This window comes from Sarcophilus harrisii, chromosome 4 (assembly GCF_902635505.1).
Source record: "Sarcophilus harrisii chromosome 4, mSarHar1.11, whole genome shotgun sequence".
NCBI classification, from domain to species: domain Eukaryota; kingdom Metazoa; phylum Chordata; class Mammalia; order Dasyuromorphia; family Dasyuridae; genus Sarcophilus; species Sarcophilus harrisii.
The window spans coordinates 289,616,772-289,755,921 of record NC_045429.1 but is presented as its reverse complement, the minus strand read 5'-3'; the positions used below and the strand labels follow the sequence as shown (position 1 = coordinate 289,755,921).

At 40.5% G+C, this 139,150-nt stretch overlaps 12 protein-coding genes and 2 non-coding genes across 24 annotated transcripts; 4 read left to right on the top strand and 10 right to left on the bottom strand.

Moving 5' to 3' along the window:
* Positions 1-2,499: 2,499 nt before the first annotated feature.
* Positions 2,500-18,027, top strand: TP53 (tumor protein p53). 4 transcript variants are annotated; one of them, XM_031965445.1, is made up of 11 exons: positions 2,500-2,792; positions 12,262-12,357; positions 12,610-12,640; positions 12,755-12,958; positions 14,388-14,574; positions 14,660-14,772; positions 14,869-14,978; positions 15,789-15,925; positions 16,030-16,103; positions 17,307-17,413; positions 17,632-18,027. In XM_031965445.1, the coding sequence occupies exons 2-11, from the start codon at positions 12,290-12,292 to the stop codon at positions 17,714-17,716; spliced, it is 1,116 nt and encodes a 371-aa protein (XP_031821305.1). In that variant the 5' UTR covers positions 2,500-2,792; positions 12,262-12,289; the 3' UTR covers positions 17,717-18,027. The 4 variants fall into 4 exon arrangements, with proteins under 4 accessions (XP_031821305.1, XP_031821304.1, XP_031821303.1 ...); XM_031965444.1 differs by having other exon boundaries at positions 2,778-2,862; XM_031965443.1 differs by lacking the exon at positions 2,500-2,792 and adding an exon at positions 3,327-3,945.
* Positions 18,028-19,300: 1,273 nt separating this feature from the next.
* On the bottom strand, positions 19,301-25,836 carry ATP1B2 (ATPase Na+/K+ transporting subunit beta 2). The gene is made up of 7 exons (XM_003768738.3): positions 25,082-25,836; positions 23,153-23,281; positions 22,779-22,883; positions 22,464-22,669; positions 22,167-22,223; positions 21,252-21,350; positions 19,301-21,107 (listed from the first exon to the last, which is right to left on the bottom strand). Exons 1-7 carry the CDS (start codon positions 25,191-25,193, stop codon positions 20,943-20,945), a joined length of 873 nt encoding a protein of 290 aa, XP_003768786.1. The 5' UTR covers positions 25,194-25,836; the 3' UTR covers positions 19,301-20,942.
* Positions 25,837-35,045: 9,209 nt separating this feature from the next.
* On the bottom strand, positions 35,046-37,152 carry SHBG (sex hormone binding globulin). Its single transcript, XM_012548695.1, is given in 7 exon segments — positions 35,046-35,167; positions 35,495-35,654; positions 36,002-36,171; positions 36,306-36,456; positions 36,458-36,502; positions 36,721-36,804; positions 37,057-37,152. Coding segments are annotated over 7 exon segments (828 nt in total).
* Positions 37,153-39,802: 2,650 nt separating this feature from the next.
* SAT2 (spermidine/spermine N1-acetyltransferase family member 2) lies at positions 39,803-42,220 on the top strand. The gene is made up of 6 exons (XM_012548705.3): positions 39,803-39,918; positions 40,710-40,761; positions 40,895-40,978; positions 41,472-41,573; positions 41,697-41,737; positions 41,890-42,220. Exons 1-6 carry the CDS (start codon positions 39,853-39,855, stop codon positions 42,055-42,057), a joined length of 513 nt encoding a protein of 170 aa, XP_012404159.1. The 5' UTR covers positions 39,803-39,852; the 3' UTR covers positions 42,058-42,220.
* A 27,840-nt stretch (positions 42,221-70,060) lies between these two features.
* On the top strand, positions 70,061-83,784 carry FXR2 (FMR1 autosomal homolog 2). Its single transcript, XM_012548720.3, has 17 exons — positions 70,061-70,507; positions 75,761-75,813; positions 76,168-76,261; positions 76,825-76,896; positions 77,036-77,184; positions 77,415-77,508; positions 78,122-78,238; positions 79,686-79,856; positions 80,022-80,100; positions 80,356-80,465; positions 80,666-80,752; positions 81,026-81,236; positions 81,386-81,583; positions 81,685-81,885; positions 81,981-82,076; positions 82,192-82,295; positions 82,597-83,784. Exons 1-17 carry the CDS (start codon positions 70,427-70,429, stop codon positions 82,684-82,686), a joined length of 2,007 nt encoding a protein of 668 aa, XP_012404174.2. The 5' UTR covers positions 70,061-70,426; the 3' UTR covers positions 82,687-83,784.
* Positions 83,785-83,859: 75 nt separating this feature from the next.
* On the top strand, positions 83,860-85,624 carry SOX15 (SRY-box transcription factor 15). The gene is given in 1 exon segment (XM_003775309.4): positions 83,860-85,624. A coding segment is annotated over 1 exon segment (324 nt). The 5' UTR covers positions 83,860-84,446; the 3' UTR covers positions 84,771-85,624.
* A 669-nt stretch (positions 85,625-86,293) lies between these two features.
* On the bottom strand, positions 86,294-90,921 carry MPDU1 (mannose-P-dolichol utilization defect 1). 2 transcript variants are annotated; one of them, XM_003768740.4, is made up of 7 exons: positions 90,758-90,921; positions 88,268-88,333; positions 87,984-88,116; positions 87,515-87,600; positions 87,185-87,303; positions 86,902-87,012; positions 86,294-86,642 (listed from the first exon to the last, which is right to left on the bottom strand). In XM_003768740.4, the coding sequence occupies exons 1-7, from the start codon at positions 90,888-90,890 to the stop codon at positions 86,514-86,516; spliced, it is 777 nt and encodes a 258-aa protein (XP_003768788.3). In that variant the 5' UTR covers positions 90,891-90,921; the 3' UTR covers positions 86,294-86,513. The 2 variants fall into 2 exon arrangements, with proteins under 2 accessions (XP_003768788.3, XP_023358490.1); XM_023502722.2 differs by lacking the exon at positions 90,758-90,921 and adding an exon at positions 90,492-90,583.
* A 1,566-nt stretch (positions 90,922-92,487) lies between these two features.
* Positions 92,488-95,043, bottom strand: CD68 (CD68 molecule). Its single transcript, XM_003768765.4, has 6 exons — positions 94,706-95,043; positions 94,189-94,607; positions 93,921-94,040; positions 93,766-93,838; positions 93,494-93,664; positions 92,488-92,947 (listed from the first exon to the last, which is right to left on the bottom strand). The coding sequence occupies exons 1-6, from the start codon at positions 94,752-94,754 to the stop codon at positions 92,814-92,816; spliced, it is 966 nt and encodes a 321-aa protein (XP_003768813.1). The 5' UTR covers positions 94,755-95,043; the 3' UTR covers positions 92,488-92,813.
* A 360-nt stretch (positions 95,044-95,403) lies between these two features.
* Positions 95,404-101,756, bottom strand: EIF4A1 (eukaryotic translation initiation factor 4A1). Its single transcript, XM_003768741.4, has 11 exons — positions 101,658-101,756; positions 100,115-100,163; positions 99,672-99,804; positions 99,332-99,471; positions 98,394-98,562; positions 98,015-98,124; positions 97,536-97,679; positions 97,300-97,437; positions 96,618-96,707; positions 96,264-96,343; positions 95,404-96,140 (listed from the first exon to the last, which is right to left on the bottom strand). Exons 1-11 carry the CDS (start codon positions 101,753-101,755, stop codon positions 95,996-95,998), a joined length of 1,296 nt encoding a protein of 431 aa, XP_003768789.2. The 5' UTR covers position 101,756; the 3' UTR covers positions 95,404-95,995.
* LOC111720583 lies at positions 98,225-98,360 on the bottom strand. The gene has a single exon (XR_002770212.1). It is a non-coding gene; the product is annotated as a small nucleolar RNA SNORD10 (small nucleolar RNA).
* On the bottom strand, positions 98,871-99,009 carry LOC111720581. Its single transcript, XR_002770210.1, has one exon. It is a non-coding gene; the product is annotated as a small nucleolar RNA SNORA48 (small nucleolar RNA).
* Positions 101,757-102,739: 983 nt separating the features above from the next.
* On the bottom strand, positions 102,740-112,494 carry SENP3 (SUMO specific peptidase 3). Of its 6 annotated transcripts, XM_023502732.2 has the most exons (12): positions 111,980-112,239; positions 111,255-111,315; positions 109,814-110,533; positions 108,876-109,115; positions 108,638-108,749; positions 108,124-108,271; positions 107,773-107,820; positions 105,118-105,195; positions 104,575-104,712; positions 103,848-103,931; positions 103,697-103,747; positions 102,740-103,387 (listed from the first exon to the last, which is right to left on the bottom strand). In XM_023502732.2, exons 3-12 carry the CDS (start codon positions 110,520-110,522, stop codon positions 103,277-103,279), a joined length of 1,719 nt encoding a protein of 572 aa, XP_023358500.1. In that variant the 5' UTR covers positions 110,523-110,533; positions 111,255-111,315; positions 111,980-112,239; the 3' UTR covers positions 102,740-103,276. The 6 variants fall into 6 exon arrangements, with proteins under 6 accessions (XP_023358500.1, XP_031821297.1, XP_012404197.1 ...); XM_031965437.1 differs by lacking the exons at positions 111,255-111,315; positions 111,980-112,239 and adding an exon at positions 112,384-112,494; XM_012548743.3 differs by lacking the exons at positions 111,255-111,315; positions 111,980-112,239 and adding an exon at positions 112,263-112,364.
* Positions 112,495-113,813: 1,319 nt separating this feature from the next.
* TNFSF13 (TNF superfamily member 13) lies at positions 113,814-117,845 on the bottom strand. The gene is made up of 6 exons (XM_031965439.1): positions 116,271-117,845; positions 115,814-115,898; positions 115,635-115,682; positions 115,361-115,479; positions 114,752-114,887; positions 113,814-114,300 (listed from the first exon to the last, which is right to left on the bottom strand). The coding sequence occupies exons 1-6, from the start codon at positions 116,505-116,507 to the stop codon at positions 114,191-114,193; spliced, it is 735 nt and encodes a 244-aa protein (XP_031821299.1). The 5' UTR covers positions 116,508-117,845; the 3' UTR covers positions 113,814-114,190.
* A 110-nt stretch (positions 117,846-117,955) lies between these two features.
* LOC111720637 (tumor necrosis factor ligand superfamily member 12-like) lies at positions 117,956-129,874 on the bottom strand. Of its 2 annotated transcripts, XM_031965440.1 has the most exons (7): positions 129,625-129,873; positions 129,369-129,419; positions 128,706-128,769; positions 128,392-128,445; positions 128,271-128,297; positions 119,046-119,170; positions 117,956-118,846 (listed from the first exon to the last, which is right to left on the bottom strand). In XM_031965440.1, the coding sequence occupies exons 1-7, from the start codon at positions 129,781-129,783 to the stop codon at positions 118,595-118,597; spliced, it is 732 nt and encodes a 243-aa protein (XP_031821300.1). In that variant the 5' UTR covers positions 129,784-129,873; the 3' UTR covers positions 117,956-118,594. The 2 variants fall into 2 exon arrangements, with proteins under 2 accessions (XP_031821300.1, XP_031821301.1); XM_031965441.1 differs by lacking the exon at positions 128,271-128,297 and having other exon boundaries at positions 129,625-129,874.
* Positions 129,875-139,150: the final 9,276 nt, after the last annotated feature.

Sequence of the window (139,150 nt, the reverse complement as noted above, 5' to 3'; positions counted from 1 at the left end):
TATACATTAAGCCACTTACTGCTTCAAAAATCACAACTACTGAAAATCCAGGAAAGAAAGTATTTGGCTTTGTCAAATAGTTTGTAACCCAGGTTTTCAAGCCTAGAATGTTTGCATAATACTCCCATTGGTGGAAAGAACATATTCCACTCCTATATGGAGCATATGTGTGCTGCCCACATAAGTCATGTGCATGGCCTTACAGTTTGGCTACATACAGCATGGAAACTATCTCTAGAACCTTGTCCCCTCTCCTCTAAAACATTTTTATTTTTGTCCTGGAGAGGAGTAGGAAGAGGAGCCAAGAGGTTGGCCTTGATGTTCTCCTCTGAGAGAAGTACTACACTAGAATTATATCTTTTTATTCTCCTAAATACTGCTAGTCTATGGGAAAGATTTTTTTAAAAGGCTCAAGTTGATGAGGGATGAGGGTACCGATGAAGAGATTAGGCAGGAATGAGTGGAGTTCCTTCTCTCCAAAACTCTGAGTTCTGAGCCAAAGAATTTGCTTTAAATCCAGAGGTTATGGTTAAAAAAAAAAAAAAAAAAAAGCTTTATTGTTAAAGAAACATCAATAGGCATTCATAGGTGGACAAATCATTCTCAAGGGAGAAGTGATCTGCAAAAAGTCATTTTTTGAAGACCCATTTTATGTATGAGTCTAAGGGAAGTATCAAATAAATGTGAAATCTTGCCTGGGGTTATGACTTCCCCCAAGAAAGCTTATCTTACTCTGAGAGGATTGGAGACCATTTGGATTTGTAAATCAAAGAGGACATTTTTTTTGTGATTTTACATAATTTTACAGGGCTCACTCAGGTCATACAGAGTTCACTCTTATCAAAACCACTTTCCTGGTCACTATTTCTTAAAGAGAAGAAGGTACCTCAAATTTATGTCCAAAACCTTGACTTCTTCCTACCAAATGCAAGTGCTATAAAAGAATCACAATTTTTTTTGCCTTTCTTTGTATTCTCTTCTATTAGTATGAAATTTGATAAAAGGAAGTAATTAATTCCCCATTCCTTATCTAAAAAAAAGAGGGGGTTGAACTCCAAGATTCAACTGTAAATCTATGATGCTATTATTACTAGATGGCCTCCCATACATTTTTTTTAAGCTTTTTATTTTATTTTATTTTTTGCTGGAGCAATTGGGGTTAAGTGAGTTGCCTAGGGTTACACAACCAGGAAGTGTCTGGTCTGAGACCAAATTTAAACTCCTTCTGACTTCAGGGTTGGTGCTCTCTCCACTGTGACATTTAAATTTGGGGAACCCAAATGAAATTAGGGTTTCTGGTGGTCAGGGAGTTAAGTGAGGTCTAGTGGCACATTCGGGGCTCAAGGAATCAAATGGAGTTCCTCTGCAACCTCTTGGGATTCAGCGCAAGGGTAGAAGCTTTTGGGGACTCCCTTCCGGCAGCGCAGAGGTTCTCTGTAAAGGAATTTACAGACCTGAAAACCTAGATTGCTAAGAGGTTTATTATAGGGATTTGGGAAGTTAAGGTTAGAAATCCTGACAGAGAGGCATACAGTCTCGTTAGGGAAATAGGTGAGGGTAAAGAGAGGGTAGCGCTGGAAGAGAATATCATTCCAGCAGGCAGAGGTTTCCTTGGCACAGCAAACCTGGCATAGAGGGCATGTCAGCACCTCTGCAAAGAAATGAGTTTTTTTTCTTTTTTTTTTTATTTAATAGCCTTTTATTTACAGGATATGTGCATGGGTAACTTTACAGCGTTAACAATTGCCAAACCTCTTGTTCCAATTTTTCCCCTCTTTCCCCCCACCCCCTCCCCCAGATGGCAGGATGACCAGTAGATGTTAAATACATTAAAATATAAATTAGATACACAATAAGTATCCATGACCAAATCGTTATTTTGCTGTACAAAAAGAATCAGACTCTGAAATATTGTACAATTAGCTTGTGAAGGAAATCAAAAATGCAGGTGGGCATAAATATAGGGGTTGGGAATTCAATGTAATGGTTTTTAGTCATCTCCCAGAGTTCTTTCTCTGGGCGTAGCTGGTTCAGTTTATTACTGCTCCACTGGAAATGATTTGGTTGATCTCGTTGCTGAGGATGGCCTGGTCCATCAGAACTGGTCATCATATAGTGTTGTTGTTGACGTATATAATGATCTCCTGGTCCTGCTCAAGAAATGAGTTTTTAATTGCCTTTTTTTTTTGCCACTTTTATAAGGAGATCTTTGGCTGCAAGCGAAGCCTGCTGCCCCTCCAGATGCAGCTGGTGGGTGGAGCTGAACTGAATAGAAGATCTTGAATTGCATGGGCTGAAATTCTATTAGCTGGGGACAGAACCAACCCCACCTAGATAACAGAATGAAGCTGCTTATCTGGTTTCCCTCGGGCGGCGTCCCTCCCTGAGGCAGAGAAGATTTTCTCCTTCTGGGTGTTTTGGAGTTTCCGGGTCCCTTCTTCACTATGATCATTGTTAATTATTATTATAAGGTTGTTCTAAGTAGAATTATAACTCAAGGCGCAAAATAAAATACATGGGACTTGGAGTCTAAATCGAATAGATTGCCATAGAGACCGCTTGACCCGTCCGAGCCTACTTCCTCACCTGGAAAAGAAAGGACAATTCCTTTCCAATTGAACTGGACTCCGGGTCTCTGGGGTCCTTTCCAACTCCGGGACCAACACATGAATAATCCGCGTCGGTGCCTCCACTTGCCCTCACTCGCTATGGCGCCTGTCCGGCTTCTTGCCAACAACTTCGCTGGGGTTGCTGGGATTGGGGTTTTCCAGTAGCGTGTGCATAGGCTGGCGGTAAGTTTAGACCACTCAAAGTTTCAAGCCGCGGTCCAGAGAGCAGGTCCGGGATCCCTGGGCTCTCCAGGTAGCAGGTCGCCGCGGCGGGGGGAGGGGCGGCGCTAGGAGTCGTGCTGGTTAAATCCCAGAGTCAAAGGCGATTCTGGGAGTGGTTAGAGCGCCGGCCCCGGGATTCGGAGGCTGCAGTAATTGGAAGTCGGGATGGGGGTGAGGAGGGGCTGCAGCAGGTGAGGCGCCGAAGAGGGGGCCTCCAAGAATGGCTGTTGCGGAGCGGGAGCGCACGCTGTCTAGGGGGTCCCGTTCTAACCTGTCCGGGCCAGGACTCGGGGGCTGGCGCGCTTGGCGAATGGGCGGCCAGGCGGTCCGAATGACCCGGGAGTAGCCACTTTCGTTTAAATCAGCAGGAGCCTAAGAGTGTCGAAGGCCTGGGCTTAATGAAGGCTGCATTTCGGGGCAGGGAGAGGGAGAGCCCGCCACGTTGCCGAGCCGAGGCAGTCCCCTCCCGGAAGGGGAAAGAAGCTCTTTAGGTTACTTTCCGGCACCCTGTGAGTCCGGAGCCGAAAACAACAAGGACCAACTTTTAGGCCACGCTTTGTTTCCGAAGATGGGGAAATGCCCTGCGAATCTAGAGAATCGTTCCCTTCAGGAAACGGGCTGGGCGGGGACTGAAGGGAGCGGGATAGACTATGGCGCCCTTGGCGAGGGAGTGGGGGAGAGCAGGTCCAAATATTCTTGGATTCCGAGCCCCCAGTCACCCGCTTCTGCGGGAACCCCTGGTATCCTTGTCTTGCCCTGCGGGGTATCTTGTCTCTACATCCCTGATTGTGTTTCCTCTCTCCCGCTTACCCCCGTCTTGCATTTCCTGTTTTGGGTTAACCCAGGTTAGCTTTATGCAGGACAGACAAAAATGTACAGTAGGCAGTGATTCGACTCACGATAATGGCATATTCATCGCGTTTTCTGTGTTGGGATAGCCGGCATCTGCTTTGCTTTGTTTTAAGGGGAAGGATTCATTTTGGAAATGTTTTCTTTCGGAAATGTCTTCCCACACACTTGGACGTGCCCCTCTCCGATTAACTCAGCCTGGAGTGGACTCGACCTTTGCATTTGGGGGAGGGATCCTTTCCCTCCCTTCCCCTTTAGCTGAGTGGTACGTTCCGGGCTTCCTGGTTTGGGGATAGGAGCAAGTGTACATCAATGGAAGGGGCGGGCCTTGGAATAGAGGAGCTGAGCCTGGGGCTGAGAGCCATGCCAAAAAAAAAATACATACATACATATATATATATATATATAGATGAATCCCTGTTCTCTGTGTTTTGGGGATCCCAAAACACAGAGAACAGGGATTCATCCACATAAAAATATGGATAGCAACTTTTTTTGAATTGGAAACTGAAGGGGTGCCCATCAATCTGTATATGGCTGATTAAATTATTACTTTCAGAGAAATCTGAGAAGACTTTGATGAACTGATTTAGAGAGTTAAGTGAGCAGAGCAGAACCGGGAGAAAAAAAATGGGTTTTATTTTTCCCCCAACAAGAATTTATTTTTTTCCTACTAGGGGAAAAATAAAACCCAAACAGATGGGTGCCGGCAAATTTAGTCTCCTAAACTATCTGTTGTCATCCTGACTCAGGATTTCCATTGGTGGGAATTGCTTCTCTTAACTACACTTGGGACTAGACTCTCTGAAACTGACGTGCCAGTTTCTGTTTTAGGTTGCTCATTGAAAAATGGTGACATCTAGATCATAGGATCATTGATAGAAAGAACTTTGATTTAGCCCAATGGTTCTCAAAGTATGGTCTAAAGAATCCTGGGGATCTCTGAAACCCTTTTAGAGGATCTATAAATTCAAAAATAGTTTTTATTTCCAATATGGTAAATGTCTATAAATATAATCCAGATAAACAAAAACGCTTTGGAGAGATCCTCAATAATTTTCAATAGGGTAAATGTACTGAAAACAAAAGTTTGAGAATCACTGGTTTAGCCCCTTCATTGCTCCAGATCACATGTAGAAAATATAAATACTATAAGACCTTAGTGATGTAGTTCAAATTGCTGGAAATACAAAGAAAAGCTCCCTGTCTCCTCTCCCCCCCCGAAAAAAAAACTACCACCAAAATCTATTCTTGCTCTTAAGAACTTAATAATTTAAGAGGATGACAACCTTTTTTTATTATTATGATTATAGCTTTTTATTTACAAGATATATGCATGGATAATTTTTCAGCATTGACAGATGCAAAACCTTTTGTTCCACTTTTTCCCCTCCTTTCCCCATCCCCTCCCCAGATGGGAAGTAAACCAATACATGTTAAATATGTTCAAGTATATGTTAAATATAATATATATGTGTACATACAGTTATTTTAACATGCAAACAACTTTGTAAAAATAGGATACATTGGAGAAGGTACTAAAATTAAGGAGGATTAGGAAAAACTTGCAGAAGCCATGGCTTTACATGAGATTTGAAGAATAGGTTCCTCTTTTTAATGTTTTTATTCATTGTCAATATAATGGGCTTGAGGTGTTTAATTTATTAGTTACATAGAGTGAATTTATTAGTGATTTGGAGTGTTTTTCCATACAATTCATAGTTCATCTTTATTTTCAGAATTGCCTTTCAATACTTTTTCACTATCTGACTCATCATTATTTTAACTGCTAAGTCCAATGGCTTTTTCTCAGTCCTAGTGATGCTGAAAGCTCTCAGTAGGTTTTTATGGTTGAACATTATCTTCACCTGGATACTTCTCCTCTGTCTTCTGTTCCTACTTGTAAAACCATTTCTTTCAAGTCTCCTATGCTGAATCCCAAAGGCATCTTCCCAAGCTCTCATCACCTCAGATGTTGTAACAGCATTGCTCTCCCTACTTCAAGTCTCTTCCCCATTCCAGTCTGTCCTCTTTACAACTATTAAAGAGATCCTTAGTTTGACTTCCCTGTTTGACTTGTAATTCCTATATAATAGTATCCCAACCTCCCTGAAAAATCCTACATTATTCTTCATTTATATATGTGTGTGTGTGTGTGTGTGTGTGTGTGTGTGTGAGACAATTTTCTTCTTTCCCCCCCACTGCACTTGTAAACTCCTTTTTAGTAAAAGATATAGCCTGTGTGACTCTGGACAAGTCACTTAACCCCAATTACCACAGCCAAAAAAAAAAAAAAAGCCATTGGCAAATTAACCTGTTTAATGGAACAGCCATCCATTCTAGTGAATGAGCATTAAAGCAGATCACAACTGACACAACCTCTCATTTTACAGATAAGGAAACTGGAAAATTGAGTGACCCATCTAATGGCACAAAGTATCAAGGGCTGAGATTTGAATCCAGAGCTTTTCAACTCCAAATTGATTATTTTTCTAAAGTGAACATTGACAACAAAGATAACTGTCAGAAGGGTATTTGACAATGAGTTTAGAATTGGCATGACCTGTATACTTACTGTGTATCTAATTTATATTTTAATATATTTAACATCTACTGGTCATCTTGCCATCTGGGGGAGGGGGGTGGGGAAGAGGGGAAAAATTGGAACAAGAGGTTTGGCAGTTGTCAATGTTGTAAAATTACCCATACATATAACCTATAAATAAAAGGCTATTAAATAAAATAAAATAAAAAAATTTAAAAAAAAATTGGCATGACCTTTACCATCCTGTGGCCAGTTTGATGATGAATATTTCCAAATTTAGCTAGGCTGATATATATTATAGCTATTATATACATATAACTCACGTAGATGAAAACTTTCTAGTTTGTAACTATCTCCAGAGTTTTTGCTATGCTTTTGTTAGCTTCCATATATTCATCTCCACCTTTTGAGGAGGTGGCACTGGAGAAAAACTTCAGGGGGAAATAGTATATAATGGTATAAAATAAAGATATGGTGTTTCTCTTTTCCCCTTCCCCTTCTCTTACTCTCTACCAACAAACAATATACTACTGATGTCATCAGCAGTAGGATAAGCCTTCCAAGTATTTTCCAGTCATAGGGGTGGGTTAATATTGAATCTCTCCATACCTGCTCTCATTTCTATGGCAAAATCAGACTCTTAGCAGACAAGGAATTATTTTTGGTATTGACATCAAATTCTGCTGAAACGTTCTTTTTGAGACTTCTCTATAGCATTATTAAATAACCCTGGTTTCTCAAAGGCAATGACAGAACACAAGCTTTGGCAGGTCTTATAAAGCGGGAAACAAGTAGTGAACTTTTTTCATCAGAGCATCTCAATCACTAAGATAAAAAGATATCAAAACTTAGATTGAGATTAGGAATTTTAAAAATACTGACACTTGTAGAACATTTTAGAATTATATTGGTTTTCAAAAAAATTAAATAATCTTCCACCCTGCCTTTCCTATAAACTTCCCAGCCCATAATTGTATTGTGTGCAATAAGAGGGAGCTGGTGTCAGAGTTGGAGTTAGAAGCATTAGGTTTGAATTTTAGCTTTTAGCATTTATTAATAATTGCTCCCAAGGGCAAGTCATTTATTCTGTCTAGTGCCACCCTATCCGTTGTACATTGTAAGGACTCAGTTACTGATTATGTGTAACATATTAGTCTGTTGTCAAAGGAAGTAGCAACACATATGCTCTTTTATCCTAAAATTAATCATGCCACTCATCTCTAGAATTCCTTGTCCTTCCTTTTACACTTTTCATTTATACCTTACTTTGTGATCATCTTCATCCTCCTCTCTTTTCTTTTTAATGCTTTATTAAAAAAAAAAAAAAAGATTAACATTAATTTAAAACTTTTATGCAAAATAGAAAAAGACCAAAAAATTTTGTCATATGAACAGCAAAACACAAGAATTCAAAATATATGACAATAAATCTTCCAGAACTGTCTTTTTTTTTTTTTTTTTTTTTGCTTCCTTTTAGGTTTTCTTTTGTGTTCTTTGTTCCATATAATATTTAATTTTGCTGGACATAATATTTTTGGCTTTTTGATTGTTAATATATGGTATTCTAGGACCTTCAGTTTTTTATTGTACATGCTGATGGTTCTTGTGTAGTTCTAATAGTAGTTCTAGCATATTTGAATTTTTGTTATTGTTACTGATGCTATTGCTTGTAAAAAAAATTTTTCTTTGTTTTTCTTGAAGAGAACCATATCCATCAGAATTGATCATCATATAATCATGTTGCTGTATTTAATGATCTGGTTCTACTCATTTCACTTAGCATCAGTTCATGTAAGTCTCTCCAGGCTTCTTTGAAATAATCCTTCTGGTCGTTTCTTATAGAACATTAATATTCCATAACATCCATATTCTATAACTTATTCAGCCATTTATCCACTCAGTTTCCAATTTCTTGCCACTACAAAAAGGGCTGGCACAAACGTTTTTGTCCACGTGGATCCCTTTCCCTCCTTTAAGATCTCTTTGGACATAATTCCAAATTGCTTTCCAGAATGGCTGGATCTGTTCACAGTTCCACCAACAATGTATTAGTGTCCCAGTTTTCCCACATCCCCTCCAACATTCGTCATTATCTTTTCCTATCATCTTAGCCAATCTGAGAGGTAGTTAGTGGTATCTCTTAATTTGTATTTCTCTATTCAATTGTGATTTAGAGTACCTTCTCATATAATTAGAAATGGTTTTAATTTCTTCATCTGAAAATTGAGTATTTATATCCTTTGACCATTTATCAATTGGAGAATGGCTTGAATTCTTATAAATTTTGAGTCAATTCTCTATATATTTTAGAAATGAGACCTTTATCTCAGAACCCTTGAATGTTTTTCCAGTTTATCGCTTCCCTTCGATCTTGTCTGAATTAATTTTGTTTATATAAAAACTTTTTAATTTAATATAATCAAAATTATGTATCTGGTGTTCAGTTATGAGCTCCAGTTCTTCTTTGGACACAAATTCCTTTCTCTTTCACAGATCTAAGAGGTAAATTATGTTGTTCTAATTTATTTATCATCTCATTCTTCATTTCTAGATCATGAACCCATTTCGGCCTTATCTTGGTGTATGGGTATGGGTCAATACCTACTTTCTGCCATACTAGTTTCCAATTTTCCTAGCAGTTTTTGTCAAATAGTGAATTCTTGTCCCAAAAGCTGGGGTTTTGGTGTTTGTCAAACACTAGATTGCTATAGTCATCGATTATTTTGTCTTGTGAACCTGATCAGCTACTCTATTTCTTAGCCATTACCAAATGGTTTTTATGACCACTGCTTTCTAATATAGTTTTAGGTCTGGTAAAACTAGGCCACTTTTTTTTTTTTTTTTTTTTTTTTCAGTAATTCCCTTGAAATTCTTGACCTTCTATTCTTCCAGGTGAATTTTGTTGTTATTTTTTCTAGGTCTTAGTAAAATAGTTTCTTGGGAGTTTGATTGGTATAGCACTAAATAAATAGGCTAGTTTAGGTAGTATTGTCCTTTTTATTATACTCTTTTATCTTGGGAATGTTTTACAAAGATTGGAGATCTGGTTTCCTAGTCCAAGGAAATTAGGAAATATGTGTTGTTTGAAACAGATCTCCTGATAGCAACAAGAAATGACAAGTGACTGGCAGAGAATGTGTTGCCAGAAAAACCTAAGTGTCTAGCAGTGTGGTAACATTTAGGCAGCCACTCAACAGTCAGATAGACAGACAGAGAGCACCAGATGTTGCAATAAGTTTTAAAGGAGTTGATTCAAGAGCACTTGATATTTTTCTAATTGTTTAGATCTGATTTTATCTGTTTGGAAAGTGTTTTGTAGTTGTGTTCATAGAGTTCTGTCTTTCCCTCAGCAGATAGATTCCCAAATATTTTATACTATCAACAGTTATTTTAAATGGAATTTCTCTTTGTATCTCTTGCTGTTGGACTTTGTTGGTGATATTTTAAAATGCTGATGATTTCTGTGGATTTATTTTGTATCCTGCAACTTTGCTAAAGTTTGGAATTATTTCTCTTTCTTTCTTTCTTTCCTTCCCTGATCCTTGGTCTTCTCTTTTCCCACAGTAACTTTTCTCCTTTGCATACTCTCTCTCTTGCTCTAGAGTCCTGAGGGTGAGGTTGGAGGGATACCTCTGGCTTCACTTCACTTCTAGGCCCTTTTGGCTTAGAACCCAAAACCAAGAATTCCAACCTCTTATAAGAGCCTGCAGCCTGCAGCTATCCTGCCTAATACTGCTTCTGCACTCCTGGACCTATGCTGATTTCCTTGTCATTCATAGTTGTCTCAATAGCATAAGTGGACCTTGGCTGCTCTTATTAGCTTTCCTTTACTTTCCCAATTAGAATATTTGAGCTTGTGAATTTGAGACAGTCTTGCTTTGCTAGTTATATTCTTAGCACTTATCACTATAAAAATAGTTTTGCTATCCCAATTCAGTTTAATCAGCCTTTATTCAGTTCATTGTGCTGAGTTAAGTAGAATAGGATTAAATTTGATTTAGTTAATGAGTCATGTAGGTTATGATTTACTATAATTAACTAAATGATAATATTATTTCTGTGATTTATAGGTTAGATATATATTATTAGTATATTAATTTGTATTAAGAATTTTCTTTATTAGGCCTCCTGCCCCCCTCCCTCCTATCAATAAACTATTAGAGAATTATGCTTGGAAAAAAAACAGCTCTGTTAGCTTCTTGTTTTCTTGGAATAAATGGTTTGAACAAGCCTGTTGAAGGCCTCGTTTGATAAACTTCTTACAAAGTTCTTACAACTTGCGAAAAGCTCCAAAATCCTGCTGACAGTGTACTTGTCCCTTAGCAAGTCCTAGGAGTTCCCCAATTCTGAAAACTTGCCAATCATGAATTGTAATGTCTCCTCAGTGACCTCCCATGGTCCATTAAAGTAGCTAGCTCTTCCTGAGCAATAGAAACCTTGACTTTGAGGAAAATCTTAGATACACTTGTTTAGGGATAGCTCAGAGTTTTGCTTTAGTTGACTTTTGTTACAGATTGGATTTTTATCCAAATTTATCATAGTGTTTGCTATAAATACTTAACATGCTTTATCATTCATTAACTTCTTTACTGTATATTCATTTGTACAAATCTTCCCGTCTCTCTGAATTACTTGTGTTATTATGCCATAAGAAACGATTGTTCAGATTATCTGTTCATCTGCTACAGTAATATCCATTGGCTAGAGTTTGTTCAACTGTTGCCCAATTGATGGGTACTTACTTTGTTTCTAGCTTGTTGTTGCTAAACCCCACCCCCCCACACACACACAAAAAGCTCTTGTGTAGATATTTTGATGTATTTGGGACCTTTCTGGGACTGGGTCAAATTTAGTCACTTCACAAATAAATTTCAAATTGTTTTCCAGATCAGATGGATCAATATGTAATAAATCTGAGCATTCTAAAGCTATGGTGTTTAATTTCCTCATATCTCACATAATAATACTTTGTCTTTCTTCTCCCTGGTATACTTATTGTATGTTATTATTATCTGTGTGGTTTCTCCTATTAGTAAGTACATTATAGACGCTCCCTGATGATAGGTTTGAACTCTTATTCATTTAGACTTTGTCTACTTTGTATGTAGTAGATACCTAGTATGGAAAGCATGAATATTAAATGGGGTAGTCTCAGAGGGAAAACATTGAGACTGAAGGAAAACTGGCAATAGTTTCTTACAGAAAATTGAACATTATTCGAAGTTTGAAGGAAGCCAGGTGAACTAAAAGGCAGATATGATGAAGGAGCATTCCAAGCATGAGGGACAGCCAGGGAGTATCTGTTAGGAGAATAACAAGGAGGCAGTGTCACAGGATTGTCAAGTACCTGGAGTAGAGAAGAAAGGTTTAAGAAAACTGGAACGTAGGAAGGGCTTTAAAGGCCAAACAGGATTTTATATTTGATCCTTGACATAATAGGGAGTTTATTGAATTAATATGGTCAAGCCTGCATTTTAAGACCAATTTGATAGCTGAGTAGAAAGTGGATTGAAGTGGGAATAGATGAGACCAACCATCGTGTTATTTAGCAGTAGTATAGTTATGAGATGATGAAGATTGTACCAAGGTATCAAGAGAGAAGGGACAAATAGTAAAGAGAATGTTACAAAGGTGGAAATAACAGTACTTGACAACTGATTAGATATGGAATGTAAGAGAGTTGGAGGATGACATCTTAGTGACTGGGAGGATGGTAGTACCTCAGTGATAATGGGGAAGTTAAGAAATGGGGAGTAGGAAGGAAGGGATTGAGGGTCCAGGAATCTCTAAGCTGTTGATTGTTTCTACCCAAACATCTTTAACCTTTTAAAGAATTTATCAATACATTTTAAAGAATTTTAAAGAATGTATCAATACATTCTTTAGCTTATGATAGAGAAAGGAAGGGAGGAGGGGGAGAAGGTACAGCAACCAACCTTCTCAAAGTTGCAATGTCAGAAAACTACAGGGTACAAAAAGAACAGGTTTGGACTAATAACTTTTCTCTCCCTTCCTTTCCCCGACATCCTCCACCAGCCACAAAACTGCCTTCTTGAGGTCTACCATGGAGGAATCACTGTCAGATCTGGAGCCCCCACTGAGTCAGGAAACCTTCTCAGACCTATGGAAATTGTGAGTGAGGGGTGGAGTATGACATTCCCAACATTACCTTATCAATCATGAGTCTTTTTAATAAATGTCCCTGAGTTCTTTCTATGACTCCCTTATCATAGATGAGTTGAGTTAGAAGGGACCCTAAAGTTTCAGCCCTTTCCTTTATGTAGATGTGTGATCTTAGAGAGATGGTTAATTTGATGAAACAGTAGGAACTGTTCTGTCCACGAGGCAAAAAGTTTCAGATATTTCTTTCTTTTTGCTTTTCAGACAATGGAACAATTTACCAGATGATTTGTCGGTATGAACTTGGTACATGGAGGGAACAACAAAGGGAGGGACAGGCTGGGGGGGGGGGTGGTAAATCTGGGTTTCTCTGATTCATTTTGTGATCTCTCTCTCCATTTAACCCTAGAACATAGATGATATACAGTTTGCCTCTCCAGATAGTATAAACTGGCTGGAAAATGAGGAAGAAAATCCTGGATTTCAGGTGTCTTTGCCCCCAGTTAACCTGCCAACATCATCTACTGTTCCATCCCAAAAGGACTATCCTGGAGATTATGGTTTCAGACTTGGATTTCTACAATCTGGAACAGCCAAGTCTGTCACCTGCACGGTCAGTAGGGAATTGGGGGAGGGAGGTAAGAAGAGAAAGGAAAGGAGTGAGAGAAAAGCAGACAGAGCTTGACGAGTTCTGATAGGGTTGATCTTTGCCCTTTTATGTTCTCTCAGTTCATTACTTCCCTGACTTTTGGTAGACATAGATTCCATAGAACTGGACCCTTTGGTGGATGTGAGGGAGAGGAAATAGTGAAGAACCCTAAAGGTTTTTAGCCCTTTGACATTTGGTGATGATTTTTTAGCATTGCTTATTTAGATTGTTAAATCTTTGTGAACTCACCTTATGTCTTTGATCTGTTTCTCTCTCTCAATAGCACCAATCCTTTCACGAATTGGGACCCTTTTCTCATCTCACCTGCTCCTCCTGTGATGGGCAGGAACAGTGCTTACTGCTTTTATATCTGCCATGGTGCAGGGCTCAGCTCTGATTCTGACTAAATACTTATTGATGATGACACTTAATAATCTTGCCTTTCCTCCTAATATCATACTCATCCCACTTAGATAAATCTTGTTCTTACCTCCACTATATCATTTATTTCTGTCCTTTTCTCTCACCTGACTGTCAGAACCACTTGTTTAAACCTTCATTATATCTGGCCTAAACTATTGTAATGATAGCTTCCTTTACTATTTTTTTCACTGCAGTCTCAATCCTTCTATTATATCCTTCATATTTCACACTACTGCCAGGGGTAATTAAATCTTCAGTAAATTTCTGTCTCTATATGGCGTAAAAATCCTAGTAGTTTTGTTTTTTGTTTTTCATTCAAGACACTCTGTGATATAGGGTTCTTTGTTTTGGGTTGTTTTTGGGAGGTGGGGTGGGGTCTTTATTTTTGGTGACAAGGCACTCAAGGTCACGTGACTTGCCCAAGTTCATATAGCTAGTAAGTGTCAACTGTCTCGGCCCAGTTTGAATTCAAGTTCTCCTAAATCTAGGGCTAATGCTCCATCCACTACACCACTTAACTGCTCCTATGGCAGTTATAGCTTGTCTTTTGAGTCTTGTATTTTCTTACATGTATATAGTTTATACTCTCTCTGACAAAGCTCTTTCTCCCATACATACTAATTACTTCTGCCTTAAAACTTTTATCTATTCTTTTCTCCCTCTCTAGAATATCCTTTCTTTCTCATTTCTACCTTTAAAATCCCTGATTAAATTAAATTAATTAATTAAATGCCACCTTTTGCTTGAAGGCATCCTTTGATTGTTCTTTATTCCTATGGATTCTCACATCTCTTTTATGCTACTCTTCACCTTGTAGTACATTGTGTCTTTTCAAACTGCAAACTCTATGAGGGCAGGGACTGTCTTTCTTGTTTTAGATTCTTGCATGTAGGGATAGGAATCACTCAGTAAATATTTAATGGGAACTGACCAAGACCTTTACTCTACTATACTCTGGCTTTCTCCACAGTACTCCCCTGAACTAAACAAGCTATTTTGCCAGCTGGCCAAGACCTGCCCTGTCCAGCTGTGGGTCACTTCACCACCACCTGCTGGTGCCCGAGTCCGTGCTATGGCTATTTATAAGAAGTCAGAACATATGACTGAGGTGGTTAAGCGCTGTCCCCACCATGAAAGATGTACTGAGCACAAAGATGGTGAGAACAAAAGTACCCCAACATGGGAGTGGAGGAGGAACCAGCTTCTCTCATCCTAACACTTTTTGCCATCTGCCCTATATAGCCTTGGCACCCCCACAGCACCTGATTCGAGTGGAAGGAAACCTACGGGCCGAATACCTTAGTGATCTCACCACCAAGCGACAGAGTGTGTCCGTCCCTTATGAGTCCCCAGAGGTGTGTTTGAGGGCCCCGGGGTGTCCAGGGAGAGGGACACTTAGCAATGGCAGCCTGTTGAGTTACTGAGCAGATAATGGGTCTTCTCACTTTCAGGTTGGGTGTGATTATACTACAGTCCATTACAACTATATGTGCAACAGTTCCTGCATGGGAGGCATGAACCGGCGTCCAATCCTCACTATCATAACTCTAGAAGACTCCAGGTGATGTCTGACCCCATAGGTTCTTCCCAGTCAGAGAATCCCAGATATCTTTTTCTCCTTCTTTTGTGTCTATATCTTCTCAGTCTTTAGAGTCCAGCTATCAATTCCATTCTCCCTGTGACATATGTCCCTCAAAATTAACTCCTTCCCACCCAGCTCAGTTATCATCTCATCATCTTTAAGTTAGGAATAATTCATTCCACAAATGTTTCTTAGCACTTTGCTCAAATTATTCCTTGTGTTCAAGTTAGTTGTATACCTATCTAATCTGTTTCCATCCCAAAATTAAATCGTAAGTTTCTTGAGTCTGTCTTGAGTCTTGTTTTTTCTTTGTATCCCCATTGCCTGCCATGTACCTTGTACATAAATGCTTAATTAATGTTTATTGAACTGAATTAGGAAAAAATTAGCTTTTACTAATTCCCTTTTGAGCTCATGATAATATCCATTTCAGCAGCATTAAAAGTTAAAGTACAGTCTTAAACCCTCATTAGTGCAGTGTTAAACCTTAGGGGACTTTGGAGACATCCTATATTTGAACTTTGTCATAAAATAAAATTTTTTTATATAAAATATATATAAAACTTTTTTTATAAGTTCCTAACTTTCCAGAATTCCTCCCCATCCACACCAATACATTTATCCACTCAAATTTCCTCTTCACTTTTCTATCACATTCCACCTCCAATTTCTCTGACCTGTGTCTGTTTCCTTATTTGAGAGTAGGGACATAGAAAGAGGGGAGAAGAGAGGACAAAAGTAAAGAAAATTAGGCTGACATGAATATTTTTCTACCCCCCTCTTTCTTAGTGGTCAGCTTCTTGGACGTCGGAGCTTTGAAGTACGTGTATGTGCCTGTCCTGGAAGAGACCGACGAACTGAAGAGGAAAATTTCCGGAAGAAGGGAGGTCACAATCCACAGCCATCCTCTGAGAGCAATAAACGTGGTATGAGTAGAGAAGAAATTTCATTGGAACAGACTGGGGGTTGAGGAAACAAGCTGATAAAATGGGAGTCCACTTGTTTACCCCCTTTTTTCCATGTCTTCCAGCATTGCCTACAACTCCTAGCAGCACTCCCAAGACTAAAAAGAAGTTAATGGATGGAGAATATTTCACCCTCCAGGTATGATAAATTAGATGTGTTTCTAGGCAGAACCCTTTTCCCTTTTCCAGGTCAGAATATTAGAATATTAGGTGACCTAGAATGGGACCGTGTCATTACTGTCCAGGAATGGTGGGACTTAAATGAGAATCTTGGAGTAGCTCTGTTTCTTGGCCCCTTTCCCCTTTCTTGGTCTTAATCCTATCAATAAGTGTTCATGTAGCATAAAAATGTTGCAATGAGGAAACTTATTTGAATGATCAACCCAGCTCTGACACTTACTAATTGGCAAGTCATTTAATTCCTTTGAACTACAGTATCTTCATCCTTAAAATAGTTGTTCTACATGAGTGGGTCCAGGGGAAAGCTTTGTAAACCCTTAGATTTTAGATTGTTTATAAAGCCAGCACTGAGATTGGTTTTTCCTCTTTCCTCTCTGTATATTGCCTGCAGTTAGAACATAGGGCCACCAGGTGGTGCTTGTAACTCTAACCTTGCTACAATACTATCCATGCTTTTCCCTTTTTCATAAAATATAGCACTTTATAGATAGTCATCTCATGTAAATGCATTTTTGGAGGCTATTTCTTTCACCATAAGGTGAAACTGCAACTAGAGATACCAGTCAATGAAAGTGACAGAACATCAGGAAATAAAAGGTTTAGCTGGCAGCATTCAATGTGAAGGGAATTTAAGCTGTTTCTCTAACAAATAGCTTTTTGGGAGAGAAGGGAATGCCTCTCATTAATTCTTAATCATCTTCAAGTCTAAGCTACAGGTTACAAAGACTTGCAAGATTTTTTTGTTAATTCATCCTGATTCTGTAAACTTCTACAACTTGACTTAGCACATTCAGCTCCATTTCCTCAACCATGATCTTTGCCTTACCAAATTTGTTGGGGAAGAGAGCCCTGGAGTGGCTCGAAACAAAAAAAAAAAATCAAAAACCAAACTGATAATTTGTGGAAGTATTTTTCTATATAAACCACTTTTTTTTCCTAATCAGAAGTATGTAACTTTCTATTCAAAGAAGAGAAATATTACCCATTCTAAAAGGCATTTTTGTCCACGGCTGGAACTTGAGCGTTTTTAGCTCATTTTTAGCATTCTTTTTACCAAGTGGAACGGGAACATGATGGTTACAAAATCTACCTTTTTGTGCCTAGAATAGAGTTTAAAGTATTCTAATATCATCTTCACTTCTAACCCTCTACAAACTCCTAGATTCGAGGTCGACACCGCTACGAGCTACTTCGAGAGCTGAATGAAGCCTTGGAACTAAAAGAAGCTCATAGTGGGAAAGACCCTGAAGGGAACTGTCCCCACCGCAGGTGAATGTCCCAACAATGCAGGAGGTTCTCACCACAATTCATGCCTTGGAAATCAGGGCAAATATATTGATATTTTCCTAATAAATCCCATTCCCCCTTTCCAAGCATTTAGGAATATAGTTTTGAACCTTGTATGTTCCCTTAGAGTTAGCCTCTCTATCCAATCTAGTTGAGTACAGAATGAGCTTTTTTCCGACTTCTCTACTTTTTTCCTGCAGTCAATTGAAGTCCAAGAGAGGAGATTCTACCCCCTGTCAAGGCAAAAGACTTTTGGTGAAAAGTGAAGTTGCTGACTCTGACTGAGGCTTCGTAGCATCCCCAAGACGCTTTGTAACCTTTCTTCACTTCCCAATCTTAAAATTCCCAAAACCTCTTTTCCAACTTCTCTAATCTCTTGAATATCAAACTTTTCTGTTCAGTTCATGACCTTGCTCCTACAATTAGGAAGAACTGAGAACAGAAACAGCATTTTATTTCCGTTCTGCAATATTTCTTTTTCCATTTTGACATCTGGAATAAAATATAAGCCCAGGAGTTAGTTTTTATTTTCCCCAACCCCTTTTTTTAAATCTTTTTTACATAATTTCTTATTTTCAAATAAAGAGTTAATGCTAGTTGTCCATCTGATATTTAAATTGCTAGGGGCCTCTGGGGGGAGCAGGTGCTGTTAATAGAGGAACAAACAAAAAAAATGGGAGGAGGTGGGGTTTTAAGGGGAAGGGAACAAGCTCCAGGAGTGAAACAAAGCACGGAGACTGGGTCAGTTTGTGGGCTGCATGACAATGAGGGGGCCATCTTATTTGCACCCTTCCCTCCCCCCCCCCCCCCCAAGTCCTATTTTACAAGTCTAGGTCCTCCCCAGGAGGGCAAGACTAGAATTCAGGCTTTTGCCCTTTCTGCTTCCCTTCATCTGCCTTTCCTCAAGGATTATGGGATTTAAGGATCCAATTTAGCAAATCTAGGCAGCTAGGGTGGCCATCTGCTCCCCAGGAGAGTGGGGGATGGGAACAATGGAGCAGAGTTGGACTGTTGAAAGGCTTCTGGGGGTGGGGGGGGTTCTGTCCTAATGTACCCACAGTATAGGGGCAGCTGAGGTGAGAGCTGGGAACTAGGATGGGGGGCGGGGGAAATCTGGCATCTCTTCAAGCTGGGCCGAGTGCCAGGCGATTAGATGAATTGAAGCTTTAAACTCTGCCAGGAAAACCTTTAAAAAGACTTTTGGGGATTGGAGGGCAAAATTGGTTTAGGGGAAACCTCATTCTATGTTCAACTTTGACAGTTAGGGAAGAAGTTAAGAAGTTAGGGAAGTTATCCAGTTTACTAGTCCCCAAATTGCACCTTCTTAAGGGAGGTACCTCTGTGTTTCTGAACCTACTGAATTTACCGTCACTGAACACATTGAACACACATTTGGTCCTCTGGATTCTCCTACAGGAGAATCTGACCTTAAATTTTAGAACTTGCCAGGAAAATTAAAGCCAAATGGCTGAAACTGTACAGAGCCCACCAGTACCTTTGTTGAATTTGTCACTTAAGTCTTTTAAATCTTTTAAATCTTAAGACAAGACTGTACTTCCTTTACCTTTCAGGATTCAGCCTCATAGGACTTTGGCTATAACTTCCATGTTCTTTCACGAGTGTTATTGTTTTGGAACTACAGTTAAAAATGTTTATCCTTCTGATACATATACATGCATATACACTACAGATTATTTCACCAATACTGCCTATATTGAGGGATTCTGCAAAGGACAACTATGTGCCACAAAGCAAGATGTCAAGTACCAGTGGGCTAGATAATAAGAACTGGCCCTAGATAAACAATAGACCTTAACCTACCTATCCCATTTCTCCCATAAAAACACAGAAAAAGATACAAGACACAAGTTGGGTAATATATATATATGTATATATATGCATATAATCTGCATTGTACTTTTATCTTACAGTAGATCTGACAGGCATTAAATAACTGCGGAGATAGACTTCTGGAGGAGGTAAAGGGAAATGGCACAGAGGTGGGTGAGAGAATTTAGCTATGTTTTGAAACATTTATCTCATTTAAACTAACTCTGAGATAATATACATTTTACAGACAAGGAAATGGGAGGCTCAAAAGATTAATAACTATGGCCATGGGCAAATTTATTAATTATTAGGCAGGATTTTAACTCGGGCCTTGTGTAGGATTAAGAAAAAAAGTTAACCTCAAGGAAGAAGAGAGTGCAGCATTAATAGGGAAGAATTAGATTTGGAATGGAAGGCAAAATTATTAAAACCCGATTTAAAAATACTTCTGAACAGGGGTTTCTAAACATGGTAATTGCAGGCCTAAAAAAGGGGGCATGAAGGAGGGGGAGCCATTTTCAAATTGAGAAAGGAATTTTAAATGTTGAATGGAAAAGGAGTATTAATTAGCTAATTATTTGCTAAAAGCTAGGGAGGAGGGAGGGGATAGGCAAAGAATGTGGCATATTATCATGACCAGATGAGGTTTCCAAGGTGGCAATCTGGGGACAAAGCCAGTTCAAGATGGCCACTCAAAACACTAGAAAAATGGAGCAATGGTGGCATAGAAAAATGAGAGTGGGAAAAATATTCAAGAGAAATGTTTAAGGAAATTATGCAAAGATAAAATTGACTCCAAAAAGTCTTTTGGAGTAACAGACACTAGGTTATGGAGAGGATTGGAAGAGAGGGACAAAATTTGTGAATTTTTAACCAAAAAAATAGCATCCATATTCTTAAAGACCCTCCTTTAAAGCCCACAGAAGAGAGCCCCCATCTTTTCAGCTCAAACATCTGCCTTATGGGGAAGGGAGTCAGGAATCGTTAGAACAATGAGACCTAGAAAGGGAAATTTAAAGGCTTCGGTGTGGGTGTGGGAAATGGATGAAGGAAAAAAGTTGGATAAATCTCAACCCAAAAATCGCCCATCTAACAGCTTTGGTGAGGAGAGCAAATGGGAAAGGAATTAGTAAATTAGGAAGGAAGGGCCCAGGATAAACAGGTTCCCAAATTTATCTTTTATCACTAAGCAGGAAGTAAGGGAAAGGGGAGATGGGTTTGAAATTAAGAGTAAGTGACTCTTCTAACAGCTCTCTTACTATCACTACCAGGGAAGCCATGAATATTATTGAGAGACCATTTGTTGGGTTCACAGAAATAAAGAAAAAGGAGGAAATTGGGGGCAATTATAGGAATATTCCATCAGTAACCATAAAAATACCTGCAAGGTATTAGAAACAAACTTGTAAGTAAAGGGGAAAAGATGACAGCCCTGCTCTAAAACCTCTCCCATAGCTACAGGGCAAGTAGGTATTTTTCCAGGGACTCAAAATGGCTATCACCCTTCAGGAATGGGAGTTGAGAAAAAGTGTAAATTAAATCATAGCTCAGTTACCTTTGGGGTAAGGAAAGGGCTGGGAAGGGGCAGGGAAAAAGACTTCAGGCAGAGGAGGAAGCATCCAGAAAGCACATTCCATAAAGCACAGGAAGAGAGGGGAGAGGGAAGGGTGTGCGAGTAAATTCAGGTCTTTATTATTTGGAGTTTGAAAGCTACTCGGCCAGCAAACTTGTCCCGCTCATCATTGGTGGCAATATTGACTGCATTAATGCGGCATTCAACATTTACTTCCACATTGCGGGTCACATTCATGAACTTGACAGCCACCAGAGGTTGTGTATAATTCACCTGTGAAGTATAAAGAAATGGGTGACAGAACCATAACATAACATTCAACCCCAAGAAAATCCAATTTCCTTTTAGGAAACTAACCACCCTTTCCCCTTTAAGGGGGGAAATCCCAGATCTTACTCCAACCTCCACTGAACTTACATGAAACTTCTTGCCATAGTAGGGAAAATACATCAGGTCAATGTTGCCATTGGCAGGAAACATAGTGAAGTCACCAAGATTTTTGGCATCCTCATTCCGCTGAATGAATGACAGGGGATGGTATTATTAAGAGATGAAATGAAACATAGGGATAATAAGCCCACTGGACTACAATTTTTAAAATGCTCTAAACCACTATTGTGAAATTCCTTGAGGTAATAAGTGTCAGCTTTTTGATGTAACCTGTTCTTTTTTCTCTTATCTTTTTTCTATCTGTGCCTAGTCTCCCCTATCAGAAGCCTTAATAATAATTGGACTGGGAGTCCATCTGTTAGACTGAGGTAGCTTCCATTCCAGTGGGGTGGGAACCAACTACCTACCCTCTCTACTCACTCCTAGAGTTCTTACCCCCTCCTCCGGGACCAGTTTCTGGAGCAGTCAAAAAAAAGAATAAAGATTGTGTGAGGGCAAATTAGCAGAGTATGGGGAAGTGAAAGGGAAAGGCAGAAGAAGCAGTCCCTAAGTAAACAGGTGTGGATAGAATCCATTATCTACTTGGTGGCTAAGAGAAAGACATAGGGTAGGGAGGGGCAGGAAAAGAATGAAGAGAAAGAGAAAAGGTTAGTGATGTTAATAATAAGTCAAGGCTTTAGGAAGGGAGTCTCTACTGAATAGGAAGCTTCTTTCTATAGATAGCACCACGAACTATTCTAATCAATTTAACAAATATGGAAGCACCTTAGGGTCCAGGATAACTTGAGGAGGATCTAAGATTCCCCCTTCAGTCTAGCTCACTAGCTTCTCTTACCCCCTTATCCCTGTAGTTTCGGGGCCTCTGAGAGAAAAGAAAAGAGAAAGATGAATGATAGGAAGCATAAAAAGGGCAGGGACAACTTAGAAGTTACCAAATCTCACCTTCCCTGCACAGGTAACATTCATAGTCTGATTGGCTCCTGCATAGAAGTTGATAACCTGTAAAGAACAAGGAGAGGTAATGTCAGGTATTCCCTAGTTCCTAATCTTCCACATCCACCACCACATACATATCCCTTCCCCAAAGCCCCCATTTTCTTTTGGGGAGCCAAGTAACCAAGAAACCACTATTCCCATTAATTCCAGGGCAAAGGAAATGAAAAGTATTAGCTGTTCTGAAACTGGTGAGAATTGTTCTTTTTCTTCCACCCCACCACTACTCAAGCCCAATTGTAGTACCCGGTTCATCTTGATAAAGATGCAGGGCTGGCCAGTGCTGTAGCCATAGTGGGTAGGATCGTTAAGGCCTGAACAGTCACCCAGCTGTGTCCGGTTGAACTGACAAGCCCGTTTGGGATAGTTGAGAACCCCATTGTCTGGTTGTTCATAATAGTGCCCTGGGCGGCAGACATCATTCTTCTGGGCCTGGATCGAGTCATTGTAGGCTGTAGGAGTAGAGAAAGCTGTGAACCCAGATGTCTCCTCTCTCTTCCCATCCCAGCCCACTTTTGTCTCTTCCCTCAAGTACTTGAGCACCTAAAACCCCACACTCACGCTCTAGAAATTTGTCAAGTATCTGTACATGCTCGTTCCAGCTGCTGCTATCACTGAGGTTGACCAAAACCTCAAGATTCTCTGTCTTAGGACGGATCATCAGGCCTGAAGGAGGGATAGATAAGGAACGCAGAGAACATAAGATAGAGCAATTTAGCTAAGGGAAATCTGGTAGTTCTGGTAGGGGCTGAAGGAAGTCACTTCTAAAAACAAGGATCTTCATGGGCCTGTAACTACTCAGTACATCAATTTCTAATGGAGTGAGGAATTAATGTGGTTAGGCTCAATTCTTTACAATGGCTTTCAAGGGATTCCCGAGATGGGCGATTAAGTGGGTAGCCTAACCCTGGGTGGGAAAAAGAAAATTTGCTTACCCGGTGTTGCAAGCTGGTCCTGGTATGTGGGAATGTGGTCTGAAACTGTCTGTAGCATGACCCACATGGTGAGGGTGAACATAGCAGTTAGAAACACATAGAAGACGAGGTAGAAGAGGATGATGAAGGCTATAAAGGAAAAGGAAGAGTTAATAGACTAATGTTGGAAGAGACCTCAAAGGTCACCCAAGACATAAGAATCTGGCACCAGCCCCCGACTCCCTGCTGTACTCAGCTCTGCTCTTCCTCCTTCACTGCTGGCTTTCAGATCCAGCAACAAAATCACACACCCCCTCCTCCACACACACACCACCCCACCAGTTTCCCAACATGAAGCACAAACTAATATTACGTAAAAGATTATGGTGGACAACCTGAGAGTCCATAACTCTAGGGAGGACCTAGAGACCCATGAACTCAGCTCCTGCAAAATGCTGACTACTTGTTGACTGACACCTTTGCTGCCACCACAACAACCCTATGGGGAAAGTACAGCCATCTTGCTGGAGCACAAGTACAAGCTCAGAAAAGCTTCCTTCAAAAAGAAAGGCAAGAGTTGTGTACAGTTCTGAGGATGGCACACAAGCAGGTTTGTGTGTGATTATCTTGCAACTTTTCCCATGAACTACCACTCCAGGCCACAACTGTAAAAAAAAAAAATACTCAAGAGCGTTGCTGTTAGCCTTACACAACTCCCAACACAAACAACCAAAAACGCTCCTCCTGTCCCACCCTCACTCCTCAGTCGCACCTTGATTTCAACAATTTCACCTATACCCAAAGAAAAAACAGTGCTTGGGCACCAATTAGTGATTAATGATGACACAATATCACTGGTAGTTGGGTTTTTACTAGCCCCAAACTATAATTATGCAAAATGGCATACTCATTACTGCTAGACAACCTCACAGGATGTAAGCCTCTCCCCTAAACCTCCCCAAACCACACAATCAATCCTTCCCGTTGATAACTACAGAGGTAATAACTCTACCCTCCCAAGTCTATCCAGATTCCACAACTGTATTGAGTCAAATAATTTCACAATCACCCTACTCACAAGAGGCAACAAGAGCTCATCTACTCACTTTCTTGGAGCATTAAACCCAAGATCTAGATTCCAAATTGCTCTCACCCAGAGGAAAAAGGGAAATTTAACACCAAAGGTGATACCACTTGATTTACGACTGCAGTTTCAAGCACCCCGAGTGATGTGAATATCCCACCATTGAATGACCCACCACCTCAAATCCCATGATCCAGACTCAACTGCCACTTCCTAAAGACCAGATTTAAGAATCACAGGCAGTTCAACTCTTAACCCTGATCCCCCACTTTCCAACTGTAGGGAAAGATCAACCCCATCACTAAATCCTGACAAAGAACTCTGCACCCCAAGTGGGACCAGCGTGTGCTCTGGGTCCTGCCTGCTCATGAATACTTGGGAATCATAGAGCGGAGCTCCATCTAAAACAAAGATTGTGTACATACAGATGGTAACAGGCGAGTGTGCCGAGCCGGGTAGGGGTAGAAAGGAGAGAAAAGCATTTCAGAAGGTAGGAATCCAGTGAGGAAAAGGGAACGTGTGAACGCTGGGGACCCCAGCTTGTGGGGGGCTGCATGGGGGTTGGGAAGGCAGCCGTGACCTACTTTCTCCACCTCCGCAGCAGCCGGGAAGATTAGAAAGCCCAGAGCCACAGCGGGGGAAAAACTGGATGCAGGGTCCCGAGCGGGGAGCAGGTTGGCCAGCCTGATCAGGGATCCCTCTGCAGCCCCCAATCCAATCCCCTCCTCCCCACTGGGCCAGGAAAGCAGGCGCTTTTCCTCGTCTCTTCCGGACCCCTCCATTCTCGGGGACGCAGGTGTCCGGCTCACCCCTCCCTCGTTGGTTCTACCTTCGGAGACCCAGACCCCTGACCCCCAGCCTCGTACCCCAGCTGCTCCCGGTACGGCCCATGAACTCGTGAGTCCGCGGATTCCACACGAACTCTTTCCACTGCTCCCACACCTGTCCGCCGGTCCTCTTGTCCTTTTCCGTGACCATGTCGGCGGCTCTGGGGCCGGGGGCTAGGGAGGCCTGGAGAAGGGGAGAAGCGACGCGGCGGGGCGCTTAGCACAAGGGGGGGCCTTCAGGACAGCCGACGTGCGGCGAGCTGGGGAGACCCCCACGGAGCCGGTCTCGCCCGGCCGCAAGCTTCGCGTTGGGTTCCCGGGCGCGATGCCCTGCGCAGGGAGCGGCTGGACCAGCGGACTCAGCGGAGATGGAGGAAAAAGCCGCTAGGAACGGGACCCGGAGCCCCAAAAAGGGGGTGCAGCCGGCGTGCAGCGAATGGAGCAAAGCCCAAAGCGGGGATTGCAGCGACGCCCCCCAAAAGCGGCCCAGGGCAGAGAAGCAACAGTAGGTGTGAAGCAAGCGGCCCGACGAGGACGCAGGGAGAGCCGGCGTGCGAAGCGCCGCGCAGCGGGGAAGAAGGACCCCCGAAATCTGTAGTCAGAGCCGTGGGAGGCGCAGGCAGCAGGGGCGACGATGCACAGAGCGAGAGGCGGGCAGAGGCGGAGCTCGCGGATGCTGCGGCGGCAGGGCACGGGGAAGGGGGCTGCAGGCGAGCACTTGGGGCAGGGGTCGCAGGCGCAGCTTCTCGCCAGTGCGGGAATTGGGGCTGCGGCGGCTGCTCTATATACCAGGTAGCTTGAGGAGGGTGGGGGAAGGCCCGCCCCCTTTCCTCCCCCAGAGGCTCCACCTCCTAGGCTATGGCCGGGCCAGCCTCATGCAAATGCAAATGCAAATGTGAAGCCACGCCCCTTCGGGCTGGTCGGGGGCAGGGCTGTTCTGTTCTGAATATTAGTATTGTTATCATCATCTTTGCCACCATCTTCATCATTTCTCCGGTCCCGTTCCCCGCCTTCCCCCATGGCTTCCCTGGGACACAGAAGATGTCAACGGGGTCAGCGATAAGGGAGTTCCACTTGAGGATGCTAGTCCCGCAGCTACCAATTTCATTTCTGAGCCCTTTTGTGGGTTCCCAGGACTATAAACGTATTTCGTGTGGGACCCTGCTAAACTTTTGGAGGAAAGTGGGGAGATAAGGGAAAGGTTGTTAAAGTGGAAAGGTCATTCTTAGGGCAAGGAAACAAAAACTGCAAAAATGCTCAAAAAGAAAGCTTTCGTATAGATGCTCAAATAGAGGAAGGAAAAGAGAAACAAAAAGACAGTGAAAGACGGGAAGGAAAAACTAAAAACTAGAAAAAGAAAATCGGAGATTTGGCATCCATATCAAATAAGGTAGTCAGCGGAATTAACAAAACAAAAACAAAATCCTAGAGTTGGGGAGAAAGTGAAAGGAATGAGAGCTTTCTTGCTCCTTCTTGGAGATGGACTACTACATCTTCTTTTTTAAGTCCCTGGCTTACTCCATTTTAAAACTGTAAATAGAGGAATTCATAGTCTTTTACATTTAGTTCCAGTAACAACTTCTCTTCTTAATTTCATACCTAAATTTCAGAATTCCAGCTGAATCTCCATTCAGATGTCCCTCTGTTACTTCAAAGTTAACATGTCCAAAAATATATTTATCTTGCCTCCTAAAACCATTCTCTGTTCTGACTTCTCCATATCAAGTCAGTCGCCAAATCCTACAGATATATTTTTAACTGCTTTCAGTATCTACTTCTTCCTTCCCCTTCTCATTGCCACTGCTCTAGTCTGAGTTCATATTTTCTTTAATGCCAACTGAAATGTATACATATACCATCTATGACATGATAAGGTCAACAAGGATAGGCTCTGTGATGTTTTTCATCTTTGGATTCCAAGTGACTAGTGCAATATGTTGCAAAAAGTATTTATCAAACTTTATTGAATTTTCTAAATTCTTCACAACCAGGCCATTGCAGCAGTCTCCTTACCTGATCACTCTGCTTCTGCCCTCTTCTAATCAGTCTTGAATCCTGTGTTCTTAAAACACCACTCCCATTCTGCTACTCTTGTGAGTGATGGCTGCCATTGCTTGAAGCATAGAATTAGAAATAATGTGCATGAAACTGAAGACTTTAGAAATGCTGGTGGCATTTTCATTCTTGATGCCTATCAAAGCCAAGTACTCCCAAAGAGAAAGGTAGATCTTGGACATGAACAATAGGTTAAGTTGGCATCTGAAAAATAGATTTGAATTACTGAACCATGTCTAAAAATATAGGAATGAAAAGCTTCTAGCCTTCGATGAAAAAGTACCTCAAAGGAGGGACCTTACAGCTTCCCTAGCTTCCTTTAAAATGTCTTAACTCTATTGTCTTCCCTCTGATAATTACTTCCTATTTATACTGTATATATCCCATGTGCACATAGTTGTTAGTATGTTATTTTTCCTCCCATCATTAGATTGTAAGGTCCTAGAGGACAGGAATTGCTTTTGGTTTTCTGTGTAGCCATATAATATGTCACAGTGCTTGGATTTGACTTGTGGATAATGTACTGAAGGACAGTCCTGTGAATTGTGTATGTGTAAAGGGACTTGACTTATTGTCAAAGAAAACATTGGATAGCAACTCTGAGTGGGAAAAGGAATTTTTGGAAATGGGAGGACTTTGAGAAAGAGAAACTGCAGACTTGAGGAGACAACCGCCAACAACTTCATCTCTCTAGCCAATGGGATTTTCAGTCACAGGTAGGCCTGGCTATTGCATTTCTGTGAAATGTTTTATGATCTACCTCACCTTCAGATGCTACTCCAGTATTTGACAAGCTGATGGGAGTGGGAGGTTGCAGATTTGACTCTTCCACTAGAAAATGGGATGTAGCAAATTATGGTTGCTGTAGCCCAAAGATGACACTCCCCAATCACTATAGCAGCATGAGGCTCAGCATGGTGAGATAGGAAGCTTCTCAGGGACAACAGGAAAGAAAAGGAATCAAAACTTGTAAGCCAACAATGGGAGTGTCATCACTTTGGGGAGTTTTACAATTATTTCCCTGTAAGAACTTCCAGTATGCTATACATTTTTTCATAATGAAATGTCCTGAAGAAACATTCACTAAAACAAGGAGACAGGCCTGGTAGTCAATTAGAGCAGGGAAATTAAAGAGATATCCATTTACATTTTAGCAAAGTACTGATAAAATTATCCAAACTATTCTAATCAAACAAAAGTTAGAAATATGGGTTAGATTATGACACAGGACACTGGTTGAATGATTAAACCCAAAAGAGTGGTTATCAACAAATCAGTAAATGCTGGTTGAAGCTAATTGAAGTTACCTTATCTTCAGTGGAAATGTCCCAGGAATCTGTTTTGCTTGGGGTGATTGAACTTTTTTCTTTTTCTTTTTTTTTTTTTTTAGTCAATCCTTATTGAATTTGCAAATAGAATAAATGAAGCAGTAATAGCTAATACATTGGATGAGAGAATCAGGATCCCAAAAGATTTTGACAGGCTAGAATGCTGGCTTAATCTAAGAAGATAAAATTTAATAGGGATTAAAAAAAAGTATATTAAAATTTGATAGGGATAAATGCAATATATTATATTCTGATATAAAAAAAAATCTAAATTACACCAGTATTATAATATTATGCTAGATGGAAGTATGGCTAATAGCAGTTCCTCTGATGAAGACCTTGAGGTTTTACTGAACTACCATGGTAGAGAAACTCATAAAGCTAATGTGATCATGAGCTGTAACTAAGAGAGGCAAAGGACTAAGGCCCCACAAGTGGTCCACTTTAAGATGTCCACTTTTGAATAAAGAAAATTTGTTCAGAAGTGTTTTCTTAAATGAATTTAAATCAGTAACTCTTTAATTTAGACCTGATTTTCCTAGTTCTGACTTCTGAGGTCAAGCTACATGAATCTAATCTTTCTTCATATAGTAGCCCTTCAAGTATGTAAAGATAGGTATCTCTTTTTCCAGACTACTCTGAATTTCTTGAACTGGTCATCATGTGGGATGATCTCCAGGTCTCTCACCATTCAGTCACATTCTTCTGGATTTTCCATTTTGTTTTTCTTAAAATGCAGTTTTTAGTCCTGGACTAAAATATGTGATCTGACCAAAGTAAACCAATGTATATATAATGTCTCTCAATGTAGTCTAAGGGAGATGTCATCTCCCAGAGATGACCTATTGTACTCTACCCCAAAACCTCTTCTGTAAATTGAGGGGATTGTCATGCTGGCACGCAATTTGGAATTAAGCTAAAAATTTTTTACCCTTTGAGATTCCACTGCTTAACCCCAAAGGTCAATGAATAAATTATTTTATTAATGAACTATTTTAAAAGGATTTATTGGGGGTACAAATAAAAACGCAAATCCCTACTCTCAAAGAAATGTGAGCACATTCTAAGGGAGGGAGACAATACATACGGTAGCTTTCAGCTACAAGTCAGATGGAAAAGTTCCATAGCCTTCAATACAATTCAATTCAATAGACATTTATTAAGAGCCTACTATGATTGGAACAAGAGGTTTGGCAATTGTTAATGCTGTAAAGTTACCCATGCATATATCCTGTAAATAAAAGGCTATTAAATTTAAAAAAAAAAAAAAAAAAAAAGAGCCTACTATGTTCCGGGCACTGTGCTTAACACTGGAGATAAAAAAAGAGGTAAAGTCAGTCCCTGCCCTCAAGGAGCTTACAAACTAAGGCGGGGAAGTTGAGGGAGGATGAGACAGGCAAACAAATATATACAAAGCAAACTATGTGCTGGACTTAAAGGAAATAATTACCAGAGAGAAGACAATAGAATTAAGAAGCCTTGGGAAAGGCTTTCCTGAAATGGGATTTTAATTGGAATTTAAAGGAAGCCAGAGAGGGCACAAAGAAGGAGGAGGAGCATTTCAGACATGGAAGACAGACAGAGAAAATACCCAGAACTTAAAGATAGTGTGTGGTTTCTGAAACAATCAGGGAGTCCAGAGTCACTAGGTCAAAAAATATATATTAGGGGATAGGTATAAGAATCTGGAGAATCTGGAAAGGTAGTGGGGGGGGGGGGCGGGGGAACTAAATTATAAAAGGCTTTGAAGGGCAAACAGAGAAATCTGCATTTGCTCCCTAAGGCAATCTGAGGTTGATGTGGGCAAACTTGAATTTTAGGAAAATCCTTTTAGTGGCTGAGTGGTCCTTGTGGACAGGTGGACAAGCAAAGCAAAGTAAGGCCTCTGTTTTAATGTTATTTCCATTCCACCAAAATCCAGTTTCTAATGTTGAACTACTTGACAGCATCCTTAGTAAGTTCCTTAATAGCTTTAACCAGGTTGCATCTCCACAGGAGTTGCTTCCCAAGACAATGTCTAAGGACACTGGGCTAGAGATATTGGTAGTTTCAATGTATCTTGGGTTCAAGAACACAAGGACTGGCCCCATTTGAATCTAAAAAGAGATGGTAATCAAGATGGTGGTGATGTGGTGCAGCTCCTAGGGAAGATGGAGCAAGTAGCCCTGAAGCCGCTAGGCCTTGTGAGTGGTGTGATGTATTTCTTCCCCCAGGTTATCCTGCCCAGTTTACTTCTTAGCACCAGAATGCTAAGGCCACAAATATTTCTGGTTGTTAGAAAACAACCAGTTGGTTAGTGATAAAAGATTCTGAGACTAGTGAGCAACAATAATGAGGTACTTAAAGTTAAGGAAAGCTCAGAACAAGTTTGAATGTCAGTCACTTGACCTAGTGATATTTCAGGCCTGAAAACACACCTCTGGAAGGTTCCCTCCCCTTTACTCCTCCCTTCCCCCAGTGAGCACACCCAGAGAACAAAATCATAATCAGACCACTCCTCAACTCTACCTCTAAAACATAAAATTAGCAAATCAGTAACATGAAGTGCCTGATTTCTCTAACTTTTCTCCATAAATTTATCTTTCTTACTCCTGATTCTTTGCTAAGTTCTTTTAGAACTTAGCCCACTTTAATTGGCATTATAATATATATAATAAACTTTGCTTCTTGACTGACGCTGGTCTGGAAGCCAAACATTTTTGGGGGCCCCTTGAGCTCCAAGCAGTAATAGTGGTTTGATTTGCCTGGCAAATGGTGTATTTCCTTCAAGGTTGTTTCCCTGATGCTTCACCAAAGGAAGGAAGCAAATCTAAGCTAAAATATTAATAGAAGCACATTTTGTAGTATCTTTTGTAATATTAAGGAATTAGAAATGAGACCCACCTATTGAAAGAACAGATAAACAGACTACCAGCAGGCATAGCCTTTTTTCTAAGTTTTGGATCCCCAACATTTAGCACAGGCTGGCACACAGTAAGTACTTAATATTTATTAAATGGCTATGTAAGGGAGGGGAGGGGACAAAGGGAAAACCTCCCACAAAATTGAACACTATATAATTATAATGGCCCTAGGAAGAGATGAGAAAATGACCCTCCCTCACTTGCAAAGGTGAAGTACAATGAAAATACAATATTTAATATAATGTTAAACTGGGTCAGAGTGATCTTTAGCTTTTCTAAACAGCTTTTCCCCCTCATATTTTATTCTTTGTTATGAGGGATGGTTTATGGTTGAGAGAGAAGGAAATGTGTGTGTGTGTGTGTGTGTGTGTGTGTGTGTATTATGTAAAAAGAAAAGCTATTAATTTCCAAATTAAAGAATTTGGAAAAAAGAAATAGAGTAATGTCTTTTTTAATGAGGAATTATGACTGGGAATGATATCATATATCCATCATTCCTGCTATCAGAGAAACTGAAGATGGTGGATCACTTGAGTTAGAACTTGAATTAAGTTCTAAACTTCAATAAACTAACATCCAGCATCAAAATAGTGAGCCTTCCAAGGAAAGGACCACCAGGCTAAGGAGAGGCAAGCCCTCCAATTTCACAAGTTAAAATTTCTATGGCAATTGATGGTAGAACTGAACCTATAAGTGGCCACTGGACTTCCAAACTAGGCTAGATAAGATTTGGGGTCAAAACAAAACCAATAAATAAATAAAAATTAAAATATCATAGATATGAATCTTCAATTTTATGATTAAGACTAAAATCAACAAGGTGTAAAATGAGATCTATATTTTGGGGTAGGTCTAAGTCAGGAATTTATTTTGACTATTAATATTTGTTACAAAGGTTTGTTTTTTCCCTCCTCATGACTGCAGAAAGGTGGAAGGAGAAAAAAAAATACTCTTTTGTTAAACTCACATTGTCTATGAGTTTAGAGGAAAACTCCAATGTGAGATTGGAGAAATGAGTCATTTGAGATTAGTAGATGACGGTGAAGGGTGAACAAAATGCCCATTTGACCAAGGTAACATTTAGAGTAGCTAGGGAACTAGATCAGTTGTTCCCTGTTACTTAAATTGTGGGCTACTATTTTTTTAAATTTTTTTTCTTTATTAAAGCTTTTTATTTTTCAAAACATATGCGTGGACAATTCTTCAACATTAGCCCTTGCAAAATTTTGTGTTCCAATTTCCCCTTCCCCCACGTCCTCCCTGAGATGGTAAATAGTGAGAGAGAGAAGAGTTACTATTAATGCTAGGGGTGGTGGGAGTAGGGGACTGGGATAGGTGGAAAGATTCAAATACTATGATCTCACCACTAATTACCCTGTTTCCCTCTGCATATATCTGCCTCAGCCTTTCCAGAACTGAATATCTGCCTCTTCAGTACAATGACGAAAGGAGAGAGAAGGAATCCCTAAGGAGAAAAATAGAGGCAGAGAAGATACAGAGAAAAGAACCTAGAGACTTTGTTGTGAGAGGAAGACTGATTGATGTCTATCTAGCAAAAGCTAGCTCTGGACTGGGGGGGAAGGAGGGGAAGGGGGAGGAATAAAAGAGGAGGAGGAGGTTGAGAGATGGAGGGAATTACTCCCGGGTGTCTTTGCTGGGGGATTTGTGAACCACTTGCAAAAACTAAGGCTGCTACTATGAGAGGGTGTGGACAATCTTGGGAGATAAGCAGAAATCTAGGAATTAAATTGGTATAGAGCTATGGGCGGGAGAGTTAGAGAAGCCACCTGGAGTTCAGGTAGACTGCCTGGATCCATCCAGTGGGGATTGGGGTACATGGTATTGGGTTGGCTTTCTACCACTCTCTTCTTCCCCCCATAAAAGGAAACACTGTCAACTAATTCAATGAAGTGGGGAGATTTCTAGCATAGTGCTAGCATAGTGCTAGAAATCTTTGGGAGCTCTTTGGGGCATAGTGAAATTGCCCCCTCCTCCAGCCTCCTTTACTACCTCCCTGCAGCCTAGGGCACTATTTCCACAGATTTCTGCCCTGCCCAGAAAACTCTTTTGTCCAGTAACCTTCTAATTCCCAGTCAACTAAGTAGAGAAGAAAGTAGCTAAATGAAGAACCTAAGATAACGAGTCCCTAAGGGTCTGAAACTAGGGGATGGGAACAGGGAGTTTATCTAAAAGAGTGGGGCCGGGGACACCAGGTCCCCTAAGGGCAGTGGGGCCTGGATGCCAGAGTCTGCGTATTGTTTCTGCTCTTGACCAGCACAGGCTAGTTCCTTGTTTAAATAGAGTAGAGACGTCTGAGAATGCAATTAAGGAACCCAGAAGTAGTGTTACTTGCTTTCTTTCTCTTTCCTCCCCCACCCCTTTTTCTCCAATACTCTTTCACACCCCTTAATATCCTTCTAGTATAATTAAAAAACAAAAGTATCGAGAGAATGCTCAGATTGACAAAATCTTTGCATTTGAAAGGAACTTTTGCAGATCACCCAGTCCAATCAATACTTGAACAGGAATTCAATGTACAACATGCCTAATGAGATCAGCCTCTGCTGTAAGTTTTCCAATGATAGAAAATTCTTTAACCATTTTAAGGATATGATGTTATCTTGGATTCTAAAGCTCCTTCTCTCCTTTCCCATCAACAATTAATGGAATGGAGCCTGAGTCCCAGAAGGCTGGCTGAGCCAAGCTGCTAGGTTTAGGAGGGATGGATTGGCGTGAAGGAAGGTTCATAGGATCACAGAATTTTAGATCTAGAAGGAACCATAGAGATAATTTAGCACACCACCTTCTTCTTATTATTTAATAACGATGATTCCTTTGAGGTTGTACAGGTAGTAATTTCAGGATCTTTGGCTTAAAAATATTTTGTTCTTTTTTCACCATTCATGTTGGAATCTTTGGGTTGGAGATGGAGAAAGAGAGAAGGACGGTATCTAATTGTGTGCAAGCAGAGGAAAACAATTTAAGGGGCTCTCTTTTTTGTAATAACTTTTAATTTTTCAAATACATGCTAGAATGTTTTTCAGCATTCACCTTTTTTATAGCTTTTTATTTACAAGATATATGCATGGGTAATTTTTTAGCTTTGACCCTTGCAAAACCTTCTTCCCCCATCCCCTCCCCCAGATGGCATGTTGACCAATACATGTTAAATAAAATATATGTATACATATCCATACAGTTATTTTTCAACATTCACCTTTGCAAAACATTGTGTTCCAAAATTTTCTCCCTCCCTTCCCTAGACAGCAAGAAATCTGTTATAGGTTATCATGTATTTGTCATGCTGCACAAAAAAAAAAGGAAACAAAACAAAACAAAACCCACCAAACAGACTAAAAGGGAAAAAAAAAAAAAAAAAAAAAAACACCAAGCAAACAAACACCACCAACATTAAGAATAGGTGATAATACTATGCTTTGATCCACATTTCTATAATTCTCTCTCTGGATATGGGTAGCATCCACAAGTCTATTAGAAATATCTTGAATCACTTCATTGTTGAAAAGAGCCAAGTCCATTAGAGTTGATTATCACGTAATCTTGTTGCTGTGTACAATGTTCTCTTGGTTCTACTCACTTTGCTTAGTTCATGTAACTCCAGATTTTTCTGAAATCACCTGCTCATCATTTCTTGTAGAACCATAATATTTAAGGGACTCTTCAAGGAAGTTTAATGAGGTGTGTTAGTACTGTTGTTCAGACTCTTGGACAGCTGTGAGTCCAGATGTTCTTACTTCGACTCAGAGCCTGATCAACATCCAGCTCCCTGCCCTGTACCTGAAGTCCAGTCAGACAGAAGGAAGCAGAAGAGGCCTCTCCTGAATGAGGATGGAGATGGGAGGTCAAATCTGAGAACAGAAACATCTACCTCCTTGCCAAATGTTTCCTCTAGCTTTTCCTCCCATATTACCCTGTTAAATATACTTTTTTTCTATGGCCTTCTCCTCCTTTCTCCCATTCGGGTACTCTCTCAGAATTTTTATTTTAGGCATTCTCGTTTTCCTAAGTTCCTGAGATGTTTCCCATGGTCCTCATCATTTCCCTTCTCTTTCCAAATAGACATCCCTTTCAGTTCCCAGGAGTGGGGAGGGTAGAAGGAAATTTAGGAAAGGTCCCCTGTACCTGGTGCCACTCTCAGGATAGACTCCCCTCAGATTGGGTCCAAAAGTTTAGATGGGAGACTAGGAGAGCAGGGGGCAAAATAAGTGCTACTTCCTGTGACCCCTGACTCAGGGCTATCCTGGTCAGATCCAGCTCAACTTGAATCAGAGGCCCTGGGTTCAGAGGCAACGATTTAGACGGCTTCTATGGTAACGTGGCAGAAAGCACCAAAATCTGAGAAAGTCACACCTTTTTTCCAATGGGCCACATCCTTTGTCCAAGTACTACCTTTCATGACCTCCCCTAGTTCCTCCCCCTCCAACCAAGGCATTTCCACTCCCTAGTAAGCACACTGCTTTAGAAAAATGGGTGCTGTAGTTTCCTAATCAAAATTTCCTAAGTACAAGGGACAAAAGAGATGATCTCATCCAAATCATCATATTAAAGTAGAGGAAAGTGAGGTTCAGAGATGGAAAGTTGTTTGCCTCAAGCCATTCAGGAAATTAGCTGCAGAACTTGAACTAAAAGTTATAAATACTCCACCCACCCACCTCAGGCCCTACCCTAAGGTCTATCTCTTTCACTTGGTCTTGAAGATCAAGGTAAAGCAGGGATTGATCGCCCAAGATACCCAGGGCAAGAAGACATCCTGAACCTCTTAAAAATTGAAATCTGAACTCCAAGGAGAAGGCCCAAGGGTCCACATCTGGCTGAGGAAGGTCTGGGGAAAGAAATGAAAAAGCTGAGGCATGGGGTTAGATTAGGAGAGAGGGAGGAAAAGAAAGAGAGACCGAAACAGAGACAGAGACTTATTACTCATTTATTCAATTACTCAATACTCCATTCATTCATAAAAAACATTCACCTGGTGCCAATATCCATCATTCAGTTGGGACCCAACTCCCACAGTGAACTGGGCCCAAAAGTTGTGGAACTGTATCTCAAGCTAGCCACCCCGAAGTCCTAGCATAAACCAGTCATGTTTGGGATTTGTATCCCCATAAAAAAATTACTCCTTCTGGGTCCCAGGTCTGAAGCTCAAGAGGAGATGGCTGTGAAAGGAGGAAGAAGCTGTTGTGTGCATATAGATATATTTGTTATATGTGCGTGTGCAAGGGATGGATTGCAGGGTAGAGAGAGGGGGTTCAAAATGAGGGAAAGAGTGGGTTAAGTAGAGGAGAGGAAAGGGAGAAGTGGAGAAAAGGTAGAGAAAAACGTAGGGTTTAGGAAGAGGATAGTGGGAGTCCAAGGTTTCTCATTTACCTAGGACCTTGGTGAAGTTAAAAGTCGTGATGGCGACAGGCTCTTGCCCAGTACCACTACCAAGGTGGAGAATGGCAGGATCCCTGCAGATCTGTGGGAGAAGAGTCAGGAAAGGGCAAGCACTGTTTCCAATTTGTCTTTGTGCCCCTTGACTCTAGCTTGGTGCATATGGATAAGCAATGCTGGTTGATTAAGAAGAGAGAATTCCCAGGAGAGACAGAAACACAACACATACACAAGCAGGGCTCCAGAACTCGTCTTCCTGCCCAATCCCCCATTCCCCCATCCCCATTGGACCCACACCTGTCTCCCACAGAACTCTACCCTTACCCCAATTATGCACCTTTGCAGGAAGTAGAGATTTAGGAGTCAGTCCACCCCAGGTCTCAAGTGGCCACAGCAACAGCAGCAGCACAGTAAGTGAACACAGACCCTCCATTGTGGGGCAGCTCTCTCTCTTGCATGATTCTGGTGACTCTGGGGAGTCAGTTGAGAGGCGGGCACCCCTGCTGGGCATGGGAAGTAATGGGTTAAAGGTTGCCCTGGGAGGAAGGAGGGAGGATAGGAGACGGGACACTGACCCTTTGGCCCCTCTGAGGACAAATGGACTGAGGCACGGTCCATGAGGCCTTCCTCCTAGATTCCCCATCTCTCTCAAGCTCAGGTCCGTTCCAGTCCAACAAGCCTTTCCTATGTGAATGCAAGGTACTAAGTGATAGGAATTCCAAGATAAAGCAAAAACAAAAACAAAAAACTAGGTCACCCCAATTCCTTTTCCAAGTTCCATTTGGAAACTCAGTCCAATTGCACTAGCTCCCCTCCCTTTCCAAGAAGTAAATCTGCCCTTAGGCTCATCTTCCTTTGAGTTAACCCTTTGTATTGTTTCTATCTTCCTTAACCTCTCTAGATTTCCTTCATCCCAGGTTGGGTTGGAATTATATCACTGTAATCTTCATAGGATTTACCTGTTTAGAGCCAAAAGGTATTTTAGAGATTATGTAGACAACTTTAAACTGTGTTTCTCCCCAAATATTTTACACATTAGAAAATTGAGTGCCAGAGGCACTTTAGATAATGACCAAACTCAGATCTGTGTTACTTGTGATGCTGGGGCACAATGACTCCTTCCTCTGTATTTTCCCATTGTATCTACAAGGACCTGTTTCCATACCTCAATGCCATGAAATCCTGCCACCACAGCTTCGTGACCTTGCTCTTGTCAAGGAATGCACTTTTAAAATTTGAATACTCTGGGGTCAATCAATGAAATCACTAATATTTTAAACTGAATTTTTTTTTAATTTATCAGGCTTGTCTAAGGTGCAGGCAGGATTTTGTGAGATATAAGAATGGGTAGAATAATCAAATTATAGATGGAGTTAGAAGAAACCTGTGAGAGCATGCTGCCCAACTCCCACATTTCAAGGATCAGGAAATTGAGGTCTAGAAGCATATATCTAGGAGTAATGGACAAAAAAATATGGTCACATAGTAAATTATAGATTTGATCAAAAAGGAAAAGGCACAAAAAAGTTAAGGGTTGAGAAACCTTTGCTTAATACTTTATACTTGTGGCTCCTGGGGATCATAAAGGATCTGACTAAAAGGAAGGGCAAGAGCTTTAAGGTAGACAAGATAGTTCTTCTGGAGACTCAGTTTTCGTCTCTGTGAAATTAGGTGTTGGGTGATCTCTTAAAACCCTTCTCGGTCTGATAGCAGGAGTAGGGTCCTTGGACTCAGCCAAGGCACAGGCAAGCTGAGAGGGCTTGCAGTAGGTAGGACTTAGTTGGGGGCCATAAAACTTTTTAATGCATTCTAATAAATTGAGGGGTATTCATTCACAGCCTGCAAAGAGAGGGAAGACGAAGAGAGAAGGGAGACAGCCTTCAAGCAAGGGGTGTGATTTTATTAAGAGGTGTCTTTTTTTTCCCCGGGAGCTTACGGTCACTATTCTTCCCTCTCCCCACCTCCTTTCTCCCTAGAACCCCAGTTTCTAGCTCATCTCCTGGCCCTTGGCTTCCAATTGCTTCCCATGCCTTTGGGGACCCATTCTACTTCAAAGTTCCAGTGTTAGGGGGTCTTTAACATGAAGCCCAACAACGTGTGAGTAGATAGGCTTCAGGGGGACAGGCATTTAGTAATTATTATATGTCAGGCGCTGTCTTAAGTGCTTTACGATTATGTCATAACAATCCTAGGAGATAGGTACTATTATTATTCCCATTTTACAAAATGAGGAAAGTGAGTTAAATAGAGGCTAAGTTACTTACCCAGGGTCACACAGTTAGTGTCTGAGGCTGAATCTGAATTTAGATTTCCCTTTCTCCAGCTCCAATATTCTATTCACTAGCAGAAAATGGGATTTTATGAGCAGGACCAGGAGATCCTTATATACGTCAACAACAATACTATATGATGCCCAGTTCTGATGGACCTGGCCATCCTCAGCAACGAGATCAACCAAATCATTTCCAATGGAGCAGTAATGAACTGAACTAGCTACGCCCAGAAAAAACTCTGGGAGATGACTAAAAACCATTACATTGAATTCCCAATCCCTATATTTATGCCCACCTGTATTTTTGATTTCCTTCACAAGCTAATTGTACAATATTTCAGAGTCTGATTCTTTTTCTACAGCAAAATAACGTTTTGGTCATGTATACTTATTGTGTATCTAAGTTATATTTTAATATATTTAACATCTACTGGTCATCCTGCCATTTAGGGGAGGGGGTGGGGGGGGTAAGAGGTGAAAAATTGGAACAAGAGGTTTGGCAATTGTTAATGCTGCAAAGTTACCCATGCATATAACCTGTAAATAAAAGGCTATAAAAAAAAAAAGAAAGAAAATGGGATTTTAGCTGAGACTTGGGCGGGGGGAGGGGGTCATGAATTTTTAATAGTCTGATAACTGCATGTCAGTTCCATTGCCTTCCCCTGCGTGCCTTTTGGTGCATTTAGAAACACTGCTCGGAGACGGGCTCCAGAGCTTCGCCCGGGAAGCCACCGCTTTAAATAGTCCCTGGGATCCCCCAGGAGCGTCCGGGAGGGCTGCGAAGCCCGGACTTTGCCCTCCCTGCCGGGAGGAGGAGGAGGAGGAGGAGCCACAAAACCCGTGGTCTCGGGCTGGGCATCGATGGCGACGGTGCTGATCCGGGAGGCCGCGGAGGGAGACTGTGGGGCAATCATGAAGATGATCCGGGTGAAAACGGCGGCAAGGCGGGCCTGGGGCCGAGGCCGGGGTCCCCGGCGGAGGGAAGGAAAGAGGGCGCGCGTGGGGGGGAGCATAGATTGCTGGGCTTCCGAAGGGAGGAGCTATGTAGTCAGGGGCCCCCTCAAGCCAAGGCAATTCAACGAAAACTTAAAGAGGAAAAAACCCCAACATTTTAACTCGGGGGATTCTTTTATAATGATTCGAGTTGTAATATTTTTTCAATAAAATCAATTGATCTCAAGTATTAACATGCATAATAATAGCTAACATTTACATGCTCACTACGGGCCCGGTGCTTTGCAAACGTTATCTTACTTGATTCTCACAACAATCTTGGAAATAGGTGCTATTATCATCCGCTTTTTACAGGGAGGAAAGTGAGGCAATGGTTAAGTAGCTTTGCTCGGGATCGCCCTGCTAATGAGTGTCCGAGGCCAGGTTTGAATTCAGGCATTAACTCACTTAATGTTTGGCACCAAAATATTGGTTTTCATTCTCCCCTTTCCTTCCCACCCCTCCTCCACATTTTAAAGAAAAACAAAGCTTTTGTAACTAATATGCAAAGGCAAGCAAAAACAAACCGTTGCATTGTCTGCTCAAAAATCTCTCCTTCCTCAACAAGTACCTTCTCTGTGCAGTAGCTGCGGGGATGCTACCAGGGCAAAAGGCGGGAAAAATCCCAGGCCCACAAGAATCTTACTTTGTATTTTAGCCCTGACTCCTGATCTCTTAATTCTGTTCTCTTATACATTGTCCCTCTTCATTCTTTGTATTCACAGGAATTAGCAGAATTTGAAAAACTCTTAGATCAAGTGAAGATCAGCGAAGGAGGTGGGACCATTGAAAGGGGGTGGGGGGAATTGAATCTTAAATCCCTCCTTTCTTTCCCCTAGTCATTCAATAGGTAGATAGATCATTTTCTCTGCTTTTTAAAAATAATTATGTCTGTTATCTTTCTCAACAGCCTTGAAAACTGATGGCTTTGGTGAAAATCCTTTTTTTCACTGTCTGGTGGCTGAGGTTCCTTCAGAACTCAGCAATCCCCTGGGTAAGACCTGCTGCAGGAACAGATCCTCTTAGAGGCATCTTGTAGCCGTGAAGTCGCTGTGTCCTGCTTCTGATTCCAGCCAAGTCACTTAAATTGGGACTCCCTATAACTCTAAAACCATAAATTTAAAAACAGTAACCAATCTACACGAGTAAAATGTGTTTCTTCCCCTCTCCCCTCGCCAAAAAAAAGATAAGAGCTAGTATTTATACAATGCTGACGGGTTGCAAAGTTTTTTATGAAAGTTATTACATTTTAATGTCCATTTTACAAATGAGGAACATTGGCAGAATCTAGATTCACATTAAAGTTTTCTAAGTTCAAAATTATCATTCCATTCATCACTGCACATACAACTTTTGGCATCCCTATTAAGTGTTGGACCCCTCTGTCCCTACAAAACTTTGGTTCTTTCTGGCCCCTTGCCAGTATTGGTCCAGAAAGATAGAACTCTGGCTTTCCTAGACTCCTAATGATCTTTTTGCTTTCTCAGGTTCCACTGTGGTGGGCTATGGCCTATACTATTTCACCTACAGCACTTGGACAGGACGAAATGTGTACCTAGAGGATATCTATGTGATGCCGAAATATCGGGGTACTGGCTTGGATTACAGGCATTCCACTGCCCTCCAAACATAAAGCTTCCCCCCTTTTGTTATTATTGTTCCTTCTAGCTAGGTGTACCACTCTCCTGTTAATGTTTTTCTCCTCACAATAGGTCAGGGGATCGGTTCCAAGCTTATCAAGAAAGTGGCTGAGGTAAGGAAGTCTATCCGTGGATGGTTTGGGAGGTTAATTACTTGTATTTCTGAGTATGGGGGCACTGGGGAGGTGAAAAGTGATCTTAGAACTGAATATCTGGGCTTTTCCCCCTATAATAACTGATTACATATGGGATGAACTTCCTGCAGGTTGCCCTAGAAAATGGCTGCTCCCAGTTCCGTCTAGCTGTCCTCGACTGGAATCAAAGTGCCATGGACTTCTATAAGGCCAGGGGTGCCAAAGATCTCACTCTAGCAGAAGGTTGGCGTTTCTTTCGATTTGATACTGAAGCAATGAGAGAGCTGGTGAAGAAGTAAGATGGGATGTCTGGGTCCTTTAGAGTCCAGACATTTCCTTTGGATCAACTATTTCCCTCAGTTCTTATTCCCCTCAGGTATATTGAAGTCCTTTCCCTATGATCATCTGCTTCATAATGGTTAGGAGTTTAAAATGGAAAATAAAAAATATATGTATCACAAAAGGAGAAAGTTTTTCTTCCTTCCCATTTGGAGGTAATACTTCAGAGTCACTGGGGCTGTGTCATTTTAGCATATGGCATAAGAAGTGGAAAGGGTGGGAGTTATGGGAGGGAAGTTGGTATGAGTTAATTTAGAGACCTACTTAAGTCAATTAACATTAATCTACAAGAATGCTTGCATTGGACAGGATTAGCCCAAGATATCCTCCCTAATGAAGTTTTAGAGAGAAAGAAAAATTTGTATATTTTTGCAAAAAAAAAAAAAAAAAAAAAAAAGACATGAGACACTATAAGGCCCCAGCTTACAGTCAATAATAAATGAGCACTTATTATTGTTTCCCGTATGTGCTCAGCATTCAGCATAAAAAGATAATTTTTAAAAATTTAAATTGTGTTTAAGAAAAGAGTTTGGAAGAAAGTTTACACATATTTATTGAGTACTTTTTATGTGCTGGGAACTTTGTAAAAGACAAAAATACAAAGACAAAAAATGGAATAGTCCTTGTCCTTGAGGAGCTTACATTCAATTGCAGGCAGGTAGGAATATATATCACACATGAATAAAACAAAAACTTAAAATATGACTTCAGTTCTCTTATACCCCTGTTTGAATCCTTTAACCTAGGAATTTTCTATCTGAAAATAATGACAAAAAAAAGCTGGACATCATATTTCAAAAAATTAAAAATAAAAATTACCCAGAAACAGAGCAGAGTCAAACTAGAAAGAACATACTGCTCACCTCCTAAAAGAAATCGTCAAATTCAAGCACGCAAGAATGTCATATTCAGAAGCAAAGCTTTCATGTAATAGGAAAAAGACTACAAGTATTCAAAAAGAAAGAGTACAAGTACCAAAGAGGAATCAAACCAAATTTGCTAACTACTATCATAAAGGATGAGGAAGCTTGGAATCCAGTATTCCAAAAAGCAGAATATAAAGGCATAAACATAAAACCAAGTATAACCTATCTAGAAAAACTACAGAGGAAAAAAAACAGACCTTTAGTAAAATAGAAAATTTCTAAGTTTTGCAGATTAAAAAGGCCAGAACAGACATGGTTCTGAAATGGAGACAAATACTGGAATCAAGAGAAACACAGAAAGGCATTAAACATTTGTTTAATTAGAAGGGAATATGTGGGGATGAATTGTTTATATATATTACTTGGGAGAGAAGAAACAAATGTCTTCTAAGAACCCTAAAATCTTTAAGCAAATGTGATAGAGAATCTGTGTTTGATTTAGTTTTATTTATTTAGTTATTTAGTTCATGGCATCCCATGAACATCACTTTCATCTTCATTGAACAAAGGAAGATCAGACACAATTACATTTACATTTTAGTTTAATACATTTATTAGAAATATATTGAATTTAAAAGGGAGAGAGGGACAAGGGAGGGAGAGATCTGGGTTTGAGAGGGAGGAAAAGTAATAAGCAAAATAAACTTCCGCGTTGGAGAGAGAAACATCAAAGGAGGGATTGAAAAGAATGGAAGATAAAGTAAAATGTTGGGATCAGGGCAGAAACAGGGGTGACAGGATGGAAACAGATTAATCTGTTTTTAGATTATGTGACTGGCAAATTCCTTACTTTTTACCACTTTATTAAGGAAGGGGAAAGACAAGATTAAGGGCAATTTCACAATTAACAATTATAATTGTTACTGAGACTGGGAAGAACCCTTAAAATGTAAGAGGATAACAGAATGGATTAGAAAACAATCCTTCTAATCCTCTAGGTTTGGCATCTAGATGTCAAACTTGTATCCTAACTCTCTCAACCCACCTCCTCTCACCACCACTGTGGATCTGCTGGCTAGGCCTGTGGATTTCCCCTTTCACTACCTCGGAGATATATCCCCTTCTTTCCTTTGATACTCCCACCACCCTGGTGTAGGCCTTCATCTCAAATCAGCAACTACTGTAAGAGCCGGTTACTTGGTCTGCCTGCCACTGCTCTCCCCACTCTTGTACATCCTCCATTCAGCTATCAGAATAATCTAATCAAAGGTTAGTTCTACATTCACTAATTCTGTATCTCCTATCACTTCCAGAATAAAATATAAAGTCCCCTTTGTCATTCAAAGCCTTTCTTAACTTAGCTCCTTCTCCCCAACTTTTCCAGTTTTACATCTTTTACCCTTGTTTTTACTCTAACAAGAAACTTCATTTCTTAGCTCCAAGCATTTTCACTGGTTATCATTGTCTTCTCTAGGCAGTTTTCTTTAATTCCTCTTAATTTTAATGCTTCCTTCAATTGATAATTTCCTGGTTATTATGTCATAGTTGTACATAGTTGTTTGCATGTAGTCTTCCCATTTAAATTGTGAGTTCCTTGTGAGGACAAGAGCTACCTTTTGCACAGTACGATGCTTGTGCCCATCCATTTTTATGGGTGGGGTATAATAAAAGCTTATTGATTCACTGATCAACATAGAGTTAAAATGAGGGGCTCAAACAAAATCTATTTTGCTTCAGCTGAACACAAAAAAGCAGAGCTAACAATTTTTTAACTTTTTTTTTTTTTAATTAAAGCTTTTTATTTACAAAACATATGCATGGGTAATTTTTCAACACTGATCCTTGCAAAATCTTCTGTTCCAAATTTTTCCCTCTTCCCACCTCCTCCCCTAGATGGCAGGTAGTCCAATACATATTAAATATGTTAAAATATGTTAAATCCATTAAATGTATACATAGTTATACAGTTATCTTGCTACACAAGAAAAATCGAATCAAGAAGAAAAAAACTGAGAAAGAAAACAAAATACAAGCAAACAACAGAAAGAGTAAAAATGCTATGTGAACAGTTCACACAATCCTCTCTCTGGGTGTAAACGGCTCTTTTCATCACTGAACAATTGGAACTGGTTTAAATCATCTCATTGTTGAAGAGAGCCACATCCACCAGAATTGATCATCATACAGTCTTCTTGTTGCCATGTATAATAATTTCCTTGGTTTTGCTCATTTTCAGTTCATGTATCATCAGTTCATGTAAGTCTCTCCAACCCCTGAAATCATCCTATTGGTTGTTTCTTACAGAACAATAATATTCCATAACATTCATATAGCACAATTTATTCAGCCATTCTCCAATTGATGGGCAGCCATTCAGTTTCCAGTTTCTTGTCACTACAAAAAGGGCTGCCACAAACATTTTTGCACATGTGGGTCCCTTTCCCTTTTTTAAGATCTCTTTGGAATATAAGCCTAGTAGTAACACACTTCTGGGTCAAAGGATATGCACAGTTTGATAACTTTTTGGGCATAATTCCAGATTGCTCTCCAGAATGGCTGGATGTATTCACAGTTCCACCAACAATGTATCAGTGTCCCAGTTTTCCCACATCCCCTCCAACATTTGTCATTGTCTTTTCCTGTCATCTTAGCCAATCTGAGAGGTGGTCATATCTGACAATTAAGATTTCAGATTAAAGTTTTGTAGAAAGATAAATGTGATAAAAAGATAAGCAAAAAATTGCATTGTGGCTAAAGAATCCATGGAAAAAGAATCAAAATCAACTGATATACTAAACAGCATAGCCTCTAAATATTTAAAGAAACAGTTAATCAAATTGGAAAGAGAAATAGATAGCAAAATTATGATAGTAAGGGACCTCAGGATGCCCTTTTTATACTTCAGCAAATATAACCAAAAAAACCCAAATAGGAAGTTAATGACTTGAATAGAATTTTAGGGAGAAAAAAGAGAGAGAGAGAAAGAGAGAGAGAGAGAGAGAGAGAGAGAGAGAGAGAGAGAGAGTAGATCTCTGGTGATTACTGAATGGGAATAGAAAGGAATTACTCATTCTCAGCTGTACTTAGCATCTTTATCCCAGTTCTGGAACATAAAGACCTCACTAAAAAATGTAGAAAAGCAGAAACAGTACAATGCAATAAAGGGCTTTTGAGAAAAGAAAAAGTAATTGGAGATTAAACAAAACAATTTTAAGAATTGGTGAGTCAAAGAATTACAGAATTACAAAAATTTTAGCAAAGAAAATGACGAGAAAAGTACTAAGACTTAGGGAATTTAGTTAAAGTAATTCTAAGACTAAATATATATATTTCAGATGCTTTCATCATTAGAAAAAGAATAATTGTTAGATAAACAACTTAAAAAACCCCAACAAATGAAAATTTAAGAAACATAGTGAAATTTCTGAAAATAAAGGATAAATAAAATTAAAAGCAAGAAAAAATAAATTAATAAATCTAGGCATTGTTTTTTAAAATTTAATAAATATAAACAGCTAACCTCATTTTTTAAAAAGAGGAAAAGGAATTGTTCATATTAGAACAGTTGAAGAGAAATCAAAGAAACTACCAAACTTTTGTACAATTATACATTAAAAAGATAGATAATTTAGAGGAAATGACTTAGAAAATATAAAACACACAAGTCCCACAGAAGAAATAAGCTATTTAAATAATCTAGCATTAGATAAAGATATTGAACAAGTCACAAATGAACTCCTAAGGACAAACTCCAGGACCAGATGGCTTTATAAGTAAATCAAACATTCAAAGAACAATTAGCTACAATATTATACTAACTGCACTAATAGTAAAGGAAACCCTTTTCCAAATCTTCCTGTGATAGAGACATAATACTTACTAATACTTACACAAGAGAGAAACAAAGCAGAGAAGAACACTATAGACCCATGTTCCTGATGAATATTGATGCAAAAATTTTAAATAGAATCTCAGTAAGTAAGCTACTAGAAAGATTATATACTATGATGAAGTTGAATTTATACTAGGAATAAAGGGCTGGCTGAAAAGCAACAACCACAAAAATAATACCTAACATTTATGTAGGTCGGATACTATAGTAATACGATTATTATCATATTTGATCTTCACAAAAACTCTGGGAGATTCTTGCTATTATTATCCCTATTTTACAGATAAGAAATAGGCAAATTAACAAAGGTTAAGTTACTTGCCCAAGGTCAAACAACTAGTAAATGGCTGAGGCTGGATTTGTTTTTTGTTTCCCCCCCATAATTAATAATTATGAATTATTAATTCATAATAAATGAATTATATTTAATGCATGGATAATTTTTCAACATTGACCCTTACAAAACTTTGTGTTCCAAATTTTCCCCTCCTTCCCCCCATCTCCTCTCCTAGATGACAAGTAATCTAATATATGTTAACTCCAGTATATATACACATATTTATACAATAATCTTGTTGCACAAAAAAAGTCAGATCAAAAAGGAAAAATAAATGAAAAGAAAATGCAAGCAAACAACAACAAAAAGAGTGAAAATGCTATGTTGTGATCCACACTCAGTTCCCTCAATCCTCTCTCTGGGTGTAGATGGCTCTTTTCATCACAAGATCTTAGGAACTGGCCTTAATCATCTCATTATTGGAAAAAGCCACATCCATCAGAATTGATCATCATATAATCTTGCTGTTGCTGTGTGTAATGATCTCCTGGTTCTGCTCATTTCACTTAGCATCAGTTCATGCAAGTCTCTCTAGGCCTCTCTGAAGACATCTTCCTGATCGTTTCTCATAGAATAATATTCCATAACATTCATATACTATAATTTATTCAGCCATTCTCCAACTGATGGGCATTCATTCAACTTCCATTTTCTTGTGAGGCTGGATTTGAACTGATAGTTTCTGACTCTAGACCCTGTGCTTTATCCACTGCTCCACTTACCTATTCCATATATAATATGAGGAAAACTAAAAATACATTAACTTGTTAGCATAAATGAATAAAAACCATACCATTATGTCAATAAATTCTAAAAAAGAATTTTGAAAAAATTCCATGTTTATCTAGTGCTGAGAGCAAATATATGTAGTTAATAAAAATTAGGTACTGTTCCAATAAAAACAATCCTTATCTCTACTATTATTTAATATAAAAAAAAATCAAAGGAAAAAACATAGGCAAAGAAAATAAAATATTTGCTATTTGCAGATGACATGATATACTTATCAAGAAACTTAAGAATCAATAAAAATTGATTGCAATAATTCATAAATACAACAAAGTCAGAAGACATAAATTTCATTTGCATAAATAATCAATATTTTTATATATAACCAAAAAAGAAACCTAGCAGGCAAAGCCAGGGACAGAAATTCAGTTCAAAACAACTACAGAATCTCTTCACTTTGTCACCTCACTGCCCCTAATATATTCTTTCTAGTTTGACTTCGCCTCTGTTCTAAGAGTTCTGGACAGTTTTCATTTGTAATTTTCTTGAAAGTTTTTTGGTATGATTTTCAAATAGACATACTTCTTTTATTATATATTATATTATTATTTATATTGTTTATTATATATTATACAAACAACCTGTTTTTATCTTATATTTATGACATCTTTTTAAAAAATCTTTTTATTTTAATATCATATTTGTTTCATTGAATCATTTTGTTGCTTGGCTCATTCTAATTTCAGGTCATTCAATTCTTAGATAAGATTTTCCATCTTCTATTCTATGGCAGACCCTCTTAAATTTTTTTCACTCACAACTGCTTTTCACCTGAGAAATTTTTATGTGATCCCAGGTGTATATGTATATAAAATAGCATAAAATCAAACATGTATTGATAATAAATCATAAAGAGATTTATTTTAAAACAATTCTTTGTTATACATATAATTTTATTATCTGTTAAAGATGAAAGTCAATTTACATACTAATGAGGTGGATGTGATTGTTTATTTTTATAAAAAGAATTAAATTTTGTAATGGTAAATATTGGAGGGGATGTGGTAAAACTGGGATATTAATGCATTGTTGGTGGAGTTGTGAAATGATCCAGCCATTTTAGAGAGCAGTTTGGAACTATGCCCAAAGGGCTAAAAACTATGCATACCCTTTGATCCAGCAGTGTGTCTAAAAGGTCTGTATTCCAAAGAAATCATAAAAGAAGAAAATGGACTTACATGTGTAAAAAGATAGGGGCTCTTTTGGTGGTAGCAAAGAATTAGAAAATGATTGGATGCCCATCAATTGGGGAATGACTGAATAAGTTTTGGTACATAAAAGTAATGGAATAAAATGATGAATGGGCTGATTTTAGAAAAGCATGGAAAGATTTACATGAACTGATGCTGAGTGAAGCAAGCAGAATCAGGAAAACATTGTATTGTACACAGCAACAGCAATATTGTGTGATGATCAACTATGATAGACTTGGTTCTTCTCAGCAATTCACTGATCTAAGGCAATCCAAATAAACTTTGGATGGAAAACACCACAGAGATGGCAATCACAGAGAACTGTGGACACTGAATAAGGATGAACACATACTATTTTCACTTTTTTTTTCCTTCATTTTTTTTTCTTTCATGATTTTTCCCTTTTGTTGATTTTTCTCTCCCAACATGACTTATATGGAAATATGTAAAAAATGAATGTACATGTATAACCTAAATTTTTTTTTAAGAAAAAAAGGAATTAAGTCTTAGCAGAATATTTGATACCATTTACTGTTGCCAAAAAAAATTTTTTTATGACATCTCCACATTCTGTTATGGGATCATAATTCACAGTTTAAGTTTTGTTCTATGGAATTAATTCTCCTTCATGCTTTTTTGGTTGCCTAGCTATTACACTTTCTATCTGATTTTTTCCTGTTGTTCAGTCATTTCATTTCTATATGATTCTTCATGATCCTTGGGGTTTTCTTCAGTGACTATTAGACACTGAATAGTTTGCCATTTCCTTTTCTAGCTCATTTTACAGAGAGGCAGATCGGGTTAGGTGACTTGCTCAGGGCCACACAGTTAGTGTCTGAGACCAGATTTGAAATCACAAATATGAGTCCTCCTGACTCCAGGCACAGCAGTCTATCCACTGCACCAACTAGCTGCCCCATTTCTTTTAGGTGTACTTCAGATCTTTGTGTCTGGGATATATTTATTCTCCAAGGCTACACTTGGACTTGTTTTGAGTTCACTGTCTTTTCAGAGTTTACTCCTTGATATTTGTATACAATATTTCCTTTAAAAGGTTTGCCATAGCAATCTCACCGTTTGGGTTGGAGTTGGTGGGGTATGCTTCTTTGCTTTGTTAAACTATGTATGTTCTTGCACTCCGGAATAGCATATTCAGAGATTAGGCTCTTCCTTGAAGGGATTTTGAAGACTATGGCACTAGTGCACCTTTAAAACTTATTAATATGGTTTGTTATATTGATAATTTCCCTAATATTGAACCAACTCTGCCTTCATGGTATAAATCCAGTCTAGTTGTAGCATGATCTTTGTGATATATTCTTCCAGCTGCAGTAATCTCTTTGCAGATATTTTATTTTATTTAAAACTTTTGCATCAATATTGACTATGCTTATTTTTTTACAAGGATTTTTTCCCTTCTTCCTGGAAGAAGATTAGCCATAGAAATAGTAAAAGACAATTTTTTTTTTTAACATTTAAAAATATTCACAGAAGAGAACAGAAAAAAGCACAGACCAACAGAAGAATTCTGAAAGTAATGCTACAATTTATTATAAACTTTTAAGAAATCAGGCAGTATTGAAATCAAGATTCATGGTTTCATACAGAATTCTTTTTTGTGTTCTTCTATGTATATATAAATTAAATCCCCTTTTTAAAAAAAATTCAAAATGAAAATAAATAAAGAGACTAACCTCACTCTTTGGATCTAAGCTTTTTTAGGACCAAATGTGGTCCTGTAGTCCAGAACTAGTGACTCTTCGTGGGAGAGGGTGACCCACATTCCCTGGGCTGAGGGGTCTTTACAAAAGAAAACACTGTCTCTTTTAAAGGGCCTTGAGTAGGAGATTAGCCAAGACCACAGAGCAGGAGGAAGCAGTTCAGCTTAGCTACCCCATTTCAGGAGTACCAGACAGAATAGTGATCAAAAATCTAAGAAACTAGAGGGGATCACTTTCATAGCACAAAATCATAAATCTGACCTTTCAGGAAAGTGATCAGGGCCAAAATGTGGAACAGGGGTGGGCTAAGTTACACCTCCAGAGCAGAACATAATGGCTGGGAGCTCAGACTGAACCCTCAAGTGTCAGGGCCACAGCTCTATTGCTAGGATAGTGGGGATATTGAAGAAGTTGCAAGTCTTCATAGCTGTTGTGTAAATTCTCATTGGGAGGATCTCAGATTCTGGGCCCAGAAGCTGTAATATTATCAGGGAGATCTGATTCAGATAGAACATGTCAGCACCATACAAAATCACAATATCTTAGCAGAAGTGTATAAAACCCAAGTATTCTCAATATACATATTCTCATATTCTCATAAACAACCTGGAAAATAGAGCAAGGAGAAATCATTTTAGAAGCATTGGAATATAATCAGTATCATATTGTTTGTCTTTTTAATGAATAGGGGAGAGTATGGAGGGAGGGAGAGAATTTGAAAATAAAAATAAAAACTTTTTTAAATTTAAAAAAAAAAAGTAATCAGGGAAACTACATTTTATTGAAAGGTACCATAGACAACAAATTAAATCCTTAACATGTATGCATTAAATGGCATATTATCTAAAAACTTAAGGAAAAACCTAAGTGAGGTATAAGGATAAATTTGTTGAGAAACCTCATTGTACACCTTTCAGACCTAGACAAATTTAACAACAACAACAAAAAATTAAGGATCTAAATAGAATTTTAGAATAGTTAGGTTTGCTTGATCTCTGATAATTATTGAATAGAAATAGAAAGGAGAATACTTACTCCTCAACTGGGCTAGACATGGCACTTTAACAAAATTTGGCTATGATCAGGTCATTAAAACTTCACAGATAAATGTGGGAAGCAGATCTGTGAAATATATCCTGTACTTACTACAATACAATAAAATTAAATTCAATAAAGAGTTATTGAAGAGAAGTTTAAAAGTCATTTAGAGACTAAATGGCAATTCAAAGGATGGGTAAAAGAACAAATAACAGAAATAATTTCATTAAGATAAATGAGAACAATGAAACAATATATCAAAATTTTGGGGATACCACCAAAACAGCTCTTAAAGAAAATTATTTATCTCTAAATACAACAAAAGAAAGGACAGAACAATGAATCAGGCATGCAAATTACAAGAAAAAACTAGAAAACTACCAATTAAAAACAAAATTAAGTACCAGTAAAATCCTTTAAAAAAAAAATCAAAGAAAAAAAATAATAAAATTGAAGGAAAAATCTATTGAATTAATAAATAAAAGTAAAAAATTTGAGTTGGGGGAATAAAGTAGACAAGTTATGTTATTGAAAGAAAGGAAAATGAAATTATCAGAAAATTTAAAAAAATAATAACAGATGAATAAGGAATAAAGGATAATAAAAATTATTTTGCCCAATTACATACATACCAAGAAATCCAACAATCTAAATCAGCTAGAGGAATATTAAAAAATAATAAAATAAAATACCCAGATTAAGAGAAAAAGAAAAAGAGAAATTGAACAGACCAATATCAGAAAAATAAATTGAACAGGTCATAAATGAACTCCCAAAGAAAAAATCCCCAGGACCAGATTATATACTTGCAAATTCCATCAAAATTCAAAGAGGAGTTATTTTCAATAACAAGCAAACTCTTTGCAAAAATAGGAAAAGAAGGGATCACACCAAATTCTGATACAAATATAATCTTGAAAACAAAACCAGAGAAAAGTCAAAATAGCAAAAGAAAATTATAGGCCAACAGATAATGAATACTGAGGCAAAAGTTTTTAAATAACATTTTACAAAAGAGGCTATACCAAAATTCTACAAAAATTATATTGATAGAGATTATATACTATAACTAGGTTGGATTTATATGAGGATTTCAGAGTTGACTTAATAATAAGAAAAGAGGAAACTAATCTCATTAAAAACAAGAATAACAAATATAATAAAATTATATTTATATATTTATATTACACAATTTATACACAGTTATTTATTACACTATTTTTCACATACTATATAATCTCTTGTATTCTCTAGTAACTTTAGCTATGATAATATATATTTAATCATATAATACTATATATGAAGATTAGAAACTTCTTTAGAGTAGGGACTATTTTACACAGTTATTTTCATTTTTTCTATGTGGATTTGAGCACATTTCTGAACACAAGCATTATTCAGTAGAAAGAACACTGGACTCAGAGTCAGAGGATCAGGGTTCACATCTCAGCACTATAATTTACTACCTTGGTGACCTTCAGTAAGTCACTTAATTTCTCTCACCCTCCGTTTCCTAATCTGTAAAATGAGGGACTTGGTTTAGATGACCTCTAACATTCCTTCCAACTCTACATCTATGATCCAAAGACATTAATACCTGTTGAATGACTGATTGATCTGGCAGCAATGAAAGGGCAGCTGAGAGAGACTGAAAACAAGAAGACCATCCAGGAAGCTGATTCAATAATCTAGGTGTTGGATGATGAAGAGCTGAGCTAGGGTGACTGCAGTGAAAAAAAAAATAAGGTTAAAATTGCAAAGTGATATGATAAAGGAATAAGTGGTAAGGTTTGTTCCCTGACTGAAAACACAGAGAACATGGAGAAAAAAAAAATTTAAACCACTTAAATGCTACAGAAGAACCTCCAGTTAAGATGACTGTATGGGAAAATTGTATATGTATATGTATATGTATGGCAGCAAAATTTTAAAAAAGAATACCAAACAAATGAATGATAAAGAAATCCAAAGAGAAATTACATTAGGTGCCTTCAGCCATGCTGGCTACATAAAGTAGCCAAAAGCTGTAAGTATGAAAAAAAAGAGTTCCTTTTGAAAAGTCAGCATAATACTTTTAAATAAATTGGAATCTTGGATCAAAGATGCTTCAACAGCACCTGAAACCTGCAGTGATCTGTATTAAGGAGGTCAAAGATTGTAGTGCTTCAGAATGGTCAGAATTTTTTCAGTGCTCATACTGAAGTACAGGAGGGACTCCAGAATTTTGCAGCATTTTGACCTCATGTGTTCTAGAGTTCCCTAAAGACCACAGCACTCTAAACCCAGATTTTCCAAAAAGCCTGAAAGGTGCAGACACCAGACCTAGATTCAGTTTTTTTTTTTTTTCCAGTATTTAAAAAAAATAATAATAGTTTTTTATTTTTCTTTTTTTTTTTAATAATAGCTTCTTTAGCTTTTTATTTTTCAAAATACATGCAAAGATAGTTTCAGCATTCATCCTTGCAAAACCTTGTGTTCTAAAATTTTTCCCTACTTTACCCATTCTTTCTTCCCCCTTTCCTCTCTCTCATAGACAGCAAGTAATCCAATATAGGTTAAATATGTGCATTTGTTCTTAACATATTTCCACATTTACCATGCTGTGCAAGAAAAATCAGATTGAAAGGGGAAAAATGAGAAAAAAAAAGAATAACAAGCAAGCAAATAACAACAATAAAAAAGGAAAAAATATGTTGTGATCCACATTCAGTTCCCATAGTTCTGTCTCTGAGTGAGGATGGCTCTCTCTATCACAAGACTATTGGAATTGCCTACATTCAGATCTGATCTCAGATACTTACTAGTTATGAGGTGGGTTCAAGTCGTTTAACTTCCATATGCCTCAGTTTCTTTTTCTATAATAGCACTTACATTCCAGAGTTATTGTGAGGATCAATTTAAATAATACTTGCAAAGTGTTTTGCAAATTTAACAAATAGAAACCAGCAATAGGAATCCTAAAATTAGAAATACAGAACAAATCCTAGCACAAAGTTCCAAATCAGTAACTGAAGTTTAAAAAATGAGTAGACAGAAGAAAATAAGACAAACTCAGAATAAGAGAATAATTTTAGAACTAGAAAAAGAATATCAAAGTGGGGAAAAAGTTCTACATGGACTATAGTCTTATAACTCTTATAGGACTTATAACTCTTATATAGTTAGTCTTATAACTCTTATATAGGACTTATACTCTTATAAGAGTAACAGAAGAAATAAAAGATTTTTTTTAGTTTTTTAAAATTGTTTTTTAATAATATTTTATTTTTCCAAATACATGTAAAGATTATTTTCAATATTCAGTTTTGTAAGACTTTGTTTTTCAATTTTTTCCCCTCCTTCCTTTATTCCTGCCCCCAAAGACAGCAAGTAATCTAATATAGGTTAAATATGTGCAATTCTTTTAAACGTATTTCTATATTTGTCATGTTGTACAAGAAAAAGGCACAAGAACAAACTTCTACTTCCTTCACTCAGCCTCAGTTCATGTAAATCTTTCCAGGCTTTTCTGAAATCAGCCTACTCAACATTTCTTATAGAACAATAGTATTCTATTATATTCATATACCATAACTTACTCAACCATTCCCCAAATGCTCAACTTCTGGGTCCTTGCCACTACAGAAAGGCTTCTACAAACAATTTTGTACATGTGGGTCCTTTCTCCTCTTTTATGATATCTTTGGGATTTAAGCCTAGTAGTGAGAGCCCTTTAGGTATAGTTCCAAGTTGCTTTTCAGAATGCATTAGTGTCCCAATTCTCCCACATTCCTTTCAACATATATCTTTATCTTTTCCTGTCCTCTTAGCCAATCTGAGAGGTATGTAGTGGTGCCACAGAGTTGTCTCGATCTGCATTTCTTAAATCAATAATTATTTAGTTTTCATATGCCGAGAAATAGCTTTAATTTCTTCATCTGAAAATTTTTGAAACAAGAGATTTTTATAAAAAAAATTATAGTAGCAAAGAACGAAATTGCAGGGGTGCTTGTCAATTGGGAAATGGCTGAAAAATTGTGGTATGTATTACTCTATTATAAATATTACTCTGTTATAAGAAATGATGAAGTCAATCATTTTAGAAACACATGGAAAGACTTGAACAAAATAATGGCAGAACCAGAAGAGTATTTTTTTATATAGTAACATTACTGTTTTAATAACAACTTTGATTGACCAAGTCATCTTGACTATTATATATATCCAAATTAACTGCAAAAGTCTTGTGAAGGAAGATGCTGTTTGTATCCAGGAAAGAACTGACATATGTGTAAATACAGATATGTAGACATGGATTATATAGATTATATATAGACACAAATGGTAGCCATCTCTAGGATGGGGGAAGGAAAAAGTTACATGATCATTTTGTTGTCTATTTGAAAGGAATATCAAGTTTTACATAATAGATCTGCAGTTCATGTACAATTTTCTTTTTTTTTTATTCTACTTTGTTATGGAAATATTTGTATTATTTCTTAAATTCAGAATAATAAAAAAATTAGCAAAAAACACATAAAAGTATAAGTAAAATAAGAGCTCTGGAGGAAGTAACTAAAGGACAATATTCCAAAAATGGATTCCTTGAAAAATAGAATAGACCAAATAGAAATCAGTGATTCCATATGATGGTGAGAAATATTAGAACAAAATCAGAAGATATAAAAAAATTAGGAAAACAAATATAAGCTATCTATTATTACAAACAACAGGCCTAGAAAACAGGTCTAAGCAGAAACTGGAAACTGAGTGGATGCCCATCAGTTGGAGAATGGCTGAATAAATTGTGGTATATGAATATTATGGAATATTATTCGGTAAGATAATGACCAGCAGGATGATTTCAGAAAGGCCTGTAGAGACTTATATGAACTGATGCTGAGTGAAATGAGCGGGACCAGGAGATCATTATATACCTCAACAACAATACTGTATGATGATCAATTCTGATGGACCTGGCCATCTCCAGCAATGAGATGAACCAAATCAGTTTCAATAGAGCAGTAATGAATTGAATCAGCTACACCCAGCGAAAGAACTCTGGGAGATGACTATGAACCACTACATAGAATTTCCCATCCCTCTATTTTTGTCCACCTGCATTTTTGATTGCCTTCACAGGCTAATTGTACCTTATTTCAAAGTCCAATTCTTTATGTACAGCAAAATAACTGTTTGGACATGTATACATATATTGTATTTAATTTATACTTTAAAATATTTAACATGTATTGGTCAATCTGCCATCTGGGGGAGGGGGTGGGGAAAGGAGAGGGGAAAATTGGAACAAAAGGTTTGGCAATTGTCAATGCTGTAAAATTACCCACGCATATAACTTGTAAATAAAAAGCTATAATAAAAGAAAAATACAACAAAACAAAACAAAAAAAAAAAAAAAAAAAGAAAGAAAGAAAGAAAACAGGCCTAGGGAGAATTATGAGAAGATAGTGGCATGTTAGGACCTAGAGAAACCTAGATCCTCTGCAAGGGTCTTAATAAAGCTTAAAAATACATACAGTTAAAAAGAGAATGAGGAGAATTAGATGTGGAATATTTCACCTGGCCCAGGGATCCACATAATGGAGATAATTTAATTTAATGGATAATAATTTAATAGAATTTAAATATGAATGAATGGTGGAGGAAATAGGTATTTCATGATCCTCACTTTCATCTGAACTGGAAAAAGGAAGAACAAACACAATTACATATATACATATGAAAATTTTAGAATAGAAATACATTAAATTCCAAAAAACCTCCCTTGGGCAGCTAGATGGTGCAGTGGATAGAGCACCAGCCCTGAAGTCCCTTAAGTCAGACACTTAACACTTCCTAGCTGTGTGATCCTGGGCAAGTCACTTAATTCCATTTGCCTCAACAAAAAAAAAAAAAACAAAAAAACAAAAAAACTTTCCTAAGCTTTTTTAGGAAGGGGCAAAGACAAGGGATGGTAAGATTAGAGGAATTGTCATAAGAAAGTGTTGGAGAGAATTAATCAAGAGAGGATTAAGGGGAAATGAAGAAAGAGAGAAAATTTGGGATCAAAGAAAAGACATAAATAAAAGTGAAAACAAACCACTTCATTTATCGATTACATAACAGCCATACTAATTTTTTTTTTTTACCACATTCTTTTTATCTGTAAAATCTTTTTCTTTTTTTTAATTTTGTGCAAGGAAATTGGGGTTAAGTGACTTGCTCATCATCACAGTTCTAGTAAGTGTCAAATATCTAAGGTCAAATTTGAACTCAGGACATCCTCATTCCAGGCCAGTGCTCTATTTACTATTTAGCTTTATCCATAAATAGCTGCCCCGTTTGTAAAAATTATGTTGGAAGCAATAAAGAAAATAAGTACAAGATATCAGCAAGAGGTAAACACAGAATTAAAAAATAACTATGAACTTGCAATAAATTGCAAGAACTCACTCATAAAATGGAAAAGGATAGCAGAATGGACTTGAAAACACAATCCAACAATATGTTATTTACCAAAAAAAAAAAAAGCTTCTCACACTTTATGCCAGTATAAATTCTAAATGCATGCATAATTTAAATGCTGATTATCTAGCAAATAATAGATAGGAGAAAAGTCCACAACTAAAGGATAGAAAGTATCACAGAAGGAAAAAATAGTCAATTTCAATTATATAAATTAAAATATTTTTGCACAAACAAATCTGTGGCAATGAAAATGGGAAGGAAAAAAGATAACTGGGAATAAGTATCTTTGTAACAAGATTTTTTTGTTTGTTTGTTTCTTTTGAGGCAATTGAGGTTGTGACTTGCCCAGGGTCATACAACCAGGAAATATCAAATGTCTGAAGCTGGCTTTGAACTCAGATCCTTCTGAATTTAGGGCTGGTGCTCTATTCACTGAGTCATCTAAATGCCACACAAGTTTTTTGTTGTTTTTTTTTAAATAAAAATCCATTCTGTTCTGTAAGAAATGACCAACTGGATAATTTCAGAAAGGCCTGGAGAGACTTACATGAACTGATGCTGAGTGAAATGAGCAGGACCAGGAGATCATTACATACTTCAACAACAATACTAGATGATGACCAGTTCTGATGGATCAGGCCATCCTCAGCAACGAGATCAACCAAATCATTTCTAATGGAGCAGTAATGAACTGAACTAGCTATGCCCAGAAAAAGAACTCTGGGAGATGACTAAAAACCATTACATTGAATTCCCAATCCCTATATTTATGCACACATGCATTTTTGATTTCCTTCACAAGCTAATTGTACAATATTTCAGAGTCTGATTCTTTTTCTACAGCAAAATAACGTTTTGGTCAGGTATACTTATTGTGTATCTAATTTACATTTTAATATATTTAACATCTACTGGTCATCCTGCCATCTAGGGGAGGGGGTGAGGGGGGTAAGAGGTGAAAAATTGGAACAAGAGGTTTGGCAATTGTTAATGCTGTAAAGTTACCCATGTATATATCCTGTAAATAAAAGGCTATTAAAAAAAATAATAATAAAATAAATAAATAAATAAAAATCCATTAACCAAGATATGTAAGATAGTGACTCAAATTTATAAGACTAAGAATCATTCCCCAATAGGCAATAGATGAAGGATATGAAGAGGCATTTTTCTCTTTTTTATTATTATTTAAAGCTTTATATTTACAAAACATATGCTTGGATAATTTTTCAATATTGACCCTTGTAAAACTTTCGGTTCCAAATTTTTCCCTCTTTCCCTCCATCCCCTCCCCCTAGAGGGCAGGTAGTCCAATACATGTTAAATATGTTAAAATATATGTTAAGTCCAATATATGTATACATATTTATACAGTTATCTTGCTGCACAAGAAAAATTGGATCTAGAAAGAAAAAAAACCTGAGATGGAAAACAAAATGCAAGCAAACATCAACAGAAAGTATGAAAATGCTATGTTGTGATCTACACTCAGTTCCCACAGGCCTCTCTCTGGGTGTATATGGTTTTCTCATCACTGAACAATTGGAATTGGTTTGAATTTTCTCATTGTTGAAGAGAACCATGTCCATCAGAACTGATCATAGTACAGTCTTGTCGCCGTAAACAGTGACCTGTTTTGCTCATTTCACTTAGCATCAGTTCATATAAGTCTCTCCAGGCCTCTCTGAAATTATCCTGTTGGTTTCTTACAGAATAATAATATTCTATAACATTCATATAGTATAATTTATTCAGCCATTCTCCAATTGATGAGCATCCATTCAATTTCCAGTTTCCAGCCACTACAAATGGGCTGCCACAAACATTTTTGCACATACAGGTCCCTTTCCCTTCTTTAGTATCTCTTTGGGGTATAAGCCCAGTAGAAACACTGCTGGATCAAAGGGTATGCACAGTTTGATAACTTTTTGAGCACAGTTCCAAATTGCTCTCCAGAATGGTTGGATATATTCACAGTTCCACTAATAATGTTATCAGTGTCCCAGTTTTTCCACAATCTCTCCAACATTTATCATTATCTTTTCTTGTCATTTTAGCCAATCTGAGAGTTGTTTAGTGGTATCTCAGAGTTGTCTTAATTTGCATTTCTCTTATCAATAGTAATTTGGAGCACCTTTTCATATGATTGGAAATAGTTTCAATTTGAAGAAGCTTTTTTCAAAAGAAGAAATCCAAACCATTAATAACCATAAGAAAAAAAATACTCTAAATCCCTAATAATTAAAGAAATGCATATTAAAGGAATCTTCACTTCTTGATCTCTCTGCAGCCTCTGATATTATTGATCACCTTCTTCATCTTGATATTCTCCCTAGGTTTTTGTGACACTTCTCTCTCCTGTTAATCTGACTGTACCTCATAACTCTCCTTTGCTGATTTTCATCCAAGTCACATTCGCTAACCATAGACATCCCCCAACTCTTTCCTTTTGTGGCTAAATTCCTTACAAAGATTTTATACAATCCATGTTGCTACTTCCTTTTCTTTGATTCTCCTTTCAACTCTCTTCAATCTGATCCCCTATTCAACTGATACTGCTCTTTCCAAAATTGTTAATGATCTCTTACTTGCTAAATCTAATTATCTTTTCTTAATTCTCATGCTTCTTGACCCCTTTGAAATTGCTCTTTTCTCCTTAAATTCTCTTCTCTTTAGTATTGTTCTCTACTTGTTTTCCTGCCTCTTGTCTTGACCACTCCATCCTTGCCTTTTTTGCTTGATCTTTATCTAGGATAACTCAAGTCTCAGTCTTCTTGGACTATGTCTGAGAGAGACTTTTTTTTATCCTTGAAGGAAGTGATTAAAAAAAGAAGGATGTGATGACTATTATTCAGGAATATTAACCCATATCTATGTTATACCACATAGCATTTTCCTTGTTCAAGATTCCTATAAATTTGACTGCAAATGACTGAGGATATGAGGACATGACACTTTGGGTATATCTCTATCTAAGCTAGAAATTGATTGGATATTAGGTTAATATTAAGTTAATTAAAATTGTATTGGGAAGGTTTTTGCCTAAAACAGAGAATACAGTATTGACATTTCATTATTCAACGAAAACTGCTGGGAAAACTGAAAAGCAATCTGATAAAAACTAGAAATAGACTAATACTTCTCATCATATTCCAAGAAAAATTTCAAATGGATACATGGTAAAGAATCACAACATAATTTCTGATTACTATAAATTAACCTTTCTAGATTTATCTGGATTCTTGTGTTTGTTTGTATTTCAAAGTTTCCATTTAGATGAGAATCTTTTCATCAGAAATGTTTCATTCTTTTAAACAGCTATTTTCTCCCTGGTAGAATCACATTTTGCACAATAAGTTATTCTTAGTTGTAAGTCTATGTATTCCAAATTGTAAAGTGCTTAGTATAGTCTCTGGGACATAGTAAATACTATGTAAATGTTAATAATGTTTTTTTTTTAAAATTATGAAAAATTCTTGAGCCAATCTCTTACAATTTCTAACTATATAAAACCTTCTCTTATTATTCCTATAGGTGTGAGAGGAGGGGGTCAATTACAAAAATAACAATTTCATTGCAGCTTGCTTTTTGAAAGTTTTATTATGATTTTGTTTGTGTAGCCTTTGTGTATGAGTTTATATGTACGTGTACATGTATGTAAGTAAGTATATGTGTGTTTATATGTGACTAAGGTCTTAATCCCAATTTCTCCCTCTTTATCACAATATTTGATAAGGATAGAAGATCTTATGTTTTAGAATATCAGAATGCCTCTCCCCATCCCAAGCTATTAGAATGTCAGATACCCTCTTATCAAGATGCCTCTCCCCATCTCCCGGGTGGTAAATCAGATCCCCAAAGAGCAGCAAGCTACATCTCTTCAATGTTCCAGGGGATATCCTCGAGGATTAGAATATTTTTCTTATGCCATTGGCTTGAATACCTATTACAGTGTGTTCTTCTCAATATCAATTGCCAGTTGTAATCTCTCTTGATTAGCACCCCAATATCATTTCAGGTAATTGGTGTTTACAAAGGAACATTTACTAAAAAAAAAAAAAATTCAGCAAGAATAGAAACATAAAAACACTATATCAGGTTATACTTTCCTCTATACCCACTAGCTCAGTCCTTGGAAGAATGGGATCATGCTTAAAGAAGTTGCTACAAAGCACTTATGTCATACCTCACTAAGTTCCCTCAAATTCAGCAAGAAGATGAATTGGCAGGATATAATGTATTAATTATGATTTGATCTCAGGCTGGGCTGGGCTGGTCCAGCAGATCCACGAATCTCTGATTCTCATCTGGCCTTGGTCACTCACAAAGTATGGATTCTGGTTTGGGGATCCCTGAGTCTAATTTTTGTGAAACTCATGAAGTTAAAAGACTAGTTTATTCCATTTCAATACTCCTTCACCTAAGATCAGGAAAAAAAGAAACACAATAGAGACAGAAATATAATTTCACCATGACTATCTGTCGCTAAGGTAGACTGCCGGAGTTTTCCATACCCACTGACTTACAGCAGTCATTTCCTTTCTTACCAAGGAAGAAAATAGAGATATCTATTTGACAACTTTCTGTCTTTTGTTTGGCTATTTTCCCATTCAGTGGACAGTCCTTTTGACCATATAGTAAGTGGACTGGAACCAGTCACAAAATACCTGAACATTCTCCAAAGTAGAGAGCCTGGCTCCTTCATGCCATGAATTTCTAGTTCATGACTAGGAACTCACTAGGAATTCATATATTACTTTGTCATGCTATAGTTTTTATTATTCAATTTCAACAAATCACATAGCTAATAAAAAGTAAAATTATCTAATTCCTTTGAATGAAATCAGGAAGTCATGAAAAAAGAGTGTCACCCAAAATGATAGAGTATTAGAGAAGAGATAATAGAATTTCCCTTATTGATAATTTTGGAGAATATTATAGGTCATCCCTGTTGATATACATAAAACACAGTTATTAAGGAGCTTACTAGTTGTAGGCAACTCAGGTTAGTGGAGGGGAGGAGTTGTTTTCTCATGTGTAGTTGGAGCACCCCCTGATGGCCAAATATAATACCTACATCTCCAGACTGTTGGTTAATTAATTAATAGAATGTAGAATTGGTAGAATGCACGGGGATTCATGGATATAGGATTCATGGATATAACTCTTAAATCAGCACCATTTGAATTCCTAGCCCACATCACTTATCACTTATCATAAATAAAGAAAATGCCTTTGATAAAATTCAACATAAATTAACAAGAAATGCACTTTAAAAAACCCCAAGGTAATTACTTTTGAAGTCAAAAGCTAGCATAGGAGCATTCCTACTTAAAATAGGTACAAAACTAGAATGTTCACTTTTACCTTCTTGACATAGTGTTGGAAATTTTAATAATTGCAGAAATATAGAGATTAGTGAAATTAAGAATGAAAAATCAATAAATATTAAATGCCTACTATGTGCCATGCAGTGTGCTAAGAGCTAAGGATATAAAAAGAGGCAAAAAAAAGATAGTCCTTGTCTTCAAAAAGCTTCAAATCTATGGAGAAGATGATAAGCAAACAAATAAGTGCAAAGCAAGCAAAAAAAAAAAATTAATGGAATTAAGGTAGGTTGAGAAAGACTTCTAGTCAAAGAGTTCTATGTCATCACCTTTGCCTCTTAAAATTTGTAGACTTCTTTAAAGCTCTTCTCAAATTTTGATACCTGAAACCTTTCCTGTTCTCCCCAGTTCCCTTCCTACTATCTCGCATATTTTGTACATATATATGAACATGTTGCCTCCCCTATTAAAACATAAGTTCTGTCAGGGCAGAGAATTTTTCATGTTTGTTTTTGCATGGCCAGCACCTAACAAAAATGCCTTTCACATAGTTGGTGCTTAAGAAATGTTTATAGATTAGTTAATTTATACGACATAATGAGTTTTTTGTTATAGTAATTTGTAGAGTTCAAAGATGGCTTTCACAAAAGAATCAGATAAGCTTGCAATCCTGTAAAAGTATTTTTTTTAATAATTATAACTTTTTATTGACAATACATATGCATGGGTAATTTTTTTACAACATTATCCCTTGCACTCACTTCTGTTCCGATTTTTCCCTTCCCTCCCTCCACTCATTCCCCTAGATGGCAAGCAGTCTTATACATGTTAAATATGTTATAGTATATCCTAGATACAATATATGTGTGCAAAACTGAACAGTTCTTTTGTTGCACAGGAAGAATTGGATTCAGAAGGTAAAAATAACCTGGGAAGAAAAACAAAAATGCAAATAGTTTATACTCATTTCCCAGTGTTCCTTCTCTGGGTGTAGCTGCTTCTGTCCATCATTGATCAACTGGAACTGAATTAGATCTTCTCTTTGTTGAAGATATCCATTTCCATCAGAATACATCCTCATACAGTATCATTGTTGAAGTGCATAGTGATCTCCTGGTTCTGCTCATTTCACTCAGCATCAGTTCATGTAAGTCTCTCCAAGCCTCTCTGTATTCATCCTGCTGGTCATTTCTTACAGAACAATAATATTCCATAACATTCATATCACAATTTACCCAACCATTCTCCAATTGATGGGCATCCATTAATTTTTCCTGGAAAGGTCTTAAAGCTTTCCCTTTTCCAAATTAAAATTCACTTCGTAATTGAAGTCCTGTAGTAGGAACTTTAGATCAAATTGTTTGATGATAGTTTTCAAGTCAAAGTAGTGGTAGGAATGAGGAGGAGGTTGTCAAAAATAGACTTGTGAAAAAGCAAGTAAATGGATAAGCATAAGGAATAATAAGAAATATGGAATGAACTTTCTGAAATACTTCAAAGTGAAAAAAGAACCAGAGTAAAAGGTATGCACTAATTGCAAGTATATAAAAAGATAAATAAATGGGAATGAATTGAAGTGTTATTAAAATGTAGTATTTCAGGCATTAACATTTATTTATTTAAATGTCCATAGTTGAAAAGCAAGTTTAGTAGGTTACATTGGTGTTTGATGTTGTCTACATTTTTCTTTTTAAAGAATCCAACGGAAAGGGGTGGATTTGTGAGAGATACATCCCCATAACTTACACCAAGAATCTTTCTGGAGCATCAGCTCCTCTTCATAGAACTGACCTTCACTACTTTTGTTACTTTAGTTCCAAAATTTTCATTTTTCTAATCCTTCCCTGATTATTGATTGAGGAATCATATTTCCAGATCTTCTTCATTCTCTAAACCAGTTTAGGCCTCTAAATTCAGAGATCTGTCAGAATCAATGCCTAATTACTTACCTTCTGTGGCTCTTATGGATACATTGGATATACTTGTCTGTCATGCCCTCTCTCTTTCCTTTTCTTATTATTACTTCATTTCTCTAAGAAAGTACAAGAGTGTATTTTCTAGATTTTTAAAAGTAAGGATAAATAACATGGATAAATTCAGAAATACTGTATATGAAAGAATTAGAAATTAATTAGAAAAGAAAACTTGTTAGTTCCAGACTGGATAGGATTTTAGATTTCTTCAAGCTTTTTTTTGTCCTTTAGTGATTTCCTCTAGGTTACAGAACCTAAAGCCCCCTCTACCACTGGTCTCAAAATGAAAATGTTCTAACTTCAAACAATCCCATAGATTTAATTAGTTGTCCATCTGAAGAATACTGGTACCTTTTTTCTTTATATGCTTAGTGCCAAAGGAAAATTCAGCCTTCTGATTGACGAGTAGATTTGAAAAAATGTAATCCTTAATTTAACTTGGTTCCTCCTCCCTCTCAACCAAGGGAAAATGAGAAAGATGGAATTTATGCATTATCTTTTCAAAAATTAGAATAATTTAGCCTGACACAGATTGTCCTCAAAGTTAAAGGAAATATCCATTTTTTATTAAAGGATTGAAGAAAACATTTTCAGAAATAATAAATAGGTCACTAGCACTAACTTCCATTTCAATGATGGAAACTGAAATGAATTCACTTACTCTAAACCAGCTAGAGAACAGAGGGGCTTTCTTTTGTAGAAGTGAGATGGGGTGGGAAAGGCAAGTAGAGAAGGGAAAAAAAGATCTTGACAATTTATGGTCACTATGTGCAACACAAAAGCTAAAAGTGTGTATATTAGGTACTTGGCAATTTGACTTGAAATAGTCTCATTGTTATGCCACAGTTCTCTTTTATTGTCCTGATTCAGTTTCCCTAATTTTCCTGACCGAGTCCTGACTCAGTTTCTCTGCTTCAGTTTATAATTATCAGCTCAAAGCTCAGTCTGGCAAAACCTCCCTTCCCTCTTTATCACAATATTTGATAAGGATAGAAGATCTTATATTTTAGAATATCAGAATGCCTCTCCCCATCCCAAGCTATTAGAATGTCAGATACCTTCTTATCAAGATGCCTCTCCCCATCTCCGGGGTTCCTCTCCCCATCAGGGCATCCCATCCTCCATGCCTCCCCTCACCCTGTCAGAACTAGATTGTCAGAGTTCTATTGCTGCTCTCAGCACCCAGACTCTGCCCCTGCCTCAATCTAACCCCGGAGTCTGAGCCATGTGCATATAGGTCATTGAGAACTCACATTGTTGGCTGGATTCTTGGAGAAGATAGTCTCATTCAGTCCTGGGACCAAACCATGGGTCCATTTGGTCCCAGTAAATCTCTCCCATTTAATAAATTATTAAATATGCTCTAATCTCTATCTTGCTTCAGTTTTTCTGGCATTATATCATCAAAGAGCTAAAACATCCCTCCAAGAAAGAAAATATAGTAAATGATGTTATGCCACAGTTCTCTTTAACTGTTCTGACTCGGTTTCCCTGAACTAGTTTCCTTTGTCTCAGTTTCCTTAACTGTTCTGTCAAATCCCCTTAGTCGTAAAAACCCACTCTGGTCCATTAAGATTGGGAACCATTTACTCTAAGGTTATAAATTGGTAGCAAGATAAACAAGAGAGCAGAACTCCTGACCCTCCCCGGTCCTCAAGAATTTACAATATCCCTCTAAAATATTCCAAGATACCTCACTGACATCTTTATCTCTGGGTATTCAGATACTCTGTCCCTGGGCTTTTAGGAGTTATGGTCTCCCCCCAACCTGACAGAAGGCCTCTCCCCTCCCCCCCCCCCATCCTCGTGGTCCTTTGTCTTTAGAGAGTATTTAAGAAACTGGTTTTCTCCTGTTCATTTGCTGGAAGAGCCTGGCTGCTAGATGCAGCAGGCTGGATTCTTTGAAATGACAATCTCCCCAGCCCTGGGACCAATTTGGATTCCTTGGTCCCAGTATATCTTTATCTCTATCTGCCTGGATAATTTGAGACGAGAGTCCTGTCCAGTCAATTATACTCTCCAATTAATAAATTATTGAAAACTCTCTAATCTCTCTCCTGCCTCAGTTTCTCCGGCATTACAATGATAGCAACATTTTGGCAGAGAATGGGACAGGGGCAATTTTAAAGGTACTGGTAGAGAAGTACTCTAATTGCATTGAATTCCTTTTTAAATAATATTCTAAGTTGTCTAAAGAATTTTCTCAGTAGTTCAGGAGTCTGAGAGTAAAGAGGTGGGAAAATGATTCAATCTTTGGAGTTTCCTTTGTTATTTCCTCTATTACTACCTATTACATACCTATTTGCTATGGAAATGTGAGTTGTGACTACACAAAACATTTTAAACACTAAGACTCTTGGATATCAAGGAGTTAGTTCCAAAGTGGAGTGGGATCTTTAAATATTCAAATAGACATATAGTCAGTAGGCCAGTGCTGAACATCAAGTGGTTTAGGGTTAAGACTGGGATGAAATGAGGCATTTGCAATCTATCTAACAGTTAGCTATTACTAGAGCAGGAGGATATTTAGGGAGGATAGTGTTGATTCAGCTGAGCACAACTTTCCTAAACCAAGTTGGTCAGGCTGGTTCAAGGTCAGAACACTGAGGATAGAGGTTGAAGCTCCTACATCTGGCCCTTACTGTACTTAGGCAATCAGGAAGCTACGGCAATTGTCCTAAACCTTAGTCCCTGAGCCAATTAAGTCTCCAGGACAGTTTTAATGCCTTTTAAGGAAAAGAACTTGCCCTCCCTCCCTCTTCCTGCTCCAGCCCATGTGAGGGGGAGCACAAAAAGTGTCTTTTAGATCCCAGAGGCATAAGAGGGGATGAAAAGTATTCAATCAAAAGATGTGGAGTCTGGAACAATTGAGATTGTCCCCAGACTGAGAGGGGGAAATTATTACTTTGGGGGGAAATCCCACTAAATCATATAGCTCTTTAAATCCCTATGCACTTATTTTCCTATTTTGTTATATATCTGTGTACAGATCTATTCTCCTCTAAAAGAGCCTTAAAGTTCCTTGAGGGTAGGACAAAGTGTTACTCATCTTCACAATCAGATTCCTTACTATAGTAATCACAAAAATGATTACTAAACGAAATTCAGTTTAAATATTTATTAAGAGCCCACTGTGTAGCCCACTGCACTAAGCCCCGGGGAAACAAAAGCTTTTTTTGGAAAAATTTCAAGTGCCTTCCCCCAGTGATTCTATTTGAAGAAAGAATGTAATCTCACTCAGGTATTATTTTTAGACACTCCCTAGGGTGGCTTATTTGTTGCCAGTCCTAGCCACAGAATTTCATTAGTGACTCCTTATTGTCTCCGAACATCCTGTTCTTTCTTCTCTCCTTTAGGATTTTCCCAACTCCCCACCGCGACTAGCTTACTCTAGCTGGCACTTGCTTTTTTTGTTGGGGAAAAGGAACTAAGACTGCAGGGAACTCTCGGTGAAGAAACTTCCTCTAGCAACGCAGGACGGCAGCTTTCCTGCAACTTTAGTCACAGAATTGCCTAGAGAAAAGTTAAAAGACTTGGCCAGGGAGTACGCCATTCTGCCTGCTGTTTAATAATTTAATTATATAACTTAAATTAGGTATTATCTGCTGTAATATATGCATTTTATGCATGGGTTCTATATGCATGTAGTTAACATATATTAAAGGAACAGGAAGCATAAATGCGCTGTTGCACGCGTCCAGCCCTTAGCAGCGTCTGGCACGTAAGAAGAGGCTAAATAAAGACGCTGACTGATTGACAGTGCGTTCTTCAAGGACAATGGATCGAGTCCTCTTCCCTTCCACCAACGTCGCAAGCCCGCCGGCCGCAAAGAAACGCTAAGAAATATTTTTTTAAAGCGGCGAAGAGATAGTAGCCCTAGCTTCTGCTTTGGTCCGGGAGCAAGCACGTTAAACCGATACTTCGACATTCCGCCTCGACCTTTTCCCCGCCCTTTTTCTCTCCGATCTACGAGTCTGCGCAACAAGGCAGACAAAAGAGAAATTGGGGGAGGAGAGAAAGAGGGAGAAAATGACATAAGCAGGCGCTTCGTCCTTCGACACGCCCTTGGAAGGGGTGAGGAAGAGTGGACCGATAGGTCCCTTCTGCGCAAGCGTAGCTCAGGCTGTCCTGCATGTGTGCGTGCATGCGTGTAGTATTAGGGGTTAGGGGTAGGGTTAAAGGTTTCAGCTCGGGTGCGCGCGCTAACTAGTCACGGTCACGCGCTCCCCGACGCCTGCGCCGTACTTTTTCTCAGGCCTCGGCGAGGGGCAGGCGGGTGCTGAGCGCGCCTGCGCAGTAGACAGCAGTGCCGGCGGCTGTGGCGGCAGGGGGAGGGAGGCGGAGGAGGAGGAGGAGGCGGCGGCGGCGGCGGCGAAGGCGGCTGGGCGAAGGCGCAGGCGAAGGCTTCCCGGGATTGAGGTAGTAGCTGAGGAGACGGCGGCGGCGGCGGCGGCCATTTCCCTCACAGTGGCGGAGACCGAGGCGGCGGCGGACGGGGAGCGGCCCGGCCCCGGCCCCCTGCTCGTCGGTTGTGGCGGGGCCGGTGTGGGGCCTGCCCGGCTCCCGCCCCCTGCGGCGTCCCCGCCGGCTCCTCCTCCTCCCCCGGGGGGGCGGCGCAGGGGGCCCGGCCCGGCCCGAGCTCAGGCCGCTGCCGCTGTCGGAGGAGGAACAGGAGGAGGAGGAGGGTCAGGAGTAGCAGCGACAGCAGCCGCAGCAGCAGCAGCCGCAAGCGGCGGTGGCCCCTCCATGGGCGGCCTAGCTGCCGGGAGGGACATGGAGCCGGGGCTGCCCGTCGAGGTGCGTGGCTCCAACGGGGCCTTCTACAAGGTGAGGCGGCGCTCCGGCCGGGAACACCTGTCCGTGCCTGCAGGCCGGGGAAGCCCGGGGCTGTCGGGACCTCTCCTTGCCCACTTCATGACCCGCCTCGAGGAGACACTCCCCGGGCCTGTCTCCTCGACACCCCCACCCCCCTTCCCTAATTCCCCAGTGACTGCTCCTGATCTCGTCTGCTTCCCTCCTTCCCGGGGCAGAGACAGTCATTCCTCCTGCTCCCCAAAAGACCTCACCACAGGAACACCCTTCTTGCTCATTCCACAGCTGACCTTCCCTTCTGTGTTCACCAAAGGTTAAGACTTTAATTCTGTTTTTGGGTAACCCACCCCCTGAATCTGGGAGACCTCAGTCCATTATCTCAGGTAGAGCCCCTCCTACTTCGTATTTCCTAACTGAGGGAGAAAAAGGATGAAACCGAGCTCAAATAGCAGTAGCACCCCCTGACCTCTAGGAAGTCTATGCTCTGCCATTCATTTTGCTTTCTCATTCGTCGATGGCTTCATTATACAAGTCCTCTACCTCCATACTTCTACTTTCCACGCAAGACCTACCTAGACTATTGCTTTATCCGGGTAAGGACCAGTACATGTATGCATTATCGATGTCATGCCCCAAGCCGAGTTTATGTTTTTCTCAAAAGGGACCTCAAGTGAACCCCTTTCCCAGGAGTGAATACCCCTTTCTTTTGTTTTTCCCTAAGGTATTTCTGTCTCTGGAATGTTCCCTAATAACTTCCCTATTTGGGCATTCTCCTACAGATCTTTTTTAGGGAGTCCCCTTGAAGGACCCTTTTTCTGAACCCAACCTCCTCTCTAAAGGCATTTCTGCAGAGATTCCCTCCTTTGTCCACACCCTTTTCTACCCACCTCTAATTTGGTTTCTGGGGTATCCTTTCATAGGTAAAATAATGGAAGTTGAAGACTCATTGCATCCCAATATTTTTCTTCTTAATTCTCTAATATGGGGGGGCTGGGACGGGACATCCTTGTAACTTACATCCTGCCAACGTTTTTGTTCTACCTCCCAGGCCTGAGTTTGAACATATATTGTAGCCTATCCTACATCTGGAAGAACTAGAATGTAAGTTTCTTGAGGGTAGATTGTCATTTTTGTCTTTATCCAGTTCCTAGCAAATAGTTACTTAATAAATGTTTGTTAAAATTTCTCCTATATCGCCACATATGGGGAGAGAGCTTGCTCTCCCTTCCCTCTCCTCCTTTACCCAATAGACCCCTGTACTTTTGAGATGTTCTGCTCCCTTTCTTTTCCAAAGCATATTTCACATTATAACTAAAAAGAATTTGGTGTTTGCTATGGGGTATACTCTTTTTTCTGTCATCTGATAGTTTTCTGGTAATCTGGGTCTCAGCTCACTCCTTAATCTAACTAATTAACTATATAAACTTGGCCTAATCAACTTGAATCTTATGTTCAGACAAATTCTTTCTTAAGCAAAAAGTACCTTAGTTGATTCTTTGTCATTTCTTTCCTAAACCCAGGGTTCCCCCTTCAATTTTAGATTATATGATAATGCAGAGTCTTCAAAATGGCACCCCAGAATAAACTCTTGTTTCCTCTTGGACCCATCCCATAGCAGCATTTCTATTTGCCCTGGCAAAAATTCCTCCATTTCTATGTGTCTGTTAGCATATGTTTTGTCCTCACTCTTTTTTCCCCTCACATTTCCCTCTTTTTTGAACTGTACTTCCAGTTGCCTACTTAATCTTGACTGTTCCTTTGCGCTCTTTTTTCTAAACCGCCAATCTTAAATTCTTTGGGTTTTAGGAGACAAAGGATTTTGAGATTAGGTCAGAACTATAAGATGTCCTATTTAGTCTTCTTTTCATTCTTCTGTTTACTGGTATCTAGGGACAGTTTCTAGAGAAGATGAATCTCTAGTAAGAATCATCTAGATGAGAGGAGATTTCCTTCCTTCCATCCCTACCCTCTACCCCTTGTCATATACACAGGTAGCTAAAACTTCTTTTAAAAACTTAGTTGCTCCTATGTTGTATTAAATCTTGATCTTCAGCAAATGTAAAGGTGGTAAAGGTGAGAATTTGATTTAAAGTGAGGGTGGACTTGGGAAGTGAGTATTTGTTGGGAAATAGATCACATGGATTTCTGTATGCTGACATTTCTTATTTAAATCTTATTTCTCCCATTTTGAAAAGACTAGAATACCGCAGAACAATCTATTTACATGCTAACTTTTTTTTTTTTAAACCACGACCATTCTGTACTGGACTCCTTATCCTTTTGTATTTGAATACTTTTTTCTATATTTAGAAACAGTTTTCATGACCCAACAGATCACAGTAGTTAGTAAGAAAGGGCTATGTTGTTTGAAAACTATATCCCCTGATATAGGATCCTGATAAGGTTCCTCTCTCTCTCATGGATGTGGGAATCCTGTTGTATATCCTCTTCTAAGAGAGACAATGTCACCTCTTAACATCCCTCCAAAGAGCCTACATGTATTTCTACTTCAATCTTTGGCTCTTTCAAATTCCATTGTCAATCTACTTCTAAGGTAGAAACATAGCTCCTTTCTGCACAAGTGCTTTGACCTGGTTGATACTTCTTTTAGGCAGGTTGGCCCTCCCCTGAGAGCTTCCCAAAGCTATTGATGCTAGACTTAGTTCAGAAATTGATCATCAGAGACCATTATAGCTCTGAACTCTCTAGCTCAAGAAATTCACCAATCTCTGTGCCCCTTGTAGTAAGGTTTTTGTGCCACCATGCGCAGCCTCCCATTTTATTCTAAGGAACCTCCTTCTAAACTCAACCTTCAATTTCCAATTCTCTCACATGGAGCTTCCTGCCAAGATTATATTATTTGGGGAAAGTTCCATAATCAAAGTTAAATAGACCTTACTTGTGGTAATAAATTCGAAGAAGCTATCATGCCTACTTTGTTTTGGAAGGAAGGAGAAAGTAAGGTTTAATTAGAGTCTCCCCATCTGGATAATGGAGAGAACCTGATGACTGTTCTCCCTTTTCCCTCAATTTCTTTGACATTTCCCTTGCTTCACTGAATAAGGTGGGGTTATTTAGCAATGGCTTAGTCTTTTGGAAACAAAGGCAGTAGATGCCAAAGTTAGTGAACCAAATGACTCTCTGATCAACTGAACTGGCTGCTCCTTGTCCTTGCCCTTTTTTTCCTCTGTTCATATTCTCTACCTGATGGTAGGTGAGGTCTGAGGTAGGCATCAAGTTTCCTCTACAAGTTCTTGGGGGAAGAACCAGTTTTTAGGGGTGGAGTGAGTGATATTAAGCTGCAAGGGTCTGAATTCCTGAAAAGAATTCCGAGTTTCAAATATTATAGTTAAAAAAACATCACCGTAATTATGGATGGTATTTCTCCCCAATCTGGGTGGTCAAGGAATGATTGGTTTACATTAATAAATAAGGATACCTTTTATGAATAACTTAAGAGCAGGGATCCATTTTTGAAAAGAGCAAACAAGTACCTGTCTTCTGCCATGCCCTCTTTCCCCATTCTGAGGAACTTTTTAAAGAATTTTCCAGAACAGCTGACATTGTCTTAATGAACAGAAGCTCAAAGATATTTTATATGTATAATAAGCCAAGGCAGGTGTGAAGTCCTAATGATTTTACAGAGGTATTTTTTTAGAATAGAAGAAGGAGTTACTGAAATAGAATGATATGGAAGGAACACAAAGGAATGACAATGGACCATTTAGGAAAGGATTCTGGATTGGAAAAAGAAATTATGCAACTAGGGGAAAGGAGATTTTGCATATTTGCATTTAAGATTTTTTCATATTAGATTTTAGTTTACTATATAAATGTTAGATGTCATTGTTATTAAATATCATTTACTTTGAGAATTAGTAAAGTTCTAGAGAAAAGTTGGGAACCACATTACTTATCTAAAAGGAAACTGAAGGTGATTTTCTACTAATTTAACTTTAGATTCTCAGTATAAAGGGAACTAATAGTATAATTGAAAAATCCAAAGTGGTGTTGATAGTTATGGTGGGGGAATAGACAGAGAAAAGTGTTTATTATTTAAGACGATTTCTACCCTTATACCATCTGCCCCCCAGCCCAGTTTTTTTAAGGAAGAGAGGAGGGAAATAAACATAGATTAAATGCCTACTATATGCCAAACATTTTGCTATTAATAATAGCAACTAACATTTCTATCTATGTGCTAGGCACTATGCTACATGCTTTACACATGTTAGCTCATTTAATCTTCACAACCACTCTAGGAAGTAGATACTATTATCCCCCTTTTTAAAGTTGAAACCAAAGCATACAAAGCCAAGTAACTTAACTCAGGGTTACACGACTAATGTCTGAGGCTGGATTGGAACTTGGGTCTTTCCAGGCCCATTGGTCTATTTTGTATTACCTAGATGTAATAAAACTTTTAGAGTACATTCATTATATGAGGGTGGGGAAAGTGGAAACAGATAATTGGACAGATGATTATAGTCACCTCAGTTTAGAGCATCATCTCTACCTACTCTGTTTGGGTAGGGGTACTTTATTAAGTTAGAAATAGTTCTTTGCTAGAACCTTCACCTTCCTTTTATTATCTTATTTTTATACTCAAGTGTCCCACTTCTCTAAAACCTTATCCTTTCCCCTTATAGTGTCCTGTCTTCTCCCACCCCCATTTCTTCTTAAGACCAAGGTATCTACTCCCCTAGGGCAATATGGGGATGCCAGGTTTCCTCAAATCTGTTCTGCGTGAAGAGGAGGCAGACCTTTGTCTCCTCAGTGTTTCAGGACTTCGTCTTGTCTTTGAGGATAATTCTTAGTTTTAGTTAATGCTTTTTGGTATTTTAATTAGATCGTAGCAGGCTATTGAGCAGAAAATTGAAGAATTGCGGGGGGTTGGGGGGTGTGTCTCTGGGTTTCTGGGATCCAGAAGGAAGTCCACTACAGCTCTGAAATTCCCTATGGAAAAAGGTTCACCAACCTCAGGTTACCAAATTATTCCATTCCCTTCCCCCAGTCCCTACCCTTTTCTCTTGTTCTAGTGGTTTGCCTTTTTCCAAGTGTCTCCCCATCCCTTAAAATACAGACACACTTTTCTTAGAATATGAATGTGTGTCTCTTACCTCTCTCCTGACTCACCTCACCCAGATTGCTTCTGTCCCCCAGAACTCAGGTTTCCTGCTTCCAGCCTGCCCCTTATTCCCTTCTGGAGTTCTGAGCTGATGGTAAATCTCCATTTTCTTTCTCACCTTACTCCGCTACCCACTGTAGGGTTTTGTGAAGGATGTCCATGAAGACTCAGTTACAATCTTCTTTGAGAACAAGTAAGACCTGGGGAAAGAAAATCCAGGATGTCTAGTTTTCAGAGAGGGTTCCAGGGGGTGGAAGCTAACAGAGGAGAACTGATCCTAAAAGGATTGCTTTGGGAGGAGAGCAAAGAGTTAGGTATGTAGTCCCAGGAAAGGAGCAAGGACTACATTTAGAGGGGTGGAGGGGTGGGATAATGGATAAAAGAAATATTGGGTTCCATTTGAAAGAGCCAGGGATTATGGAGTAGGATTTGAGATAAAATCTTCTAATTCTGAAGGAATGGAAAGTAGGGGGAATTGCTCTGGGAGTATTCCCATTTGGGGAACTTCCATCACTATGAGGCTCTTCACACACTGTCCCATTTACAGCTGGCAGAGTGAGAGACAGATCCCCTTTGGGGATGTTCGACTACCACCACCCACTGACTACAGTAAGGAGATCACTGAAGGGGATGAGGTAGAGGTAAGAGCACTAAAGTTACTTAAAGTAAGATACAGATACTTTCTCTTCTCTCCTCTCCTGTCAGCTTACCTCTACCCTACCCCACACCACTTTACTGTCTTTTACTTGTTTCTTTGTCCCAGTTGTCATTCATCTAAGAGCCTGGATACTCCTTTATTTGTTAGACTTGTTCAAAGTGTTCTCCTTCTCCTTCACCATTGTTAGTTAAGTGAAGAATGATAAAGGAGAGTGTCTGTCTTGACTGAAAATATCTGCAAAAGAAGGAACACCCTAGGTGGTTTTAATTTCCTATCTTAAGCTCTCCTGCATGCCTAAGGTCTTGTGAATTTTCTGCTGTAGTTTCCCTGCTGTTCTGATATGCCACATTTCATGAGAGAATCCTTTCTCAGTTAAAAATTCCATAGTTTTAAGATAATAGAGAGGTTTCATGGCTTCTTATCCATTCTGATTAGCAGCTGTCATCTCTGGTTTCTTTTACTCTTGGTTTAGATGGGTTCTACTTTTTTTGTAATTACTGGGCAATTTCCAAGACCACCTCTATTTTCTTCTCTAATTTCCTCTAGGTTTATTCCCGAGCCAATGAACAGGAGCCTTGTGGTTGGTGGCTGGCAAGGGTTCGAATGATGAAGGGAGATGTGAGTGATCTTGGAGGGTTAGGGAGTGGCTCAGGTAGTATTGGAACCGAGGGTAGGAAGAAGCAAAGTTTGAGGATGATTGTGGGGATTTGATTCCAGACATTCTAAGGTTGCTGTCTTTCTTATTTCATCCCATCAGTTCTATGTCATAGAATATGCAGCTTGTGATGCCACCTACAATGAGATTGTGACCCTGGAACGGCTCCGACCTGTCAATCCCAGTCCTCTGGCTACCAAAGGCAGTTTTTTCAAGGTTACCATGGCGGTTCCTGAGGATCTAAGAGAAGCGTGAGTGCCGAGGCTCTCCATAGGGGTGGTATCCCTTATTCATGACTCTTCCCATGGCCATCTCACCCCTTACTTTCCTTTTTTTCCAGCCTCCCTTTTTCTTTCCCTATTCCTAACCCATTTTCTACTTTATATCCCCATCCATTTTCTCCTATTAGTTAAAAATAATTTTCTTGGTTACTCCCTTTCTGTCCCCCTGAACTATCTGAGAGTTTCTCACTTCTCCCCAGCTGCTCCAATGAGAATGTCCATAAAGAGTTCAAGAAGGCTTTAGGAGCCAACTGTATCTTCCTAAACATCACTAACAGTGAGCTCTTTATTCTGGTAAGCATGTTTACCCATACCTTCAGTTTTCCTCTCCTTTGTACTCTGATCCTTAGCAAAGAAAGAGGGACCTGAGGGAATTTTTTAATATATTTAATCAAAGGACAGAATACTCTACTTGCTTGCTCTTGATCATGATTTTTTTCTTGGGAATGAGGCTTCTTACCCACCAGGGTCCAAAATAGCATAGAATAAAGGGTAGGTCTTCAGCACCTGACAATTCCCTTGAATCTGCAAGTGTAACTTAAAAAATGTAGCCTTCATTCTTTTCTCTTAAGACTACCCTGCTCCCATCCAATTAATTAAACATTTGTTGAATGCTTTCTTTGTGCCAAGTGCTAAGATCACAAACGAAATCCCTGTTTGTATAAGCACAAAGCTTATACTTTAATGATCCAAGTCTTAGAAAATGATTCCCTTCTGTGCCTTGAAATTACATCTTATTTCCCCCATTTGTCCTTCTGTTCCTCTATTTCTTTTAGAGACCCAGATAGCTTCATAAACTCCCATCTTCCCTGAGGACCCAAGTATCCTAGTGCCCAACTCTTAATCTTCACTTCTGTGTGGAATGGGGAGGGAGGGGGGAGAGTAGTTAACTTCTCTTCCCACTTAGTCAACAACAGAAGCTCCTATAAAACGGGCATCCTTGCTGGGTGACATGCATTTCCGAAGCCTCCGAACCAAACTGCTGCTCATGTCCCGAAATGAAGAGGCCACCAAGCATTTAGAGGTGAGTTCTGATCTTGTTTCCCCCTATTGTAAGGTTCCTCCCCCTCTTAGAACACTTAGTTCAGCTCCTGTTGAACCAGTTCACTTGAACATGGGTTCACTTGATTTAATTCAGATATATCCCATCAATTCGTGTCATAAAAAATGTTGGGATCCTTTAGGACACCTGGGTTATAGTCCTAGTTGTTTCATTTGCCTTCTTTTTGCCTACATTTATTTGGCCTATTATTTATGCTTTCACATATACAAACATTTTATTTTCACAGTGACAACTATTTGATTGGCAATATTATCTTTTTTTTTTTTTTTTTTTTTGAGACAGTTTAGGCCCAGAGAAATTGTGACTTGTCCAAAGTATTCAGTTCATTTTACCTTTTGTAAATGAGGTTAAATTGTAACTTTCTGGAAAAGAGTATCATCTTTAGTCTCATTTTTCCTTTTTCACGATTATATACTCATTCCTCTTAAGCTTTTTGTCCTGGGGTTTTTTTTTTTATTATTAAACACTTCTTGTTCTATCTATGTCCACTTTCTCTGTTAACTTCAGTAGGTTGCTCTAGAGAAACTCTAACATACATGTATTACTTGAGCATCCTGTAATTTGGGTTTGGAGCAGAGATCATCTTTCTATAAGTATTTCTGATTTCTGGATTCAATTTTAGCGTCACATCTTAATAAATTCCTGTAGGGGACTTGTAGATCTCTTTTAAGGACTGGATGCCCTTGTCTAGCATTTTCTTTTCCCTTAGGCCTATTTTCAGTGCTTCTTGATAAAGTTTCAGCTCCTTTCCTATAAGAAATGAGCTTTTTTGGAACCTCCTGTTAAGGCTATCCTTTCCTACCTTTCTTTTTTTCCTAACTATAGTTTATTCCCACAGACTCCTTGCTATTTTCTTTGGCAGCCTATTTTTGACTGCTTCTCAAACTCTGATTAGGAGTTGAACCACTTCTTTTTATCTTGAGATTCCCTTTAACCCTTCCTCAGTTGTTCGGAGTTTGTTGTAAGGAAAAGACTGTAGTGTTTGAAAAAGTGTAAAGTGATACTTGAATGGTATTTTATGCTTTTGCTTATTTCAAAGGGCTATCTATCATATATATCTTTGTGATATGAGCTTTATAAGACTTTTCCTCTGATAGGTAGGGCAGCAGTCATTTAATAAATGTAATTTGAAGCTGAGAGATTGTGATTTGTCCAAAGTACAAAACTTAGCAAGTATCAAAACTTTTTTTACCACTTGATTACTAGATTTCCTTTACCATGAAGTTCTAAACTTTGGCAAGGAAATGTGTCACAAGAGTGAGTGGCCACTACAAGTTGTAGTTCTATTCTTTTTAATTCATTCTTTTCCGTGGTCCCTGGTGGTCTTAATCACACAGAGAGAGGAACCTTGGGTCAAGTACTGTCTGAGCTTTAGAAAGGTCCTAGCTGACTTCATCTTTTCTTCCAGACAAGCAAGCAGCTAGCAGCAGCATTCCAGGAAGAATTCACAGTACGGGAGGACCTAATGGGACTAGCAATTGGGACTCATGGTGCCAATATCCAACAGGCCCGAAAAGTGCCTGGGGTGACGGCCATTGAACTGGGCGAGGAAACTTGCACCTTTCGAATCTATGGGGAGGTCAGTCCTGGGAGTCCTGAGAAGTGAAACTGAAAATATACTGGAATTCTTCCCCTTTTTTTTGGATTTTAGTGTTAGCACATTTCCTTTAAAAGAGGGTGGTGGAAGGAAAGAAAGCTTAAATTTTGAGGGTGTACAGTAATTATCTTCCCTCTCTTTCTTCAGACACCTGAGGCATGCCGGCAGGCCCGAAGCTACCTTGAATTCTCTGAAGACTCTGTCCAAGTGCCCCGGAATCTGGTTGGTGAGTCTAGATAGCCAGTGATCAGGATGAAGCAGGAGAAAGGAGGAATTAAAAGTGTAGAGTTGGGGACCAGTGGGAAAAGAGGTAGAGAATGGGAGATGTGGAGGGTGATGGATTGAGGACTGGACAAGCAGAAACTGTAACAGGAATGATAGAAGAATTCCAGGGATATCTGGTGGTTTTCATCTTGAATGAAATAAACCTCTTACAAAATAAAGAACTATTATGTCTATTATCTTCTTCATCTTTTAACAGGCAAAGTAATTGGGAAGAATGGGAAAGTGATCCAGGAGATTGTAGATAAATCTGGTGTGGTGAGAGTTCGAGTGGAAGGTGATAATGACAAGAAGAATCCCAGGGAGGAGGTATTACTGAAAAATAGTTATTTGGTTTTCCTGGGGAAGATGAGTAGAAGCAAAGTCTTAAGGACAAGAATTTGTGTATGGTGGGGGCAAGGATAAGTTTTGCTGAAGATAGGTTCCCAATATGTAAATTTATGTGAAGATGAGGGAAACAGGTTTGCTCACTTTTGCTCTCTCCTTACTGATCCATTTCTTCCTGTCAGGGAATGGTTCCTTTCATATTTGTTGGCACCCGGGAAAATATCAGCAATGCACAGGCTCTCCTGGAATATCATCTCTCTTACTTGCAGGTACTAGGATTGTCTCCATGGGAGGGAAATAGGTCCTGAGTGTCTTGAGGAGAATTGAAACTTTTAGGAAAGCTGGGATCTATGAAGACTGTCTCTGAAGAAAACAGGGCTAACGGGCAGAACTGGTTACCTGCTTCTGTTTTTTTAATTTTTTTGCTAAATTCTTTATTATTTAGAGAGGTTTGGTGGTATGCAGTTTCAGCAGAGGACTCTTATTAAATTTTTTCTCCTTTCTCTGGCCCCCAAATAATTTTTTTCCACTTTCCCAATCAGGAGGTAGAACAACTTCGCTTAGAAAGGCTACAGATTGATGAGCAGCTTCGGCAGATTGGGCTGGGCTTCCGTACCCCTGGAAGTGGCCGAGGGAGCAGTGGTGGTGACAAAACTGGCTATGCTACGGATGAAAGTTCTTCCTCTTCCCTCCATGCTACTAGAACTTATGGGGGTCGTGGCCGTGGCCGTAGGACAGGAAGTTCTGGCTATGGTGAGATTGTGATGTATGGCTAAAGTGAGGGAGGAAAAGAGTTAGGTAGTGGAAGGAGAATAAATTGTATGCAAAGGCTTTTTCTGTGGGACTGTAGGAGATTACATATTTTTTGGTAGGGAGAAACCAAATTGACTTCTGTTCCCTAGGCCCTGGTTCAGACCTGTCTACTGCTTCTGAAACGGAATCTGAGAAACGAGAAGAGCCTGATAGACCCGGACATAGTGACCAAGATGCCTCTAGCCGAGGTGAAGAAGGTCGTAGAAGACCAATGGGGGGTCGAGGTCGAGGGTCCAATCCTACACCTCGGCTTCCCACAAAGTACAGTACATCTTCCATTAGCTCAGGTACTGAGGGAACAACCTAATATTCCTCTGAGTCTTGGAAGGAAATGGGATAGGAACTGATAATGGAGAGCCAAATGCCAAACCCTCTTATAACTTCCTAGTCCTGAAGGATCCTGACAGTAACCCCTACAGCCTGCTGGACACATCAGAACCAGAACCCCCAGTTGACTCTGAACCTGGAGAGCCACCTCCAGCTAGTGCTCGGCGCCGAAGATCTCGCCGTCGCCGCACAGATGATGATAGGACCATAATGGATGGAGGACTGGAGTCTGATGGGCCTAACCTGGCTGAAAATGGTCTAGGTGAGCAGGATTTCCTGGGTCACTGAGATAAATGGGGCTTGGGAACCTGGGTGCCTCCATTTTCTGAATATCTTTATCACTACTCTTCCCTACAGAAGAGGAATCAAAACCCCAACGACGGAACCGAAGCCGTAGAAGGCGAAACCGTGGTAACCGGGCTGATGGCTCTATCAGCAGAGATCGGCAGCCAGGTGAATAGCTAAGATTGTTCCTTAGACTTGAAAGCGGGACTTGAGTTGTGATGATAAAGGATTTAGGTAGAATTAGAAGGCTGGGGGATAGACATTAGATCCCTTCTTCTCACAGTGACAGTGGCAGATTACATTTCCCGGGCAGAATCTCAAAGCCGGCAGAGGCAGCCCCCTGAACCCACTCATGTTCCTTCCGAGGACTCCCTCTCAGGACCAAAGGTAGATGTATTGGTGCTTTCTTCTTCCTCCTGTCCTAAACCCCCAACTCCCATCCCACCTTGCCCCAAGCTTTGTCTTTACTGTTGTATTGGGGAAGAGAAGCCCTGGTTTTTTTTCTGATAGCCCTACCCCTCCACCCCATCTATCAGGGTCCAATGCTGGACCCTGGATTAGTGGAGGGGTAGGGCTATTTGGGTGGTAAAGCAGAGGTTTGAGTTCACAGGGCTTGGCCTCTTTGGGAGTTGGTAAATTAAAAAAGGAAAGGACTCTCATTACTTTTTTTCCCTTCCTTCCCCTCCAGGGTGTCGGCAAGCTTTCTAAGGGCCCCTCCGAAAATGGGGAGCTCTCTGCCTCCTTGGAGCTGGGCAGCTTGGTGAATGGAGTCTCATAAAAGTCCCTCCACTCTTCCCTGTATCTCTCCCCTCCCATCTTGCTTGCTACCCAACAAGCCCTTCCTGACCCGCATTGGAGCTGCTCTTGTCTAAGGGGGGAGGGAACAGTGGCCACACTGTGGGTTTTTCCCACCCCCCAGGGGCTTGGGGGTGGGCGGGATGGTGTGCTTGTTACAGGGTCACCCTCCCCTCTTTGTCCTCTGTCTACCCACCCTATGGTGAGGGGAGCCTCCCCCCCATCAGACTGGATGTGCCTTTTATCCTTTAATGCCCCAATCTCTCCTTGGCCCCCTAATTCTCTCCCTGGCCTGTTTGTGGGGAGGGTCGTCTTGTACCCACCCAAATGTGATGGTTTGGGGGATTCCCTTGGCACCCCTTCTCATCCTGTCCCCCCTCTCTGGGCCTCATCACTGTGGAGGATGGGGGTGGTGTCATTGGGTGGGAGGCATGGGAAGGGGGGTTTGAAGCAGGGGTAGGGGCCTACTAAGGTCTCTGGGGGTGGGAAGTAGGGGGGCAGACTTTGTCTGGCTAATGAGAAGGTGTATTTATTTTTCACTGTACAGTATTTAAAAAGAGAATAAAAAAATCCAAATGGCTCCCTTCTATCCTCCCAGTCTTGTTTCTCACATGCAGCCACATTGTTCACCTTGTCCATGTTCCACCCAACTTGGCCTTATCACCATATCTCTAGAGCACCTTAACTCTGGAAATGATGCCTTTTCTTTTCACCCTTCCCCTAAGTCAGAACGGAGCTACCCAAGTGTCCCCACCCAACTTACTGCTAAGTGAGTTGGGCCATTCCTATACTTATCTTGCTACCAGCCTACTGTGACTCAGAGATGTCCCTCCCTAGCAGTTGAGATTTGGGGCTAAGGCTTAATCAGCTTAGTTTATTTTGGAGTCCCCTAGGGCCAGAGTTGGGTCCTGAAGATTGCACACAAAGTGAGGTGTTTTCCTGATGGTACACCTGATTACATTTTTTCTCCGAAGCTCTAGACTCTAATGGTTCTGCTGCTTCAGTGGCCAAATTTCCTCTCCCCCTGCACTTTGAGAATGCAGTTTGAGAAAGGATCAGAAATGTAGGATTAAGGATAATCCTCAGCGCCAGAAAAAGTCACAGCTTGAACCACCTTCCAGGATGACTCGGGGAGAGAAATTACCTTAAAATTTCCCCTCCAAAACTTCCCCAGAGACAGTCTGGGTCGGAGAATCCTGAAACAAGCCAAACTGAGGAAGAAAGCTGTATTGTACTCTTTCTAGGATTTAATTTCACTTGCCGTTTCTACTTTAAGGGAGTTCTAGACCTAAAATTACTTTGAGGACAAATTCCAGGCGCGCTGGGAAGGTGAGTTTTCTGGAATAGATGTAAGGTTAGGAAGAGGAGCTCAAAGGAGAAAAAATGGAGGCCTGGAAAACAGTAAACCGGAGTGCGCCGAGAAGCGGGGGAAAACGGAGGTGGAGGGCGGGACCAGGTTTAAAAAAAAACCCGGGTTTGACCAACCTACTCCTGCCGCCGCCTCACCCGTTGTGGCGCCCATCCCCTTCCTGTCCCCTACTCCCCCACACGCCTAACCCCTGAGTGAGAATCCAAGAGCATTTCCGAGCTTCCTTCCTATCTGCCCCTCCTCTCTCGGGCTAAAAGACTTCATGGCGATCTCCACTTGGGCCCTGACACACTGCACCCACTGCTTTCGCATCTTCCACTTCCCGTCCCTTGGAGCCCGAGAATCCGGGGATTCCCGGGGATATTCCCACGAAAATGAAGCGGCCCATGAACGCATTCATGGTGTGGAGCTCGGGCCAGCGTCGCCAGATGGCGCAGCTTCACCCCAAGATGCACAACTCGGAAATCTCGAAGAGCTTGGGCGTATAGTCGAAATTGCTGGGGGAAGCGGAGAAGCGGCCCTTCGTGGAAGAGGCGAAGCGGCTCCGGGCGCCGCACCTGCGCGACTATCCCGACTATAAGTACCAGCCGCGCCAAAATACCAAGAACATCAACCCGGGCCCTGAAACTAGCCAGGGCAAACGGGCAGCGGCAACCAGGGCGCCGAGCCAGGGTGAAGACTTATGGACTTCGGCTTAGTCCCATTACTCCCTTTCTTATCTGATCGAAGGCTGCGGGGCGAGAGACTGCCAGGGATGGAGGTGGAGGAAGAAGGACAAGGGATTTCACACTCGGAGACATTCACCTTCTATACTTTCCTAGAGGACCACTGCGCCTTGGGAGAGGGGACATCCAGGCTACCGACTGAGCCAGAAACAACCTGCTGCTGCTCCTCTTGCTTGTCCCAAACAGGTCTAACTAGAAAGCTGAGGAATGTGATTCAGGAAATCTACCCTCACACACTCTCTCCATAGTTCTCTCTCCAAGAGAACTCTGGGTTTGAGAGAAGAGTCAGGCATCAGGTATCAAGGGACCTCAGGAGATTATGGATACCAAATTAGAAAGACATGGGATTGAGGGGGAGAGAAACCCAGGTTCTTCTCACATTTCCCTTTTCTTTCCTCACAGTGTTCATCATTGTAAGCCAAAAACCCCCTCCCTCTGTTCCCTTCCTCTTGGAGCTTCACTCCAAGGGGAGCTCTTGAATCCATACAACCCTTATTCCCCTGGCCCCACCTGCTACTATCCTCCTCTCCTGGGTCCCACCCCTAATCCATTAAAACACTTTAGGATATAGAGGCCACAAATGCCAGGAGGTTATACATATGCATCTCCCACCCTTAATGCAGATACCCTCCCTTAATAGCAATAACCCCCACAATTATACTACCTTTAGGTGACTGGACGCCTGAATTCTGAGGGACTTAGTTAAGAGTGAATGCTTGGGTATTTTGTATTGAAGATAAAAATGTTTATATATTGTATGTTTTATAAAATTAAACTCGGACTTTGAGTATTGGTGCCATTTTCTGATTCCCTCTTACAGCCTCATCAACCCAGAGAATCGTCAGCAGGGCCCAGATCTGTTTCTCCACATAAGACTTGCCCAGTCGGGGGTGGGGAGGGCTATGGTTATGTTGAACCATTCCCCAGAACCATTTCCCATCAGGCCTGGAGTCTTATATAACAAGGATGGGGAAGGCCCTAAGGGTCAAAAGCCAGGAATCCCACCTGAAAAGACAGCATTAGCTTAGGTTCTGGTTAGCTACCTCTCCACATCTTTGGTTATTGCCTTTATTAGTATGCAAGTGTCCACCTCCCTTCATCCTGAGGGGCCTATATAAACCCCTGAGTACCTTGATGGGAGTGGGTGTTTGAAGGGGACCAGGCAAGAGGAGATATTTTTCTTGGATAAATAGGTGAGAAATACATCTGGGAATCAAAAGGAAAAGGAGGAACAAAGTTCTCTTTGAGCTCTGCCAAGAAATCAGAGATGGTTTCCCAGAAATCATGGTGATGAATAATTAGGGCCATAGGTATAAAACTAGTTAGCCTTAGCTGATATTTTCATGGTCCAAAGCCACTATTAATAAGGTCCCATGTCTTGTTATTTTCCTCACAATCCACTTTCAGCCTGGATTGCTCTGAGGGCTAAACCTTCTCCTTGAAGCTCCTCACCACTGGAGCAAGAAGCTGAGGGGAGTGAGGGGAGGATTGGGAAGTCTGGGGATTGCTGTTTAATCAAAAAAATAAAGTTACCACAGAGGAATCAAAGGGTGGGGGGGAGCACAGCTCCAAAAATTTTTTTTCAGTTTTAGGGGTGAGAGGAACCCAGGTCAAAAGAAAAAGGAATGAAGACCATGGGGGGAGGGGGAGGGGAAGGGAAGGGAAGGAGGCTTTGAGATATCTGGCTGGAAAGAGAGGAAAGTAGCATCCCAGACACTACTGATGCTTCTTTTCCCGTTTGTGAGGAATCCTGACATTCCAGTAATAAAGGAGCTGGAAAGCAATGAGACCATTGCAGATGGAGGACACAATAAAAGTCACCGCCATGAGAGGGTCACCTGTTTCCTGAGGATAAAATAGAAACAAAAAATTACAACAGAGTTGGAAAGTGAGCAGAAAAGTCCAATCCATTTAGGAGAACTGAAGCCAGGGAGATTTAAATGAGTTGCTAAGGCCAAAGAGTTTTAGAGTAAGTTTTAGAGGCAGTGGAATCTTGATCCCCATTCTGAAAGAGGCCTAAATAATCTAATTTTCAGGAATAAGTTGACATTTCACCAGTAGGGCCTCTAGGAAGGTAGAGACAGTTCTCTGAGGGGATCCTCACCTGGAGAGAAGTGAAGATTCGGGCAAGGGAACCAGCAAAGAGTAAGAAAACAGTGATTGCTGACAGGTGACCAGTGTGGCCATTTTTGTAGTTGGTGATCACTTGGAGCAACTAAGGAAAATCAAAAAATCTTTGTGCTCATCCATTTCCTGTCCTTTCCCCATCACTTAGTGGTTCTTCACCCCTACCCCCACCCCCACCCTTTGCCCATCTCCTTACCCCTCCTATTTTGTCACTCTCCATCCCTACCCCAAAAACCCTCTTTCCCCTCCTGCACACTCACCCTCCCCACGATCACTGCGGGCATATTGGTGGCTTGAAGCAGGGTGACCACAGCCTTAGGCATCAGAGGAGAGAGTAATACCAACAGGATCAGGACATAAATGCCTAGTAAGGCCACACCTGGAGTAGTGCCAGGGAAAGATCAACTGACAATTCATTTTCACATCTTCCAATTTGCCTACTTTCCCTGCTTTGCTCCCACGGAAAGCCTCAACCCTTCTTCCATTATGGTGCCCTAAAGTCTTTCATGCCCCATCCATGCAGGATTGTAGGGAACCCAGCCCAGAGCTTCCCCTACTTTTCCCTTATTTGGGGGGGAGGGGTAGGGTACCTCTCATGGTATGTCCTCTGTAGTGTAGGATCAGGAAGCAGATGGTAATGGTCTGTAGCATTAAGAACAAGGCCTCACCCCAAGAGCTGAAGGGAATCCAAGACATGGGTCAGAGCTGGACCCAATTCTCCTAATCCTATGGTCTTCCTGAGGTCTACATCTCCCAACGATTATCCTCCATCAGATCAAGTGCCCATCTGAGGTTCAAGGGAGTTGCCTAACACCATTATCTCTCTGGGAAGTTGGTAGCCAGAAACACAAGGCTGTCTTTCCCATAGCTTCTGACCCTGATTGGTCTAATTTCCTCCATTCCCAGAGTTTTGAATACATAATATTCTCATTAACTGTTTGTTTTTAAGGGGGAGAAGGGGAGAAAAAGGAAGAAAGATGGGTAGAGAACATTCTAGTTTTTCACACTCCTGAGGAAGTAGTTATTACACTCCCAAAGCCATTTAGGCCCCTCAGTCACCTGAATGGGAAGCTGTTGGCCACACTATAGACGATGGTCCCTGTCAAGGCCATCAGTTCTAGAAGAACTGCCTGGAGGCTCAGTCCTTCTGTGCTCTTCACTCTCAGAATTTTAAATACCTGAGGTAGTTTCACTGTGAGAGGGCAAACAGAAAATAAGAAAAGTCATAGCCTGTGAATATAGATTCCACTCCCTTCCCAGCTATATTTGCTTTTTGAGGAAAAAAGGGGCCAAATTCACTTGGGGATCGGGGCGGCCATCTCTGATTCCCAATGGACACTCACCCAGCAATGAGCCAGCAACAATGCCAAATCCCAGGCCTTTGCTGATTAGTATCTTGAGACAGGGAACTGGAAGGGGATGAGAAAAAGAAAAGAGAGAGATGTTAATAAAGACAAAGCAAGGTAGAAACTACAAATCCAACCCTCATGTCCCAAAGCCTTCTCTGAAGGCAGAGGCCTGGGCCTGCCTTCCAATGCCAAGAAACCAAAAGGTATAGGAAGAGAGAAGATTGTGGAGTATCCACACCCCATCTTTCCCCATACCCTGTCTGCTTTTAGCCCAGCCTTGGGGACACTACCTCTCTCTACTGCTCTTCTTTGAGAACTATCTGGGAAGATAACCTCATAGAGTCTAAGGTCTTAGGGGAAAATGGGACACCCTACCCTCCCTGCACCATTCTCCTACCTTGGCTAATGTCCCAGTTCTTCCTGCACAACACTGTCAGACTCAGGAAAACTTCAGGATTTGAAATTAAGAGATCTGGATCTTCTAATTGTTACCTCTGTGACCTTGGACAAATAAGTTAAAATCTCTGAGTCTATTTCCTCATCTGTCTGATGAGGGGACTGGAGTAGAAGATCTCAAAAATCCCTTAGAACTCTAAATCTTATGTTACTCCTCTCTGGTTCAGTTTTCTTACTTTCTACAAGTGTATAATATTTGTACAACCCAACCCACTTCACTGATGCTGTGAGGAAAATACTTCAAAAACCTTAAAACCCGGTGTGACCCACTGTTATTACCCTGATGCACCTGCCCAGAAACCTTCAATGGTGCTCCCTCCCTATCAGTCATTCAAAAGTAATCTCTACTGTTATCTTTGGCCAAGCCTCAATGCTGACTTTCCCCCACTACTGCTGAGCTCTTGATTTTACTATTACTCTTACTCAGAACACTCTCCCCAAATCCTCTCCAAACCCACTTATTGATTATTCCATCTTGATCCTCGCCCTGCCCGAGTGTTAAGCCTCTTCACTCTCTATAGTCTCTCACTTGGTGGACTTATTAGCCACAATGTGTTTCTCTATGAAGATGACTATCATAATGATCTTTATATCTGGCCCAAACCTTTCTCCTGAAGTCCAGTAACAAATTATTGCCTATTACACATTTCAAAATAGATGTTCCACGACACCCCAAACTCAAAATGGTCAAAACCGAATTCATTATCTTTTCCCCCCTGAAGGCCCATTTGTCTTCCTTACACAGGGAATACTTCTGGTCACATGGATTGACAAAGCTGCTGCTATTAACAATAATAGCTTACCACCTTAAGGTTTGCAAAGTACTTTACAAATTGTTATCTATTTTGATCCTTACAACAATTTAGTGGGTCAGGTGTTATTTTGCAGACAAAAAAAAGAGGTACAGAGAGACTAAAAAAAACAATTCAAGTCTGAGGCTGGTTTTGAATTGAGGTCTTCCTGTTGAATCCAATAACCTATTTACTCTGCCACCTTACTGACTTGGTGTTAATCTTAAATTTTCACATTCCCTCACTCCCTATACAATTAACTGTGAAATTTTGTCTCTAGTACGTTAACAACATTTCTCATGCTATTTCCTGGCGACTCAAGAAGCCACCACTCCAGTTCAAGTACTTAGCACTTGGTCCTTTTCTCTTGAATTTCTTTTCTTCCAAACTCATTCTCTACCAAAGCAATTTCTGACCATGCGTATTTAATAATTTTGAGCGGTTGCTTAAATTAACTTTAGGATCAAACAAAAATTCTTCTGTTTCAGCCTCTCAACCTGAGCCCAATTTTTACCTTTCCAACTTGATTATGTATTACTCCTATTCACACAGTCAATGGTCCAGCAAACCTCGCTTCTTATTGTTCTTATTCTTTAAATAAGTGATACCTCCAACTTTTCCACAAGTTTTCCCTGGAATCTGGAGTATCCATCTACCTCCCTCAACGAGCTCCAAAAGGAGCCTTGACACAGTACAACTTAAGCGGCCCTTGCCCTCTATCAGCGCATCACCTTATCTAGGGGAGGAGGCTAACTTACATCACACGTAACTACATGGCGGAAGGCAGTCTCGCTCTAAATGGCCAGAGTTCTGGACTTGAGACGGTCTTTATTACAAATGGATACATTCAAACCTCAGCCACGTGGTGTAAAACAAATAAACTAATGAATGGAAGGCGGGTTAGAATATCAGCTGTACAGTCGTTATTAGGGGAGACTTAATCTTCACCATCCCGGTACCCACTCACTAACCAGGAAACTTCATTAAAAGAGAGCAGCGGCTCTAGCGGGAGCCTTCCTTAACCGCGCTGCCGCCCGCGGCGCCATAAGGAAGCCGGCTTCCCTTCCCACGTGGGACGGAAGGCACTTCCGCCCTGCCCACACGGCCACCCTTAGTCACTTCCATTCGAAAGGTCATGACAGTGGCTGCCATCATCTCGTGGTTTGAAACAATACCCCATCGCAAGCCCAGCCCACATCCCACCGTTCGGAGGACCACGTGATCCTGGAGAGCTCACCATCGAGCAAATCCAAGTGAATAAAAAACCGATCGTAGCATTTCTCGGGCAGAAGAAAGGGCACCAGAAGCGGCTTTAAAGGACCTTCCGCTTCCTCCGCCATCTTGCAAACTGATCTCTTCCGCCTGCCCATCTCTTCCACCTCCCCGCCCGGCCTGCCATTAAACTTCATACGCAGGCGCAGGCGCGTTTTCTTACTTCCGATTCTTTCCTTCCCGCATTCTGGCTTGTGCGCGCACTAGCATTCTTTCCCCCGGAAGTGTTTGCCTTCAAGGCGCAAAGCGCCCCTTTTACATTTTTCTCTTATATTAAAAGGAGTTTGTGGTGGGGGAGGGAGGGAGGGAGGCGGGGACGGGTTGGGGTGGACGGAATTTGAAAAAGCTTATGCTGTTTACGCTCAAATTGAGGATCCGTTTTCGTGAATGAGATAAATCTCATCACCAGGGAGGGCGCCCTTGGCGCCATTTTGTCGATTTCCTCCCAATCTGATTCTTTGTCTCAGAGGCCTGGAGTGAAAAGCCCAAATACTTTCCCAATTTTTTTAAACCAGAGCCTCCCAAATGACCAGAACCCCTCCTCAAAGAGGTGGTCCTGGTGTACTAGGCCTTATACTTGTCCCTCCTGTGATTTTTCCAGGGCCCTGGCAATAAATAGCCTTGCCCACATAGTGGGAAAAGATTTTAATGGAATTATCCTCCCACAAGGTTATTATCCTTAGAACCCCAGAGCTCAGAGACGTGACTTTCTTCTAGTTAAGTCACTGTACAGCCTATTGCTGGCAGTCATCTTGCATCTTTATGTTTATGGATTATTCCTCATCAAGCTCTTCCACTCTCATGAAAGTCCTTTCCCACATCCGAGCCCCTATGGGCCAAGGCTTTTTCCTGGGGTTTCTGGGGGGTAAAGTACTCCCGGGCCCACCTGGGAGAGGTCATCCAAACTGTCCAGTAAGACCATATTTGGCAGTGTATTAACAGAAGCCTGAACGTGCAGAGCCTTTTTGTGGAAGTACTATTGCTATTGCAAATATAAGGCTCTCTAGCAGCTCTTTAGTGTCTTCTATTCGAAGGACATTGTGATGTGTAAGGAGACAGTGGCGGGATTGCTGGACTCCCTCCCATGTTACTCTTGTCCAAGTAAGGCATTATCACATTATCGGGAGTCATGGGTTCTATATCCCCAGAGAAGTACCTGATTATGATTACAAATAAAATCTGATATTTTTAATTGATCCAGATCTAGAAATGGATGCAGGGTACCATTCTACAACTGATGCTAGGGGTTTGGGAGCCTGGCCTTAGCAGGCAGTTCAGACTAGAGATTTACTGTTCCCAAGAGCCTCTCAAGGTAAGTCAGGGTAGCTTTTTCTCCCATTTGGTAATGGCAATGGCAACAATATAAGAGGGAATACAAGCAAGCTCTGATGTAATGATTGGCAATCTTCTGTTGGCTCCAAAGCCAATGATGGAGCTGATGAAAAGTAAAACATTGTTTATATGCTCCTTATCCATAGTCACAAACACCTGCTTTCTGCACTGTTTGGGACCAAGGTAAGGGATGTGCCAAGGAAAAGATTCAGGGGGCCTAAAACTGCTCAGCCCCAAAGGAAAAAGGGGGGAAGGCAAAGATGTGTGATGTACTGTGTCAGGCATCAGGGAACACACACATACACATCCCTCTTTCCACTGATCATACTTCTTGAAAGTACATTAGCAACAAAGAACCAGACATAAGGCAAAGCAGTTGTGATCTTTAATCACTGCAAAGTGGACAAGCTAAGGAAAATGCATATTTTTCATATGATCCTATGAAGATACTTCTGTCAAATCCAATAAAAACTCTTATTACCCAATTACTCCTTTTGTCTTTTGAGACACCTCCCCCCCCCCAAAAAAAAAAAAAAAGACACTACCAGATAGAGGGGAATTGAAGCTCAATCCTAGAACTGATAAGGTAGAGAAAATGGAAAAAAGAGTGATAGCTGAAGTACGGTTGAGGTGAGAGTGGAATAAGAATATCCCCACCAGCATGAAGAGAATAAGGGAATCACAAGTTTTCAGAGAGGCTGGTAGGCTGGTGGGCGTCTTCGGGAAACACAGAAGGCACTAAGCACAAGGATGAGCAAAGTGAGAAGGACGAGACCCACCACAAGAGGCACTAGGATGTTGAACTCAGCAGAGCAGGAGAAGGCTAGGGAGAAAAAAAGGGAGAGGTAATGTGAACAGTAAGGTACCCAGGAGTAGGTTATAGAGGGGGGAAAAGGAATTGATGGAAAGGGTCTTGGAATCCACTCCCTAACATGTGGTAAATCTTCTAGTGCTTAAACTCAGAATGGAGGGAGAGGGAAGGGTTATTATTCATGGGTTTTTCAGGTGAAGGGGATCTTAGAACTTGTCCAACTAGCTCATTTTGAAGAACCGAGGCCCAGAAAGGTTAATTACACAACCAATTAGAATTCAAATCTAAGTCTTTTCTATTTTGTTACCTTCCAATGCCTAAATGTGTATATTAAGAACAGATGCCTGCATAAGGAGGACATCTTTGGTGGGACCGTGAATATGCATTTCTAATCCAGTAGAGTGGGAAGGCATTTGGGAAAGGAAGACATCAGAGAAGGGGAAGAAGTTACTTCCCTGGAAAAGATACTTCCTTATACACAATAGGCCCTAATGTTTAATTGGATTAAAGTGATGAAGTGGGTGGTAGGTGAAAGATATGAACAGGGTGGCATCTTACCTAAGCCAAAGGCCCCATTTGGGAGAAGCTGAGCTGCCTGTAGCTGCAGAGCTAGCAAGTCGAGGTGGATCTCTGGGGAGAGGGCTATACTTCTATTTCTACAACAGAAGCTATAACCCAGTGGTGCCTGGAGATCCTGGAGTGATGAATTCTCTGCTGAGAATGTCCACCCTGATTTTTTAAAGAGTGTGAGAGATCAGTAACCTAATAGACTTTTTTTCCCCCTCCATCCATTTCCTCTCAGTAAATAGTTAGCATGTGGGAGTACTCACGAATTGCAGAGGGGAAGGACACATTAAACTCTGTTGCCAAATAGCTCAAATAGACACTTTTCATGATTGAGTCCTAGAAAGATCAATGATAAATTTAAATATGTCATGGAGAAAGGATCAAAGAAAGGGTTATCATTTGACCGTTAAAACTGTACCTGCTTAAAGCCAAAGATGAGCTTTCCCTCAGGAAAAGATAGATTTAAGCTGGAACGATTTCCCTCACAGCCTCCCTGAGCAACTGTTCTGTTGGGGTTCAGGATAAAAATGCCCCAAAGCTGAAGAGGGAAAACAAAATGCTGTCGATTTACTGCTTTCTATCATCTTCCCCTTCTGTTTTTTCCCTTCTTCCTCTGCCTTCTCCTTGGTTCCCCCTCATCCAATCCCCGCCTTATCAGATGATTGTCCCCTTCCTATAGATCTGACCTTTTCTCCATCATGACTCTGGTACAGGACCCTCATCTGGATCTGAGCCCGGAGGCGAACACAGAGCTGGGAACCATTGGCCCCAAAGTAGTCTCCAACAGTCCCACTGGGGCCAGACGTGGGTTTGGGGAAAGGGGAGACTGGCACTGACTGTGACGGGCTGATGGTTGAGGCGTTTCTGGGGCTCGTAGTTACACGAGTAATAGCTGTTCCTTCACTTGTAGCTGGAGGACTGGTGGCAGTTCTGTTACTGTCGGGGGTAGTGGCAATTGTGGTGATCCTGTCGGTTGTGGTTGTCCTCCCATGGCTTGTGGTTGCAGGTCTGGTGGTACTCTTCTCTGTGACTATGGTTGTCACCGTGAACGATGGCACCAGTGTAACAGCCTTCTTATGGGGACATTCACCCACTGCCCCCTGATCTTTGAGGAAACTTTGAGTTAAGGGCCTATCAGCCCTGAGAGAATAGAAATACAATATGCCATAGCATCCCAAACCATCCCACCCTTCCCCCCCATACCTGCCAGCAACCCCAGCAAAATACTGGAAAGTAACACAGATAGTCTCATGTTAAAGCAGGATTGCCGATGAGTATCTTCCTCTGAAGTTCTCTCTTCTCTGCACCAAAGAGTTGATTCACTCTACTGTCTTGTCTTTTAAGGGAAATATGAAACTTACTTCCTAGTAACTAACCCTCCACCCCCGTTCTGATTCAGGCACCTCAGGCTCACCAGACTCAGTGCTGAGTCAAGAATTTCTCAATCCTCAATTTGCCTCAACCAATGTTGTCATGAGGTTCCTTTTGGACTAAGAGGAAGCTGAAGGGATGTATGGGGGTGGCATTAATGGCTGGAGGAACAGAGAAATAAAGGCCAGTCTTATGATTATGGGTGGGGAATTAGGCTTGAAGGAAACAGATGTGGCTTAGGAAGATAAGGACAGGGCTACCCAAATGGATGGGGGAGGACACCTCCCCCTCCCTTTTTGCATTTTATACCCCCACCCCCCAAGTTCCTTTCAATACTTTTTATGATTTTCCCCCATTTTCTAAGTGGGACACATACTAGAGAGCAATTAGGACTCAGTGATATGGAGACAGGTCATCTTATACCTAGATTAAGAAATATATGTATTACCCTGGTTATGGGACTCCAGTGAACCCTACCTAGAAAATGGGTTGAGGAAAGGGGTAGATAAAAAAAATCAGAAGCCCAAACAGGCAGTTTCCAAGTAATTTTATTCAGAACTTTTGTGTTTTCTCTCCTGAATCAATAAATACTATACAAAAACAATGTAAAAATGACTACTTTCTCTCCCCTGCTTCCTTTATCTGGGGAGGGGAGCCAACCCAGAGAGTGATTTCAGCCTCAAGGGGGCATGGGTGGATCCCCCAAATTTGTCCAGGAACAGGTGTGTGTGTGGGGGCGGTAGAGTGACCAGTCATGGCCTCTCAACTACCTTTTGGTGGAAGCGGGGGGAAGAATTATTTGGCTGTTGGGAATGGGGGACAGACTGGCTTTGAAACAGTGAAAGGGTTGGATTAGTGTTCTGGAATAAGGAATCAATTGGGGGAGGTGACGGCGCCAAGGGCATAAACCTGCCCCAAAAGAAAAGGGTGTCTAAAGGTTCACAGTTCCTTTTGCCTCAAAAATTGACATTTATTCAAAGTCAAAAAAAAAAAAAAAAAAAAAAAAAAAAAAAAAGGAAAAAATGACAAAGGTGTCCATCCCTTGTTCCCCCCTCCCATCCAGCTCCCCCTCCCCCCAACCCAGAGAGCAGGGCCCTGGGTGAAATCAGGTGGGGAAGGCCCTCAGATGAGGTCAGCCACATTGAGAGGCATCTCTTCAATGGAGGTGTTATAGAAGGTCTCAATGTCTCGAAGAATCCTCTTGTCTTCCTCTGTCACCATGTTGATAGCCACTCCTTTACGACCAAAACGCCCACCACGGCCAATTCTGGGGGTGAGAAAATTTATAAGATTACAAATTATGGCAGGCTGAAAAACCTCACAATTTAGAGTTTGAAAACAAATTCACAAGAACCATAAAGAAAATGGGACAGTTCTCTACCCTGCTTACCTATGAATATAATTCTCCCGATTGGTAGGAAGGTCATAATTAATAACCAAAGATACTTGCTGAACATCAATGCCTCTAGCCTAGAGGAAAAAACAGGTCAAAATTATGTTCCAAGTAGTATCACCTCATTTTACAGATGCATTTTTTATCAAATGAGTTAAAAAGTATTAATTCAGTGCTCTACTAAGATTGTAGATTGGATTGAGAACAAGAACCTTTTTTTGACTTGTAAGGCTTAGCTTGTAAACATTTAACACTTCCCTTCACCATAAAGAGATTCCAGTCTTGAGGAAATGGACAAAAGTACCCTTAGGATTAATTGAGAACCATGTTGAAATTTTCCTAATTGCTCACCAATAGGTCAGTGGTAATAAGCACCCGACTGGAACCTGAGCGAAACTCCCTCATGATTACATCACGTTCTTTTTGGTCCATGTCTCCATGCTGGGGAGAGAATAGGAAGTCAGGTAGGAAAATAGAACAAGGTAACTACTAAAAAAGAATACTGGACAAGTATGTAGTGGGATCTGATTGTTTCATTTGTGGGGGAGTCTTTAGGGGTCCTAAGAGCTGTCACAGGGGTTATAACCAATTATGTGCTCAGGACAGGAATGAAACTGTGGGGAGACAAAGGTGAGATTTTTCTGTGGGCACAAAAGCCAAGTTTATTATTATGTAGACTGCTAGTCCACCATTCATTCCATTCCATCCATGCAGCTGGCTATATAAGCAGCAGCTCGTCCTACTGAGCTCTTAAGTTTCTGTTACTGGGACAGAATAGAATGGTAGACAAGCAGTTGTCCTTCCCAAGGGTAAAGCTGGTTGAGAACTGTAAAGGAAGGGAGCAAAATCTCACATACCCCCTCCCTTCTGCATCCCTGGTCAGGTCCTGATTTCAGTGTCTCACTCAGTTTTCCCCCTGTGGCAGCCCTCAGACTCCCAGAAATGGAAACAATTGCAGAACCTGCATACATCAAAAAATCAGCTCTCAAAGTCCAGTGGAAGTGATATTAAAAGGCAATACTTAGAAACTCACCATTGCAGAGACAGTAAAGTCACGGGCATGCATTTTCTCAGTGAGCCAATCCACCTTTCGGCGGGTATTGATGAAGATAACAGCTTGGGTAATAGTCAGCGTTTCATACAGATCACACAAGGTATCTAGCTTCCACTCCTTTGGAGGAAGAAACCAGTCAGGGCCAGTGTTCCAGAATCTCGACAGAATACTTCCCTCCCCTGGCTACAACACCACCTTTCTCAACTGGGTCCCACCTCTCGTTCCACATTTATGTAAAACTGACGAATGCCTTCCAATGTCAACTCCTCCTTCTTGACTAGAATCCTGATAGGATCCCTCATAAACTTCTTGGTCACTTCTAGCACATCTGAGGGCATGGTGGCTGACAGGAGAACCACCTTGGGAGGGAGAAAAAGCATAATTTAAGAATTTACATGAGTTCTGTATTCCTTTTAAATAATCAAGATCCATCAATCCTTCTTACTCTATTTCATATAATTTACCACCATTCCCCTTCCCCAGCCCCCATTTATGTACAATCTATTAAAAGCTTCAATGGATATATTACAAAATTAGGACTCATCTCCTTTCCTGAAATAGCCAAACTTGAGGCAATCAAAATCAAGTTTATCATACTTGTAACATGAGGTTAAAGAAAACTAAATGGCCGGATTTGCTGACCTCTGAACTTCCCGTTTCACAGGAAACATTTAACTGACTAAAAGCATCATACCTGAGTATTGCCACTGAGCTTCTGAAATATATCATAGATCTGGTCCTTAAAACCACGACTCAACATTTCATCTGCTTCATCCAGAACAAACATCTTGATGTATTTAGGAGCTGCATTAAAAATGGGGGAGGTGGGAGAGGAAGAAAAAGTTTCAGAAACTGTCCTCTTCTACACACTACTATCTTACTAAGGAACAATTTAATACAAGATGCTCTCAGAATTAAAGTATGATCATGTGCACAGAGACCTCTGCCAGCCCAGAAACTTGAGGGCAAAACACGCTCAAACACCTGGGAGAACAGGGAAACTGCACTCAGATGACACGCATGGGGAATCATCATAGAGCAAATGTAAAGACCTGGGCACAAATAGTACTCACATAAGTATCGCCTGTTAAGCATGTCAAAAACACGGCCTGGAGTGCCCACAATGATGTGGGGAGCTTCCATCTGCAACTTCTGAACCTCAGCTCGAACATTTGTTCCTCCAATGCAGGCATGGCATGAGGCACCCATGTAGTCTCCTAGTGCCATCACTACCTTTTGGATCTTAGTCCAAAAACAAAAACAAAAAAACACTTCATAGTCCACGATATCTTTGTATTCTATCCCTTCCCAATAAAGTGGGTTTAAAATAGCTTCAACGCATTAATGAATTATAGTGCTAAGTTTCAGTTTGTCAGTCTCCAGAATTAATAGGTCTAGTGGCACATGAGAATTGGACTCATGTTGGTTTCCTTTTGATTGCAACCATACCCAAACATTGCTCAAGTTATTTATGTTATCTCACTGGTTCTAAAGCAAGTTAATGAAATTAACAGAAACCAGAACTCTTCCCTCCCAAGATGAGTGGACAATTATGTGCCCAGGGCATGAACCAGCTATGGCTACCAAACAAAGCATCAAGCTGGGATGAACTTGGACTGCTATTATGCCCCTGACTGATATGAGAAGAACACCACCAGAGAGGTGTCTCTCTACCCAGTGTCAGGGGTGTGGTGGGAGTTGTGCATGGCTGGCCATGAAATGGCCATTAAACCTGTCCAGCCAGACTACCATGCTCCACCCAGGATGCTAATTCTCTTCTGAGTCAGGCAATTGGAGGCGTTGGTTGCTGGGTTTACAGCAGGAAAAAGGTGCCTTTAATTATGGGGGTCAGTTTAAATTGTGAGAAGAAAGTACACCTGAGATAACCAGGATATCCAACCAACATCTTAAATTTCTACATCTTTAGTCCTCCCCCCCCCCCTTTTTTTAAAACTTACATAGGATCAATTTTTTCCCCAGGGCAGTATAGGACCATACTCAGAAATCTTACCTGTTGAGCTAGTTCTCTGGTGGGTGCCAACACCAAGGCCTGTGTGGCCTTTAAGTCCAGTTCAATCTGTTGCAAAATGGAAATGGCAAAGGTAGCAGTCTTCCCGGTCCCGGATTGGGCTTGAGCAATCACATCATAACCTGGAAGAACAGGATGTAGAAATGGACATGACTAGAGGCTACAAAGAGAGAATTAACTCAAACTGGGGAAGAGGGGGAGAGAACAATGAGTGGGTCTAAAGCTATTACAAAACTTGTTAAAGGAAAGATGAATGTAATCGGTTTAGTAACATTCAAAACAGATCCACTATACAAGCAAATAACAAAGGAAAACATCTTACCCTTGATACAAGGAAGAATTGCCCGTTGCTGAATAGCAGATGGCTTCTCAAAACCATAGGCATATATACCACGAAGAAGAGATTCTGAGAGGTTCATGTCATCAAAACTATCCACAATCTCATTCCAGTTACTCTGTATAAGAGAAATCAAGAAGAGAAATCAAGAGAGTAATTCAAGAAACATGTCAGTCAGGAATAGTTTCCTATACTAAGAAAATTACAAATGGAGTTTAAACTTCAGTAAAGCTGCTCAACTTCTTAAAATCTCATTTGGAGGAACAGAGGGAAGAGAAAGCCCTAGATCAAAAGATGAGTTTTGAGTGATTTTATAAAGGAGAGATAAGCAAAACCATGCCCACAATGCCCCAATGCTTAAAAGAGGTTTAATGACTTCTTAAGCTTTAAATAGCTGACAAAACAAAGTAGGTAAACAATCCTATCACCTCGATGACACCATCAGGGTCCATTCCATCAGGGCCATTGTCTCTGGATCTGGAAATGAAAGAAAAGCATTCTGGATCACATTCCTTAGGACCCTTCCAAAGATGTCTTATCCCTGGATGGGTAGGGGTCAGCCAGCTCCTCCCAAATAGCCCTTCGGGTAGGGAGGTTAAGCTCCTCTCCACACATACAGTCTACCAGCTCATTTTACCCTAAAGAGAACAAAATTCTAAAGATCTTTCCCAAGCAATCACTTCCCTGCTCAAAGTTCCCAAGTCCTAATGAAATGGTACCCCACCCCATCCCGTTTTCTTTTGGGAGAGAAATTGGGTAAGGGGGAAAAAGTGCAGCGTTCGAACCCCCCTCCCCCAACCTCTAGATCGCCCGGATGTGGCTGGGAAGGGCAGCCTCTGCACACGGCCTAGTCCACGTGCCCAGAGCCTGACTCCCCTCGCAGGAGTACGTGTAGGAAGTCCCGCCCTATCTTTCCACGTCATGACGCCCACATTCTTCCCTCCTAGTTGCTACCCCTCCTTCCAACTCGAATTCGCCCAGACCCCTCCTCCCCTCCATCTCGCCTCGCCGTGTGCCCGGATGTGGGAGGCCTCGGGCAATAGCGGCCTCGCGCACAATGAAGCCAAGCTGGGTAAGGGGGGGAGGGGGGAATTGCACAACCCTTAAGAAATGGGAGGGGGGAAGGTACAGAATGGATCAAGAATTTAAAAGTAGCACATGTTTATCCCCTTTTATTCCATAACCAAAATTATCGAATCCAAACCACCCAGCATTCATTTCTCTCCCCTGGTAATGCTGGGAGGGATGGGCCACATCCTGGGACCCCTTTTCGAAAAATGGTGTCGCCTGCCCACACCCCAATCCGGTCCCCGTAGAAAAGTGGAACAGCTCCTCCGCAGTTCACCATTCCCCTCTCAAAGGGGACAAGGGGGATCCGCCCGCCAGGCACTGGACAAGGGACAAACTCCCTCTACAACTGCCCCTCCATTTTTAATATTGATCCTGAAATTCGGGAAAATTATCGGATCGGAGGCCATGTCTCCTGAGTTTAAGTAGTCTACAAGACTTGACCCCCCCACACACACTCAGAATGGTTTCACCCGAATTCCCCAGAGCCCAGAAAAGACCCGCTCGGAATATTCCGCCCAGACAAGCAATCTGAATCGCACCCCACACGGGTTTTACCAGGCCGACTCCTCCACAGATTTTTTCCTCACTTACTTCTCTCCCAGGTTCTACTTCGCTTCTCCCCAGACCAGCGTCTACCACCGCAATTAACCCTCGCTTCACTCTCCTCCCCCCGGTACTGAGCAAGGGTTTGTGGCTCTCTTCTCCCGACCCCAGGGTGATCCCCAGGGGTAGGGTCGCACGCTTCTCCCTATTCACAAAATGGTATCGTCTAGCAGTCTTCCCCTCCCTCCACCTCAATGGGCCAGAGATGGTTGACGCCGGCTCCGCCCCCGCGAAGTTTTCGAACAGTACAGGGTAAGACCATTGAACCCTAAAGCCGCTGGAACTGTTTTTACTTACCGGGAATCCTGACTCGCAGACATGATCCTGGGAACTAGGGCGGAGGATCCGCCTCTCGACAACTTATAGAGCACCCAACCCCGCCCCAGCCATCGCATTGGCTCCGTGGCCCGGGCCCCGCCTGCCGCCACCCAGCAACGCGCCGTGACGCGGACCCACGGACACCGCGCTGCGTAGCTTCCATTGGCCTACTTCGATGTACATCAGACTAGAGACCCGCCCCACGCCTTCATTGGCCAGGAATACCGCTCTTCTCATTCATTCGGAAATGACGTTTAGGAGATGAGCCTCGAGGCTGGACGGCCATCTTGCCCCCCACGTGTGGCGGCGATGTGTCCTGATCACGTGCCTACGTCCACCATCACGTGAGAACAGGTTGACTCTTAGGTTCCCGAGACTTCCGGCTTTCAGGGTAGTTACTGTATTTCGGTAGTCGTCTTGCTTCATCAAAGCACAAGTACATGAGCCCGAGAACTAATTACCCGGCTCATAACTTTTCCATCAGCAACTCCCTCAAAACTTGAAAATTTTTAAAAAATAAGTCACCGTTCCATCCCATTTCTGAACACCCCACCCCCCAACAAATAATTTGCAACTGGTTGTGTTTAAAAAAAATTACACAACAGCAGCAACGGCCATAAGAAGCCTACACCCCCTTAAATAAACTTAAAGAGGCTATAGAAAAGATTGAAAACTCAGGCATTCCGCTAATCCCCTCGAGAGTTCTGTTCCCTCTTCTTTAAAAGGGAACTTTCTTCCTTAAACCTGCCTTAAACTGACCCCTCCCCCCCCATTCTAGTTCTCCAAATTCCTTTGAAGTTGACATCTTTGTCCCGAGTTTTGAATTGGTTATCAGGAAAGTTACATGTCAAAACAGACCTCTGAAATCTGCCTTAAAAACTCCCCTCAATTAGGTAAAAGGGAAGAAGACAAATCATTGTTACCTTTAGAGAAACATTACCTATAATTCCCAGGCACAATCTGACAATGACCATATCCCTCTGCATCCCACTTTGGGAAGGAATAGAACAAAGATCATTTGATCTTCAACCTGCATCTAGCAAGATATCCACCATACACAATCTGCAAAGGATCCTTTATTGACCACAGTAGGATCACTGACTGTTTATATACATACATATATATTTACACACACACACACACACACACACACACACACACACACCCCTATCTATCTATCTATATATATATATGTAGATAAACAAACAGGCAAAATTTGATGGCATGGCATACAGGAATCCCTTAACCCACTACCCTGACCCTCCCACCCCCACCCATCCCCATACAAAAAAAACTTCCACCAAGTTCCATAAATATGGAAAGGGAAGTGCTCATTAACACCTTACCACACTCCCTTCAGGATAGAGAAAGGAAAAGGGGTTCTCAGTGCCAATCCTACCCCCCCCCCCCACAAATCAATAGGGATTAAAAAAAAAAAAAAACCAGAAACCAAGGGAAACATTTAAATATGAAAAAAAAAACAAATATATGAGAAAGTCACTGGGTCTAGGGAGAAAAAGGAATAGGTTTTTGGAGGTCAGAGAGGGTAAAGATGTTCTTCAGCCTTCACATAGGATTGGGGGCCTGGCATCCAAGGCTCACACAGTGAGTTTGCAGTGACACAGTTCTTTGTAGATCTGCCGACGAAGTTTGGGCATGTCTTGCTGTGTGAAGCTGAAGGGCTGAGACAGGGCCAGGTACTTGCAATACTGGGTATGAAGTAAAAAAGGGACAATGAGGGCAACAAAGTTAATAGTGAGAAAATTCTTAAGAGGATAATTGTTGTAGTCAATTAGAGGTCTTTTCTGAGTTCAACAATATGAGGACTAGATCTAGTCAATATTCGGAATCCCAATATAAGAGGCTAGAAAGCCACAAAGAAAAGGCTGAATGAACAAAGCCCTTTTGGGATTTATAAGGTGGTAGTGATACTCAGAGAAGGCCTGATGTCATTCCTCATGTTTGAAATGACAGAATCCAGGGGAGAAGATAGTAATACGGTCTAGCTACTGGCTCACCTGCAATACAAAGGCACCACAGTCACTGTCATTATTTTGTCTGGCCACATTCTGGTAGGAAGAAAAAGAATACATCAACGATGCCTGGAAGCTTTTGAATATATAAACTCTTTCCGCCCACAAATTCAAGTACTATAACTGATTTACTCACCATTTTGAAATAACCCTTCCATCCCTGGTGGAAATCTAATCGATCCTTCTTTATTGCCTCAGCCTGTAGGTACTTAGCAATATGCTGAATTGGTAGGAAGAATATTAGCCAACAGTTATATAATAATTTAAGGTTCTAAAACACTTTAATTACATTATCTCATATCATGTTGAAAATAATCCTCTAGGGGCAGCCAGGTGGCACAGTGGATAGAGCACCAGCCCTGAAGTCAGGAGAACCAGAGTTCAAATCTGATCTCAGACACTTAAGCAAAAATCTGGTCTGACACCTCAGCAAAAAAGAAAAAAGAAAAAAGAAAAAAAAAAAGAAAAAGAAAATAACGCTCTAAAAACCATGGGTATTATTATCTCCAATTTTCAGATGTGGAAACTGATGCTGAGGTCATTTTTTTTCCTTTTTGAGGCAATTGGGATTAAATGACAAAACTAGTAAATATTAAGTGTCTGAGGCCAAATTTCAACTCCAGATTTCAGGGCTGGTGCTCTATCTACTTTGCCATATAGTTCCCTGGTCATAAGATTTTTTAACAGTAGTCACATAGTATCATATATTTAAAAAAAAAAAAAAAAAGAAAAAAAAGAAACACTAATATAATACTCCTTTTGACTAACATCAAATCTTTCAATTTCTCATTATCAATAACTAGAGGTTATATCCCTTAGTATTAAGCTCATGTCACTTTTACCTCACCACTTCAATTCCTCACCTTGGGACATCTTCGGTTGAGGGTACGCTGTGAGTCAAAATAAGTGATGGTCCGCTGCCTCACATCCACAGAAATGAGTGACCAGTGTACTTCCAAGTGGATAGGGATCAGTAGGAGTTCCTTATTGAAGATATCCACCTGGGAAAAATAAATGAAAGGTGAGCTAAGAATTTTGGGGGAAGGAGACACCTGCGCTTTAGAAAGAAATTTGGAAGAAGTGCAAGCTGCATGTCCCATGGCTTTAAGGACCTAAACATCTAGGTTAAAAAGGAATGAGTTGAATGCTTGGATCCTTCTGAGCTAGGTCTCATCTGCACACAATTTCCTCTCCCCATCCCCCCATTCAGAATTTTGAGTTTTGTAGTGATGAATGTAGATGTCGAGAACCATTCTGTTAACCATGGATTATATCTTTGGCAGGGAATTTTTGGGGAAAGATCAGAAGAAAGTGAAAAAATGGAAGGAAGGGATGAGAAACAGAATTACTCCTTAAAAGATAAAGAATATTACTGGTACAGGGAAGAGAATGATTCTGAAACTCACATTTTTGGTCCACCTTTTTACTCCATCATAACCCTTGGTACGGAGTTTGTCATAGAAAAAACTGTTGAAGAAATGAACCTGTCGAAATGACACAAGAGCCGTTAAGAGTTACCTGAAATACTTAGGTCCCTAATACCTGATCTATCAAACATTACTTACTCCCCTCAAGAATCTAGGCAATTGGTCCCTCAGCAATGAAACTTTCCTGCCCCTTCTTTGGTATCCCTGTCTGTTGGCCACTCTTTAAATCTTTGGGAAACTGGAGTCAGGATCTCTAATCCTAAATCTTATCCCATACTTTAAGTAGAGAAAGAAAAGAAGTGATAATAATTCTCTCCCCTTTTTTTCTTTCCTCAATTTCTCCTTATGTCAGAAAATGAGGAGTGAGGAGTATGGGAACATCCTCAATTGTTTCAAAGACCAAGGTACAAAGAAATAAAGAGGCCAATATCTAATAAAAAAGGAATCATTCTCCCTACTAAGGAACCTTCATAATATAGAGTTGATGTCCTTCAAAAAACGCTACATTTGAAGCATTACATACATATAAAAATAAAATTGTGAGTTAAATATTTCAGGCATTTCCCCCATTTTATATATGAACAATCTATGCTTCAGAGAAGTTAAATGACTTACCCAGATTCACACAACTAGGGATAGGGAAGATAGGGTTTTAATTTTAAGTCCTAGCTGTTCGGACCTCAAAGGTCAATAGTTCTGTTCACTTTTTTCCACTATATTTTGCTGTCTTCCCCCCAAAATAAAAGATTTATGAGGTTTTCAGAACAGACATCTGGAGACTTCCCTTCTCCCAGACTTGGACAGCTTTACCTCTAATTCCCTTCCAATGCCAGTCTCCTCCTCCTTTGCCCATACCATATATTCTAGAGCCTATAGCAGGATCATCCTTCCTGGTCCTTGGAAAGAAAGGACAGGTGGTTGGCCTCTTTTAACACAGCCTCCTGGTCACTGGCTCCTTAACAGAGAGGAAGAATAAGGGAGTCTTCTGCTGGCAGTCCATTTACTCCTGTTTGCCCACGAAGCAGGGCAGAAGGAATTTTGAGCTAAAGTATATCTTCTTTCTTTCCTCTCTCCTATTCTCTCTGAAAGAAGCTCTTATAATTAGACCACCTGCTGCCAACTGGAAAGACCCTGGTGTTAACTGCTATGCACACCATCTTTAGTCCATCTCACTTTTTCTGAAGCTCTTCTAGCCCACCTGAGCTTCAAATACCTCCAGTTGCTCCTATACAAATACAAGGAGCAAAGGACCTTTACCCCTTTTTAATTATAAGGTAAACTCCATGTAGAGAATATAATTATTGAAGGAAAACTGAAAGAGTTTCTACTTGGCATAGGGTAGAGTAATAGACTTGGATTTAGGAAGATCCCACTTCAAATCCTACCTCACATACTTTACTAGCTGTGTGATCCTAAATGATTTAAATTCTCTCATCCTCAGACCCCTCAATAAAATGTGTCTAATAACAGCACCAATCTAGAGCTGACATCAGGATTAAATAAGATTATCATATGTAAAGCAATTTGCAAACTTTAAAGTGCTACATAAACACAGATCAGTGTCATTATTGGTTATTATTCTCCAGGGCAAATGTGGAAGGGCAACTGCCAGCAGGAGGAGTAATGGAGTATGGGAAAACCAATGGAGTAGGAGGAAAATCTGTAAGAGATTGGGGGAAGGGGATGAAGAAGGGAGAAGGCGTCTTCATGGATGGACATTCAAAGGGAAAGAACACCAGTTTTCACCTTCTCAATTCCAAGATACCTAAAAGTCCACCTTTGATCCCTGTTTTCCCACAAGCCCCTATTCCCCTCAGGATATCTAATCTTCACCCACTCTATAGTTCCTGGAGCTACAATTTCTTCTAGTCCCCTCCTTTTCCAAGTGGCTTCTGGTAGGAACTCAGCTTTCAATTTAAGAAATTCTTAAAAGGCTGCAAATGGTAAGGATGATAGGGTTGAGTTAGATGGGAGGTATATTGGCAGGGAGGTGTTAGTTATTCCCTAATTAGGCCTGTTAAGTATGGACTTCATCAGTTATCTACCACTTCCTGTCTTTTCTTCAGGGAATCAGGACTCTAATTCCCACCAGCTTCACTCAGACCAGACATCTTGCCTTTGGATCAGCAGTATTGAAATAAACCTCTTCTCAGAGATTTGTACAGAGAATAGTCTAAGTATGGGGGAAACCACCTCCCATTAGACTATTACAAAAAGGTCAGTTCCTATTTCCATCTCCAGATCACACGAAATCAGATCATTTCACAGATGAGGAAATTAGGCAAACAGGATAAAGTCACTTGCTCAGGGTCACACAGCTAGTAAATGGGAGAAACTATATTTGAACTCAAGTCTTCCTGACCCTAGGCTCACTATCTTATCTACTCTATCCACTGTACCATGTTGCTACCTTTTAAGGTCTCATCTTGTCTTAAATCTACAGTTTTTCTAAGGAAGCCCTTCTAAAGATGTTTTTTGCCTGCTAAAAAAAATAGAATTGCCCCATTCCTCATCCCTAATTGAAATGTTCTTCTACAACTATTTAAAAGTTCTACAATCACTCCCCTTTTTTCAATTTTTGTCCAATCCAACTCCAGGCTCATCTTAGAGCCTGAGACATTTGGTCCATCCTACCTTCTCTGGGACAGTGTCCATTACTAGGTCTCCATACATATTCATCACCTTTAGGAAATAAGATTAAAGAAGAAAATTACTTTAGAAGAGAATTTTTTTTTTTTTAAAAAGCCCTAGAAACACTGTCCCTCCTCCCACTTACAGAGACAAGACTACTCAACTTGCCCTCTCCCCTTTTTCTAGAGAAGATTCTATCCAAAGAACCCAGGTATCCTATTTCCAGACTTTCCTACCCTCAGAGATCACAAAATCTCATGGATAGAATGAAACTCAGAGATCACCTGGTCCAATCTGTACCTAAATAAGATCCATGTATCCTACCCCAGATCCTCACCCAACTCTATCCCTCACCTGGTCATTAAGCCAGTTCTGCCCGTACAAGGTCCCCAGGTCATCCATGGTCAGCACATGCCGCTTATAAGCCACACGAAAGCCTCTCACCATAGCATTGCCTGGCATACGCTGGTATGACTGGATCAGCTGCTGAACTAACCCTTTTCTGGTAAGGTCCAAGAATTGGTGACACAAGAAGAATGAGACAGGTAGAAAAGAGCCAGACAACACAAGATCTCTCCTAAACCACTGTCTCTTCCCTCCCCTTCCACATCTCCCTTTCAACATTGTCTGAAGGTTTTATTACCAAGTATCCCATCCCTAGTTCCCTGAGATTTAGACATCAAGCCCCCTCCCCCCTTCCCAGTCTTTGGTTTCCTCCTCATGGGCAAAAATAGTTTTCCCCTCTTCCAGTACTTATCTAAAAACACAGCTACTTAATTTGGAAGCATTAAAATTCTAGTTAGTAAAATAAATCAATAAAATTAAATTCTAGTTAGTAATCTAGTAAAGGGCATATGCTGAGGCTCACCTAGAAGGTGTGGAGAACTCTTGCTGGAAAATATCTTCCAGTTTCTCTACCACTTCATCTGTGCTAAGAGGGATGAGGCTGCCATAGGTCTGAAGGAATTCATCTAGGATGCCTAGGAAAGGGGAGAAGGGACTAAGTGAATTGGGCCTCTCCACTCCAATTTGAAAACAAATGCAAAACACTACAACTCGGAAGAAAACTTTTGTTCTGAACCCAAGGGTACCAGGCATCTCCTTACTCTGTACACATGTTACATGCTCCTCCCCAAGGGGGCTATGCTGTCCAGCCTTTTCTCCTGGATGCTCCTGCTCCTCGGCAGCTCCTAATTCAGCTCCTTGGAACAGTTCTTGGGCAGTCCGGTCTCCAATACTGCATACATTACTGATAAGGATGCTAGCATCGGGAGGTGCCAGACCCAGCTCCCCATCCAGTCCAGATGTTCCCCCAAAGCCATTAGGAAGAGAGCATGGAAGGAGACCTACATAGTAAAGAGAAAATTTCGGCAAGATAAGATTGGGGTAAACAGCAATAGGGAAAGAAGTTGGACTAAAGTAAAAAAAAAAAAAACCAAGAAGTTACAAGATGGAAGAACAAAAGTAATTAGCAAAGATGGATAGCCATTGGGAAAGAAAGAGGTAAAGAAAATAAAAAGAAAATGGGGAAAGCGGCAGGAAAGTGATAGAGATTGAGCTGAAAACAATTCCTTTTAGGTGAGGGGGTAAACAAAACTGGTTTCCTTCCTCAAAAAGGTGTTCTGTCCACTCCAGGACACATTTCCTTCCCAAGAAAGCAACCCAATAACCTCAATTTCACCAAGATTGAATCCAGGCCTAACTTTCTGCCATAGCCTCAGATTCCCAAGTGTGACCCAGACAAAACATCAAGTATAACTGCATTCCTCATCATCTGATTGCTTTGCTGACATTCAGAATTTCTATCCTCTAGACCCCGTTATCCAGTCTCACTGCTCATCTAAGAATCAAGTATTTAATAAATGTCCCATTCCCCCCAACACACACATCCATCCCCAAGTCAAATATCCTATCCCTGAGAATCACCTTGCCCTTTGACTTTCCCAGCTAACATTTCTTTCAGTGGTCATTCCAGGCATTCTGGTTTTCCCGACCTCAAGTCCATGACATCTTGCTCTGCTTAATCCTCTTCTGTCCTACCTACCTGCATCAACTTCCAAAGGCTGGGGGGACCTCTGGGTCCACTCATGTCCATCTTCCTCCTGAGATGACCCACTGGGCAATGTGGGAGATCCCCTAACCCCTTCTTCAGCCATCAATGCCCCTAAAAGCCCCAGCCCAGCTTGAGGAGGTCCCCTTGGTGAGTCAAGCCTGCAGCTGGGGGATGTGGTAGGAGGGGCTACTCCTCCTTCCCGGGGAAGGAGAAGGTTCTTAGGGTGTGGAGGACCCCGCCGCCGACCCCTCAGACGACCCCACAGCTTCCAGTGGAATGTCAAGGAGGAGCTTTTAGAGTACAGCAGCATTCGAAAAGCTCTCATAGCTCGACGGCGGCGCTGAGAACAAGCTTTACGGGGTGGAGGACGGGAAGGACGGGGATGCTGAGGTGTTCCTAGCTGGCCCCAGCCTGAGGGAAGTCCCCAGGCCACCACCTCCTCCTCCTCTTCCTCTTCTTCATCCTCCTCATCCTCCTCTTCACTGGCTGAAGCATCAAAAGAGGGGCGAGGGGTAGGGAGTCGATGGGCAGGAACTGTGGTCCCAGTCCCTGTGTCTGGCCCAAATCCCCCACCTGACTTTAACAGTGGTTTGGGAGGGGGAGGCCAACGAAGGCGCTCTCGACGGGGAGATGGAAAGATGGGGGATGTTCCAGGGTTAGCTGGCCTCCAGGGCCGATTCCCTTGGAAGGTCTCTTTCATCTTCAAGTAACCTTTAGGAAGAAAAAGAAGAAGTCACTATCTAAGCATTCTGCTATCAGTACCTTGCCCTTTGCCTCTCCCAGCTAACATTTCTTTCAAAAAAGAAAATGTCCTGTTCTATATAACAACTCATTTTTGAGTTGTGGTTTAAGATTTACAATAAAGTATTTTCCTCATAATTCTCTAAGATAGAAAATTAGAAGAAAATCAAGAGCAAGACATATGGGAGGCAAAACTCCACATAAGATTCGTCCTTCACATCTCCATGACAGGCAGACTATTCAGCTGTGAGATTTCTCACCAACATTTGAATTATTAGTTATCCAGACTGTGAACTGGAAATATATTTTTTTTAATAAGTGACTTTAAAGGCCACTACTCCTCTGCTGAAAAAGCTTTCCTCTTTGGTTTCTCCTTGAAATATGGATCCCACCCTACTGAAATGGGCAAATGCTAATTTTTCCTCTTGAAAAGTTCTCCTGTCTGTCACAAGACCTCCCTACTTCAAACTTTCACCTTTTAAATTCTTTCTCCTCCCAAACCTATCCTTTTAAACAAAGGAAACTTAGGTCTGGCAACAGGAGTTACAGGGGTGGTGGTGTGGGATCTATTCACCAAAAGAACAAGTTTCTCTGTTTTAATGACAGTAAGGTATAGTCTTCCAAGCATACTGTGATTATGATTAATAGTTGGACTTGAATTCTGAGGGAATGACAAGCTGAAAAATTCTACCTCTGAGACTCTTTTGAAGAGATAAAATTACTTCTCTCTGGGAAGGGAAAGGGAGTTGGTGCTAGAATAAATACGAAAATTACTTCAGTGAAAGAGAATTCTGAATGAATCTGGAAAAAGGAAATCAGGTGCTGAGATAGGAAATAATTAGAATGGGGGGGGGAGGGGAAGAGAAAACACATAAAATACAAATAAGGGAAAAAAACCAGCCTGAAGCCTCCCCATTCTTGCACCCACCCCTGCCCTTCGTCACTTTGCATTATCCCCGCTAATGCTCCCCGCTCCAAGTGCTGTGTCTCCAAGCTCCATACTGTTTCGGGCCGCCGCCATCACCACCACCCTCCCCCAGTTCCTTTTATCAAAACCTGAAAATGCTTCACTCTCGGGACATCGGGAATCCCCAAAAGTCCGCGGTGTTGGGTTGGGGCTAAAGGAAAGGGGGAGGGGGAGGGGCGGCGAGGTTCAGCTTGGAGAGCTCTACCGAAGGGGGAAAGCCTTTCTCGGGGGGCAAGGACGAGGGTGGTGGCAAGGAGGGGGAGAGCTCATTCTGGCTACGGGGGTGAGAGCGAAGGGGCGCCAGTGCTCGATTTTGGGCAGACGCTCGAGCTCCACTCGGCCCTCCCATCTCACATCTCCTCCCGGAAAAAGGCAGGAGCCCCTCTAGCGCGGGTGTGGTTAGTGCTGAGCGTCCTGAGAGGGGAGGGGTCTCGCGGCTGGGTCCTCACCGAGGGAGCAGGAAGGGGAGCTGGGAGAGTAACGGGGAGGGAAAGGGAGGTGGGCCCAGGCGTCTCAGTCTCCCCAGCTCATCCCGGCGGCAGCTCCTTTTCCTCCCTCCTGTCGCTCACGGGACCGAGCGCTTCGCCTCCTCTGCTCGAGCTCACGTTCCTCGGCTTTGCAACCGCCACCGCTTCCTTCGTTCCCACCACCGCTACCTTTCCCCTGTTCTCCTTCCCCCTTTTCTCCCCCTCCTCCTCCTCCTCTTTCCTACCCACCTCCTTCTCCCCTCACCTTCTCTCCTCTCCTCTCCTTTTTTCTCCTCTCCCCTCCCCTCCTTTCCCTCCCCTCCCTCCCCTCCCGCGAGCCCCTGGGCCACCGGGATTAAAGCGGCGCCTGATTAATACATCACTACCTGCCAGCGCGCAAGCGCAAAAGTACTTCGCTTCTCCAGCGATACCCCGCCTGGCCCAAGGCCTGGTCCCGCCTTCTTCCCATAAGCACCTTGCGCAGCAGTCCCCGCCCACGCCGGCACTAGACTGCGCGTGCCCCTCGAGAAGTCCGCCCACTTCTCCATAGCTCCCCTCCCTCCTGCCCACTCTTCTTACTCGGTCCCGACCGCCCCTTCCAGGGAGAGGAGGGGGGCGGAGGGGGGCGTTCCGGGACGCCCTCAGCCGCGAAACCCGAGCTCAAAGTGATCGGGCGAAGGGAAGAGCTGTCCTGGCAGCGCGCAGGGACCGACCTCGGGGCCAGGCCATGTGGGAGGGGCGGAGGCGACCCAAATGGGGAGGATTGTCAAGGGGGGGTGGGGACGGTCACAGATGTAGGGAGAGTCCCAACCCCGAGTAACGGGGGCCGATCCGAGCCGAGGCATTCCGAGTCAGTGTTTTATTTCCTGAACGAACGAACGAAGACGAGAGGAAGAGGCTCCCCGTGGGGGGGCACGGAGCAGTTCTCCTGGGAAATGAAGCGGTGGACTAGACACCTGTAATCTTTTTTTTTTCCAGTTTTGAAGAAATGTGCCCTGGAATGGTTCTAGGGACCGAATGAGAAACTTGTGAGAATGAGAGCAGCACTTTGCAAAGCCAACGAGGCACCATCAATGGAACGTAGTGTGGGGGTGTTAAGAAGCGGAACTGATTGGCTCGTAGGGCCAAGTAAACTGGTGGGATTTAGAAGGTGATTAAGGGTTAGGCTGGGAAGACGGTTGGGTTGAAGAAGACTGGGGGGCTGAGTGAGGAAGAGCACTGGGAGAAGTCATTGGCGCAGACTGCCTCAGTCACTTTTATTTGATACATGTTAAGACCAAGTGATGGACAAACAGAAAAGGAGAGCTCATCAGGGATTGTTTGTGGGGGATAGGTGAGGTTTGGGTATGGTGTGAAGTCCACCGAGTTGCTGTCGGGTATGAGGTCTTTAGGCTCCTGCTTAGGGATATGGAATGGAGCATAATGATGGAAGAGCAAGAAAGATTGTAAACGAAGTATCCAAAGCAAGGAATGTAATATTGAAGGATATCGGGGAAGGGAAACGTGTGATCTTGAGTGGGTCATCCTAATGTTTTGGGCTCGTTTCCTTATTTGTAAAATCTGGCTTTACAATCTATAATTCTCTGACGTTGCCAAGTGTAAAATCTCACGTACATAGATGTTGGGATCACAGATTTAGAGCTTTGTGGTTCTTTCATTTTACAGATGAGAAACCTGAGATCCAAAGGGTGTGACTATTTAAATGCTTTTACAGTAAGGATGATGAAGTATGTAGTGAGCAAACCTGAGAATGGTACATCAGGTGAACAAATGAGGCATCATAAAATGTGTAAAAATGAACTCTTGAAGTCAGGAGTTATGGAACATGGTTGAGTAGGAATATATTTAATATTTTGGAACAAGGCAGTGTGAAATTCAGTACACTGAGAGGATAATGTCACCAATTTGCCACTAGGCGGTACTGCTGTTGTGGAAGAATTCTAGCAGTACAGTATAGGTTGGAGAGTAAGATGCAGTAAAGAATTGGGGTCCAGAAGATCAGATCCTTTATACTTCTGCCCCAAATTTGTCTGTAGGAGTAGGGAGAAAAGAAGGAAGAATAGAAAGAAAAGGGACAGGGGAGAGAATTAGGTCAAAATCAGGAAGTAGTCTCTGTTCTAAAGTACCAGGCCTTTGCCTAGTCTATCCTTTGGCTGGAGCATATATATATATATGTTAATCTCTTCTCAAAGCTCAGAGTTTCACTAAACCCAAGAAAGTGCCATGGGGAGTGAGATCAAGTTTAGCTCCTGCCCGAGGAATTGTGAGACTCAAAATGTCCCCTTGGTATAACTGGAACACACCTGAGAAGGGGAGAAATCATAAAAACACCTCAGACAACCACATATCCCTTTCAAAGACCCAGATGTGTTATCACTTTCCTCCTCTTTAATCCATAGTTCTCTCCATCCCTTGTCCTCTCATCACCTCCCCAGGCAATCAGGGTTAAATGACTTGCTCAGGGTCACACAGTTAAGTGTTAACTGAGGCCAGATTTTGAACTCAAGTCCTGATTCCAGGGATGGTGCTCTATCCCACTATACTACCTAGCTACTCCAAACTATATCACTTTTTAAATCATCTCAATATCTATTTGTCTTACCCCCCTTTTTTTCCTACTTTTTTTCTATCAAACATCCCAAATATCCCCATCTTTTTCCCTGATAATGAACATTTCTTCTCCCTATGTCCCTCCTAAGACTCAGGAGTTTTTCCCTAGTTCACTCTTCTGAGCCTTCATCTTTTCCCTCTCACCTGCAGTATAGCAGCTGTTATAGGCTTGGTGGAGATCGGAGGGCATGCTACAGACACATCGGGATAGGATCTCTCTTCCTTGCCCTTCCCGATAAACCACCTGGCCCATGGTGAAAGTTTCATCATGAAACAGCACCTGGCAGATCAGAGTAGTAGGGAGGGAAAAAAAAAAAAAAAAAGCCATTAAAGAAGGCAGTACCTTGTAGTTTCTGAATCGGCCAAAAAAGAGATAGACTTCTGTTGTGGTATGAGGTAGAAAAGGGTCTTCTGTATCCTGATCTGAGCAGGGGACTGGGATATATTGACTCTGTTCCCAAGGGATCACACATATGACCTTATAAGGCTATGGATGAGGGGGTCTATAGCATTTTATTCCTTTATGGCAAAAATTATTAAACTGAGGGATTTCAGGATATCAATGAATGTAGATGAGGGAAAATTAGATTTTTACTTCAATATAATTGGTTTTCTTTGTAATCTTATGTATATTATATATTTAAAACATTCTGAGAAAGGCTTTCAGGGGCATCACCAAACTGCCAAAGAGGTACACAACCCCCCAAAAAGTTAAGAACCCCTGCTATGGAATCAAAGTATCTCAGAGGCTACCTGGCTGTACAGGAGATACATTCCAGTCTCCCGGACTCCAACAACATGTCCTTGTGGTTCCAGACCTCTACCATGCGTCAGTGCTGGCTCCCACATTATTTCTGTCACATCAGAATCCTCTGGAGGTAAGGGGTAGTGTGGCTATTAGAAGAACTCCCTATAACTCTAAGACTTTCCCATCCCACAGCTTTTACTCCCCTTGGGGACCCATGAATCCATCCCCTTGACTCCATTTTTCCTTGCCTCCTTAAGCCATATCCAAAATGATACTCACCTCTGGAGGTACTGTTAATGGGAATAAGGTGCAAAACTGAACGTTTTCCTAAGAGAGAAAAAGGGGTGCTTTCAGCTGTATCACCTACTCTTTGCCCTGAACTCTAGTCCCATTCCTCCTCAACCTTAAAACTGAGGGCCAGTCCCCATGGTTTTTGTTGCTTCCCCATGAGGTCTCACTCTTGTACTGATGTTCTTGGGTGAGGACTTCTCTCTTCCTTCTAGTTATTTCCTCATCCTTCAAAGCTTCCATTTCATCAGTGTCCTGCTTATAGTAAAAGAATCAGGATTAAACTGAATCCCAGGGGTCCTGCTCCATTAAATTTCTCCTTCCTCACCCCCTCCCCCCAAACAACCTATTCTCTGAGACACATCTGCTACACTTCTTTTCTAGCTTCAAATATTCAGCCTAATGGCTGTATTCCAGCATCTGCTACATTTGATAAGCTTTTACTGAAAACTTGGATTTTCCCCTGACTTCCAAACCAGACTGCTTCCCTAATATCCCACTTTAGGGTTAGGAGTTCAGATTGTAATGGGGCCTGAAAAGGCAGAGATTAACCAACTGCCAACTGCACAGGAATTCAGTTTACCCCAGTCCCATTTTCCAATGTCCCTCATTTTCCCCCTCACTCACCTGCTTGTGGAGGATCAGCAAAGGCTGCCTATCTCCCTTCTGGTGAGACCCTCCATTCCCTTTCAGCTGGGCCACCTCTCCCCTCAGGGTCTGGAGCTCTGCTTGCTGAATTAGTAGTACCACTGCACAGGCTGCTACCCCTAAAGCTGTCCCCCAACTCAACCAAAGGGAAACCAAGAATGCTGGGTCTCGGCTTGGACCCCCAGGGAGGGGCTTGGGAGATAGTAAAGGAGACATGACTAGCCTGAGGATCCTGCTAGCAGCTGTGTGTCACAATAGAGGGTAACGGAGGGGGGGGGGGGTGAGGAGTGGGAGAGATAGAAAGGAGGAAGAAAGTTACGCAAGGGAAAAGTAAAAGGGAACTTGAGAAAAGAGGGAGGAGGAAAGGAAATATCCAATTTCTCAGGTGCCCCCAAAATTGGACCTCCTGATCACCTCAAGATCAAACTTCCCCCTCCACCTCATTCACAACTCCAAGAGAAAGAATGGGTTTCAGTCTCCCAGGCAATGGAAGGTTGGCTGCCAAGAGACACATCATACAGCAATACCCAGGGAAAATGGACTGAAGGGGGAGGGACAGACTGAAGAGGGTGGGAGCAGCCTAGAGATGGGGGAGGGAAACTTAGAAAAGAGTTTAATGATTAGATGGAATCCCTTGTTTAAGTGATGAGGAAAACTTTTATGGGCCAAGGGAAGAGATTAGGTGGGGATAAATTTAAATCTGGGGTTGGGAAGGTAAATAGCAAGCAGAGGGGGGAGGTCAGAACTTAAAAGCAATAAACTGGCCCAAGCTGTGGGGTTATGGCTAGGACTGGGGTGTGTTAGAACATGTCCTGTTACTCTCTGTGCTGAACTTGGCAAGCGATTGACTTCCTGTTTCCAGAGAAAAGTTCTTATATGAGATTACCAGAAAGAAACAACATTGAAATAGCTTAACCAAAATTTCCCTCCACTGGACAAGGTGATAATCTTCCCAAGTGTATTGCTAGGTCCGCTTGTTTGCTGATTTGATTCCCCCCATCCCACTTCACCTCACCTCATCCTATCTCTATTCTATACCAAAAAAAATTCTCCCTGTGCTCCATACCTAATTCGTGTACTATGGGTGGCCAGGAGGAAGTCTCTGCCCCACCTAGCCCAAGGGATTTCCCCCTCTAGGTAGAAAATGAAGCTTAATAGGTAAATGAAGCAAAGTTTTGTATCTTGGTCAGAGGCCTAATTTCTGTTTCATAGTTTGGGTTTTATGTAATGGAAAGTGCTCTGGACTTAGAGTTGGAAGACTTGCCATTTATTTACTGCATGACTCTAGAAAGTCACTATCCTTTATGGCTTCATTTATAAAATGAAGGGATTGGACTAGATGATCTAAAAAGTCCCTTTTAATTCAAGTCCTATGATCCTCACTTCAGGCAGCATAGTTTCTGTTCCTACTTAGGATTTAGAACCACCCACACCTCTACCCCTTCCAACTCCTCCAACCTTCAGGAATCCATATGTCCTCCCCCTTCCCTCCGAAGCACCCAATTCTCTTTAAACCTCATTCCCTTCAAATACTATTCTGATCCCTAAACCGCCCCTCCCACCCCTACCCTGTCAAACAGAGGCTGTCATTTTACCTTTTTAATATCCATTATCAACAATTCATTTCAATAATAAAAATAACTTTTTAAAAAAATCCACAGGGATTTTAGCAAGGAAGAGAATAATCTTTATCTTCTACCCATCAATTATGGAACCCACCCTATCTCCCCACAAATCTCCTTAGCTTTCCCCCACCCCATTCCAGTCTCTCTGCTTTTCTGGTCCAGTACCCCTTTGTGAGAAGTAGGTTTTCCAGGGCCCCATCCAGGCATTTAGGCTTTTCCAGACACATTGTTTCCATGAGGAAAGCAACATAGAATAAAAGGTTAAGGCATCCAAAACTGGAACTAAGGGGTAGAAATATGGGAGAAAGAGGGAAGCAGTATGAGTTAGTGGGTCAACAGAGGACCAGAACTGAGCAGTAGAGATAAGGAAAGGGGGAGGAGGTCTTGGAGAAAGGGAAAAGACAGGAGAGATCAGTGGTAGGATAAATGTTGAAAATGCTTTGGAAGTAACTGATAAAAATATGGACACAAATTAATTACTGAAAGCCTGGAGATGGGAGAATCTGAATTATAAGAAATTATGGCTAGGAAGGGCATTGTTATGAGGAATTAGGAGAGGGAAAGACAAAGCTATAGAGCTTGATAAGAGAGGAACAGTGTTATTTGTGGGAGGACAAGAAGAAGGAAGGATGGAGCTTTGCCTGAAGTTTGGGAAAGCAGTCTTGGGGTCAAGAAGCATCACTGCACTTGAAAAAGTCCAAAGTAGGTAAGGAAGGGGGCAGCCTTGAGGTGTGCTGAAGGGAGAGTTCGGATCTTCAGGGAGACTCCTGGTCGAAGGAGCAGTAGCCCTGACACTTGGCAGAGCCTGAGCTGTGGGCCTGGAGAGCTGGCTACTGTAGCTGAGAACTCTTCGAGGCAACGCAGAGCCAAAGAACCATCCACAAGCAAGTCCAGCTTCAGATAAACCGCCTTCCCCTCATCAAAGTGTACCTAGGAAGAGATATAAGAAGACAAAGAGTGCAGAAGCAATCCAGACCTTAAGCTTCCCATGAGGTCTACCTCCACCTGAGCATTACAGCAACTTGGGCATTGTTCCCATGATTTCATTCTTTTTCTGTCTTTGGCTTCTTCCTTCCCTCCCCTCCCCATCATTTTCATCTTAAGTTTTGTTTCCCATAAGGGATCTCACCTGACAGTACAGATAATAGAGGCCAGCCCTGGTCACTGTAAATTCTGCACTCTTGGCATCATATCTCAGTGGACTGGTGCTGTTGATCTTGGCCTCCTCCCAGCCACTCACTGTCCCATCCATACCTAGATAAAGATACATACTTGATAAGATTAGGGGAGGAGAGAGAGGATCCTTTCATAGGCTTTACCATCTTTCTCTTATACTCCCAATAACAATTGATAAGATTCAATCCATGATGTGCAGAGACCTACACAAAAAGAAAGATTCCACACAAAAATCTTCAGCCTTGGAATCTCAAAATGCATTTCTATTTTTTTGTGGAATTTATTATATAGTTGGGAAATTAAATCATATAGGAAGAAATGACAAAACACTATTAGCAAGGATAAAATGACACAATTTTAATTCAAGATAAATATGTAGCAATAGAATTTTTTTTTTACCCAAAACAAGGCTAATCAGGGAAGGCTTCTTGGAGGATGTGAATTTTGAACTGGGTTTTGAAGGAGTGGAATGACAGGATGACATAGACTAGTAGAAAAAGAGGAACTGGGGTAAGCCATTACATGGTAGGATCTTGAAGCTTGGACTGAAGTGTTTAGATTGGACACAAAGGACAATGTTCAGAGATATTTATAACTTACCATATGTTTCACAATGTGCTATATGCAATACAAATGAAAGAAATGGAAAAGTGCACGCGTATACAAAAATATAGTAGCTTTTTTTCATAATAGCCCCAAAGTGTAAACAACAGAAGTGCCCATTTATTAGGTAATGAATGGCTAAACAAATTACCGCATCTGAATGTAATGGAATAATATTGTACTATAAGAAATGATAAACCATTCCTTCTTTGAACTGATGCAGAATGAAGAGAAAACTAAAAACAATTTATACAAGGACAATAATATTAAAAAGAAATGGTAATGCTGAGTTTAATATAACTACAGGATAACCAGCGTGAAATATTCAAAAGGTAGGTGGTGATTATGGAACTGGAGCTCAGGAAAGAGACTAAGGCTGGCTAGAATCATCTACATATGGGGAGTTAGATGCTGCAGTGGATAGAGCATTGGCCATGGAGTCAAGAAGATCTGAGTTCAAATCTAGACTCAGACACTTAACACTTATTAGCTTGTGTGCTTCTAGGCAAGTTACTTAACCCCAGTTGCCTCACAAGAAAAAAAAAATTATCATCTATGTAGAGATGAACCCATGAACCTCAAGATCCTCAATTGAGATAGTATGGAGAGAATAAGAGGTCCCAGGACAGAATTCTGGGGGACATATTGTTGGTTTGATCTGGAAGAAGATCCTACCAAAGAGCCTTGAGGAATGATTAGGCAAGCAAGAGAATCAAGAAAACACAGTGTAATTAAAAACCTAGGATGGAAAGAGTAGCCAGGAGAGAAGGTAAACAAATATAAACTGCTACAGAGAAATAGGAGAATTGAGAAAAGGTCATTAGATTCAGCAATTAAGGGATCACAGGTAACTTCTAAGAACAGTTTCATCAAAATGAAGAAATCAGAACTAGATTGAGGAAAGTTTGTTTAAAAAATGAAAAGAAGTGGAAGCAGAGAGTACAAAGTTTTCCAATGAGTTTAGCTGAGAATGGAATAAGAAATAAAGCATAATAACCAGCAAGAACGGTAAGATCAATCAAGAATTTGGGTCTTTTTTTAAAGGATGGCATAAGATATAAGCATGTTTGTGAGCAAAAGGGAGAGTCAAAATTATAGAGATTAAAGATTAGAACAAAAGTAGAGGTGAGAGTAGGGGACCATCTGCTGGAGAAGACAGGAGAAGATATTATCAAAGATGCATGTTGAAAGATTGGAAATAGGAGAAAGGCCATCATTGGAGTGAGAGAAGACAGTAGGGAACAATATCATACAGATATGAAATGAAAAAGGATGTATAGAGTTAAACTGATATGTACATCAAGGGATTGAAACTGGGAAGATTGTAACCAATGTAGGGAGGATGACCTGAGAAAATAATAAAGAGTGGAGGTCCTGGTAGGGATAAAGAAAAGGGTTAATAATCACAAAACATAAGGAAAAGGAGAATGATTAAAAAATTTTTATGAACATGGAAGTGGAATACTTTTCTGAGTCAAGGCAAAATCAAGGGTATATAGGAATAACTGAGGTGAAATGGAGGAGTAGATCATGAGAATTAAGTAGAATGAGGAACTAGGAAGTAGTAGAAGAAAGACTATCCACTACATCACTTGGGCAGTAGTACAGAATAGATAATCGAGCTGATAACAAATTTATTCTCAGATATTACTAAGTAAATGTATCATTTTAAACCTCTATCTGCCTGTTTTCTCATCTGTAAAATGAGGATAATAATAGCACTTACCTCAAAAGATTGTTATAAGGATAAAGTGTGATAATATTTATAATGCAATATAACTAGAAAGTTAGATTCTTTAAAGTAAAATCAATATTGAAGGCCTCTAGTGTGAGGAACAGTTTGGGACTTGAGTTGGGCCTTGAAAGATGAATGAGAAAAAGGAAGAGGAAAGCAGGGCAAGTTAATGAGGAGAAAACCATGAGCAAAAACTTAAAGTTGGATGAGAATGGCATGTCAAAGGGCAGAAAAATGTGCTCTTGAGAAACCACTACGGATTCATGAGTGACATAAAAGTAATTCTAACAGTTGTATGTTTTCAAGAGGCAGATCACGTCACCAAATCACATTATGAATGTCTTTAAATAGTACTCTATACAGCAGTCTTTATTAAACAATTTGTGCAAAGGCTGGGATATAGTGGAAAGAACCATAGATGAAATCAGAAGAAACAAATTTAAATTTAAATGGAAATCTCCCCTCTATTTAATAAACTTGAGTAAACCACTTATAAACTATAGTGCTAACTTCACAAGATTTTTGTGAGTTCCAATGAGGTTATATAAGCAAAATGCTTTGTAAATTTTAAGGTGCTAAATGTTTATTATTCATTTTCAGTCATGTCCAAATCTTTCCATTTGAGGTTTTCTTGGCAAAGCTGTTAAAATGTTTGTCCTTGTTAGTGGAATTGTGAACACATCCAGCCATTCTGGAGAGCAATTTGGAACTAGGCTCAAAAAGTTATCAAACTGTGCATACCCTTTGATCCAGCAGTGTTTCTACTGGGCTTATACCCCAAAGAGATACTAAAGAAGGGAAAGGGACCTGTATGTGCCAAAATGTTTGTGGCAGCCCTGTTTATAGTGGCTAGAAACTGGAAACTGAATGGATGCCCATCAGTTAGAGAATGGCTGAATAAATTGTGGTATATGAATGTTATGGAATATTATTGTTCTGTGAGAAATAACCAGCAGGATGAATACAGAGAGGATTGGAGAGACTTACATGAACTGATGCTGAGTGAAATGAGCAGAACCAGGAGATCATTAATAACAACAATAATATATGAGGATGTATTCCGATGGAAATAGATTTCCTCGACAAAGAGATCTAACTCAGTTTCAATTGACCAAGGATGGACAGAAGCAGCTACACCCAAAGAAAGAACACTGGGAAATGAATGTAAACTGCTTGCATTTTTGTCTTTCTTCCCAGGTTATTTTTACCTTCTGAATCCAATTCTTCCTGTGCAGCAAGTGAACTGTTCAGTTCTGCACACATATATTGTATCTAGGATACACTGTGACATATTTAACTTGTATAGGATTGCTTGCCATCTGGGGGAGGGGGTGAAGGGAGGGAGGGGAGAAGTCAGAACAGAAGTGAGTACAAAGGATAATGTTGTAAAAAAACTACCCAGGCATGGGCTCTGTCAATAAAAAGTTAAAAAATAAAATAAAACAAAATGTTTGTCCTTTTCTTCTTCAACTCAGATAAAGAAACTGAGATAAACAGGGTTAGGTGTTTTAGTCAGGGTCACACAGCTACTAGGTGTTCAAAGCCAGATCCGAACTTAGGAAGATGAGTCTTTGTGATGCCAGGCCCAAAAGTTTGTGCTGCCCCATTTTTATTATTACTAATCTACATCATTGGCCATCTTCTCCAGGACCCTCTCAATTTCTTTCTTTCATGCCTCTCATGCCCTTCAACACTCTGGGCCTGCAAAGAGATACTAAAGAAGGGAAAGGGACCTGTATGTGCACGAATGTTTGTGGCAGCCCTTTTTGTAGTGGCTAGAAACTGGAAACTGAATGGATGCCCATCAGTTGGAGAATGGCTGAATAAATTGTGGTATATGAATATTATGGAATATTATTGTTCTGTAAGAAATGACCAACAGGATGATTTCAGAAAGGCCTGGAGAGACTTACACAAACTGATGCTGAGTAAAACGAGCAGGACCAGGAGATCATTATATACTTCAACAACAATACTATATGATGACCAGTTCTGATGGACCTGGCCATCCTCAGCAACAAGATCAACCAAATCATTTCCAATGGAGCAGTAATGAACTGAACCAGCTACGCCCAGAGAAAGAACTCTGGGTGATGACTAAAAACCATTACATTGAATTCCCAGTCCCTATATTTATGCACACCTGCATTTTTGATTTCCTTCACAAGCTAATTGTACAATATTTCAGAGTCTGATTCTTTTTGTACAGCAAAATAATGGTTTGGTCATGTATACTTATTGTGTATCTAATTTATATTTTAATATATTTAACATCTACTGATACTGGTCATCCTGCCATCTGGGGGAGGGGGTGGGGGGTAAGAGGTGAAAAATTGGAACAAGAGGTTTGGCAATTGTTAATGCTGTAAAGTTACCCATGCATATAACCTGTAAATAAAAGGCTATTAAATTAAAAAAAAAAGAAAATATTTGATATGCATTATTCAGGGAGAAATAAATTGTCAGATTAAAAAAAAAAAAAAAAAAAAAAAAAAACACTCTGGGCCTGGAAGAGGAATTGATTTTCTCCTTACTTCTCAATGCAACTTCCAGACCATTTTTTGGGGCATCATCATTTCACAACTTCTTCTCCCTTGAAATTCATACCCTTTATCTTTATCACCTGAAATAATTCCCTGTTCCAATTATTGGTAATCTATCTTCAGATCATTATCCTTTCTTTTTCAAAAAGTATAGTACCTTGGGGCAGCTATGGCTAGATAGAGCACCAGCCCAGAAGTCAGGCGGACCTGGGTCGAAATCTGGCCTCAGACATTTAATACTTCCTAGCTGTGTGACCCTGGGCAAATCACTTAACCCCAATTACCTCAGCAAAAAGCAAAAAAAGAAAAATTATAGTACCTGCTCTACAATCTTCTTTCCCACTTTAAAAGTGGTCCTCAAACTTTAGGACTTCAATTTGCAAAGAGGTATTCCCTTTAATATTTTGACATCCTATTTTATCAGCTTTGCTAGCTCCCATTACTTACATCTTCACTTAGTCACCCACAGAGATAACTACATCTTAGATCCCTCCTTAACCTTAACTAAATGAATTTTTCTAGATGTGTGATCCTTGGAAAGTCATTTAACCTCTAAATTTTTTTTTTCATAATCTTCTATTCTTCTATTTTAGGCCCTGCTTTACTTCTTTTAAGTCTATTCTTTGTACTTACCCATAGTCCTACTCCATCTTGTTCTGTCAGTCTCTCACTTCTGCTCTGTTCTCATTTTCTTCCATTTTCAGATGTGATATGTGATTGACTACCTTAAGTATGCATTATTATCTATTCTGGAATCTCTTGCCACTTAAGCCAGTTACTGCTCAGACCTTATCAAACCCCATTCTTGGATTAATTTTACCAGCAACTGGGTCCAATACAAGTTCTATATCCTCTGTACTTGTAATTGCACCTTCATTGCTTCATAGCAATTTTTATTCTTCTCCAGTTGACTCTGTCACACTTCCCAAAGGGGTTATTCCATACCTTCTCCTCTTTCCTCAAGTTCCCTAAATCACTCCATCTTTTTCAGCAGAGAACTTCCCTTCTTACTTTACTGGAAAAAAAAAAAATTATCTCTCATGAGCGCTCTCTTATTAACTTTATATTTGGGGAAACTACCCTTGATGGAAAATCTCCAAAATCTCTCTCTTGAAGCACCATCTTTAGACTATAGCTTCTTAAATTGTAGGTCACAACCCCATATGGGTCAAGTAAGTAAATATAGAGGTGTCACAAAAATCTTGGCAAGAGTAAAAGGTAATCAAATATTCCAGGATTTAATTCTTTACACAAAAATAAATATGTACTTCTATTTCATTAGTATGCAAATTTGTTTTCATCCATTTCATTAGTATGCAAATTTACTTTCTTCTCTAATAAATGGTAAAAGTATATATACCAAAGAATTGCTTTAAAATAAATTTTTTATGATTTATTATTAGTAAACATTTGATTTTTATACCTATTTTACATAACTACATACTGGGGGTCAAATAAAAGTTTTTCCAGTAAAAAGGGGTAGCCGCTGGAAAAAGTTTAAGAAACTCTGCCTTAGATTTAAAGAAGGCTGGATAGGGGTATACACTGCCCTCTTTTTAACCTCCTTCTTTGGCCTGTCTCTCCCAGGAAATTCAGGGAGTTAGGAGTAGGCAGTGGGGAATGAGATTCCTCTGTGCATTGACAGTTGCCAGTGATCTCTCAATTGCAAAGTTTGATGGTTTCATTTCAGTAGCTTTTAATACAGTCACTATCCCACTCTTCCTATGTACTCACTCCTCGCTAGGCTTCTGTATAATTATTTTTTCCTGGTTTTCCACCTTCCTACAGGATCACCTGATTGTCCTCTATCTCCCACTTACACTGAGCGCTTCTGCACTTTCTGGCCTAGGGTTTCTTCTCTATATAAACCCTTAATGATCTCATCAGATTCCCTAAGCTCAATTACCACCCCCTTAAAAATGACTCCCAAATCTATAGCTCTAGTTTTAATAATATTTCTGAACTTCATTCTTATAGTGACAATTTTCTACTGGACATATCCACCAGAATGGCTTAACTATATGCTTAGCACTTGCTGGGGCTCCAAAATAAGAATAAGACAGTCCCTACCTTTTAGAGACTTATAAGTTAATTGAGGAGATAAGGCTATCATTCACACACCCTTAAAAATTAAAATTATATATAATTAAGTGCTAATTGGTATGGTATAGATTATAAATATTTACATGAGAGGGAGATCAATTGTGTGATGAAATAAACCAGAAAGACTCAGGGAAGAGGTAGAATTTGAGTTGGACTTGGAATAATAATAGGTGGGATTGGACTAAACAAGAGTGAACCTGATATGCTTGTGACCTGATTCAGGTGGGGAATAAGGTGCCATCAAAAGATTCTGAGAAAAGATGAAACATGATATAAATGAAGTTTAAGAAATAGTCTGCTAGAAATAACTAGTATGGTTTGAAAGAATAGTTCAGAGCAGGAGCAAGCCTTATTATTGTAATAAATTAAACTTTGGGAGGCTGTATTGGGGTTGCAACAGTACAGAGGATGGGACATAAATAAAAGAAAACTCAAAAACAGGTGACTAGATATGAAGTGATGAGAAGTCTTGAAAAGTGAAATGCCCTTCTCTGACCACATTTTTCTGTTCCCATACTACTTTCAAACCAATTTTTTGTTTTCCATTCTCTGGCTCCTTATTTTTCCAATCTATCATCCTTATTCTGGTTTTATTTGCATCTTTACCTAAACTGTACCCAAAGTACAAGCTTCAAACTTCAAAGGAAATCTCTTGACTTTATAAATCCCTTTTCTCCTTTCTACCTCAAAATATCTTGCTATTTTATCATCCTTTCCTTTATGTTGTCAAATTTAACTTTCAATTGTGTTCTTGTATCCTGTCACCTCCTGTTTCTTCTGGGACCTATTCCTTCTGTTGTGAATTTCAATCTCTTTCTGGACTAGTTCTCTCCTTTCTGCCTACATTCTCAAAGCTCCCTTATAATTAAATTTTCCTTGTCTTTGTGATCCCTTCAAACTGCTTTCAATGTCTTACTTTCCTTACTACCCTTACTTTTTTTTTTTTAAAGCTCTTTACAATTTGGCATTCATCACCCACTGCTCCACTGAAAATGTTCTCTCCGATGACTCTATCAGTGATCAAGACCAATGGTCTTTTTTTCAATCTTTGTCTGTAGCACTTGATTTTTCCCTCTTGAAGTTGTTCCCTTTCTTGGCTTCTAAGACACTTTTACCAAAGGTCTTGTCTTACTTTTTATGAGCTCTGACTTCTGTTTCTTTCAATTTGATTCAGTGATTTTTCCTACAAGTAGACAATTCCTAAGGTTTTATCCTTGACCTTTCTCTTTTCCTTCTTTCTTTTTGAAATCTCATTTGTTCTTTTTTCCTCCCCAATAATTTCATTTTATTTTCAGTTTCAAATTCCCTTTCTCCTCCCCTCTCCAAACCATGCAGAAAGCAAGAAAAATTTTACAAATATGTATAATTAAAAAAAAAGAGAGAGAAAATAGGCTTCAGTCTGCATTCTGAATCCATCAGCTTTTTAATCTCAATGGAAGTAAATGGCATGTTTGATCATGAGTCTTTTGGAATAGTGGTTGGTTATTGTGTTGTTGGTACTTAGTCCCTCTCCACCCCACTCCCATCAGAATTACCATTTTCAAAGTTGATTATCTTTACAATTTTGTTGTTACAGTGTAAATTTTTCTCATTCTGCTCACTTCACTTTGTACTAGTTCATAATTTCTTCCCAGGTTGGTCTGAAGCCATTTTTTCATCATTTCTTACAGCATATAATCTTTATGTAAAGGATTTACAAATTTATCTTACTAGCCTAGCTTCATTTCAAAATTCTGGAAAGAGAATTTCCAACAATCTGCTAAATAGCTCTATATGGATGTCTAGCCAGCATCAAATCAGTATAATCAGTATATCTCAGTATGATCTGATCTTCTCTGGCAAACCATCTCCTAATCTATTAGCATCACTATACTAATCACTAGTAAAATAACTTGAAGGCACATTCTTCCTACAGTCTTGAGAATAAAGAATTTGAGGACAGGCAAGAGTCCCTATTCACTTTTGGGATTCAGTACTTACAACCCTTTTTCAATTTCTACCCCTTCACTCCCTTCCGCACTCCCACTCCCATTTGTCCACTGTGTTTATTTTTATGGACACTACTGCCAGCTATATATTCAAGGCCTTCCACTAAGGCTAAGAGATTGGAGAATTGGGCAGAAAGCCAAAAGCTGAAGGAGATGATCCTGTATAACTTCAAGCAACAGTACAGACAGTGGAGTCCATCACTTACCAGCCTGAGCTCCATCCATTGCACGAACTATAAAACATATAGATAATGTTACTTAATTTTTGATTGTTTGCTGAACACTACTACCAACTCAGTCATTCCCTTCCCACTATTCATATCTCACCTTCATAGTGTGCTGCATTCACTTTCCGAGTCCGAAATTTTGAACCCTTCACAGCTAAAAATAAAGAAATGCCAGATGAATAAAGGCATTCTTTCTGGGTACCCACAGGTCTGATTTCCCCAGGCTCTGCTATCTTTCCTGAGTTCAGACCTTCACCCCAGGCTCAACCAGTTCTTATCCTGTTCACCAGCCCCTGTTCCCCTCTTGGGACACACTATTCCTCTTCTCTCCCTGTATCTCTCTCCCACCACCTCAATATCTTGTTCATAATTGAGATTTGGTATGAAGCAAGGTCAGAATGGTGGGACACTCACCACGGGAAAGGCGTACTCTTCTCTTCAGGATAGGAGCTAGATTCTGGCTTTGGGAAATCATTTGCTAGGGAAAGTAAGTGCAGATTTGAACCAGAACCTTGGCCTATATAGCCTCAGCCCAATATCAAACTAAAGAGATACCCAGATTAAGAAAAACAGACAGTATGAGAGAAACCTACAAAGACTGTGGCTGAAAGAGGAGGGGAGCCAGATAAAGCCAGGGACAAACATAGCAACAGAATTTCAAAGCTGTTGGAGAAAGTGAGACATCCCATCCAACCAGCTCATTTTAGAGGTGAGCAAACTGAGGCCAAAAGTGGGAAAAGGACTTCTAAAGGTCATTGAGAAAGTGAGCCTGGACTTAGAAAGCACTATGTTTCCCTTAGGATATTTCAACTTTAGGAAAGACTTAGTCTTTTACCCCATTGTTTAAAAAATGTGGTTTTGAGTAAAGAGCACACTGGGTCTGCTCCCAGACTTTACTCCCTTTCCAGGACCCTCTTAGAGTCACACCCTCTGTTGCCTCTTAGGAATCCAGGATTGTTTTGCCCTTAAATTAGATTCAATGCTGCAAAGACACTCAGAGAGAATGAGTCAGAGAGAATCAGGAAAATAGAACAAAAAAATGACTCGGGGAAATACATCTCACACAAATAAACATACCATTACTGCCTCAGCCTCCTTCTCCTCCTCTCTGTCTTGCTGGGCTGGGTCCTATAGAGGGGAACAAGAAAGGACATTAGAAGGGAAACAAACCTCTCCCTTCTCCACCTGATTCCAAACCCTTGGCTCCTCACTTCCTTCCAACCAAGTTCCATGCCTCATTTTCCCCCAGTGTCTCTTCAGCCACTTCTGTTTAGTAAGTCCCACTCTGGCTCTTCCCAGTACTCCTCTATTTCCAGGGCAAAAGGGATCTCACCTGGGAGAATGGGGATGCCTGGGTCCCCAAGCTGATAACCATTAGCAGAAGGCCGAAGCAGGCAAGAGAGAGGCCCAGGGCCAGGACTAGGGTGGGTAGCAGGGCGGTGCCCAGCACCCCCCGTCTCCCTTTCCGCCTCTGGCTCCTACGGGTGGCCATGGGGGTGGGGGGCTGTGCTTCACAGCGCCCCCCCACCCCCAATCAGGACCGGAGGGAATGGGGGAGGGGGAAGTGGGAGGGAGCAGGCTGTAAAGAGGGAGGGGCAAGGGAAACGGGAGGGAGGAGAGGGATGAGAGACAGGAAGCGGACTTGTGTTAAAAAACGCAGAAAGCTTGTTAGAGAATGCTTGTTTTCATATGAAATGGAACTCAGTACGTGCTTGCCTTTTTTTTTTTTTTTTTTTAAATCCCTGATTAAAGAATGTATAAAGCAATGATGAATATAAAATAAAGAATTACTGCTTGTGTTGGTGTGGAAACTCCCCCTCCCCCCCAGTATAAATCTGATTAGAGTAGGTACAAAACAGATTAATTTGTTTGTTAAACAAAAATGAGTGACAGACTAGAGAGAATACTAGGGGAAGGAGTGATTAGTTTATGGCATTGTGATTCCCCTGAAACTCATTCTCTCTAAGCAATTACTAATCTAAGGCAAAAGAGGTAACCATTATACAACTGTGTTTCTTCTTAGCTTGTTTTCCTCTAGAACTAATTATTTTGCCTTGAATACCTCCATGATTACTTAGATTAATGTGTGTTTGAATTGCTATACATCTTACATTCCGGTTTAGGGCTCAGCAAATAAAGTTTGTGATCAGAGCAATTCAATTCGATTCAGCAAACATTATTAAGCTTCTATAGTCCATTAAAAGCAAAACAAAAAACAAAAACAATTCCGTAATCCCTATCTTCAGGAAAATAGTGGAAAGAGATTCTGCTAACACAAAAATAAGTAAGGTGCAAATTAGAATGTTTAAGAGGGAAAGAAAAGTGCTTTAAGAGAAAGGATGTACACTTTTTGCAGGGGGAGTGGGGGAAAGAGGCGTGGTCACCACCATCATAATCGCTTGCATAAAATGAAGCATTTTAAAGTTTGCTTAGCACTTTATATATGTTAACTCTTTTGCTCTTTAAGGTAACTATGGGAGGTCCCGAGCTATTTTTCTCTCCAATTTACGAATGAGAAAACTGAAGCAGAGTTCTTCCTGATGGGCCATCACTCTATTCAATGCCCCCCTAAACCAAGCATGGGAGAAAGCTGTGTATTTGAAGAGGAACAGCATTAAAGGGATTAGTATGAAATAAAGTTAGAAAGGTAGGTTAGAGCCAGATTATAGAGGGCTTTCAAGTGTCAGGCTGAGGAGTGTGTATTTAATGATGACCGCTGAAAGTTTTGAACAGAATGGTAGCATAATCAGACTTGGGTTTTAGGAATGTAAAGAAGTAGGAGGATCACCTGGGATGGAAGAAAGCTCTTTAACAGCATGTGGAAATGACTGTGTGGTCAAGTTACAGACTGAACTGTGTAGAAAGGTCATCCCATTGTCCACTTGCCTCATCTAGAATGAAGGATCACTTCCCGAAAAGTATGAGAGGCATTTAAATTATGGAAAGCAAGGAAGTTTTTTCATATAAGGTTGGGGAACATAGAAGGAAAACTATTTCTTTGTGATCTTTGCTCAGTCATTTTTTTTTCTTTTTTTTCAATAAAAACAACAACCAAATAAAAATCAGTGAAAGTCAACACATTATATCCCCTCCAACCCAGTAGCTGGAGGATAGCAAAAATGAAACTTTTATCCCTGGACCCCAAGTGTCCAACTCGACCAAACAAAGTGTTAACTTTCTTTCCCCAAAATCCTTCCTCCACCCATTTTATCCTGGCAACCATTTTCTCCCCTAGTTCTCTTGATGCCCTGGCTAGAGTGAAAGAACTAGAATTCTCCACTAGAAGCACAGAATGGGCATTTATGGCAAGGTGACCCCTGGTAATAATCAGAAGGACATTAACCCGACATTTTGGCTGCTTGGGCTTTTCCCAGTCAACAGACACTGGGGCTCACAGTGATAAGGTCCTGGGTCTGAAGCAAGCTTGTCGAGTATAAGGTTTAGCTCAACCTTATAGGCCCATCCCCTGTGGAGATCTTGGATAATTCCCCATCTTACTGTATCCAATTGATGTGGTTTGAGGACTAAAATTATGTAGGTAATGTAGACATTGGATGATAGTAGGCACCCAGAGTTGGGGTTCAGTCATATGAAGAATTCGCCATTCTCTTTGGCAAAAGGTATATTTATTTAGGAAGAGGTTATAAAGAAATGAAGGGATAAAACAGACACCAAGAATGGTAAATATGAAATATAGTGGGAGATGATATGAAAGACAAGTTCTTCAGAGGAATTCATAATTACCCAGTAGAAAAGGAGCACAACATGATGTTTGTAGCTGGCAGGCTAAATCCTGAAAGGGACAGAACACGCTAAAAGAGTGAGTTAGCTGTAAGGAGAGAAGTGGGGTTGAGAAGCATATTGGAGTTAGGGGAGATACTGATGGCGGGAACCTTGAAGCTGTCTTCTGACTTTGTGGGGAAAGCTTGAGAAACTGTCCTTTGAACTCTCCTGGGAGAGTTCTGCCTCAGGGAATCAAGTTAAAGTGGTTTCTTTCTGTTATCTTGGTGGGACTAATTGAGTCCAGGACCACTCCCTACTTAGCTCAAATTTAAGTAATCTCATTTAGCTGGAGATCTAGATTTCTATAGACTCCTATTGAGCTGAAGATTGGCTCTGGACCACTCTCAGTAAATTGCCCCATTCTACTGGAAATCTAGACCTGGAGGCAGTAATCTCATTCAATTGAAACTTCAATCTCAAATCTCTTTTAAAAGAGCAACTTTGGAGCTCATTTCTTTGCAGAGGACCTAAAAGCATGCCATGCCAAGGAACCTCTCTTTCCTTGGCATAGCTGCCTTCGAGGATGCCTGCTGTGAAGAGACTCCCTTTTCTCAGTGTTAACACCCTTCTTTATCCTTCTGCCAGGATTTCTCTACAACCCTTGTTTATCTTTCTGCCAGGATTCCTTTGCTAGACCTTTATTTTTCTGTCAGGACCTTGCAACTAAGGAAGTCTCAACTTCCTAGCAAAGGCTGACTTCTCAATGCCAACGGTAAACTTTTTGCCAGTCTAACTACGATTTCTTGAATTCCTTCATGAAGAACCTCTGTGCCTATCAGAAGGGGTTCCTACAACTCTCTGCCTTGTGCTGAACCTCATCATTTGGTTCTGCTGTGCCACAGTTCCCTTTTAATGTCCTGACCCAGTTTCCCCAATTGTCCTACCTCAGTTATTCTGCCCCAAGGTCTCAGGCTATAACCATTATCTCTTAATGTTTGATAGGATAAAGGTCATATCTTAGACATCATTAGAATATCAGAAGCCTCTCCAGTACCTCTCTCCATCATGTTGTCCTAGGTGGCTCCCCCCATTAGGTCATCCCCATCTCCGGTACCTCTTCCATTATGTCATCATTCTTGTTACCCCATAAAAGAATCTTGTATCAACTTTTGCTGCTGGATTCTTGGAGACAATAGTCTCACTCAGCCCTGGGACCAAACCATGGATCCATTTTGTCCCAGTAAATCTCTCCCTTTCAAATAAAATATTAAATCCTCTCCAATCTCTATCTTGCTTCAGTTTCTCCAACATTATAGTTCCCTGACCGGGAATTGAGGGGATCCAAATCTCATCAATACCACATGGCATGGGGAGAAGAGATAAGGAGAAAAACAACACAAGGCAGAATGTCATTGCAGATCTACTCAAAGGAGGGTAGCAGCCACGAATGATTGACCACAAGTGGATTTTATAGGGAAAATTTAATCTCAAGGACATGATTAGAATTTCTATAGAGGGTAGGTCTCAGGAGTTTGATGTAACTTGGATTTTAGACTAGACCAGCTACGCTAAAGGGTGGGATCATGGAGTTAAACTGATTTATCAATGCCTTCTCCTTGCTTGCCTCGGGGATTAATTCTTTAATTTCTCTTGGTCCAAAATGCCAGTCAGGACCTCTTCATTTACCTCTTCATTTTGTCTGTAACCTATCTCATAAATAAACTTACCTTTTGCTAAAGAGAAAGATGAATTTGTCACATGACCAAACCCCAACATTTGGTGCTAATTCCTCTTCTCAATCTCATTATTTGGTGTGCTGAATCTCAATCACATTAACAAAGACCTGACAGCCATTCCATGAGACACTTCAATGTTATTCTTTCTGATTTTATCCCAGACCTTCTATTTCCACCCCAAGGTAAAGGTAATTCCTGGAGTAGAATCAGGACCAGTGCTGGGTCCAGAATGTGTACCAGATAGTCTAGACCCTAATAATACCCACTCAGACATGGCACAACCTTATATCCATGTGCTACTTCTTATCTTGGGTTCCTACTACATCTCTGTAGGAAGATTAAAGATCTGGAGTAGAGAGAAAAATAGCATCTGATACCTTATTTTCATTGTACAATAGAAAAATTGTTGGATTTAGAGTCAAAGAAACCTAATTCAAATGCTGGCTCTCCTACCTATGTGATCTTATTTAAGTCAATCAATCCTTTGTCTCAGTTTTCTCTACTGTAAAATGGGAGGACTGAAAAAAATGATCTTAAACTTCCCTTTCAGTTCTAAATCTATAGCATCAATCCTGTGTCCAGTGGATTTCATAAAAGAGTTATTTTCATTATCTTACAATTATGACTTGTTTTATTCCAAAATTGTAATACATTCTTCACTTTGTTTATATAGATGTAATAGTAGTCTGTTACATGTGCAGCCATCAAAGAATCATGGGTCCTGGAGCTTCATGGACATACTGTGTTGTCCTCCCTTGTGGTTAGGAATCTTTTTTTCTTTGTCTGTGGAGCTACCTAACAAATGGCCTGGGTCTGCAAGGACCAGTATTTTTACTGCATTCCTGCCCAAGGGAGAAAGGCAGGAGTATGGTGATGTTTAAGTGAATAATAGAGATAGAGTACTTTGCAAACCAAAGTGATAAATTGTTTTTCTTTATCATTTCTCCTTTCCTATCACCAAGTCTTTAGTCAGATAATAAGCTCAACATGTAATGCCAGAGAAACTGAGCAAGACAAGAGATTAAAAAACAATTTGATAGTTTATTAAATGGAGAGATTTACTGGGACCAAATGTTCCATGTTTGGTTCCAGTTTGGACATGAGACTATCTTCTCAAAGAAACAAGCCCTGAATGAGGACAGCAAGACTCTTTTATAGGATAACAAGAACAATGACATAATGGGGGAGGTACGTGGATGGGGAATAACCTAATGGGGGGAGGCACCTAGGACAACATAATGAAGGGAGGTACTGGAAAGGTTACTGATATTCTAATGATGTCTAAAATGGATAGACCTTTATCCTGTCAAATATTAAGAAGGAATGATTACAACCTAAAGATATAAGACCTTTATCTCATCAAACATTAAGAAGGAAAAGTTATAACCTGAGGCAGAGTAACTAAATAGGACAATTAGAGAAACTGGGTCATGACATTAAAAAGGAACTTTGGCACAACAAACAATCCCCAAGATTCTATACCCTCCAGTTAAGCCCTGTGCAAAAATTATAAAGTAATACAAGGATGTGCTAGGAAATATTTAACAACGGTCCAGAGGACATATGCCCATACAGTTTCAAGATTATTCTTTATTATTAATCGTTGTACAGATTTCTGAAGTATTGAATGGCCACATATAAAATTTAACAATCAGATCTTGCAAGCAAATTAGAGCTGCCTCCAGCATACCTCTGGAGCAAGGTGACTCCTTCACCAATGGCTTCCAATGTTGGAACCAAGATGTAATGGGGATAGGCCCTGGAGCTTTCTCTGTCCCAACTTCCAACACTCCTGTCTCAGAAAAGCCCAAGGTTTTTCTGCTGTAGGTATAAAGAGTATAAGGAGCTAAACCCACAAGGATCTGAGAATTCAGGAATCCATGCAAGGTATTATAGCCAGCAATGACAATCTGAGGAACTAGAGTGGAGGACTCCAGCCCAGTAAAATCAAGTGCTAGCTTTGAACCTGAATATAGTGAAAGTAATGCTATTGGAAGAACTAAACTAACTTGTCGGAAGTTGTACATTTGCTCTTGTTATATCTTCAAAGTAAATATTACTATCTGATTTAGTTAAATGGAGCTGGGATGCTTGTCATTGGCTTCTTAAAAATGGGGAAAATGTATCCAATGAAGGCTCAAGCTCATAGAAGAGAAAAAAGACTCTCAAATTGTAAAAGTACCCCACAATATTAAAATGTGATTAGAAGAATAGGCCAAAATCAATCTTGCTACCAAAAAAAAAATGAGTTACTAAAACTTATTTGTGTAAATTATTTTATGAAAATGGGGGTAGTATGGCATTTTAAAAAACATTTTAATGGGGTTTTATGTGAGAAAATATTATAATAAAAAGTATTTGATATTACAAACCATGTAACACATAGTGTTGTGATTCTAAATCAAGACAAATCCCAACATTTTATATTCAGTTATATTTATTTTTATTAAAGCTTTTTATTTTCAAAACATATGCATGATCTTCAACATTCACCCTTGTAAAACCTTGTGTTCCAAATTTTTCTTCCTTCCTTCCATACCCCCTTCCCTAGACAGCAAGTAATTCCAATATGTTAAACATGTGCAACTCTTCTATATACATTTCCACACTTATCATGCTGCACAAGACAGATCAGATCAAAAAGGAAAAAAAATAAGGAAAAAAGCAAACAACAAAACAAGGTGAAAATACTATGTTGTGATTCATATTAAGTCCCCACAGTCCTCTCAGTGGGTGCAGATGGCTCTCTTCATCACAAGACCATTGAAACTGGCCTGAATCACCTTTCTGTTGAAAAGACCCAAGTCTGTCAGATTTGATCATTCCATAATCTTGCTGTTGCTGGGTACAATGTTCTCCTGGTTCTGCTCACTTCACTTAGCATCAGTTCATGTAAGTCTCTCCAGGCCTCTTTGAAATCATTATCATGGCATTTTATATAAAAAAGTATATTACTATATAAAGTTAGGAAAACATTGCCTTAAAACTTAAAACTATCTTTGATTTTTTCTTTAAATATTTATATCCAAACAATGATCAAAGCTGATTCATTATACTTGTAAAATTTCTTAAATTCATCTTCTCTCCATTTCCAATGTCATCACTTTAGTAGAGTATCCTACCTCACTTACCACTTACTTCTATACTTACAATAGCTTCCTAAGAGGTTTTTTCTCCATCTGTTCTACGTCCCCCTGTTCTATGTTGTATATCCAACATACAACAACCACAAAGTATCTTATGCATAATCTCTGCAGTTGAGTTGTTCTGCTCAGAAATCTGTAGTGATTTCCTATTTCCTACAAAGTTAAATTCATATTTATTCACAAATGAGTACATACCTAACAATTGGGTGATAGCTAAATAAGTTATGGTATGTAAAAGTAATGGAATATTATTGTTCTATTAAAAAATAATGAACAAGCTGATTTTAGAAAGGTTTGGAAAGATTTATACGAAATGATGTTGAGCTAAATGCAGAACCAGAATATTGTGGACACAGTAACAGCAAGATTGTGCCATGATCAACTATAAAAGACTGGGATCTTCTCAGCAATTCAGTGATCCAAGGCAATCCCAATAAACTTTAGATAGAAAATGCCATCTGCATCCAGAAAGAGAACTTTGGAGATTGAATGTAAATCAACACAAGCTATATTCACTTTTTTTCCCCCGGGTTTTTTCCTTCTGTTGTTTTTCCCTTTTGTTCTGATTTTTCTCTCCCAACATGATTCCTAAAGAAATGTGTGTTTTACATCCAGCCATTCTGGAGAGCGATTTGGGAACTATGTTCAAAAAGTTATCAAACTGTGCATAACCTTTGATCCATCAATGTTACTACTAGGGCTTATATCCTGAAGAGATACTAAACTTCGAAGGGAAAGGGACCTGTATGTGCAAAAATGTTTGTGGCAGCCCTTTTTGTAGTGGCCAGAAACTGGAAACTGAGTGGATGCCCATCAACTGGAGAATGGCTAAATAAATTGTGGCATATGAATATTATGGAATATTACTGTTCTGTAAGTAATGACCAGCAGGATGATTTGAGAAAGTCCTGGAGAGACTTACATGAACTGATGCTGAGTGAAATGAACAGGACTAGGAGATCATTATATAGTTCAACACCAATACTATATGATGATCAATTCTGATGGACTTGGTCCTTTTCAACAATGAGATGAAACAAATCAGCTCCAATAGAATAGTAATGAATTGAACCAGCTACATCCAGCGAAAAAACTCAGGGAAATGAGTGTGAACCACCACATAGAATCCCCAATTCCTCTATTTTTGTTCACCTGCATTTTTGATTTCCTTCACAGGTTAATTGTACACTATTTCAAAGTCCAATTCTTTTTGTGCAGCAAAATTACTATATGGACATGTATAACATATTTTAACATCCGCCATCTGAGAGAGGAGGTGGGGGGAAGGAAGGGAAAAATTAGAACAAAAGGTTTTGCAATTGTCAATGCTGAAAAATTACCCATATCTTGTAAATAAAAAGCTATAATAACAACATGTGTATTTTTAAAAGTTAATATACATATATAACCAGCCAAAAGAGATGTAACCTTCAGGGCACTGTGTCCAGGGTATATAAAAGCAGAGGACTTTTCTGAGAAAGTTCTTGAATAAGGACCAGAAAGCCCCAGAGGCATCAGAAACTCATAGTCAGTTCATTCCCCTGAAGTCAGGGAGCATGATTAGTGCAACACTACAAAATCCAACCTGGGAAAGTATAAGTACCTACTATTCTAAGAGTTCTAACATCCCTACTACTTTGTCTCAAGATGCCACAGACCTGTGATGTCAAACTCAGAAACAGATTTCTGATGGTTGCATATTGACTTAGAAAATCATAAATTAACATTAAGATGTATTTTATTTTTATTTATTTTGTTGAACATTTTCCAGTTTTAATCTGGAACCTGCTGCTGCCAACCAATAGCAAGTTTGAAGCCTCTCCCATAAAGCATCTTGAAGATCCAGTGCTGTGAACCTAAAAGATCCCATAATGCCTAAGCCAAGGAGGAAGAAGTTATCACAGGAACCCAGGGGACACAGAATGAAACAAAGCAGGAGCATAGTGGTGGGCAAAGCCAGGCCCTGGCTGCATAAAGTCCCAATTCAGGATCTAAAGATGGAGAGATGAGTAAAATAAAGAGGACACTAAATAGTATAAATGTTATTATAGATCGAGAGGTGTTGGTGTTTTTCTCTTCTTTAAAATAATAAAGGTTCTTTCTGGGAGAGAGGTTTCTCGGGGATGTTTTCTGGAGGCAGCTTTAGTTTCAGTTACAAGTAAATAATCACCCAAAATCGCAGCCAGCTGGTAAAAATGCAAACGTTTATTTTCTCCTTCCAAAATAGACCGGTTAGTTGAGGCCTATCTCTCTG

Excerpts from the sequence above, each read along its gene's own strand:
- TNFSF13 (XM_031965439.1), bottom strand. The coding sequence starts at position 116,507 with ATGTCTCCTTTACTATCTCCCAAGCCCCTCCCTGGGGGTCCAAGCCGA. Across the intron at positions 115,480-115,634 it reads CATTAACAGTACCTCCAGAG|AGGATTCTGATGTGACAGAA; the intron begins GTGAGTATCATT and ends CCTTACCTCCAG. Across the intron at positions 114,301-114,751 it reads TAACAGCTGCTATACTGCAG|GTGTGTTCCAGTTATACCAA; the intron begins GTGAGAGGGAAA and ends TCCCCTTCTCAG.
- ATP1B2 (XM_003768738.3), bottom strand. The coding sequence starts at position 25,193 with ATGGTCACGGAAAAGGACAAGAGGACCGGCGGACAGGTGTGGGAGCAG. Across the intron at positions 23,282-25,081 it reads CCGTACCGGGAGCAGCTGGG|CCTTCATCATCCTCTTCTAC; the intron begins GTACGAGGCTGG and ends TTTCCTTTATAG. Across the intron at positions 21,108-21,251 it reads ACTATGGCAAGAAGTTTCAT|GTGAATTATACACAACCTCT; the intron begins GTAAGTTCAGTG and ends TATACTTCACAG.
- FXR2 (XM_012548720.3), top strand. The coding sequence starts at position 70,427 with ATGGGCGGCCTAGCTGCCGGGAGGGACATGGAGCCGGGGCTGCCCGTC. Across the intron at positions 76,262-76,824 it reads CTGAAGGGGATGAGGTAGAG|GTTTATTCCCGAGCCAATGA; the intron begins GTAAGAGCACTA and ends AATTTCCTCTAG. Across the intron at positions 80,466-80,665 it reads AGAAGAATCCCAGGGAGGAG|GGAATGGTTCCTTTCATATT; the intron begins GTATTACTGAAA and ends TCTTCCTGTCAG.
- MPDU1 (XM_003768740.4), bottom strand. The coding sequence starts at position 90,890 with ATGGGCAGGCGGAAGAGATCAGTTTGCAAGATGGCGGAGGAAGCGGAA. Across the intron at positions 88,334-90,757 it reads TCACTTGGATTTGCTCGATG|TTCCCTGTCTCAAGATACTA; the intron begins GTGAGCTCTCCA and ends ATCCCCTTCCAG. Across the intron at positions 87,013-87,184 it reads CCGCAGTGATCGTGGGGAGG|TTGCTCCAAGTGATCACCAA; the intron begins GTGAGTGTGCAG and ends GATTTTCCTTAG.
- TP53 (XM_031965443.1), top strand. The coding sequence starts at position 3,833 with ATGTCTTCCCACACACTTGGACGTGCCCCTCTCCGATTAACTCAGCCT. Across the intron at positions 14,575-14,659 it reads ATGTACTGAGCACAAAGATG|CCTTGGCACCCCCACAGCAC; the intron begins GTGAGAACAAAA and ends TGCCCTATATAG. Across the intron at positions 15,926-16,029 it reads CTCTGAGAGCAATAAACGTG|CATTGCCTACAACTCCTAGC; the intron begins GTATGAGTAGAG and ends CATGTCTTCCAG.
- LOC111720637 (XM_031965440.1), bottom strand. The coding sequence starts at position 129,783 with ATGGCCACCCGTAGGAGCCAGAGGCGGAAAGGGAGACGGGGGGTGCTG. Across the intron at positions 128,770-129,368 it reads AGGAGGCTGAGGCAGTAATG|CAAATGATTTCCCAAAGCCA; the intron begins GTATGTTTATTT and ends TACTTTCCCTAG. Across the intron at positions 118,847-119,045 it reads TCTATTATCTGTACTGTCAG|GTACACTTTGATGAGGGGAA; the intron begins GTGAGATCCCTT and ends ATCTCTTCCTAG.
- SENP3 (XM_031965437.1), bottom strand. The coding sequence starts at position 110,522 with ATGAAAGAGACCTTCCAAGGGAATCGGCCCTGGAGGCCAGCTAACCCT. Across the intron at positions 107,821-108,123 it reads AGAACTGGCTTAATGACCAG|GTGATGAATATGTATGGAGA; the intron begins GTGAGGGATAGA and ends TATTTCCTAAAG. Across the intron at positions 105,196-107,772 it reads TGGACACTGTCCCAGAGAAG|GTTCATTTCTTCAACAGTTT; the intron begins GTAGGATGGACC and ends TCATTTCGACAG.
- EIF4A1 (XM_003768741.4), bottom strand. The coding sequence starts at position 101,755 with ATGCGATGGCTGGGGCGGGGTTGGGTGCTCTATAAGTTGTCGAGAGGC. Across the intron at positions 99,805-100,114 it reads ACCCTGATGGTGTCATCGAG|AGTAACTGGAATGAGATTGT; the intron begins GTGATAGGATTG and ends TCTCTTATACAG. Across the intron at positions 97,438-97,535 it reads ACATAAATGTGGAACGAGAG|GAGTGGAAGCTAGATACCTT; the intron begins GTGGGACCCAGT and ends CTTCCTCCAAAG.
- CD68 (XM_003768765.4), bottom strand. The coding sequence starts at position 94,754 with ATGAGACTATCTGTGTTACTTTCCAGTATTTTGCTGGGGTTGCTGGCA. Across the intron at positions 94,608-94,705 it reads TTTGCTGGGGTTGCTGGCAG|ATCAGGGGGCAGTGGGTGAA; the intron begins GTATGGGGGGGA and ends GTTTCCTCAAAG. Across the intron at positions 94,041-94,188 it reads AGAGTCATGATGGAGAAAAG|CTTTGGGGCATTTTTATCCT; the intron begins GTCAGATCTATA and ends TTCCCTCTTCAG.
- SAT2 (XM_012548705.3), top strand. The coding sequence starts at position 39,853 with ATGGCGACGGTGCTGATCCGGGAGGCCGCGGAGGGAGACTGTGGGGCA. Across the intron at positions 39,919-40,709 it reads CAATCATGAAGATGATCCGG|GAATTAGCAGAATTTGAAAA; the intron begins GTGAAAACGGCG and ends TTGTATTCACAG. Across the intron at positions 40,979-41,471 it reads AGAACTCAGCAATCCCCTGG|GTTCCACTGTGGTGGGCTAT; the intron begins GTAAGACCTGCT and ends TTGCTTTCTCAG.